This window comes from Abramis brama, assembly GCF_963993115.1.
Source record: "Abramis brama genome assembly, chromosome: 9".
Taxonomy (NCBI): Eukaryota; Metazoa; Chordata; class Actinopteri; order Cypriniformes; family Leuciscidae; genus Abramis; species Abramis brama.
This window is the reverse complement of record NC_139971.1, coordinates 31752761-31889374: the sequence shown is the minus strand read 5'-3', so window position 1 is coordinate 31889374 and position 136614 is coordinate 31752761. Positions and strand designations below refer to the sequence as shown.

The window sequence follows — 136614 nt, the reverse complement described above, 5'->3', positions numbered from 1 at the left end:
TTTACATAAGGGGTGTGGTCATGGCTACTACATTGGCATGACTCGGGCCTTTACACCAAAACACATTCTATATGGTAGCTTATAGATTAAACACAAAGTTAATTAAGGGTAAATGAGACATAAGGTAAAATGGTCTTTTGGAGTTTATTTTCTCGCCTAATGAGTGATTTTTTTTTATTTTTTGCTGATGCCATCGTTGATGTGACGTCATGTAGGTGGGCGGTGCAGGCACTAAACAGGAAGTTGACCCTGAATGGCATAAAGTGAAGAAAATGACATGGTTAGATATCATAATAAGGTCATACAATCGTCATAGCTACTTTATTGCACAACCCTTTGATGGAAATATGAATATGATGTAGGCTTACTACTGCAGCAAAATCAGTAAAAAAAAAAAGTGCTAATATTACAATTATATTTTTTTAGAATCAGGTTGTTTTTATTTTGTCCCATCCACCCAAACACACGCTCCCACAAGTTAATATGTCGTGGCCACAACAAAATTAATTTAACTGAACATGTCCCCTCCTGGTCACCGTAAAAAGCAAAAGTTAAAGTTAGTTAACTGCCCTAGATTCAGTTGCGTGAGATGAACATCAAGAACATTTGTAAAGATTAACGTGTGAATGTGTTATATAGGCATGTAACTCTTTGGTATTATGATTTTACAGCATATAGGCCTATGACTACATAATAAGTTAGCAGTAGTCTATATGGGCCTATAGTAACAGTGTATGCTATATCAGTGTGCTTGTGGCCTATTTAACGATATATACAATGACTGACTGAAACATGCATTTTAGATATTAGAATATTAGTGTATTCCAGTATGTTTATATTTATAATTCTTTGATTAGGGTTATAGAGCATAGGTTATGTGGTATTGAAGCCTATACATTATAAGTGACCAGTTTATATAATTCAGTAACTCATGGTATTGAACATTGTCATCAGTGTATTCATTTCTATTCTGATTGTATTAGAGTTTAGAGCAATTTTTTGCTGCACTGGACATAGGCTACAATCTCATTAAATGGTTTTGCAATTTAGCCATTGATTATTTTTCTAATTATTTTGTCAATATTGTGATCTTGCTGGCCATTAGGTGTGGCTTTTTTTTTTCTCTACTGCAGTTGATATTTTTGGAGACACATAACACAAGCTATTTAAAAATAAGTGGTGTACTGATGAGAAATAATTCTTTTGTTCTTTTAAAAACAAAGCCATTGACATAAGCTTGCTGACGGATGCTGATGCTTTCAATACCTCAGAGACCAATGATGAATTACTGCAGACACACAGCGCTGAGCATGCAAATATGTCCAGCTACACTCTGATATTGCAGCAGGGGAGGACAATGTGCTTACATCTTTAAAAAAAAAGACTCCCTGTTTGACTATCTCACTCTGCATTAATTTTGTTCATGATGATTAATAATTTGTCACATTAATGTTTCATTTACCATGAGCTTCATGTATATAGTGCCTCATATATATGTTTTTAAGGCTTATATATAGTGTAGAAATTAATTCTATTACATTGCACTTTGTAACAGTGATTATACTAATTCTAGTTTGTAGGCTAGTTTATAAACTGAAATTTCCTGTATGATCTTCTTTTCCTGTTTATTCTTAACCCATTTGCTTTTGTGTCTTCATCATTGAATATAGTCTTTAGACAGTCTAAAGAACATTTCATTTCAGAGACAGATTGTCTAATGAAGAGCACTTCCTCTGTTTTCTTTTTCATTGCTGTTGCTCTAGGGCCATATGCAAAGCAAAACAGATCCACTTTTGTCTCTAAAATGATTAATTCCATTTCAAAAGCGTTTAGCAACAATTCTTTGCAACAAAAAACTTTTTGTTGTTAATCCTTTACCCTTGCAACACTGTTAGAAGAAAATGTTTTATAGAACCTTAAAGGGTTCTGTCAGGCCAGGCGCGGCACTTCATATAACCTTTTAGGGGTTCCCATCATGGGATAATTTTATGGATTTTGTTTTAATTCATGTTTAATTACATTTTATGAATTAAACTTTAAATATGAAAGTATTATGTAATCATTTAAGACATTTCTCCATATAGAACCTTTCTGACATGAAGTGTTCTTTAAAATCAAGTCAAGAACCCTAGGGTTCTATATAAAAACCCAATGAACCTTAGAAGTAAGAGTTAAAAAGTGGGATGAAAATGTATCTATGCAATATATAAAAAATGTGTGTCTGTGTGATTTCATGGCAGTATCAGTTATACAGCAACACACAGTATCATTGTTATAAAATATTTAGTTTTGCAATAGTTGTGAAATAAATCATCAGTATTCAGCGGTTTGGTATTGGGTTTGTATAAAGGATTTGTTAGAGCAAGTCAGATGACAATGAAAGAGAGATCAGAGTTTAGCTTATGCAACACCTCAAGGGAAGAAAATGTTCTTTAGCCTCGCGGTCCGTGTTTGTATGTGTCTATGTGGCTTCCAGATGGCAGGGAAGAAAACAGACTGTAGCTGCGGTGGATGGAATCCCTGATGATCTGGAGAGCTCTTTGCCGACAGCGACGGTTGTTGAGGTCTTCAGTGGCAAGTAGCCGAGTCCAGTGACGCGCTGGGCAGTTCTGACTACCCGCTGAAGGGCTTTCCGGTCTGAGGATGTGCAGCTGTCATACCAGACTGTGATGCAGCAGGTCAGAATGCTCTCAGGAAGTTCTCAATAACTGGATGAGTAGATTGAGTTTGAGATGGGTATTAATTTGAGGATACAGTATGTGGGGAAAGGAATGCCACATGAATCTGTCCAGTCTTTTATTATTATGTTCTATTGACCAGTACAATAGAATCCACCCAAAAACAGTTGTAATCAAAATTATTTAACCCCCATTTCAAATCAGGTTTATTGGCAAAATGTGCAGACTTTCAGCTGTTTGCAATGAAACAAATCAAACAAAACTAAATGAAATAGCTCAACACAACAAATGTTTCAATTGGTTTCCCCAAATTCAACTGAAAATGCTACTTTTAATGACTTCCGCAGTCTTAAAATTATTCAACCCCTTCATGGCAAGCTTATTTAGTACTTAGTGGAACACCCTTTTGCTGTTATGACCTACTGCAAACAAGATGTATAACCAGACACCAGCTTCTGGCAGCTTTTCTGAGGAATCTTAGTCCATTCCTCCTGAGCAATGGCCTCCAGTTCAGTAATATTCTTGGGTTTGCAAGCTGCAACTGCCTTCTTCAAATCCCACCAGAGATTTTCTATCAGGTTCAAGTCAGGTGACTGTGATGGCCACTGTAGAATCTTCCAGGACTTCTTCTGCAACCAAGCCTTGGTGGAATTTGAGGTAGGCTATGCTTGGGATCATTGTCCTGTTGGAAGGTCCAATGACGCCCAAGCTTCAGCTTCCTCACTGACGGCATGACGTTTTCTCCTAGTATTTCCTGATACTTCAATGAATCCATCTTGCCTTCCACACGCTGCAGGTTTCCAGTGCCAGAGGATGCAAAGCAGCCCCAGAGCATCACCGAGCCTCCACCATGCTTAACTGTAGGCAGAGGGTTCTTTTCAGCATGCTTCATTCTTCTTTCTCCAGACATAACACTGATCCATAGGGCCGGAATGTTCCAGTTTTGTTTCATCACTCCACAGAACAGAATCCCAAAACTTCTGTGGCTTATTTATATCATTTTGAGCAAATTGGAGCTGACTTTTCTTGTGCTTTTGGGTCAGTAGTGGTGTACGTCTTGGAGTTCTGGCATGCGTTTAGTACGCGCCTTACTGTGCAGCTGAATCCTCAGTGCCTGTTGCCACCAAGTCTTGCTGCAGGTCTTTTGCAGTCACTCGAGGGTTTTGCCCTGTCCAGGTAGTACCGCTATTCCTTTAACTTTGAACTTGCGAACTATGCTTCCAACGGTGTCTAGGAGCATTTAATGCCTTAGCTATCTTTTTCTGTCCTGTTCCTTGTTTGCGAAGGGCGATGATATCTTCTCTCAACTTTTTGGACCATTCTGTTGAATTAAGGCGGGCATACACTGTGCGATGTCTGTGCGATTTCAGCAAGGAACCTACTCACACTGAACGAGTAGATCGCATGCGATGTAAAGCCAAAGCTCAGGATTTATGTGCTCACACTGTACGGTCCGAACGTCGAGCTGCGACTTGACTGCTCACACTACGTGTGAAATATGCGCGAATCAGCGCGATAAATCCTCGTGCTGGGTTGCGCCTATGGAAGATATCATGTAGCCTATCCAGAGATATTGTCAAAACAAGCATCAGCTATCAATATCAAGAAGATTTAGCATTTCCAATTTATATATTAAACTATTAGTAGGCTAGTATTATTGTATTATTATTATTATTATTAGGGAAGGCCTATAGGCTATTAAAGTGATAGGCTACTATAATTAAATTGCCACGCAACAATTTCATAGCGCATCACCGCATAACCAACGCGCTGTGAGGATAATAAAATATTACATAGAAGCTTACTTCTCCGCATTAAAAATTGTCTAAAACATTTAGGTCGATTACAATGAATTATACATATAATTAATTATTAACAGTCTATAATATGTCCGAACACTGCAATAATTCATCAATGAAAATTAAAAACAGCTTTATTTCAAAAACATTTTTTAACAATAAAAGAGGCAAAGTGTAGCCTACATCGCAGGTGGCTTGGAAGAAGTGGGTAATGGTTAATCCATTTTGCAACACGAACTGGAGGTAAGCAACAGTAATTTGTAGCTTTGAACTACAGAACTTAAAGATCTCCCTTTTTTCGTTTTTTTTTTTTTTTTTTTTTTTTTTTTGCTGCAGATGAAACTGTTTGCTCAGGCGCAGTGAGGGAAAAAACACTGAGTTTAGGGCAGTCGGTTCGTAGCTCTGCTTCAACTGTGCGATATAGTCACGAGGAGCGACCAAAATTTCTAACATGCCAGAAATTCATCCGACCATCCGATTGCCGGTCGTGAGAGGTTAATCGCCTCTCTTTTCCCCCTGTACACTGCACGAACACTGCACGACAAACGACGCACGACAAAGCTGAAAATCGGCCCGACCCGGAAAAGAGTCGCACGAGTCAGAATTCGGCTCAAAATCGGACGAAAATCGCACAGTGTATGCCCGCCTTTAGCCATTTTTCTAACATGCAGTCAAACGTGGCACTCAACAAACCTAGCCAGTTCAGATATTTCATGTGTTCTAGCAAAAGCACACCTGGTGCAACTAATGAAGCCCTTGATTAGTTGCATCAGGTGTGCTTGAGGCAAGACCTGTTTTGCAGATTTGTGCTGTTGTGAGGGATTCTATTCAGGGGGTTGAATAATTTTGAGACTGCAGAAGTCATTAAGTTGCATTTTCAGTTGAATTTGGGAAAACCACTTGAAACATTTGTTGTGTTGAGGTATTTAAATTACTTTTGCTTGATTTGTTCATTGCAAACAGCTGAAAGTCTGTACATTTTGCCAAATTAATAAACCTGATTTGAAATGGTGGTTGAATAATTTTGATTACAACTGAATAAGTATGCCAAGTTATATACTAATTATTCTTGTATACACTCTTAGAAGATAAGGTTCTATAGAACCTTAAAGGGTTCTATCAGGCTCTTATAGAACTGTTTAGGTGTTCCCATCATAGGATCATTTTATGGATTTAGCTTAAATAAAATAATGTTTAATTCATTTTTTGTTTTGATAGAATTTTATGAACTATATCATTAGAAAAAAACTGAAATAAACCATTAAACATGGAAGTATTATGCAATCATTTAAGACATTTCTCCTTATATAGAACAAGTCAAGAACCCTAGGGTTCTATATAGAACCCCTTTAACCTTTGTTCTAAGAGTGTACATGACATATGATAAAATCCATGCATGTCCTTGGATGTGCTTTTTAGGGTTTACTAAACTGTGTGAACAAATTATGTTTGTGATTCATTTGTTTGTTATTGGAGTATTGATACACATTTTGTGCTCCTCCCGACAGCCACAAATCAAGTTAAATTACTCCATCAGGAGGGACAGTTAATTGCAAAAATGCATTTAAGTCACAGATGATGGATTTTTGGTGAAAATATCCTCCAGATCATAATAAATACATCTTTCACCTCAATCAAAACATTCAACCTTGAGCCATCTCTCAATCTTCAGACTAGTTTGAAAGACATATAATACCTGTACATTTATAAGAATAATGCCATATATAACCTCTTTTATAGGCTTCTTACAGGAAGAATGAGACACACATACACTTTCTCTCATTTTCTCTCCCTGCCTGAACTATCAGAGAAAACGCAGGACAGGCCTACCTGAAGATGGAGTCGATGTGTCTCGGACGTCATGTCTCCTGTCAGACGTGTAAGCTGAGAGACAGGAATGGCATGGCCGGTGAAGCCCCAGTGAGCAGGAGGGGTCATCCTTCAGCTCAAAGACAGGCTGAGAGACAGCCACATGGCACACATCTCCAAATGACAGCCTGTCAGTGGCAGGAGATCCACCATACGGCCCTGTCACCTCTCACCTGACTGAACTCGGCCCACTGTATTCTCGCACTGAGGGGAAACTGCGTCACTGTCAAACTAATGGTGGTTAAAGGTGAAAAATTTCCATTTTTGTCATAAGCCCCATCTGTACATTTATATTTTAAGATCAAGACTTAATTATCTATTCAGAGCGGCCTATGACCGTGCCTATGCTGTCATCCAAGAGAGGAAGTTGGATTAGTGGAATTGTGAACGTGGTGATATCTCAGTGATAACTGCCTTAATTAAATGTCTTGCAAGACCAGGGTATATTGTAACACTATATTGCAATATTTAGTGAATATTTCTCAGGCTAGGTTTATTTTATATCTATGGGCACCTTAAAAGTATTGGCTTCCAAAAGTCTAATAAACATTTTCACCATCATTGCTTAGGGGCAAAAAAAGACCTTTTCACCATCATGTCGAGCGATTCTCGTTGTGAAATCTTATCGTATTGTTCCGTTCCGATCAATTGGCAAGGTTAAGGCTTTTGTTAGTGGAAATACAACTATTCTTTACCGTGTTCAAAATAATTCACCCCTATGGGGAAAAGCACTTTATAGTTCAGACGTGTTGACGCTTTGTGATAATGGAGCATGTTGCTACACTATGGGGTAAGTTGTCACAATGAGATTATGATATGATAACATAATTTTTGAGATTTCAGCAAAATATGAAATGATTATGAAAGACCAAAACAACATGTAAAGATTTGAACACGTGACAACTTGCTCCAATATAAATGTGCAATATAAACACTGTCCTGAGAACACAGTTCAACCATAAATTACATTACATTACATTTACATTACATTAGATTACAACCATTAGAGCTAAAATGTGCTTATAGCGTGATTTCATTGTGCTTATTTGTTTATCCATCAGCTTTAACAAGAATATGATGTTTTAGCATTGAATTACCCAAATATTATTCTAATATAACATATGAATACATTCATAATTGGACTTTTCTACACAATTGTTCCTAAAAAAAGATTCATACTGTTGTAATGGAGGCAATACTGTTTTCATTTAACAACCTACTGCAGTTACACTGAATTATTGCAGGGTTTAGAATAACATCCTGATTGTGTCATTGATCAACACTTCCTAGGCTTGTAATCTCTCTGCCTGATCAATACGGAGTCAGAATGAATTGCTAAAAGCAGTATTTGCAGATACTTTCTCTAGTTTGCTTTAATCAACATCATCACTTTCGCTCTGTTTTTAACATTTATAATACACCCAGGTGCTGCCATCTCCAACGCATTCACCTCACCATCTCTTCAAAACAGATTTGTGAGTCTATCCGAGACAAATAACCGGAGTTGGAGAAGGTGAGCCATGCTGTTTTGACACACTGTTAGAACATGATGTTACAGAGCCAGACATCTGACTTGGGAAAAAGGTCATCTGTTCATCATAGATCAAAGTAGAGGACAGCACCTCTCAAAACAGTGGCGGAGAGCGGGCAGGAGGAGATTAAATGAAATCTTCACAACAGGACTGATGGACATGTGGCTCAAATACACCCTCCTGTGAGCTGTAGGGAGGGTGGGTGTCCTGCTGGCAGATGTCCCTTTTCGTTTCAGATCCTGCTTGACAAGATTGCTCTGAGGTGGGGAAGACCAAAGAGGTCTGGGTAATGAGACAGTTGCCTCCTTAATGTTTGCCCTGACATCATTGCACAAGCACAAAAACAAGAAGACATATCTGACTAGTTACATGCCTTTTAAGTATTTTAATGTTCTGAACAGAATGAACTGAGCAAAGTAACAGATTTATTTGCAGAAATCAAACAATGAGCAATAAAATAAGATTTGATAAAACTTACATTTCCTGAAACCATTACATTACATTTCATTAAAATCAAAATTAACCAGTTCTACTTGATTAAAGTTAGTTTAACCCTTAAACGCATACCTCAGGTTTTTAGTGACCCGGGAAGTCATTCACTACCCTCCTCCTCATTCATTTGTTTAATACAATACACCAAGAAAAAACGAAATTAAAATTATAAAAGATGTCTGTTTCCCCGTTCATTAAAAAAATAAAATAAAAAAACGACCCGAGGTGTGTAACAGTGTAAGTATCTTAAATCTTTGATGACTGAATAAGTGCAATTGACCTTTATTCCACAAGGTGGCCATGTCTGATACACAATGATGAAGTGACGTTTTGTTTCACTCATAGTTACCGCAGGCAGAAAACAAAAGAATAGGAAGTATCTTCAGCAAAACTTGAAATGGCTCAGCGATTTACTGCAGAGCAAGTACTAAACGCAATCAGATATTAGTGTCACTGTCGCTTGATGGTGGATCTGTTGAGGAAGCTGTCAGCGATCAAAATATTGATTTTGAAGATGTTGAATATGATAGTTTTGAGAATTTATTTGAGATGGCAAATATGAGCCAGATGCTGAATGTTCTGGGAAATGAGCTCTGATGAGGACAGTGATGATGGTATAAAACATCTGCTCAAACTGAACCATTCCAAGCTCCAAAAGGTAACAAAATATGCTTTCTTTTATTCTTCTGTAATTGTTACTCTAATATCAGGAGAGTTTTATATTATTATGACTGGTAGAGATCCATCCGTGTTAGATAGATCCGGGTCGCTATACAGACCTGAATATGTAATTATGATTGGCGAAACATTCATGCATTTAAGGGTTAAATGAACAATTCTGTGTTTGGACAGATATGTGTGTATTTCGTTCATTTGCAACTGTGGTTTGTTTGGTTTAGTTCTCCTGACCTCAGTCAACAAACCCTCTGCATCCCATTCATTGAGGACCAATACAGGATGTCACTGGCAGACCTTGCCTTGCATTTGATTTATGTTGCTCTAAAAGTAAAAATCAAAGATCCTCTCTAATGCAGCTCGGTGGCAGTGGGATGATATATGATGCAGCAGAGCAGTTAAATGAGAGCACTATATCTCTGCCTGTGTTTTAATGGCACGGTCAGAACTCTGACCCCACATCTGAATGACTTTACAGTACTTAAAAAGACATCCTCAGACAGTGCTGATTTGTAAAAGAAAGTCCTCAGGGCAAGCTTGTTTTGGCCATGCAGTTTTGATTACACAAGAGACTGTTTTCAGGAAATACAACAGAGACATGTCACAACAAACATCTTTTATTGTTTTTCAGTAGAATTTGACCTTAATAAGAGGCTTAAAATAAAAACATCGAGACAGAAATTGAGTACATTTTTAATTGTAGCAAATGTTATTTTGTTGCTCATTGTTTGATGCAGTAACGATTCAGATTTATCATCTCGCTTTAAAAACCCCCAAAATGTGATAAAAACAGTATTATGTATTAGGATAATCATTAGGATAATCATGTATTATGGAAGTATGTTGTATTACTTTATGCACAAAAACAGGTCAATCACAATTTATAACTTCCAAGTCCTAAATGCTTTACAGGTCAGTTCATATAGGCCTACATTAAATATGAATATCTATGATAATATAATCAAAAAAAAAAAAAAAAAAAGTTTCATGACATTTATAAATATATAGGCTATATACATCAGAGATGCAATAATGGTTATTGTTATTATTGAAAGTTGTGATAAAGAATTTTGAGCATGATATTTAAGGGATTGACAACCTGAGAAAAATAGTTAACCTTTACAGATAAAAGGTTAACTAACCCTTTAATAGACCCAAGCACTTATGAAATCCAGTTGAAGAATACGGTATTGCGTAAACTCTGTATGTTAAGCACAAATATACTATATCAGTGTAACACTTTACAATAAAGTCTCATTTGTTAATGTATTAACTAAAATGAACTATTTGTTTCTGTATTTGTTTATCTTTGTTAACGTTAGTTAATAAAAATACAGCTGTTCATTGTTAATGTTACTTCACAGTGCATTAATGTAAACAAATACAACTTTTGATTTGAATAATGTATTAGTAAATGTTGAAATTAACTAAAAAAGATTATTAAATGCTCTAGAAGTGCAGTTCTACTAATGCAACCTTATTGTAATATCGTTACAATTATTTCATAACCTTTACTTTGGTGAATTAATCCTTGGCTTTTGGCTGCTCTACATCGATAACTGTTAAAAAGCTTTAAAACATAGGCTATATTTCCTTAGTAAATTGCCTGTTTTAACTGTAAATGGTCTTTTCCATCTATGATCTGGTTACAGGCTTCCTAAATAAAACATATACCTTTTTACGCATGTGCTTAAAGGCAAGCACTTCTGCTTGCATCTATATATTTTTTTCATATTTTTTTCAATATTTTTTAAAGCATGTCTTATTTACACAAATATATATTTTTATGACAGTGATTTCAAACAGCGCCTTTTAATTAAATATAAACTGACATCAATGTAGAATTGTGAAATATGCACTAACAATTAATGGACATCAACCGTTTATGCTTAAAAACTGTAAAATTTGTAAAATTTGTAAAAACACTGAACAATTGTTTGTTATTATTGTTACAAAAACTCCCTTTCCCCCTTCTGGGTGTACCCATTAAAGGGTTAAGTTACATCCTTCTTGTCAGTGTAAGCGGTCTTGTTAATGCACTCTTAAGTGACATATTGGCAGTGTCTCAAAGTCCTACGAGCTGCCTACCTAGACTGCATTTTTGGGCATGGGATTGTGCGTGGGAGTGACCGGTAGGAGCACAGGAAGCGTTGTTTGTCTGCTATTGTATAATTGTTGGTCAACGCACTACGCACGCATGATGTCTTTGGTCTTCGTCGCGTCTCTCTGATGTTTCACTGTCTCGCGCCATCAGCGTTGTCGAGTTAAACGTTGTGTAACTTTTATTAACTTTTAATCGCGACACGAAACCCCAGTGTTCTGTGCCATTTCGTTGCATTATATCTAGCTGTTTTGGACACAACCAGACGTGTAAACGCCCCCATACTTTCTGCTAGTGTATCGGTTGCCGCGGACTTTTGAGTGACGTGACAAACTCGTAGCGATCGGCTAGGCGTTAACTGTCCTGCCGTGCAGTTTTCCTCATCACTCCAGCGGACGGGCTTTAAACAAAGACTACCGCTGAACACGGAGCACCTGGGCTTTCTCCTATGCCCAATGCGAAGTGGCGTAGCTGTTGTGACTGCGCTGTACTTTTGTTTAATGGTGACACGTCTGACTGGGAGCATACATAGTAGAAAATCGTTTCAGTTTGCGTATATAGACACACAGTCTGCGCGCAAGTATGCCGCGAAGAAAACAGCAGGCGCCGAAACGAGCGGCAGGTAAGTTTATCTGAATTTCATTAAGATGCTCTTGTTCATCTGTCCTCCATTATGTACATATCGTTTTAGTACATTTCATAAGGCACAAAATCAGTGTGTAATCGCTTTTATTTGCCTGGATTATCTAAACATATTTTCCTAATCCTAATTTGAGTCATACTTTTTTTTCTTTTGTCATGTTATTGATTCTTTTTTTTGCTTTTTTTTTTTTTTTGCTTTTTTTTTGTCATAAGTTAATTAAAGGTACAGTACAACTGATTCAAAATTACTTGAATACAGCTTTTGAATAATGACCAGTTTGTAATTTGAATTTTTCATTTTTTTGGGCTTAAAAACAAAATTGTCTTTGATAACTGTCTGGAAATTGTAAAAAAAAAAAAAAAAACTATTTTAAAGGCTGCAATTCTTTAAAGATAGAGAGAGAGAGAGAGAGAAAGAAATATGCATACAGTAGCCTAAATAATTTTGGCATTATCCTTTATTAGCTTTTATTTATTTTTTAAATGGAGCTAAGTAATTTTGTTTTAAAATATTACCAACATTCTGGAAGCCATTTTGTTGTCATGTGACAAGAAAAAAACCCCCAGAAACCAGAAAAAACGTTTAGACCCTCAATCTGTAGGCTATATCAAGGTCATTAAGTTGTTGCATAATAAGTTGTTGAAATGAAATATATATATATATATATATATATATATATATATATATATATATATATATATATATACATATATATATATATATATATATATATACATACACACTTAACAATGGTATTTTAAATTTTAATCCTTTTTATCAGCTTATTATTTACACATATCCATTTCAGACTCTTTAAACTTCTTTAAAGAGGTGAAAACCACTGAAACTGCCTTCATGTTAACCAAAACATTATCTGTCTGGTTAATAGAATAGATCCTATCCTATTATTTGAAAGAGGAGGAGTTCTGGGGAATTTTTATATTTATAGCAGAGCTCTTTGAAACAGATACAAAGCCATTATTATATAGCCTTCACTGTTTGTGTGTGTGTTTGAGGCAGAGATGATGTGGAGTTTAATGGAGGGGTATGGCTTGCTCTGTTAGACTGGCCTGTCAGAACAGCTTTGTCTCATGTTGGATTTAATTGTTATCCTTGTGACAGCCTCATCCATCAAAGGCTTTAATGGTCAATCAGAGCAAGGCCATGTGAGTGCTCTCCTTCTTTTTCCCATAAGCTTGCCTAGGCTTTTATTTCATCAGTATGCTCCACCAAACTTCACTCATGGACCCTGTGCAGAGTGGTGACCATAGTGGTTTACAAGTGTGAGTTTATGGTTTACAGGTATGAACACATTTAGTGAAGTGCTATTTACTTTTAACCTGATGATGACCGAATTCTTGATTCTGATGCCTTGTTTTTTCTCTGTAAAGGATGTACAGCTCGATAGCCAATCTGGTAGGTGAAGTCTTAATGAAAGATTTAAAACAATGTACTCTTTCCCTATCTCTCTCTTGCCCTAAAGGTTTGCAGTGCTCTGTAAAAAGAAACATTTTGCTTTGCTTTATCTGAGCACACCTAATTAGCTGTTAACTTGATGGATTCCTGACATGTGATTGGAGATGACAAGGTATGCGTCTGTCACCAAGTCATATTAGGTTTGTGCTCCCTTGATGTAATCAAGTTGATATTAGCCACTGTTACTGGTCTTTCCTATTGCCATAACCCAATTTAGCACCTTTACGTGACAAATGAGCTTTTTGGTGCCTGTCTTGAATCTAGACGATTCTGAACTGTTATGAGGAGACAAATATGTGGAACCACCTACAGTCCTTCTGAAATGGATGTTTTCATCTGTCTGTTAGGCTTTGAGCCATATTTGGAACGACAGATTAGACATCAAATCTATTTTGAGAGTTGTACTTTGTTTCAACTTTGTTAGTTAGATCTCTCTCTGTCTGTGTGTGGGTTGATAATGTGAGTTAATCGGACACTCCTCCGCAAATCCCACGGGCCACCCTGGCCAAAAATCTTCTCGGTTCTCAGGCTCTGTTGGGCGCGACTCCAGGCCCTGCCTTCTCCCTCTTTCTAAGGGTAAATTCAGTCGCTGTCAGATCTAAGGTGCGAGGCAGGTCATCCGGACAAGCGGCCATCAGTCATGCGTGGATGTGACGCAGGAGCTGGGCTTGATGGTGGTGGTGATGAAAGGGCAGGAAACCATAGAGGCCCACTATTCCCTAATCCAAACCAGTGTCAACATACCTCTCCAGCCAGGCATGCATGTAATCACTGCCAACAGCTTCAAAACGGCTAGAACCCCATTGATTTACACATGGCTGAGACAAAAGATTAAAGTAATCATACACATTCTTGCATACACATTTCACACATGCACACAGATGGTGTGTTCACAAGTTTAATGTGTTCATAACTGTTATTGATGTGATGGGCAAATTTAGTTTTACTTTGTGAATGTTCTGTTTAATATTTAAAATTGCTTATTTTAAAAAAAAAATTTAAGCCAAATTTTGTAAGTCATAGCTGACTAAATAAGTATATGCCTTTTACTATGCCTTGGTCCATGATAATTAAAAGGAAAAATCTAGTTTAAAACACGTGCCAGGTTCATCGAAATAATTATACTAAACTGTATATTCTTTTTAAAATTGTATGGTTATAATAGTGTTTTATTGCTCTTTGTTTACAAATACTAAGAATTATTCATTTATAAATAGTTTTGGGGAGTCACAGCACATGAACTAACCTTGCTTTGTCATTAAAAAAAATCTAATTGTGTGATTTGCAGAGACTTATTGACACATAGGATCCTCTCTATGACATAATTTCCTGTTTGATGTTATTATTTTAAAACTGCAAAGATTTTGCAGATAAGTGGGGTTTTTTTTTCAAGTGAAGCAAATTATTTTTATTTTCTTAGAAATAATAGTAAAATATGCCCCAAAAAAACAATCTTAAGATATCTGAGTTGTATTACTCAAATATTTTTCACCTTATGCCCCCTGCAAAAACATCACAATTCCTTTTTTTACAGGAATTAAAATCATGCTCATTGTAGAAGAGGTGTACAATATTTAAGTCATAGTATGTAGGCCTATTGATTGCATTTTTTAAATAAATTTAAATAGGACAAAAGATGAGTGTCACATCATTGAACGGCTATCTATCCAAACTCTCATTTGAACTAGCACTCTATTGTGGTTGTAAACTTATATGAATGTTGCTTTGCTGTGTTGACAATGAAGATATCAATCTTCTGTTAAGAAGACAAGAATCCATCTCTTTTTTTCTCATGGGAGCTGGCTTTTAGCTTGTGGTCCATTTTAGAAAAATGAGTCAGTCTGGTCCTCAGGGGTCCAGAAACCAAACCCTGGTGGAGAAGATCAGCACAATGCCAAACCGTCAATTACCCTTTCAACAGAGCCGTTAATCACGCTGCCACCCTTTACTTCTGGCATCCTGACACATGTCATCTATCACCCAGGCTTTCCGAGACACTGAGGCAGGGAAGAAAGGAGAAATATTGTTGAGAATTGGACAGAAAGGGCTGGGGAGAAAGTTAGGAAGTGAAAGATACAGGCCAAATGTTTAAAAGCGAAACAGAGATGGTGCTGTATAGGGTTTGTAGTTAGACTAAAAGAAATTGACACAGGCAAGAAAATTCAATAAATTGTCACATTGCTGAGTTAAGCTGTTAAGTCATTAAGTCATTGAAAGCCTTCTTTGAGTAGAGAACTCAGCCGATGACAGACTAAGATATAACACATGTTGAGCAAGTGAAACGACAAATGAGTTCTAATTTAGCTAAATGCATGATAATTTCTACTTAAGCAAAAGGTGGGAATGTCTTTCATTGCACATTTCAAAATGTTCACCTACCAAACCACGTTTTGAATCAATCAATCAGTCCTTCAATCACCGACTTTGCTTCTCAAGAATACACGTTTGCATGTGCGCTCATCTTCGTCTGTGGGTATTCACGTACGTGGACATTTGTACGTGTTGACGACTGCGCATTCCCGTCCAAGCTAAAAATGACACGCATCACTCAAGCACAGCTGGCCTGTAAATGAACTCTAGCGTTCTCTTCTACAGCTCTAGCCCTGCTCAATGATGGATGCTCCTTTAAAGAAAGAGATTAATGAGAGGTAGGCGGCTTAGAGGACCATTTATCACAGTGAATATTATTTGGACGGCTGTGTAAGCCTGTAACCTGAGCGTTAGAGAGGCATAGACAGAGCACAGGGTCTTAGATGTCCTCTCTATGATGGATAGCTTTGCTTTCTTTCCGTGTTTGTTACGAGACACCAGCTGTCCACCGGGTGGTCATTGCCGGATAAGATTGGGAGTTTGGTATTGCATTCCCAACGAACCCTTCCAGTATTCTCAGTGAACTCAATTCCTAGTTATCGGAAGCTCATTAAAGAGGGTAACAAAGCCTCGCTTGAAAGGTTGGGGGGTGAGTGGGTGACAGTCAGGTTTTTTTTTTTTTTTCTGTTGGTTTTTGCCCCCAACCTCCCCCACCTTGTCCCTGCAGAGTAGAATTATGAGTGCCATCCATCTCACTGAGTTCTTTGATGCTGGGCCATCATCTCAGCAGCTGCTGGCTTAGATACACATAGAATTGTTGCCAATCACTCTTGGCAGCTGAGACACATCAGACACACTGTTGTCAAGGGGGAAAAGGAATCAAAGGCACACAGAGTGATAATTAGAGAGATATCTCCCCTGAAAGGACGTTTATGGTCAGTAGAATTCCAGTCAGCAGAGACTGTTTGCCTTCCCGCATTTACAGTAAATGGTGAGTTTTAAGTTTCTTCAGCAGAGAAAGAGAAACACTACAGAAAGGTTAAGACCCAGGGCACCGATATACGCCAACAGTGTTTTTGTTGTAGTTTAAAAATGAACTCTGTTCTTTGCTTCGATTCCAGCAAAGAACACTATTTTTGGCATGGGGGCATCTCAACATGTTGCCTGAACGCTGCTTTATTTTGATCAAAGTGTCATGTGTTGCACATTAGCATGGCCTGAAGCAAGAACAATTCTCACAGTTAGCCTCAATCTGTATCACACTGTGAGGTTGCAAGAGAGTCATGTGAGCTCTGAGGATAAAAAACTGAAGTATTTACTGACAGAAAGCTTTATGTATGTCGAGCAACCATTCAAATGCATATCATAATTATCTTATTGGGTATTATTGCAAAGTCACCTAATAAGACCTATGTAACAAGACTAATCTATGGCATTAAATGATTTCCTCTGATTTTTACTTCATGTAAAAATGTTATCATCTAGAGAATCACATAAAGTGCAAAGCAGCTGTGAGTAGATGCCTCACAAAAATGCCTACTTTTAATTGTAATCATGTGTCTGACCTCTGTACTGTCTTAGAGTAATCAATAATGCATGCACATTAAATAAATAATGTTATGTATAGTACTTGATGTTCCAATTTAAATGTCTTATGTGCTGTTTCTGTCTGTAGGGTGGAGGGGGTTAATGACTGGTCATATGGAGACAAATGTAATAGTTACATAAATCAAACAGGGCGAGTGCCACTAAAGTCTCCTGGATTTTTGTCCTGTTAGAGCTCATTGCACACATCACATTTTATTAGCTTAATAAATCACCCAGCCTGTCAATCAAGCCTTTTGGAATAATTGGTTATGGTAGGTGCCTCCTGAGATGGATTATAAATCATTTGAGGTTAAAGATTGTGTTCAAATTTAGTGGGCTTTGGTTTTGATACACACACACACACACACACACATTAGTGAAAGTTTATGTTTTTTCTTAGGATGAATGTGTTCTTAACTTCTCCACCCCCTAAGACTTTTATGAAGTCCCCCCCCCCCCCCCCCCCCCCCAAAAAAAAGTTACAGTCTTGTAGTCTTCGCCATTTGTACAAGAAAAAAGCAATTTGCCATTGTGAACCCTCAGTGTGTCACCGTAATTGTCTCAGGGATATGAGAGGGCAGGAAAATGATCATGTCATTGTAGTTACACCTGGTTCACCCTCTTTTCGAACTGCTTTGGAGTTCATGCCAAATCAGGCCTTTCAAATGACATCTTTTGATCAAGGCTGTCGGGCACGATCAGAGGAGATTGGCAAGTAATGGATACCTAGTGACAATCCAAATCTACAGAGGGGATAAGACTGGCCTGCACCTGCCAGTTATCCTTTAGAGCCCCCATCCTGCGGGCCGCCTGGCTGACAGCCAGTGAGAGGCTAAATGAGAGAAGCGTGGGCTTGTGAGATTGTGTATTATCATTTGAAATGAGAGCTATTTGTGCTTTAACACTCTTGTCAAGACTGTGGTGGATCTTGTAAGAGAGAGAAAGGAAGAGAGACCGTTAGCGTGGCACAATGCACTTGAATCACACATGCAGCAGCACACCATGTTAGCTTGTAATTCAAGGCCTGCTGTATTTCCAAACATCTGACATGTCAAGCGTTTTCCTTTTGACATGAGCAACATAATCACAAATGCGCACACAAACAAGAGTGAATAGAGTGGAACAGAGACGGGGGGGTTGGTATGGCTTTCAAGAGGGCATTTGTTCCACTTACGGAGTCAGAGTGACAGTGTCAAACTAGCAGGGGACAGGCTGTCAGGAGACGGGATCATCAGTCCCGAAGGACGGTGGTGGATGGGCTCTTTTGAGGGTGTGAGGGCAGCTGGCAGGGAGAAGGGCGACCGTGTCCCCTTGGATCTGTCATCTTGAGGTGCTCGAGCAGACACCTTTCTCGCAACATGTCACCTGTCCAAGGTGAACAGTCGTCAGGTGGGATTCAAAGTGACAGGTGGCTTATGTGCCGCCATCTTATGTCATTCCCCTTAACCTCTCAATCTATCTGTCCACCTTTTCCCTCTATCTATTTGTCTCTTTATATGTGCACAGGTGTGTGGACATGTGGGGAGGTGGGCCAAATGGTAGCAGGTGCAACTTCTTGTAAATAGCCTGATTAGAAGCTCAACAGCAAACATTTAGATTAAAAAAAGCTTTGATGTACACTTGACTAGACCAGACCAGCCTATTTCAAAATCTTAGTTCTAGAAGAGCGTTATTTCTTAGTCCTCCATTATTTGTTTGTGGATGCACTAGTGCTTATGTGCCATTCAGAATTGAATTCAATTCCTGAATTTGATTTGCATTTGAATTGAGGCAGACAACAGTATACAGAATTGCAACCTGAATGTAAGACTTTGATATTTGTGGGCCAGAGTGGAACAACACCTGTGTTGAACTTCTTTAAATTGTAATTTCAGAAAGAGGAATTTGCTGAATTGCAATTTAAATTCAACTTCATGAGGGGTGTGGCCCATTCACTTCATTCATAGAAGAATGTCATTAGGCTAAATTTTGTTTTGTTTGTTTACATTTCAGTGGTACTTATGTGGCATTTACTTAATACTTTTTTTTTCTCACCCCCCCCCCCCCCCCCCCCCCCTCTAGCTTATGATTCAGAGAATGTTAAGGAGACCCCCATAGAGACTGAAGATACTGGAAGTGATTTCTCAGTGGCCAAGGAGACACTACAGGATGAAAATGATTTGGGAGAAGACTTAAAAACCCCAATGGATGAACAAGATTCCCCTGCTGCTGAGCTATCAGGTCAGGACGTTGACAGTGAATCTCACATAAGTGAATCTAGTGACCCCACATCAGATACAGAGAGCACCCCAAACAAAAAAGAGGAGGAGGCCACAAGAGACTTTCTAAAAGACAGTTCTGAACACTCTGTATGTATTACAGACAGCCTAGAACAGATGAAGGCTATTTACAAAAGCTTCCTCAATAATCCCTACTGGTCCTTTTTGAACTTGAATTCCTCTCAACCGTATGCAGATGAACAGACAGCCAGTAGCAGCGGTAGCAGTAGCAGCAACAGCAGTCCTGGACGCAACTGCTACGATTGGCATCAATCTGCTATCGCAAAGACATTCCAACAGGTCTCTCAAAAACAACCTATTGCACTTGAACCAAGTATTTTTTCCACTGTTCAGCTCTACCGCCAAAGCACTAAACTCTACGGATCCATCTTTACCGGTGCTAGCAAGTTCCACTGCAAAAGCTGCAGTGCAGCATATGACACTCTGCTTGATCTCACAGTTCACATGAATGAAACAGACCACTACCGTGATGACAACCTCGAAAGTGCTAGCAAGGGTGCCAAGTCATGGTCCAAGCCACGTAAGCGCTCTCTTTTGGAGATGGAAGGAAAGGAAGATGCCCAGAAAGTCCTACGCTGTATGTACTGTGGACACTCTTTTGAATCTTTGCAAGACCTCAGCGTGCACATGATAAAGACTAAGCATTACCAAAAGGTTCCTCTGAGAGAGCCAAGAACAGCAATTGCTGCTAAAGTTGTGTCTTCATTCAGAAAGAGGGTTCCAATGGAGTTGGATGTTGCAAAATCTTTGCAAACAACGGAGCAGACAAAAAGTCCTAATGATGGGCAGGCCAACGATATTTTTCAGATGTACTCTGAACAAACCGACAATAAAAACGTTAAAGATCAGAAGACGACAAGCCGTGGTATACAGTTCAAGTCTCAGAATCTTAAATGTATGGAGTGTGGTATTTTGCATGACTCTCTTCAGCACTTGAGAGCTCATATGGTGTTGACCGGCCACTTTGCAAAAGTTACCCAATCGTTGCAAAAAACAGACAAGCCTCCTCATCCTAAAAGTAAGTCTGAGAAGTCTCAGTCAGGTACAACATGTTCTTCCCCTCTCTCAGCCACAGGAATCTTGGAGTCATCATCCATCACATCTGTAGCAACTGGGGACAACAAGAACAAGACACAAGAAATTACTTCTCAGAAAGACAGTGAATGCAAGGAGTCTGCTAATGTAAATGATGCTAAGCAGAAATTCAGCACATTAACAAAGTCTGATTACCTTACTGAAGATGATCTGAAAGAGAGTCCTAAAATGGATTTTGATATTCTAAAATCACTGGAGAATACAGTTACATCTGCCATTAACAAAGCACAGAGGGGTGCCCCAAGCTGGGGCGGTTACCAGAGCATTCATGCAGCTTATCAGTTACAAAACCATCTGAAACCTGCTCTGCACAACTCAGGCTATATTTCCTCTTTAAAACAATCATCCAGTAGTCAGGAAGTCCAGTCTTTAGACAAAAGTCATTTGATTCCTCCAAGCACTCCACCAAGAACTTCCTCCACCACAGTTAATCTCCATGAGGTGGACAAACTGGAAAACAAAGTAACCGTAACAGTTGCTGAAGTAGACAGGCAATTTAATGACTTGAATGGGCAGGGATCACCACATCGGCAGCTGCTGAATCTTAAAGGGAAATCACTGGTGTCAAAATCTCCAAGCCTGGATAACATGATTACATCTATGAGCAATATCACTGAGAGTAACACAAACGAAAGGGAAATTCAGAAGCACACTCAAGACTTCAGAACTCGCACCACCTCCACCTCAGATCTGTATGATGACGCTGGTCTATTATCTGCACACCCTGAGCCAAAACAACCCTCTGTCAGTCCTCTAAGTGCCCTTCAGTCTGTTATGAACCTTCATCTGGGTAAAGCTGCCAAACCGCTAAGGCCTGTCCAGGACCCTATGAGTATGCTTCTCAGGATGAGCAACAGCATGGCAGAAAGGGCCGCTCTCGCCGCTCCATCTGGACACTTGACGAAACCTAGCCAGTCACATACGGACTGCCATGAAATTTGCAGAGACCAACCGATAGACTTGTCCAAAGGCAAAAGTGAACAATGTCTCAGAGCTGCTACTCTCCCAGGCAAAGCTGTGAGTTCCTCTGTGCCTGGTGCATCTGTGACTGAATCAACTAGTTCAAAAATCTTCACACCAGCGAGTCCTTTGCGTGAAAATGCCCTCTCTGACATATCAGACATGCTGCGAAATCTCTCAGACTCTCAAGTTTTGAAACCCCCAACACTTTTATGTAGGCCAGGGCAGTCAGAAATCGAAGGTTCTCATACATCAGATGAGGCAGAGGATACGTCAGTGGTGCACAAACGTAAAGGTAGGCAGTCACACTGGAAACCCCAGCACTTGCTGATTTTGCAGGCTCAGTTCACGTCCTGCCTGAGGCAGACAGCTGATGGAAAGTATGTGATATCAGACTTGAGCTCCCAGGAAAGGATGGTCATATCACAAATAACAGGTCTATCTATGACAACCATCAGCCACTGGCTGGCCAATGTGAAATACCAGCTCAGACGAACAGGCAGAACAAAGTTCATAAAGAACATTGACTCAGGACACCCAGTTTTCTACTGTAGCGAATGTGCAACACAGTTCCAAGCTCGTTCTACTTACATCTGTCACCTTGAGTCACACCTTGGGTTTAAAATGAAAGACTTGGCTAAACTTTCTTCTAAGAATTTCAACCGGAGGATTACGAAGCATTCTAAAAGCACTTCCTTAAAACCTGTGCTTCCAGCTGTATCGCCAGCTAGAGGATGTCAGGAGCAACTGCTACCAGTGCCAGCGCTGTAACATACACACAAACTATAATCGTACAGTTAACAGTGTATGCCAGGATATTTATTGTACTCCCAAGTTGAGAACAGACAGTAGGATCATAGTGTAACGATTCATTCACAGTTACTTACATATTGTTGCATTAACATACATAATTGGCCTTGTAGGCTAAGCTTTGTGATCTTTGGTGTTGTCAAGGGAATTTAGCATTAAAAGTTCTAAGGTGGCTAATGCCAGCTTTACCAAATAGATACTCTGTATAAGAAATCTATTATATGTAAACATGTGTCTTAAAATTATGAACATTCTAAAATAATCATGAACATTTTGGGGGGAGATGTTTCTGTTCTGATGAGAAAAGAATGTAAATTTGTACATAGACAAACTACGTTATGCATATTTTCCAAAATATGGCTTGCTTTCATTATTGCCTGTGCTACTACTTGGTTTGTTTGTGCATAATGAATCTGATTTATTGAGATGTATAATTAAAGAACTGTATATAAAGTGTTAAAAAATACTTGGTCTTAAACCTTTTTGTTGTTGATATAAATTGCCATGACTTGCTTTTTTACAGATGCGTTTTCACTTCTGTATCACTTCTTCATTTTTATTCTAGCCAGATTTGTTAATCAGTCTATTTAACCAGACATTTTTGACTGTTTTTATTTACACAATTTTTGTTGAATGTTAATACATTGAATGAGGCATGCCATCCATATATGTAAAATGTAAAAAACTGCAATCTTTTTATAGAAAAAAACAATTAGAAGAACAAAAACCTGTTTGTCTTTGTCTTAAATACTTGACTTTCTGTCATACATGCAATTCACATTTTTATTCTGTTTAATTGATGTTTTTCTGGCACCAGTTTAACCTGATTTCAGCATTCAGTAGGCTATATTTAAATCCCATTGTTTAATTAGTCATCCGAGAGTCCAAAACACTCAGTTTTCACACTCAATGATCTTATGTGTGACCAGTCATTGGATCGAGGCTTTTTCATAATTTGAAATCTCATGATTGTGCTGCAGTTACTTCCTCTTTAGTGCAGATCTTTACCATGCCAAGTTTAAACATCTACTCAGATATCTGTACTCTTTGTAATGTTAGCTTGTTTCCCATTCAGTATTGACAGATAGAATTGAATTGACATTGTTGTGTCTTTTTGTTTTGTTCCTTTGGCACAGTGAATTTAGTGGGGGTAGTCACGCCTCAGTGGTAATAAAATAAGAGAGAGAAAGAGAGAGAAGTGCTCCCTGTCAGAGTCACATCAGCCTATGTCATCGCTCTAATGAATATCATCTAAATTGCTTTGTATATCTGAACAGTTTGGATGTCAATCTAATTTGAGCGCATGCACTGATGGGAAGGGGCCCAGACTAATGAGAAGAGAGCTACGTTTGACAGTGCAATAAGCTTCAACCTGATCAGACAAGTTTGAACAGGAATTCTGACACATGTGCCAATCGAGAAAAAAAAGTTGATGTGAAAACAGTAGCTTGAATTTGATGTGAAATGCTGTACAGATTGTACTAGTGTCATGCTTATTTATTGTCTGACATCTTGTCTGAAGTTAGCTGTTATAAAACTATAGCATGTGGGCCAGCACCTGAAAAAAAGTGATAAATTACTTCAAACAGATTTTCAAAACAAGTTACTTCTATAGTGTGGATCTCTGTTCTGGTGTAATTAGCAAAACATTTCATGGATAACCTGAAATAAATTGATCACTGAGCTAGAACAATCTTCATCTTATCATGGCCTCTTGGAAATCCTGTTCACCCGCTTCTTGAGTGTCAGTTCATATTGTGACCAGACCTGAGTTGATGTGACAGTTTATGACAGCTCCAGAGCACTCATGGGACAGAATCGAGGCAGCTGCCCACAGAGTCCACACTGACTGAATTATTCTCAGCACAAGGGTACGGGTTAAGGTCATTTTCCTTTTCTTAAAGAATGGGAAAATTGTCCTACTACTGAAGTACAGTCAGTTTAAATTAAGTTAGACATGATTTATGCTGAAGTGCTTTAAGTATGATTTAAATGTGTTATTGGTTCAGTCATGGAAGATCATGAGTTAAAAACTAAGCAGTATGAAGAATTATGGTGCATTACACCCTTTTCTATCTGCCCAATAAACAAACTCAAGAAAGTTGTTGTATGTCCAAAATATTTAACAGCTGGACAGGGAATATTTTGAGCAGCTGAATTGCTATTCACTACCATTTCCCCAGACAGCTGTCAAGAGCATTTTGGCATGATATCTGACAGATTTGCAAAAGACACTCGTTTCAGGGCATTACACCATACATTGTTAATTTAATGCATGATGACACGACCAATTATAGTGAGCTACATGCTCAAATAGCATGTCAAAAGCTGTGTATCAATCCTTTTGATCCTGTTTTCCAACACCTTAAGTGATACCTTAAGCAACATTTCTGACTGCGAGTGAAGTGCTGACCAAGTAAAACGCTTGAGAGGAACACACTGGCTGATATAGCTATATTTGCAAGAAAAGGAAGGTCTAAAACAAGATGTGTTGGTGTATAAATAAAAGCATATATTTCATTTTATACACTAGAGTGTACCAAACAACCCCCAAGAGAACTGTGATATCTCTCTGAGAACTATAGTTTTGGTTTTGCTCAATTTATTATTGTATTCCCTGCCTCTCTTGACAGAATTAAGAAACAAAAAACTTTTTTGAACATGTTGGCTGTACCGCCCTAGTCATCACAGAAAGAAATCAAATAAATACATTTCAAATATTTATAAACAAAAGACTCTTGGAACACCAGTGCAAACACCTTATGTAGATTCGCTGCATATCTATAAGATGTGTTCTGCACCCAGTATTTCTGGTTAGATTTACTTTGTCCATTTAGCGCTGTATTATAATGGGGACAAAAAGTCTGAGAGCTGATCATTTGGGATTTAAAAAATATATATTGAACATTTAATAAAGAAAATAATGACATAAAAAAATTCTAATTTCTTTGCATGATTTTTAATTTTACAAGTTAATTTGCCCATTTAACCTTTTTGGCTTGCTGTCTGCAATGGAGGGGCTCGAGGAAGCAGCTTCAACTCGAGCTGAGATATACCCCCTCCTGCTTGGAAGATGAGTATGGTTGCAAGATGCATAAATTATGTTGGTGGAGTTGGGGAGGTGGACGGATGCCGAAACGGCTGATGCCAGAGCATGGTAAGTAGCTGTTTATGTGCTCCGCAGTTAATTGAAAGATTAGATGGGTTCACTCCTCCTGAAATTACGTTTAGGTACTTCACTTAAAACATTTTTACTAGAATAATTTTTTACCTTTATTTGAACTATCATTTAGCAGATCAGATCTTGTTTGTCTATCTGGTTAGATTTAATTGTTTGTTTGATTGTGCATTTATATATGGATGTAAAATTGTGCCAAATGTTTAAGACCACAAAAAAATCTAACCTTAAACCTGGAAATAACTAAATATATATATATTGTTTTAAATGAAAAAATAATGCAAACTATAGTAAACACTAGTCATAGACAAATGTTTTTGTCTATTTTGTTTCATTTGAAATGACCTCATTTTGAGCAGAAAAATGTCAGACATGTCAAGATTTCAAAAAGGACGCTGAACATTGTAGCATGCTAGCTCTCTACCATCGCCAGAGTTGTCTGACATGGTGGCAAGACTTCTGACATTGTGTATTCAGAATGATCTGACAAGGCATCCACTCATGTTCTGTCAAGGCTCATTCGAAATGTGGTACTGGTCTCATCCCTGTCCATCGTCCCTCTCCGCACGCCTCAGCCGTATGCATAGGTGGCGTTTAGATGCAACGTCCCAGAAATGCATGAGCTGAGCGCTTCACGCGACCTCCTGGGCCGAGCTAGCCGTCCGGAGATGGCAGGGGATGCGATTAGGTGTGACACTCCTGGTTGGAGCTGCCAAACTGCCACTTCCTGTCCCCTTTATTCACACATTGAGGGAGTTGAAATACAGTGTTTTGAAAATCACTGATAAGACATGTGTCTGCTTGTCTGGGCTTTCTGTTTGACTGTCATGATCATGTTTGGCCACCTCTCATTCAAAGTCAATGCCAGCTCTAATCTGCATTACAGAGGAGCAGATAGTGCTGCTACGGTATTTAATGGTCAGTTCAGTTATGTCTAACCTAATTAAGAAAGTTTTACAGATAAAAAGTTTAACAGAACAAATAAATAAAATCTTAATAGACTGTAAAAATGAAAAGATCATGGAGGAACCTTTTGAAGTTGCTAATTCATGCTAGCAACGTGCGAAAACGTGCTAATTCATGCTAGCATTGTGCTAATCCATGTTAGCAATGTGTTTAAACATGCTAACAATGTGCTAATTCATGCGTACCATGTGTTAAAACTTGGTAGCAATGTGCTAACCCATGATAGCAATGTGCAAAAACATGTGAATTCATGCTATAATTGTGCTTATTCATGCTATAGCAACATGCTAATTAATGTGAGCAACATGCTAATTAATGCTAACAATGTTAAAACATGCTAGCAATGTGTTAATTCATGCTAAAATCTATCTATCTATCTATCTATCTATCTATCTATCTATCTATCTATCTATCTATCTATCTATCTATCTGTTTTCTGATAGACTGTATTGCCTACTTCAAACTTTCTGGTCAGGCTTTCTCAAGCCAACTTCAAAGTTTGTCTCGACAAACATTTTTGTCTAGTTTATTTATATTTCTTGTTGGTACTATGGTTGCCATTACGTAATTGAAGAAGTCTATTATAATAAACAAACTGAAAAACTGAGCCAAATACATAATAAGAAATGTTTATTGCATATTATATATATTTTTTTTTTATACATACACTTGCATGTACATGGAAAAAAGCAAGTAATAGACTAAATAACAATACATAGAAAAAAAATATTATGATACATAAGCAAAATTCATACACAATATGGAAGGCTTTTCAATACATAAAAGAAATGCATGTAAATACAAATATATTCCATGTAATAAATGTAATTATTTTAGTGTTGTTACATATTGACAACACTAATTAAAAGTGCATCAACTATTTTTGCATACTTAACTTTAAAACATTTATGTGTCTCAATCCGCTTGTTCAGACATCGATGTTTCCAGGTCCAAAAGTCTATCAGATGCCAAAAGTAAACAACATATGGTGCTAATATACACTCACAGTTTGTTGTAATACTACCCAAAAATCATGATCCAAACTTTTTTCTCTATACCAAAATCTCAGATGGTCACATTTATTCAGCTTTTATGAATCGTTAAAATACTGAAGTCCAGGGTAGGACGCTGTGAGCCTAGAGAATGTCAACAGTGAATCAACAGTGATCATAAACGGCTGTTGAGTATTCTCACTAAAAACGAGTAGGCTAGAGGCTTGGACCCGGAAACAGTATTCCTTACATCATGACTTTGCACCTTAAATCTGTTATGAGATTAAATGTTGTCACATTTACTGTTGTTCTGTGAATGTTCAGGTGAATTCCAGTCATTTCAATAGGAATCCACATAATCAGGAATTTCTTGTGAAGTCAAAAAAATTCAGTATGGGTCCAAGTTGGTCACTCGAATTCGCTGCATTGATTGACCAACTTAAAAAGTTGAGCTGGTTAAAAAAGATTTCTGTGTGTTGTTCATACATTACATCGCTACACCTTTGACATTGGACAATATACCTTTTTGCCAACAAAATTTCACAGAAATTTCACAAATGTAACTGCACCTTTACTCTGTTGCAACATAAAATGCAATAAAAAAAAATATTCACAAGGAACGTTTGAGGTTATTAACGAGTCAGAAAAGTGAAAATCTGCAGCAGCTTCATTTTTCCTCTTTTCTGGTGGATGGTCCTGGCACTTGATTTTCAGGTCTACAAGAGGTTTTTATTCCTGTTCAAACGTGTACAGAATACTATGCCAAGTATGCCAAATACTATATTAACGTGATAGATGTGAAAATAAAAATCCTTTCCCTACCCTTGTGACATTTCAAACCTGTTTGACTTTCTGTTTGTAGAACCCAAAAGCATGTCTCAGACATAATGCAACCCCAGGCACCGTTCACTTTCATATCATGAAAAAACCTGTATATCATTCATGAATCCATTCTTACGTGAACTCATCTCATTCAATGCAATGCAACAATTTATGTAAAAATGGATAAGTATTCTATTGAGCTACAAAAATGTTAAAGAAAATATAAAAAAGTATCATGTGAGTCCACAATTCATGTTATGAGTTGTAAGTCTAATGAAGACTCACCACATTACAGCACCTTGTCTAACATTATCAGTGAATATCTCCCAAACTATCATTGAAATTATATTTACAGATAGGTAAAGAGGATACATTAATAAATAACACATTAAAAACACAAGCACAGTCAAATAATAGCTACAATTTCACACAGAAAAGGTAACAGAAATAAAGTACTTACATGTGCTGCTGGTATACTGAAATTCAATGTAGCCTGACATTTTAAAATTATTTCAGAAATGTACTGGTTGTTCTGGGGAAACAAAAGAACAAAGCTGATTATATCCATGCACAACATAAAAATATACTTATTGGCAAGCAAAGGGCTTAAAAAAATGTATTTGAGGGAATGGGGGCACCTGTAAGTAAATAAACAAATTATATTAACCACTTGTAGGCTATAACGTCCTGTAGGCCTTTAGGCCTAAAGAAATGGCAATGATGGCACTTAACTGCTAAAATGTCGCCTAAATGAAAGCAGTTAAGTACAATACGCTGAATGACTAAAAAACATCAAAAGACTAATAAATGGCATTAAGTTGATTTTGTAGCACATTGTTCATTAGATTCGTTAGCAACGGGGCTAAATCATTCATACCCGATAGCCTACCCTGCATGCAATAGCCTAGCCTATTAACGAGTGGTAAACACTAAAACATTTTATGTATAATAATAAATTAAGCATATGTATGTGTGAACATATATTGAGTAGACTGTGTATTTATTTATTTGGCGAGTGCACAAACCTTATAATGGAAAAAAAACGCAGAAGTGGCAGCAGGCTTTGATGAGAGGAGCCGTTACTTTTCCAAAGATGAGCTGAGCTTTTTATTGCGCGCAAGCAACGCGAGGATCCATAGAGGAATAGCAGCAGTTTCGAGACAACAATTTTCTTCTACTCCTTCTTTTTCTTCTTCTTCTTAATGTTGTTTAGGGTTTAAATTGCAATATAAAATATACTGAATACTAAATGGATACAGAATCAAACGTAAGTATAATAATACAATTATTATGAGCATTATTATTAATAGTAAATGTAGGCTACTTGCTCGAAGTTGGCTGGTATTATCGGAGAAAGAGTTTTGAGGCACTTAAAATACATTTTGAAGTCCCTTGAGTGTAGGCTATGGAGAGGCTATTTGAAGCACCTTTACCGTGTGTCAGTTACTGACACTGTTGATTTTATTGAATATAACCTAATGCCTATGCTTGTATTTGTGTTTATGTGTTAAATGTTGTGTGTTGTGTTATGATTTACAGTAGGCCTGTGATGCAATGGCTGCTTTTTCTTGAGCCCAAGACAAATATTCACTTTGGGATAATGAAGGCTACACCTTAACCTAAATGTTGTTGCTGAAAATTTAATGCGACATCAATGTCTTATATAGTAAAATTATTATTAAACATGATTTTATAGTTTCACTCTGCTTACACTGTTTAAATCTGTCCAAACAGGAAACACTGAATAACAATAACAATAGCAAGGACAGCCACTTCTTCCAATCAGTCATATAAGTCGTTTCGGTTTTTCTGTAATTTAGTTGTAGCCTTTTAATATTGTTCAGAATCAGACAGCACAAACATGACCACAAACACACCCACAGTCTCTCATGCTTCTTTCCCCATACCTTCAACATGTCAGTTCAGCACAGAAGAATGACAGAGATGTGATAACGTGTTGGAGAACACACGCACGTACATCTTTGCATACAGACATCAAAGAGGTGCAGAATCTTGTCAAAGCTGTGAACATCAGCCTGTGTGCTTGGCAGGGTGAGTCCTTCCCTCATGAAAAAATGCCCCAATAATAACATGAGCTGTGAGACAGAGGTGTCAACTCTGTCCATCAGCTTGGTGTGAGGATATTACATTTTACCTAAGAAAGAATTCACAAAGGAAACATCTGTAGTTTTTTTTTAGAGAACAACTCATTGTGCTAGACTTAACAACATTTACTTTCAGATTAATAAAACAATATGCTATTGCTAAACGGAATAAAACAGTTTATCAGATAAAACGTGTGCACATATAACTTAAATGTGGAAAATGCATGAAATTCTTACCTTTCATAAAAATGTATATTAAAACTATTTGAAAAGATCATAAGAAATCATCAAAAATAAATAATCCTATTGGTCATTGTTCATTTTCCACATATTTCCTATAGCCATCACGTAATAATTTAATGCATTCGCTTGCCTTAAGAATACAAACACAAAAACAAGATGATATATGTAATCATGTAATGTTCTAAAAGTAACATTTCTATATTTATTAATGTAACTATTTCTATAATTAATAATCATCATGCCATATAAGTATCTATTTGTGACAAAAAGCACAAAAATTAAAACAATGCGTTGTATAAAAAGGAAAACAACTGCAGAAAATACTGTAGTCGCATTTAGAGTAAAATACCTTGCAATGCATATATTGAATGATTTCTCTCATCTCATCACATTTTCTGTTTATTATAAAGTATAGTTAATTAATCTGAAAATACATTTTATTTCATTTTCTGTTGCTTTACGAGCCAGCTAGTTACTAAACAAATGTATCCTGTAATAAACACAAACACAGGCACCGAGCGCAACATGCTTGACTCTGCCAATGTGATCTGACTTGACCCTGTGACAGGTGTACTTGTCAAGGACGAGCCTGTCCCTTCCGATTCCACTTCATGTAAATGCACAAGAGACAAGAGTTTTCATGTTTTTTGCGTGGCAGGAATCAAACCTTTTTTTGTTTCAGTGAAACACTGTAAATACAAACTCTTTGAATGATTAGACAACAATTCGACAGCAAATATCATAGATCATGATTAATAATCCACTGCAGAGGAAACATGAAATGCAGACATCATTAGCATTGACTGTAACTGTTGCAAAACCCATTCTGACACTCTTCTGATTAATGTGAGTTGGCAGACATCAGCGTCAGCTTTAATCTGAAGGCGATGATAGGCTTTGAAATATGGCCAGGATATTGTAAACGCTTTAAAAACGTGAATGCCTCATCCAGACAGATTTAATAGAACCTTCCTCCCCTGCACTGACCCAATCATGGGATTTCAAATGTGATATATAACAAAATGCAAGACACTCATTAAATTGCATATGCCAATTTTCTGAGCATACTTTAATAGGCTATTTGATTTAATCCTCATGTTCTGTTGAGATTAACTTTATTGTTGTCATGTTTGGAATACAAGTGTGAAAACAATAATAGCAAAATCGAAATTAACGTCTTGTTCTTCTGTCAGTATTTTTATATAAGTTCCTCGAAGCCCAGTAAGCATATATGTCTCTTTTAAACAAATGTACTTTTAAAAAATGTGATTGGCAAGATGACTCAAAATGATTTAAAATAAGGCAAACCAAGCATTAAAATAAGTAGAAACAACTAAAAATAAAGATTGTTTTTACATTTTAATTCATCACCTCAACAAGAGGATACAGAGATACAAATAACCACTTTAAGAAGGAGCTTCAATAACTTCTGCATGATCAGAACATAGTGAAAAAAACAACAAAAAAAAACAGCATTTCCCTGGGTAGTTCTAAATGAAGAAAAGTCCTATAAAAAGTACATTGTAAACAGACAGCTATGAAGTTATGAAGCCCGGAGAACATAAACCATGCTTCGTCTGGAGGTGGGGGTGACTGATTATGCAAAGTTAGCCCCCGACCCACCACTGTCTCTCACATCATCATTCACAAGAAGTGTTTCTATGACAGCGGGATATTGACAGGTGTGACAGAACTTTGATTGCAGCGTCAGCCTCCGAGCTGGGGCTTGTCATCTGTCAGGTGTGAGCAAAGCTCTGCTGGGCTGATGACACTTACAAATATGGACGGCAGAAAGAGGGAATGTTTTAAAACACTTAGATAATGATTTAACTGATGGTCCTGTTCCTGTATGGACATCATACATTTACATCTCGGCAAACTGCACCAATGACACTACTGACATTTCAGAAAACACTCATGAACTCGACATGGAATTCATAAGCCAGTCTATAAAACTTAAAGGTCCCGTTCTTCGTGATCCCATGTTTCAAACTTTAGTTAGTGTGTAATGTTGTTGTTAGAGTATAAATAATATCTGTAAAATTATAAAGCTCAAAGTTCAATGCCAAGCGAGATATTTTATTTAACAGAAGTCGCCTACATCGAACGGCCCGTTTGGACTACATTCCTCTACTTCCTTCTTTAATGACGTCACTAGAACAGTTTTTTGACTAACCTCCGCCCACAGGAATGCTCCCTCAACTCTACCGAAAATCGTTTATGTACTTGCGCACTTCTTATAACTTACTGTGTGTACTCAGCTCTTACGGTGATTTTCTGAAGTAAAACTGACGCTTCATCTTTTGTGTGATGTACAATAAACTTTATTAAACTCATCAGTATATGTTTGATCATCATTCGGACCTGGTCGGAAACAGCAGACTTGTAGGCTATTAATAAATAATGGATACATACAAGCAGATGACAAATACGTTATAATAACCTTAATTAAACTACTAAACTATACCTGTTCCATCTCTATACAGCACTCTGACTCTGTAGGCATTATTGTCTGACTCGAAATGAACACCGTTACTGAGAGTTTCTGATATTATCATCATTCCGTGAGATGAAATTATCCTGAGAGACTGAGCGCGAGCTCATGAAGCTCCGCCCCCTGGGTCGTCCAGCAGCAGCTTATTTGCATTTAAAGGGCACACACTAAAACAGCGTTTTTCTGAGCACCAAAAAATGACAATTTAAACATGCTGTAAAAAATTATCTGTTAGGCATTTTGAGCTGAAACTTCACATACACACTCTGGGGACATCAGAGACTTATTTTACATCTTGTGAAAAGGGGCATAATACGGGACCTTTAATTCACCCTATTGTGAGAAATCAACAAATTGAAGATACACAAGCACAGGAAACATTTATTAAAAATAATCAATGACTCATTTCATTTTAAATGCTATTGTGATCTTCATTCCAATTACTTACGTTATTGAATGCGTGATTGCGTAACTCGATGCCTGCTCAAAGGCCTCAGCAGGACCAGTTTCAATGGCCACCAGGTACAAATAAAACATTTGATTGGCTGAAGAATCTGTCATTTGGACAGATTAGGGTCCACCCCCTTTTTCATTTTTTCCTTTGGGATTTTTAAAAAGTCTTTGTTAAAGCGGTATAAGCCATGAATTAACCAAGCCAATCAACGAGGTGAATCACAACACTACAAACTTTGATTTGAAGCAAAACCTATTTGAAAATCGGACAAAAATACAAAGGTTCAAGACTGTGTACAAGGATACAAAGGTTCAAGACTGCTGATCGCAATGCTTAATGGGATTGAAGTTCTTTCCCTAACTAAAGCCATTAAGGCCTTAGTTAGGGAAAGATCTTCAATCCCATTAAAGGTGAACTATGCAGGGTTTTTTTTTTTACCTTAACTGAACAGCTTCGGAGTCATTGGAATGGTTATATGACTTTTTTCAGGTTGAATGGTGGTCTTCTCGCACCCCCCTAGTGCCTTTGAGTGGAAAAACCACCCTTGAAACTCTGGGCCGCCGGCCTCAGCGTCAGGAAGTATCGCGTGATATCAGGTCTTGCGATGTAACGAATTGTTTTACGGCACTGCACACATACACTATCTAGCCTTCTGTGTATCATACATACCTCAGTGGACATGGCTCTGTGCGTTCGCCGGCTTCTTTGAAAACAAATACACATGACAGAAGGGAGAAGATGGGAGGGGGGAGAGTCGCCAACGAGTTTTGACAACAGTGTTGTCAAATATCTATTCCGAAGCTGTAGGGGGAGCTCTATAGAGAAACCCGCGAGCAAAAAGTGAGAAAACAGCGAAGAAATTGCCAAAACTGCATAGCGCTGCTTTAAGTATTGCGAACAGCATAATCAGATTAAAAACTTCTCATTTAAAAATGTTTATTATATGTAACAACAATATATTTTACGTTTATTGCAAAATATGCATACATATACAAAGTTTAAGTATTTTGAGAGCGTTGAGAGATTGACTCGAATTTCATCACTCGCAGTGCTTCATGGGAGTGGGCGGAGCTAATGAGATCTTTTGGCACATGTTGCTATTTTCGACTCTGATTGATGTCATTTTTGGTACAGCATCATGGGTAATGTAGTTTTTCAACTCGAATTCTGCTGTTAAAAACGATTATTTCAAAACTAAGTTGAAATAATGCATGCTAACGGCTTCAACAGAAGCAAATACGATCAATTAACAATTATCAATTCAAACAACAGAAACAGATTAAATATTTTTTTACACATTACACATTAAATAACATTTCTCACTTTGCTAACAAAACAACAACATCAACAACAACAACAACAAAAAAAAAACGGTGTGCATGGCATACAAATGTGAATGTATATGTAAATCTAAAAGGACAGCTCAAATCTGAGTTTAAGAAGGCAAGAGAAGACAATGTGAATGGGGGAAAAAGATGTTTCCCTGCCACCACAAGTGTTTGGAAGCTTTGACAGGCACATCTCACACAGGCTGACAGCTCTGTCAATAGCCCCAGGATGGCAGGTCTGATTGACAGCTAGCAGGTGGTGGCTGAATGGAGTTGTCAGGGCAACTGTCAATCAGCAGCATTGCCATGGAAACAAGGGAGGTAACACAGCTGCCCATGGTGATCTATTGTTTTACCAGTCAAGCACATGCATAGTAGAACACTTTCACTGCAAATCTCCAAAATGAATGTAATTGCTTCACATGGGCTATATAAAATCAGACCAAAATATGCATTACATGCATAGTAAAATCAGGAGCAAGAATCCATCTCAAGCATGCAATAAAAAAAACAGCTCTCTATCTTTTCAGCTTCATTCATACTGCTAATTGCACTCAAGCTAAATCCAGGGCAGGTTTGTCATTCGAGCATAAATTGATACTCCCCATCTGGCTCCATTAGATGTGTTAACTACACAACTAATTGGTGTGTAATTGCCGTTAATAACTGTTGCTTTGAGATGAGAATCAGATGTTTCAATTATGGGGTGAAATGGCCACTCTGAGGCACTATGGTTTGGTATAGCTGATATGTTGCGTCTAATGATGACATATCCAGACTGAGCTCAGTCACCTCGGAGAGACTCTGACCCCTAAAATGGTGGATCAGCATGAGAGACCAGCTGGACGTTATAGAGCTCATTGGCCCAGAAGCGATTATTAGTGCGATCCTTATCAGTGACAGTTTCAGTAACACAGATGCCCCCAAGCCCTTGAGACAGTGGCATAAAATAGAAGGCACCATAGTGGCTCTATTCATTATTTACTCACACACCAAAAAATCTGAAAACACTGACCTGAGTGAGAATTAAAGTGATAGTTCTCCCCAAAAATGAACATTTTGTCAGCATTTACTCTCATGTTGATTTAAACTTTTTCGTATTTATTCTGTGGAACACAAGAGAAGTTTAGCAGAAAGTTCATGCTGCTATTTTCAGTAAAATGGAAGTGAATGGTCAAAAATGACTAATGATAATCAGTATGTGTTCAATATAAGAAAAAAAAAACACAGGCTTGGAACGTAATTGTAATGCTAATATCCACATAAGACGATGATGATGATGATGATGATGATAATAATCCAAGGTTTATTAAATAATAACTAATAAGAGACCAACATGTGAGAACACAAACAATTCTGGACAATGACCTGAACGAAGGGAGGAACTTAAATACACAGTGATGATTAACTAAAATACAAACAGCTGTGATGATTAGTGTCCATGTTGAGTGACTGATGAATGGCAAGAACTAGAACAAAGGAACACATGTGATGTATGAAAACAAACTGAAAGTCCATGAAAACAAACTAACTAACTAAACATAACTGTGACAGTCATGAGGGTGAGTAAATGGTGACAGAATTTTTTTTCAACTAATATTAATAGTTTTTCCTTGAAACCAAGCTTTGCACAGAAGTCCAGCTAAATTACATAAAAAGACATTGATCTCAAGCCATTTTAAGCATGGCTTGAGATCATGCTTGAAAAATTTTGATTTGAGTTGATCATTCAGTCTTTCTAGACAGAAATTAATTGAATGGACTATGCTTCATTCAGCCCAGCTGCTGACTCAGAATCTGTCCACATCCAAATGTCAATGTGCTGATGGATAAGTCTGCAGTCAAACACAAATGACTGATACCGGTACAAACAAAGGCATTAATGGAGGCAGTCCTACTCAGAAGTACTCAGTCCTTGCCTTTAAATGCCAAAAGTAATAATGGAGCACTCTCTGGACTATTCTGACTGTTTCCAAGAAGGTGAATGCTATGCGAACCTTATAAATGACTCTTAAGATGTGCCTCTGATTTATTATCATTCAACACAAATACATAACATGACTAACAGGCCTACAAGCTTGAATTGCCTCAATAAAGTTAGTGACAAAAAGACATCCTGCAACACACCATTGGCTGATTTTATATTTGCGTTACTACAGTAAATATATATCTATATCTATATATATAGTATATCATCACTGGCCAATGGGGCGTTCGCCGGTCACATTACACATTTCGTTTACATTGACTTCCATTCATACGAATGCGAATGCGTCAGACTGTTATGGAAGGCCAACGGAGCCAAAACGTGTGAAACTAAAGTGTAAACGTATAATTATGCATTAACACTTTAGTTTGACACGTTTTGGACCGCAATAGGACCAATAGACCGCAAACGCATACGAATGTGAAAAGTTTCACATTTCGTTGCGTGAACAAATTCGCATCACATGAAAATGTTTTTAGAAGATTGATATGTCACATATGACCTCTTGGCTTAATTAAGAGAGCGATATTTTTGCAGTAAAGTTGAGTAGGTTGTATATTTTTTACTATTTGTTATTCATGTTTATAAAAAAGACACTTCAGAGCGTGACGTCATATCATGACCATTGCAGTGTCCGAATACATTTTGCACGCACAAAGCCTTGTGTGACCGCGGCTTAATTGAGGGCAAGCTCACACTGGTCACACTAAACAACAAGAGGCTTGTTCGACTTCATGCAGCTCTGCGCAGACTGATCGGTGGCTGACTTGAAGCAGTGCATGCCGGTTAGAAATTTTGTCCGACTTGATACAGCGCCGACGCCACGTGACTGTGACTATGCCATCAAAGCACCGCGAGAGCGATTCGAGAGCAGCCGGCTGATTCATTCTGCGCAGTTTCTCCAGAGGAGCTGCATGAGCTTTGATGACGACACAACTGTTCCACGATTGGCCGAATCCACCTCATGAAAACGATCACGTGTGTTTTGTGTTTATTAGAACTCCTTCAGTTCCACTAATGCTCACAAATCTGTTTTTCAGAACAGTACATTTTACGCAGCGTTTACATGAACACCGTTTGTTTGATTTAATCCTGAATAATTCCAATTGATGAGTAATCAGTAATCTAAGAGCAGCATCTTTGAAATATGCTTTATATTTGAAGCACTTGAATTGTCACATGTTGTGCATGCAAAATTAAGAAATCACGTTGATCATCCTTGCGTAGACTTCAATGTAATGCAAGAATGTAATGCTCTTCTATGCATTCTGAGCTGGTGCGCGAGTCTCATCAGCAATAAACGCAAGCTCTTATCAGCCCCATAAGGTGTCCCTGTGGCCTCAAAGCGTTGCACTTGCCACTCTGAGCTCGATTGCTATATCTGAGGTAAAACACGTCACCTTTGGAGTCAATTTCAGTTGCTAAATGTCTATAGTTTTCCCCCCATATGCAGCAGCTTGTTTTGGCTTTGAGTTAGAAGGATAAAAAGTGCAACGCTTTGGCGCCCTCCAATGGCTCTGACTGAGCAACACCACGATGACATCATTAGAATTAAGACATTTCATGTCCAGAAACTAATGCAAAAACGTATGCTCCGTGTAGAAACAAGAATAAATCATGTTCTGACCAGTCAAAAAGAGTGTATATTGAAAATCATTTATTTTGTTATTTTTCAGTTACATTTTTCTGCCAGTCACAAAAAAGCTGATGTACATTATGTCAGAAACAAAAGCCAAAACCCTGTAAACAATACACAAGAAGACAAAGGAGTCAAAGACAGAGTTCAGAAGGGATACAAAACATTTTTAAGCCGACAGAAATCGACAGCTGATTCATTGCCAATATAGGTCAAAGTTGCACGTATATTTTATGAATTAACAGAATTTTTTAATTAACAGTTTATTCCTTTGATAAAGCATTTTCCAAAGAATCCACATCATAGACCACGTCTCAATGACGGCAGTCAACATTTTAATATTTTTACTTCTTCGATTCTATTTTAACTATTATTTAACTAATAAAAGTAAAAAGATACCCAAATGAGCAGCTTGTGCATATTTAAACTATTTGGCCTTAAAAAAAGCAAACTGTTAGGAAAAATCATGTAACTTCTCTATTTCTCTTATAGAGCAAATAAAATGTCCAACTTGCATGTCACAAAACAAAACATGAGACAGATGACAGTATAGAAGCAGTGTGGAGGACAGAGGCAGAGGACAACTAGTGAGACATCAGTCTTGTAGCTATATAACCGAATTCAAACGCTGGGCACTAATGAGATGAACTCTTATTTCTGATGCAACCGTGTAGCTTTGAATTTTGACATCCTTTTGGGTGGCTCCTGAGGTGCTTCTTGGCCCACCTCCTCCAGCTTTCTCTCCGGGATTGTGGGTAAGGCAGGAGGGGCGATGGTCAGGTGTGGGATTGAGCAAGGCAGGGGGTCCTTTTCAATCACTGTGCCTGTAAAAGCCTAAAACACAAAAAGATATTTCAACATTTACTAAGATTATTTTTGCCTGAGCAAGACATAAAACAACAACTTTACATTTAATATAAATTCTGGACAGAGAAGAAAATCAAACTACTTCCATGATGCTAGGGCAGTTGTGACTTGAGTTGTGCAAAATACGTCCTTTAGGATCATTATACAGTGCTTGCCATTGTAAAGACTGTAAGTCTATCTGTCACAGCCTCATTTTCATCTGCAAAAAATTCAATATGGTGTCTAACCAGACTCAAGTGTATGTTCTGGGTGGTTGCTTACTAGCCCAAATAAAGAGACTTTCTGGCACAAGTTACACGCATTACTTTAATAGACATTTAAAGGCTTACACAAACCTTAAAGGTGCAGTAGGTGATTTTTGAAAGATGCTGTTGAAAGTGCATTGGACCGAGCATCACAACAAACTTATAGGGGTATATACTCATGATGTGAGAGAGAGAGAGTGAGCAAGAGGGAGATTTGAAGAAAAGAGAGATGGCTGAGAGAGACATTACAAAAAAGAAAGTCTCATAGGAATATTACTGGAAAAAGAAGGGTTAAGCTTTTTTTTTACCCCGCGTTAATTTAAGAAAAGCTTTGCAGTGCGAAAGAGACCCAAGCGGGAAGGACTGAAAATGGATGCATAGGTTGCATTGTTTCTGCTCCATACACGAGTAACATGGTTTGGATTTTGTGTACTGTGTTCATTTTTTTGTTCTTCCTTATCGTTCGTTCGTCATCTTCGCTTTATTTTCCACAAAGCATTATTTTGCTTTGCTTCTGTTATGATAAAAGAGACACTCTTGCATTAAGTGTTTTGGGGGTGGAGCAATGAAGGTAGGGGTGTGTTTGTTTGAGTTGATTTCAAATATCAACAGTGTTTAACAACAATTTTGTAAAATCGCATACTGCACCTTTAAAGTTGTAATGAAACTGCAATGAAACTAAAGTAGTGACAAATTGTTTTTTTCCCCCCAGTATTGTGACATACATCAGAATAAAATGGATTACTGAAGAAGAAAATAAAAAGTAGGGCAGAGAAGGGACTTGGTTCAATCAATCAGTTGTTGACTGGATGGAGGCAGATCTGTTTGCAAGCCTGCAGTGGGGGTTTAAGAAAGGGGTGGGGTTTAAGCTGACTAAATGATTGGAGAAGTCTAGCATATATCATCAGAGAGAATTCTGTCTATTTACCATAAGATCAAGTTATGACATTTTGATTGAAAATGACGAGCTTTAACGAATTGTTCACATTGAGATTAATAGCATGCAATTACAATGCAATACAAATTTTATTTCTATAGCACATTTAAAACTGAAGCTGACCAAAGTGCTTTCCAGCTAAAACAAATACACTATAGACAGTTACATACATCCACACAAACAAACCCTGTTTAGTCTAATCAGATCTAAAAACCATACTAAAAAGATTTGTCTTCAAACTAGACTTAAAAGCATCCACAGATGGGGAATATCTAATGTACACTGGAAGAGAGAGCAGCTACAGAAAAAGACCTACCACCCTTTGATTTTAATCTAATCTTAGGAACATAGAGAACCATCTGGTTAGATCTCATATGCCGAGTGTTTAATAGAAGAAAAAAAAAAGAAAAAAAAAAAAGAGGTCAGCAATACTGTATATTTTGGTGCAATACCATACTGGTTCTAGGCTGCCAGCCTCTATCTCGATAAGACGGGTGTCCAATCCTGCTCCTGGAGGGCCACTGTCCTGCAAAGCTTAGCTCCAATCCCAATTAAACACACCTGAATCAGCTAATCAAGGTCTTAATAGGCATACTAGAAACTTCCAGGCAGGTGTGTTGAGGCAAGCTGGAGTGAAATTCTTCAGGACAGAGTTTGGACACCACGACTGCGATAAGTGTTTCAGTTCAGGTTAAGATTTTTTACAGGATTGGGAGATAGATGGGGTGAATTTTCATTTCATACCAAATTTAACCAACAGCAACAAACATTCTGTACCTCAAAGCGTCCGTTAGTGCGGGGACTCGTCCCAGTAGGGCTCTCCTCCTCTGTAATGCCATCACTGGTATCACTGTGCATGGCATCATCATGGCTCCATGAACGTCCAAAAGCTGCACGGCGTTCTTCAAAGTCAGCTGTGCTGCTCTCGCTGGTGTCACTGCACACGCTGTTCTCGCGACTGCGAGACTTCAAAATGGACTTCCGTGGTATTGGCTCTCCATTCACCAAGTCCACAAACACCCTAAAAACATAGACTGTGTTTAAACTGAAGAGCTAAAAACACACAAGCAGTGGAGACGTGAATTAAAATAGATAGGCTGTTACTTATAAATGTCTGCTGGGCTTGTGATCTTGTAACTTTCGAGAGGAGAATGGCCGTTACTTTTGCCATTTTTCTTTTTTCGTTTGGCTTGCTCCTTTTGTTCTTTTCTTTCGCTGAACTTTAGAGTGGTGTTCTTTCCTGTATTTATCCTGACCTTCAAAGGAAAAAAGGGAAGACTGAATGAAAGAATTATGCACAATGTTTTATTTCCAAGACAGACAGGAGAAAGTAATTAAATGCAAAACATAAAATGTTAATATACACTACTGTTCAAAAGTTTGGATTTGGTAAGATTTTTTAAACATTTTAGCAAGAAGTCTCATGTACTCAAGTCTGCATTTATTTGATCAAAAATACATTAAAAAAGTAATATTGTGCTAAATTTTCAGCAGCCTTTACTCCAGGCTTCAGTGTCACATGATCACATTACCTTTTCTTTCTAAAATTCTAGAGAAAGTTATCTTAACTTTTGACTATCAATTCTGTTCATGAAAAATTACAATCCGGTTTTAAATCCTGTCACAGTACGGAGTAAGCTCTCTTAAAGGAGAAGTTCACTTTCAAAAAAACTTTTGCTGATAATTTACTCACCCCCATGTCATCCAAGATGTCCATGTCTTTCTTTCTTCAGTCGCAAAGAAATTAAGGTTTTTGATGAAAACATTCCAGGATTTCCCCCCATGTAATGGATTCTATTGGGACCCAAACGGTAGAAGGTCCAAATGACAGTTTAAGTGCAGCTTCAAAGGGCTTTAAACGATACCAGACGATGAATAAGGGTCTTATCTAGCGAAACGATCGGTCATTTCCAAAATAAATAAAAAAGTTTAAGTTTTATAAGCACAAACGCTCGCCTTGCTCTGTTCTGTGATGCGCGTTCGTGACGTCACGTAATACGCAATTACGTTGAAAAGGTCACGCTTGAAAAATTTCTGTCCTGAAGAAAATGTTCTTTTTGGCTTTTTAATATTAAAACACCCAGGATACGCACACGAAATGGGCATTTTAAACGATAAACTGACACAAATACATTTGAAAATGTGTATATGGTCCTCCTTCCGCACATTTGTAAACGCGTCAAGCGTGACCTTTTCAACGTAATTGCGTATTACGTGACGTCACGAACGCGCATCACAGAACAGAGCAAGGCGAGCGTTTGTGCTTATAAAACTTAAACTTTTTTATTTATTTTGGAAATGACCGATCGTTTCGCTAGATAAGACCCTTATTCATCGTCTGGTATCGTTTAAAGCCCTTTGAAGCTGCATTTAAACTGTCATTTGGACCTTCTACCGTTTGGGTCCCAATAGAATCCATTACATGGGGGGAAATCCTGGAATGTTTTCATCAAAAACCTTAATTTCTTTGCGACTGAAGAAAGAAAGACATGGACATCTTGGATGACATGGGGGTGAGTAAATTATCAGCAAAAGTTTTTTTGAAAGTGAACTTCTCCTTTAAGAGTTTTGAATGATATCATGTTATCCACTGACTCTGGGCAGTCTATGGCTTTGGTTCTGTTAGACCTCAGTTGAGAGTAATGAGAGTAAAACTGAATTTATTGTGTTTGGTTCAAACGAACACTGTGTACATGATTTTGAATTTGTCACCTTATAGTACTGCATGTCAGAAACTTGGCTGTTTGGTTTGATAATCATCTTAAACTCGATAAGCAGATAAGAGTAAGTTGTGTTTTTATCATCTTTGTCTTCTGTCAAAGGTGAAGCCACTTCTGTCCCTAAAGAATTTCGAAACGGTCATGCATGCTTTCGTAATATCTCGACTGGACTACTGCAATTCATTTTATGTCGGTGCCCCCCAGTCTTGTATTCCACATCTACAGTTAGTTCAGAATGCAGCGGCTCGGCTTCTTAGAATTGATAGAATTGATTTTGATTTTAAAATGTAAAAAGTTCAAAAGAACAGCATTTATTTGAAATAGAAATATTTTGTAACATTATCTAAGAGTTTTGTGTAGCTATCGACTAACCTTTTTGAATTCCACAGTGTGAGAAAAGTAGATAGTTGGAAGCCCATTGTCTGTTTCCTCCTCACAATCTTCCTCCTCCTCATCCTCAGGGTGCGAGCCATTAGTGCCGTTCATCTGACTTGTGAGAGATGATGGTAGCCAGCCATTTTCCTTCTGATGGCCATTAACCTGGACACCGCTGCCACTATCTGCTTCCTTCTCTTCCTCTGAGGAGGAAGTGGTGTCTTCTCCATTAGTGTCTGTGCTGTCCAATCTGGTATAATGGGGAAGAAAATAGACCAAATCTATGAGTATCCTCTTAAATGGTTGGTGTAACAGCTACTTTTTCTGTACTGTATGTGCATTGCATTTTCATACTACTTAAATGTATGAATACATGGTATGAAAAGCAAGGTTTCTACACTTTTTGACCATTAAATTTCCATGACCTTCCTGTGAAGTTTGTGATAACTGAATAAGGATTTATTTTCAAAAACCATTTAACTCCATTTGTATGCTAGGAACCAATACTTGATTGATTTAAAGAGAAAGACCATTTTGTGTCCCACAGGAAACAATTATTAGCTAGTACAATTTGACCCCATATAAACTACCATACCATTTTTTTAATACATGTTTTTAAAAGAAGTCTCTTATGCTCACCAAAGCTGTATTTATTTGATCTGAAATACAGTAAAAACAGTAATATTGTGAAATATTATTTCAAATTAAAATAACTATTTTATATTATAATTTATTTTAAAACGTAATTTATTCCTGTGATTGCAAAGCTGAATTTTCAGCATCATTACTCCAGTCTTTAGTATCACATGATCTTTCAGAAATCATGCTGGTTTGGTGCTCAAGAAACATTTCCTGTTATTATCAATGTTAAAAACAGTTGTGCTGCAAAATATTGAACACGGTGTTAGGTTGCGAGTGTTTTTTTACCGGTATCTCGCATCCTGCAGTTCCTCTTGACGCTCTAGATCATCAAGTCGAGCCCACAGCTCTTCCTCTGACAGCACCCCTGTCTTTCGCTCTTCATCAACTTCTTCCTTCTCTTTGTCCTCTTTCAGGTCCAACAAATACTCCTGCTTAGGTTTAGAGTTGGGTTTGTGGGCCAAACGATGTTTTCCTGGGGAAGCACAATAGAGTGTGAACGTAATGAACAATAGAAGTAGAAACAGCCTGATAGCATTACAGATACCCTGAAGACTAGATTTACCTTTGGTAATTTCATCCTCATTTATTACCTCTTCTCTAATGTCTACAAAATCTCCAGTACCCTGTTGAGAAAGAGTGGACGTGATTTTAGGCGTGTGCTGAAGTTTCTTCCAGTAATGAAAACATCAGTATAAGGTTTCCAAATAATGTCACACAGTATTGAGGTCATAGTTAGGACACTTACACCAGTCAATTTTTCAAGATCATTTGTAAAATCAGCCCTGTTCTGAAAGTTCTTCATCACTTTTTGTAAGTCATCTAATGCATTTTTGACATCTGGAAAAATATCACATAAATCAGGTCAAGCTGTACGCATTATTCAAAACTGGTCAATGGGAAATATTAGTAGAAATAACTCACGTTTCTTTCTGTGTTCCACAAGAGTGTCGGCTTCTTTGGCAGAACACTTTGCAAACCAGTTATCCCCGAGGAGCACCGTTAACTCATTAGTGTGAACTAGCTTTCCCGGCATAAAAGCCAAGGGACCAAATGGTACCTATTCATGTTAAAAAACAACAACCAAATAATGAGCAAAATCAGGGCTTCCAGTAAAAGTGCCACTTTCAAATCTGACAAAAGGTCCATTCACACCAAGGTCAATATTTATAAAGATAACTATATTGGTGTCCACACCAACACCGTTAATGTTATGTTACTATGTCATTTTCTGCTTTAAATGCTCAGGCTCTGATAGGCTGGCAATGGTTTTATCCTTCATCAGCTGAAACAAATTGTTCCTCTACGGCACTACAGACCTTTTTAAAACTTATTAAATATTAATACTTTATTGTTATCGTCCTTGGTAAATGTTTCTTAAAACCAGCTAAAAGGAGTGAATAATCCTCCGATTATAATAATGCTCAGGCATACAAAATATTTTGTGTATGAAGATTAAGTTGGATGCATTGGTAATTGGAAAGTGATGCCATACCATAATATCATAAGACAACTTGTCAGGCAAGGTCCTGAGACGGTCCTGAAGAGATTCATAGTCTTTTTCCACTTTTTCCCTGTCAATCACAGAGAAAAATGAATCACTTAGAAGTTTATTACTGGTTTGTTGACATACAAATTCTATTTTTGTCCTACCTACAGAATGTCTATTTAAAATACTGAAAAGGAATATAACAAAAGCCTGTCTTTCTGTCAAAACCATCAAACATCTACAGTGATTCACAGTATAAACAGCATTTCCATTCCAAATATAAACATGCAAAAAAAAAAACTAAAAAACTAAAAACTAAGCTAATGTGCAGCTAGAATGAAGAGTTATTGACATTGATAAGAATGTTATGCTTGTCTGAGAGAGTTGTTAAACTGCATGAGGACACTCACCAATGCTCAATTTGACTTCTGCAATCTTTCACCACCTGTTGTGGAAGACAATTGTTCATTTCACAACCACTGAAATTCCCAAAATGCCACCGTGACAATCACTGCTAAACTATCTGTAATATTCTGGTAATGTGAATTGACCATTATAGAGAGAGCGAATGATAGTCCTGAAAGTTTCTTGTTGTGAGAAGTTGAGACAAGGTACCATGTAAGGATGTTTTGGCAATGTCACTGTTAAAAACAATAGCTATGTAAAACAAAAGCCCATTAGAATTGTTTGCACTGTGACATTAATTTCATAATCCCTTTATTTCACATACTGTAATGCTCACTTGCAGTTTTTCTATTACTGCATAATTCCATTTCACCTCACACTCTTACTATTGTAATTGAGTAATGAAAATGCCTCCTGACCAGACATCATTTTTTTATTTATTAAAAAGTAGTGTATTATCATGATTTAAAAAAAAATTATATTATGTTTTTCTATTACAGTAATGAGAAAGAGATTTTAGCATAATGCCACTGAAAATTTCAAGATCAATGTGCTTATTTGTCATGGAAATGATGTCACGGTGCAAATCATCTTAATTTACTGTGAAAATTATATTTTGCAGAAGGAAAAGTTGATTATTTTTTATGTTGGAGAGAAACATGACCCAGGTATGTTCTTTACAGGCTTTAGGAGATTCACCCACCAACAGAACAACAAAGCATGTCTAACAGCATGCACATAAGCATTACAGTGAGGAAAATAAGTATTTGAACACCCTGCTATTTTGCAAGTTCTCCCACTTGGAAATCATGGAGGGGTCTGAAATTGTCATCGTAGGTGCATGTCCACTGTGAGAGACATAATCTAAAAAAAAAAATCCAGAAATCACAATATATGATTTTTTAACTATTTATTTGCATGATACAGCTGTAAATAAGTATTTGAACACCTGTCTATCAGCTAGAATTCTGACCCTCAAAGACCTGTTAGTCTGCCTTTAAAATGTCCACCTCCACTCCATTTATTATCCTAAATTAGATGCACCTGTTTGAGATCGTTAGCTGCATAAAGACACCTGTCCACCCCATACAATCAGTAAGAATCCAACTACTAACATGGCCAAGACCAAAGAGCTGTCCAAAGACACTAGAGACAAAATTGTACACCTCCACAAGGCTGGAAAGGGCTACGGGGAAATTGCCAAACAGCTTGGTGAAAAAAGGTCCACTGTTGGAGCAATCATTAGAAAATGGAAGAAGCTAAACATGACTGTCAATCTCCCTCGGACTGGGGCTCCATGCAAGATCTCACCTCGTGGGGTCTCAATGATCCTAAGAAAGGTGAGAAATCAGCCCAGAACTACACGGGAGGAGCTGGTCAATGACCTGAAAAGAGCTGGGACCACCATTTCCAAGGTTACTGTTGGTAATACACTAAGACGTCATGGTCTGAAATCATGCATGGCACGGAAGGTTCCCCTGCTTAAACCAGCACATGTCAAGGCCCGTCTTAAGTTTGCCAATGACCATTTGGATGATCCAGAGGAGTCATGGGAGAAAGTCATGTGGTCAGATGAGACCAAAATAGAACTTTTTGGTCATAATTCTACTAAACGTGTTTGGAGGAAGAAGAATGATGAGTACCATCCCAAGAACACCATCCCTACTGTGAAGCATGGGGGTGGTAGCATCATGCTTTGGGGGTGTTTTTCTGCACATGGGACAGGGCGACTGCACTGTATTAAGGAGAGGATGACCGGGGCCATGTATTGCGAGATTTTGGGGAACAACCTCCTTCCCTCAGTTAGAGCATTGAAGATGGGTCGACGCTGGGTCTTCCAACATGACAATGACCCGAAGCACACAGCCAGGATAACCAAGGAGTGGCTCTGTAAGAAGCATATCAAAGTTCTGGCGTGGCCTAGCCAGTCTCCAGACCTAAACCCAATAGAGAATCTTTGGAGGGAGCTCAAACTCCGTGTTTCTCAGCGACAGCCCAGAAACCTGACTGATCTAGAGAAGATCTGTGTGGAGGAGTGGGCCAAAATCCCTCCTGCAGTGTGTGCAAACCTGGTGAAAAACTACAGGAAACGTTTGACCTCTGTAATTGCAAACAAAGGCTACTGTACCAAATATTAACATTGATTTTCTCAGGTGTTCAAATACTTATTTGCAGCTGTATCATACAAATAAATAGTTAAAAAATCATACATTGTGATTTCTGGATTTTTTTATTTTTTTTTTAGATTATGTCTCTCACAGTGGACATGCACCTACGATGACAATTTCAGACCCCTCCATGATTTCTAAGTGGGAGAACTTGCAAAATAGCAGGGTGTTCAAATACTTATTTTCCACACTGTATATGTTTTTTATTTTCCCTTATAGAAGAAGTGTTGCTGAGGCTAATGCAACAGAAGTTTCCAGATTGTTTAAAGAAAAATACTCCAGTCTTGCTAGCAGCACAAATATTGCTTTCATATCCAGCCAGCTGAGTTTTATCCTCCTATGTCAACACATGGGTGAAAAACACTTTTTGCCTTTCACCTACTCATGTTACTCAAAATACCATGCAAATATAAATAGGTCAGTTAAACCTAAACTTCACACGGAGTCATTTCACAGCATGTGTACTATCTACTGTAACAGTACTGTACGCCTTTGCTTTTGCTTTCTGTACGTTATGCATTTTGGCAACGTGGACAACTTTGTATTCGATTAAACTATAGTTTACATTGTTTGCTAGCTACCATACATGCACGACAATTTACTGTTAACATTATATAGTTAAATTGCATGTACATATGTACATGAATTTTATTGCGAAGTAGAAAAAAACACACATGTAACAAAGCAATCAGCTAACCAACACGTGATTACACAAAGGAACTTTCTAGAAAACGATACGCGTCTATGCGACTATACCACAAAAACAACATAAATAGATAACATATAAATTGGTGCTGATGATAAATCGCGTGCATGAACATTGAGTTTTAATATCTGCAGGAATGCATTGGTGGTATATGAAATAAACATTACTCCTGACCTTTCTATGCTCCTCTTTCAACCTCTCAACACCTTGAGGCAAATCAATAACGTTAACGTTACTCCGTTTGACTTTTCCAGTTGCAGCCATTTGGTCGTGAAGGATGTCATCCACAATAAAACAAGGTTTGTTTTCAATATCCAAAACAATGAATGCTCAGGGGTTTGAAGTCCTATAGAAATGTTTATGAATGCAATTCGATGCGTTGCACTCAATCTGTCGCCTCGTAGTCATCAATGAAGCAGAACAAACGGTCCAGTATATCGAGATTGAGACCATTTCACACGTGCATGGTACGATGTCGATCTTATCCCAAAATTTCCTCTTGTTTACAGTCCACGAACGGCCTGTTTCCCCTGCGCCATGTTCATCTAATCACGGATGTAGTACGTCCTCTAGATATCGCTCTCCATACTACTACGGTGCAAACACGTGATCGCCTACTTCACTTAATTAATATAACTTTAATTTTTTAAAAAACAAATAAAAAGGTTACGATAAAGTACATTTCTTACGATGAAATAACTATACATGGACTGAAAATAATTATCTGCATGAAGCTACATAAAATTCTACTATTATTCTCCTCAAACTGGCCATAATGCAGCATGACATGAATAACTACTTAGAATTAAAGACGTGTATATTATTTAATAATGATTAAATGTGGTACTGTTAATGGTAAGATTTGTTTGATTGAAAATGTTCATTCCTTGATATGAAAGGGAGGAGTGTCCTTTACCGTACGTGTAAACAATCCTCACACTGACTATATCACGTGACGTTTTGAAACAGGACGTGAGCTTTTTTAAAAAGATTTTACCAAAATAAAAGCCTTCAACTCGAAGCATTTTTTTCCTCTGTGGTGTTTAAGTTAAGACTGTTTTATTTAAATGAAATGAAATCAAATTAAATTTAATTTAACTTTATTTAATTACATTTTTTTACCCAGACTTTTATTTTAAAGAAACAACACGGTGTCATAGGTCTCAGTAATTCCGCTTTCCGGAATGGTGTCTCTGGCTGTCCTCCTCACATTGAAATGCTTCTAAGTGGTTAAAACATTTTCATCCCATGTGAAATTCTTATTATTACAGGAATTATTACAGCACTGGTGAGTACTAACACTTGCTCATAAAAGTGACTGTATCCTATGTTTATTTCACCCCTTCTATATAATTAATGTAGCTACTTTTAAGTTATTACTGCTTATGTAAATGTGCATTTAAATGTGCATTCAGCTTTGATGAGCTAAAATAAAACAGACTTGACCACATTCAAATTTATTGCATTAATAATTATTAATGATAATAATGTCTTTGTTGACATGTCCTTTTTTTCATTTCTCCAGTTGTCAACAGAGAAGCTTTCCACTGCAGCCAGTCATGATCAGGCACTGGAGGACATTTTCACATTGTGTCTTAAGAAGTCAGACAAATTATGTACTTCCAAAACCAGTTAGAATACGTTTACCCTTGTCACCGCTCACATGTACTGCATCCCCACGTACTCATTCTACCAACATCAAGATGCGCTCCTACTTACAGTACATGAAAAGGAAAGTCAAAGGTGCACCGGCTCCTCCATACAATCACGTGTGCCAGGTTGGAGATCCTGTGTTACGTTCACAGGCTGCGGCTGTGGAACCTGGAGCCATTCAGGGACCTGAAGTGCAGAAGGTCATAAAGACTCTGGTCAAGGTGATGAGAACGCTTGAGTGTGTCGGCCTGAGCGCACCCCAGATTGGTGTTCCTCTACGGATATTAGCCTTGGAGTATCCCGAAAAAATGCTGGAGGAAAGCTCAATCACTTCCATTGAAGCTCGGGGTCTGGTGGCAGTGCCCCTGATGATTTTTATAAACCCACAGTTGCGTGTACTAGATGGACACACCGTCATCTTCCAAGAGGCATGTGAGAGCATCTGTGGGTATTCAGCATCCGTTCCACGCTATGTGTCTGTAGAAGTCTCAGGTAAGATTATCATGCTGTAAAATGTCAACAAAAAAAAAAGAAAGAAAAAGACTCAACCTGTATTAAGTGACCCATAGCTATGAGGCTAGACTTAAAATCATTGTGGCACAACCTAAATATTTACTTTATGATGTTATTTAAGGTATCAAATAAAAACTGTTGTCTTCTTTCCAAAGGTCTTAATGAGAAAGCAGAGCCCGTCAGCTGGAAAGCGAGTGGTTGGCCGGCCAGAATACTGCAGCATGAAATGGATCACCTCAATGGAGTTTTATATATCGATCGCATGGACAGTAAAACCTTCATTAATGTAAAATGGGAAGAGTACAATGAATAAAGCTTTGGGAACCTTACCTTTGGATTTCAGATAAAATGGACATTCAATTAAATACTTTGTTATCTGAAACAAGCCTTTTTATAACAGTTTATCACATTTCACTCCCAGATATGACCTCAAGCTGAGCATTTACAATCAAGTTTCCACTTTTCCTTTGCGGATACTAATATATGACTATGTTGAGATTACAACACCATCTTCAATAGTAGGACATTTTTTTTATAATAATAATGTTAGGAATTTAATCTTTTAAATAAGAGTACAAGCAGAATTCTCTTACATTCCCTTTATTTTTATATCAATTCCATGAAACCATCACAATAATAAACATGTGCATTATATTTAATAATTATATGGCAGCATAGCACACCACTCTAAACAACATAATAACTGGTTGGAAATGTTGCTAAGACCCAAAACATAATTTTCCCAATATTGGACTGGCCATCTCAACCAATAATATACAGTTATGAGCTGTGTTATTGTAGGACATAAATTGGTAAGTGATAATTAACTCTACTGTGAACTTTGTAACTTTTTTGTAATATATGGCTCCTATCAAGATGCTGCTGATATCAAAAATCAAAAGTGTAACAGATTGTCATGTATTTAACCCCAAGTATTTCAGATCAACTGTGCAATTAGCAAAATAATAACAGGCTTAATGTGCAGATTAAAAACAGTCTTCAACCACACATGGTCAACACTGACGCATAGATGTTATACAGGGGAAGAGGAGACGAAAGACATTCCACACTTAATACATACCATGGCATTTTTAAAGCAACATCGTTTGCAATACAGGGCACCACAATACCTGCAGCAGGTGTAAAGTTCAGAACCGAAGCAAGTGATGCATTTGGTTCCGATATCTTGTATTTTGTGTTTTTGAGAGCAACGCCATCCATCAGGACACTCAGATAAATGAAAGGCTTGACAAGTGAGGCATACAATTTCAGGCAAAAGCTGTTTATCTGTCAAGCAATGACTGATAAATGGTATTGGTGCAGGAGGTGTTTCTGAGGCACTTGTTTCCCAGGGGAACTGCACATTATGTTCATCCTTAACACATTTTTGCCAATCTTCAGATAATAAATCATGGGAGTCTTTACAGGTGTGACTGATTATACATACTGGAGCTTCAGAAGAAAGACATGTGTGCCTCTTTTGAGCATTCACTCTTTCTCCTTGAGGGGGCTGTAATTTTCCTGTGGGCAGTACGTTGTGATTTAATTTGCACTTTTGAATAATATTACAGTTGCGGTCATGGATTACCTGGCAGTTGTAGCAAACCAAAAATGTATCAGAAGTAGAACTGACCATGCAGATATGTGTCTTCAGGGAATCTTTTTCCTGGGCCAATCTAAGCTGGTCTTGTGCTAAATAAAGGTCTTCAGCATTGTATGGGCACAGTGCTAAAGTATGCTCTTTTAAAAGGCACTCTTCATAACGGCTACACGATCTACTGTGAACATCTTTGCACTTCTCACACTGGTATATAAATAATAAACCTGGTGTGATACAGCTGCACACCACATTTACTGCTGGTTGTCTCTGGGCATCACCTTTCGATTGATCTTCACCAAAGCTTTCCATTGGACCTGGATTGTTGATCGATCTTCCCAGCCTTGCAACGTCCTTATTCCTCATGTCTGTGGTTGACTGTAAGGGCTCTTTCTCTAAAGGCTTGCTTTGAACGATCTCTTTTGGTTGCTTAGAAGAAGAGTGTGGTGGTGAAAGAGGAGTGGGTGTCACGTCTGTCTCCTCTGTGTACAGATCAAGCTCAGTGTCCATTCCGCTTGTAAGGATGGTGTCCGAAGCACTAGCAACGTCTGACTTTCTCTTGGTGTTCTCTAAAGCTACCTGAAGACTATGGCCCGCCTGCCTCTCATTAACTAGCTGAAGAACCCACTCCACACCTCTGTGCGCTGAGCCCAAGGAGGAAAGTAGCAGCTGGCACTCCATCCGGGCAGTGAAGAAACCACATGCTAGGCCGAGTAAGAAATCAGTAGGAGCTGGTTTGGAGTTCAGCGCCAACTCCTCGTCTTCATTAGGGATTGAAGGCTGGTACCCAAGCAATCCAAAAAGCTCTTTAGCCTGCTGAAGGGTCAGTGCAGGTTTGATCAAATGGGTGAACATACCTGAAAACATCTGGTGAGATGGAAGAGAATATTTTAAGGAGGTGAAAAACAAAATGTCATTCAGACAATTGAAAGATCTAGCTCTGTAGGTGTAACACCAGTATTTCCACATACCTTAACCAGTCTGTACTCTCTTCTCCAGGGGAAGACATAGAGGTTTAACGCAGCGAGCTCCAACACTTCAAAGGCCTTGGAAAGTTTTTCAAGCCCCATTTGGCCAGTTTTAGAAGGAAATGCATGGAGAGATTTTTCCATCACTGTCAGTGAATCTAATCCATGTAGATTATGTATCTTCTGGGCATTGTTATTGCAAAGGAGCAGCTCTACTTCCTTACACAGTCCCTCATCCCTGCATACTAGACTTTGATCCCCCTTCTCAATTCGTCTGTCCAAGTTTGTCTGGTACATTTTTATAAGACCATTCTCTGTCTTTTTCTTAGCAAAAGAATTCATCCTGTAATGAAGACACAATAAAAGAAGTTTGTTATTGACAATCAAGTTATATCAATAAATATCACAATAATCACTTACATATCAAAATTTAGTATAATACTTGAAAAGATATATAGCAACAATAAGAAGTTTCTTTTCAGTTAATCTGATGACGGCATGAATACAGTGGATGACGTTTTTATATATACACTGCCGTTCAAAAGTTTGGGATCTTTTATGTTTTTAAAAGATTTTTCTTATGCTCACCAAGGCTGCATTTATTTGATTAAAAATGCAAAAAAAACAAACAAACAAAAAAAACCCCAGTAATATTGTGAAATATCATTACAATTTAAAATACTAGTTTTCTATTTGAATATATTTTAAAATATAATTTATTCCTGTGATGCAAAGCTGAATTTTCAGCATCATTACTCCAGTCTTCAGTGTCACATGATCCTTCAGGAACCATTCAAATATGCTGATTAACTGCTCAAGAAACGTTTATTATTATTATCAATGTATAATATAAAAACATAAACGACTGCTGAATATATGTGAACATTTAAACTATTAAAAACGTATTATACCACTCCTAAATCAACAGACTAAAGTGAAAGTGAAGATGGAAAACACAGTTACGTCATTTATCTAAAATCAGCGTTCTACTTAGTACTGTAGTCATTAAATTCCTATTTTTTAAAAGTATATTTAATGTATAGCGCATTGTGTTATTAGCATAAACTACGCTAAACGTTTAAAGATTGTGTAATTGCTACCTTTCCATACCAAAACCGCTGCCACTGACCTTTTTTTCAACTAACTTAACTTCTTAAAATCAAATTATCAAAGCTCGTGGCACATTAACGCCGTTCACATTAGACTGTTCCGAATGAAAAAACTAGATTTGTTACCTGATCAACATTCAACACCCAAAACAAACCGCTTTGAAAAGCCTCAGTGCTTCTCGGCGCAGTCGGCGGAGAAACTTTTTTTTTTCTTCTTTTTTTTACATCACTTCCGTATTCGGCTCACGTTAAAGTTGCAGTCTTCGGATTAAATAAAAGTAAATAAAAGTGTATAAACATTAAAACTGTAATTAAATAACAATTACAGTAATTAAAATGAATTGAAATAAAAAAACAATGCATATTTGCATTTTTTTATATATGAAAGTATTCCATATAAATCTTGAGATCCCTATTCCAAATGTAATAAACAGAGGCTCTTCTAATAAAAAAATAAATAAAAAAATTAAAAAAATTAAAATACCAAAAATAATTTATACAACTTCAGACTAGTTTTTATTTATTTATATGTACCAGTGATTGTTCACAAGATGGCGCTATAATCTAAGATGGAAACTGTTGGTAATATTAGTTCTGACCTTCTCACACTTTTAAAAGTTGATTATTGTAACCTTGTTGTCTACTGATATGATGTTACTATTATTCACTATAGTGTTTTTTTTTCTTCAGTCATAACATTTATAATTTTCCTAAAAAAACACAACAACTTTACTTTGAAACTAATAAGATAAAGATAAAATGCATAATTTGGTGGGAGTGTCATTCTGAAAGGGGCGTGCCATTCCTGCTGCGGATAGATTTAAAGATCTTGAGCAGCAGGAGACATGAACCCCATAAACCATAATCAATCTCAGACGTCTGCACTGCTGCAGCAGTTGTGTGCGCGATGTCAAACGAGGACAGAGTGGTTTTAGCGCTCGGTGGAGCAGGAACCGTCGGCTCCGGCATAGTGAAAGCTCTCCTGGACAGAGGTAAGAGCACATTCATTATTTCAACTTAACGTAAAAAGCATTATCTTTATAAGAAAAATAAATAAATAAATAAATATTATTTATAATTATTTATAACAACAACAACTATTATTAGGCCTATATTATATTAATTATATTATATTATATTATATTATATTATATTATATTATATTATATTAGGCTTTATTATACTATATTATATTATTCTATATTATATTAATTATATTATATTTTATTATATTACATTTATACATGACTGCCTGTAATATATATTGGAAGTGAATACGAATGATTTGTAGACCAGTTATTAATTTTAAAAGGCTTCTATATAAAGGATCAGCTTTACTACAACATGACTTAATAAACATACACAACCAAACGAGACAATGTGTAAGTCATTTGACCACACTGCTTTCATCTTTCTTAATTTATTCTCTTTTTTTTTTTCTTTTTTTTACAATTTTATTCAGTGCAGTTATGATTAGGAAAATACTCATAAATCAAATACTCACAAACCATATGCAATTATTAGAGGTTAAAACAAGGAATTATTTTCAATTCTGATTCTGTAATTTAAGTCTAAGCCAATTAAAAAAATATATATTTTACTTTAAATTGTAAAAATACATTTCGTTGCATGAATAGAATTCTTTTGACATTGAATGTGTGGTTTAGGTTTCAAAGTTGCTGTGATCTCCAGAGACAACAGCAAGTTGGAGAAACTCAAAGGGTTTGTTTCACCTAACACAAAAACTAACCTGACCACTTTAGTGGGGAATGTTGGTAAGTATCTTCTCCCTTTGTAGTTTTTTTTTTTTTTTTTAATGTTATCTTTGCAACTCTAGTCGTTTTGAAGTCTCATTGATTTTGGATTGTTTGTGACTCTCCTAATCTATAAGGCTCAGTGGAAGGAGCGGAGGAGGTGAAACAGGCCTTGCTTAAGTCTGTGGGAAAGATCACAGACGTGGTGTCCTCTCTGGGCTTCAGCTGGTGGCAGGGAGGTCCACCACACACTCAACCCCTCAAAGAACTGCAATGGGTGAGATTCAAATAAAGAGAGCAGCATTTACTTCCAGTGATATCCTTCCACTCTTTATACCTGCTCATATGACATACAACATTTCACCATTACACATTTTGCTTTCTAACCTAACTTTCATCTTTGGGTCTGCTTCTCCCATCATTCAATCCACTATCATTTCATTGCTCAAAACTCATCTTCTCTGATCACCAGGTTATTGAGACTCTGCTTTTCAGCACCTTTGTGTCTTGGAAAGCGTTCTTTCCCCTGGTGAGAGATGATCCTAACTGCACCTACACATTTATCACAGGTAGGTTATCATTTGCCCTCCAAAACATATATTTAGTGAAAGCTATTTAGTTGGATGTGGAAAATACAATGAAATTAAATAAAATATTAAATCTATTTGAAGTGCACATAAAGGAGTATGAATAAGATCTACTTAAGTCCAAATTTATATTTTAGAAAATTCAAAAACCTTGTCAATAAAACAGCGTCACTGTTCATAGCCGCTGCAACAATGCACACAAGTTTCACGCACATATATATATAGTGCACAACAGGTTATTAAAATGTTCCTCACTCTAAGAAAAAATGGTTCATTTAAAGAGATAGTTCACCCAAAAATATGAAAGTATGAATGAAAAATGTATGAATTTCTTTATTCTGCTGAACACAAAAGAAGATATTTTAAAGAATGTTGGTAACCAGACAGTTGACGGCACCCATTGACTTCCATAGTAGAAAAAATAAATAAATAAATACTATGGAAGTCAGTGGATGCCGTCAACTGTCTGGTTACCAACATTCTTTAAAATATCTTCTTTTGTGTTCAACAGAAAAAAGAAACTCATATATGTTTGAAACAACATGAAGGTGAGTAAATGACAAAAATTTAATTTTTGGGTGAACTATCCCTTTAAGAGCTGTTAACTGAACAGATGTTCAAAAACCCTTTTGGAATCTTTTTTTAGGAACCGCATTTTGTAAAAAAAACACACACACAAAAAAAAACAGGCATATAAATTCAAATTAAATTATGCATGCGCTGCTAATCTAGATGCAATCTCTGTCGTACAGGAGGTGCTGGAGAGAAAGTGTTGATGCCTGGCACAGGGTTCCTGACCGTAGGGGCAGCAAGCGCTCTGGCGTTCTGTCAGGTTCTGCGTGAGGAGTACCCAGAGGTGCCATGCAAACTCAACCAGGTGTGTTTGCTATGTGCTGTCAAAGTCTCATCAAACTCTCCTAAACACGAAAAGTTCATGGGGTTATATTCCGGTCATGACATGTAGACTCACTGTAGACGCGTTTAATTAAACATCATGAAAGTATTTCCTCATATTTGTTCCTCTATGATGCCTGTCTTTATAATCTTCCAACAGGTGAAAATCAATACGGGCGTGGCGGCCCCAGACCGAATGGCCCCCGGGTACCTGAATCACTTGGATTTAGGGGAGGCTGTGGCTGCGCTGGTGGAGCGCCGCAACACGTCCCACACAGTCTTCTCTGTGAGCTGTCCTGCCGATCTAAAAACTGTTATCTTGGGGGGCAATCTGTAAGCCTCAGACTCGTCTTCAGATTTCCCTCTGTATTCCCTTTATCCTGTTAGTATGCGTGCATTGTTTTAATTGCATGTAAACGAAACATTCCTGTATTGCAAATAGCCAGCTTTGTCATAGTACAGTCATAGCCTTGAAATACTCATTGTGCGCAAAACAAATCAATATAATATGCAATGGAATGGCACAGATGCTTTGGAGTGCAGCAGAGCATAAACTCGGCCACAGATATGTAAGCTTGACGTTGAAGAAAAGAGAGACGTGTGAGAACGGATGTTGAAAACAAACTCGGTCTTTTCCTCGGTTAGAGTAAGAGAAAAAAACATGGCAGGTTGTTGGCACACTTGCGTCCCCATAGCGTGACTCCCTGCCCTCGTTCACTCAAAACTTATCTTGCTGTTGCTTCCATGGCTCCAATTATTCCCAGCCGCATGGCCCATAATAAACGCGTGAGGGGGCGAGGGATTCAGAAATGGCTGGCCTCCAAAGTGGAGGACATTGTCTTTGTTTACGGTTATCATATTTGTATAAATGCTTTAGCGACATGAATGTAAATTTGCCATTAAACAAATCTGGATTAAGTGAAGTGTCTATTTAAAGATGGGGAAGAAGGTTAGAAGACGTTGTCAGTTTATCGTCTGTGGTTTTGCTTTGCATCAGCTTATTAAAGTGATAGTTCACAAAAAAGTTGAAATTCTCTCATTTTCTCATCCTCATGTTGTTCCAAACAATAATATTGGATGATGTGACTAGCATAAAGGAAAATCTTATATGGGTGTAAAATGACATGGGGGTGAATAAATTCATTTTTGGGTGAACTATGCCTTTAAATCTGAATCATGTTCCGCATAAAGGAAAATCTTAAATGACATGAGGGTGAGTACATTTATTTTTGGGCGAACTATGACTTTAAATCTGAATTACAGACCAAAAAGTGTGCCATTCTCTTCACATCACCTAAACATCTAGTCTCTGTTACTCAGTTTAGTGTTTGTCTGAATGAAAACAATTCATGACTTGGCGCATTTATCTTGTGTGTCTGAGGAAATTAAAATAATAATAAAAGAAAATCTCCCAGACTCCTATTTTCTTTGAAGCAGTAACCCTTCGTGACATGAGCCACAAAAGCTGAGGGTGTGATTCGATCAATGCTGGATTTCATTAAAATCTGGCTTGGAGTCCTCATTTCAGAAATTGTTTGGGATTTGAAATATTTAAAAATGGAAAACAAAGAATCCAGTTTGGCAAACAAAGATGTCCCTTTTCGTGAGACGGTATAGTGCAAGTGGCCAAAAAAAAAAAAAAAAAAAAAAAAAAAAGTTTCTCATCAATATTTTCTAATTTATAAGATATTTTGAATGACATGAGGTTGAGTAATTGACAATTTTCATTTTTTTTAGGGCAAACTCTCTTTAAATTGCATGAACAGTTAGGTTAGGAAATATCAGGGATGCAAAATGTCAGACCAACAGTGACAACTAGAAACCACAAAAAGGTTATGATGAGCAACCTACTGGCTTTTTAATGCAATTTTACACAACTCAGTCACAAATACAGCCATTTATTTGTCAGTGACAAGAAGAATCGATCTAGTCACATCCATTTCTATAGATCAAATTAAACTGAGATCAGTTTGCAAACTTTCCCTAACAACTCTTGCTGTGTTTTGGTGTTTAACCCCAAGGCTTGTCTAAAGCTATTTTGGGTTCCACAGACAGGAACTGGGGCATTTATGTAGACGAGGGACAAGACAAGTGGACTGGAAGGGATTTAAAATGCTGCCCATAGACAAAGTCACACAGTGAAGCCGTTAGTAATCGTCATCCACATAGAGGGTATTCTAGGACAGAGGTTAAGCCTCCTGATGCAGAGTGGCATGTTTTCTCCTTCGGCCCGGAAACTTTCAGAACAATCCAGCCATCAACAATTCAACAATCAGGCGGCTTGGCCTCCCTCTGCGCAATCGCTTCTCACAGCGTTTTCCTTCCCCTTCAGATTATAACTAATCAATTAGAAGAATGGGGGGGTGAAAAACACTACGAGGAACACTAAAAAAAAGTTTGGAACATATGTCTTTATTGTTAGAAAATTCACATGCTATGCATTTTCAAACCGTGCCCATGTGCATTATCCAATCTCAAAAGATCGAACAGACTCTGGCAAGGCTTGGTAAAAAATACATGGTTGCTGTCTCTCAGACAAGAGATTCAAGCTACATTCATTACAGATCTTCAGCAACAAACACAAAACTCTGCTCAAACAAAACATATAAATATATTTATTTATGCCTTTGTGCACGCACACACACTATACCCATTTCTTATTAAATCTCCTCAACATCAGTAACGTCAGACTGAAGACAGTTATTCCAGCAGCATTAGTGTTTCAAGCTTTTTTTCCACATCAATTGCATTTCTTTGACTATTAGTGAAAAGCATTTAAATAACAAATTAAGATATATATTTTTTTTAAAATACATAAAACCTGTACAGCGTAACATCTGCTTAGTGGTTTATTTACTTGCAAGAGAAATGCACAGCTCAGCGTATAAAAATCTGTAAGACCAAACTTGACAATTTTGCTCTATTTTCTCCTACTCAGGCTAAAATTCTGAGCTCAAATACAACAAAAACTCTGTATTAGTGTCGCTCATATTGTTTAATAAATAGGGTGTAACAGAATGATAAATGCTAGTAGTGCTTTAGTCTCATTTATATTTCATAAAATTTAGTGGGGAATACCATTTTAACAAAAAAATAAAATAAAAAGTCAATGGGATTAGAATATATAAAAAAAAAAAACGAACTTTTTCACAAATCCCTTCTTAACATCTGGCTCATTTCATCCTATGTAGTCTCAAACGATTTTTTTTTTTTGCTCTGGCTACAACACTGATCTCATTTCTAACCACATTCGGATGAACCTGCCCTGTAGCGCCCAAACACAGTATAACCTTCTCCAGTCCCTTCAAAGCGGCAGGTGGGGAAGATTCAAACAGAACTAAACCCTGGCATGATTTGGGGCTAAACAGGCTGAGCAGAGGAGATACAGCAAATCCCGAGGACCGTCAAAACCGCTGGCTACGGCACCTAGAATCAAAACACAAAGGGTTCTAATTAAATTGGATAAACAAGAACAATGTGAGCCACCCAGCTACTTTAAGAGCAGAGTCTGTAACAGAAGTGAAAGTGAATGAAAGTGTTCTCCATCACTCTGGCAGGGGTTGAAAGTTTGTTTGACGTTTTGGCATGTTTAACAGTCTCCATTGGATAATCTAATTAGAACTTAGGCCACCGTAGACCATCATTATTTCAGTAACGCAACCTTAAATAGAAACTTCAGCCTGTAGCCAAAAACAAACTGCACCATTTCACTTGAAATCAAGTTGAAAGTTCAGCAAGGTCAATGTAATCCATCCATCAAGGTAAAAGAGCAGCATTACCCTGTGTTCAGGGGAACCGCCCATCCCTCCCTTTCCAATTGTTTCATTTAAGCTGTGGTGGATGATGACGACAAGAGGAGCGCGTTTCAATGTGGGACGCCATAGTGCAAGTGACAGCTGTACAGACACTGCGCTCTGCGAAGTTAAACGTTCGGATAAAATGGGATAAGGCGGACTGACATTGTCGAGTAGGATTAGTTAGTTAGTTTATCTTTCCCCCGACCCACCATATGACTTAAAGTTCTAACTCAACTGGAAGATAATATCTGAAAGGCATAAACAACCGGTCAAAAGTTTGGGGTCCATATTTAAAAAATAGTTTTATTTATTTTTTATTCTCTTACACTCACCTACTGCTCTGGCTACTTTGACGCATGTATGGTGTGGCAGTGACATAGGTTAGCTGTTACAACGAACGAGAAAGGTTAACATGGAGCAAGCTAAATCTCGAACCTCCAGGGAATCAAAAAAAAAAAAAAAGCAGCCAAACAGAGGACAGTCTGCTGGCAAAAAGAACGCAACAGAGCTTGTAATTGATCAACATTGGCTTGGCTTTGGGGAGATGGTGAAATGTTGTGAAAGTGAAATGGAGATGGTGTTTTTATTACTCAGGTGAGCACGGTAATTTATTGAACGGATAATTTGCAATATGTAACTCTAACAGAGAGCATTATTTTATCGTATTCATCCTCAGTTACGCAGAGCCGAAGCACAACCAAATTAATAATCTTCTGTAAAATGTATGCAATTTTGGGTTTTGTAACTGCCAGAGGGTCAAAAGTTACATAGTGTACCTTTAAAATAACTTTTTTCTGTTCTAATATATTTTCAAATGTAATTACATCCTGTGACAGAAAAGGTTCATTTTCAGCAGTTATTACTTCAGTCACATGATCTTTCAGAAATATATATTTTTGTAGCAACTTGCATACATATCTAAGATAGCAAGATTTTTATTTGTCCTCGAGAGAAAATTTGTTTCCACTGTAGATGCATACATAACACAAACACCCATTACATGTTAAATTATCGACATATCATAACATCACAAAAAACAACAACAACAAAGATTTCCAATTTCTTATGCATTTAGAGCTTGTATAGACACAGGAACAAAACTTACTATACCTGGCCTTTCTACACATCGGCAACCTATACCTACGGCCAGAAGGCAGGGGGGATAAAATATTTATAGAGTGTGGTCGTTTAAGATTTTTTCTGCCTTTTCGCAACATGAATGTAGAGACACTATCTGATAAACTAGGGGTAGGGATACCAATCATTTTACTTGCTAAATAAGGTATCTTTAAGAATTTGTTCTTGTTGGTAACTGTTAGCATATGAAAAAAACTAAATGGCACCATAAATAATGGCTCAATAATACTATATATCAATAATGCTGCGATACAAAAGGCGACGACGAGGCTGAACAGACAAGTGTCTAAGTTTACGAATAGCTGTCAGTTTGTTGACCGCACTTGTAAACCCCTAGAGTGTGCTGGATGAAGTTGAGATTTTGATCCAAAGTAATGCCGAGATATTTGAAATACTCCACCCTTTCTAATATCTCTCCATTAATGGTAATGCTAGAAGCATGAATCTGTGTTTTTGGGGAGCTAAAGACCAGTTCCTTAGTCTTTATCCTCACACCACGTACTAAAATGGGCTCTAGAACGTTGATAGTCCAAAAAATAAAAAGAGTCATTGTCCTTCTTAAGCAGAGCAAGAATGGCTGTATCATCTCCTTATTTAAAGTAATGAGTAGTGGTAAATGGACTCTGACAGTCATTTTTGTATAGAATATAAAGAAATGGGCTAAGTACACACCCCTGCCAGTATTATTAAAAATATATTAGAGATGATGGAACTGGCAGACAAAATAAGTCTGGCATAATTCCCAGGGATGTACAGGTGTTGAAGAGACAAACCACTGCAGCATCTGTACCTCTCTTCTGCTTATATGCAAAGTGTAGACAATCTAGAGATGTTGTAACATATGGAAGCATACCGTTTCATTACAATGTAATGTCTTTACTGTTACATTTGATCAACTTAATGTGTTCTTGCTGAATAAAAGTATTCATTTGTTAAAATCTTAAACGCATCTACCTATATAGGCAGCTCACTAGGTTTTGGAACAGATGCGGGAGTTTGTCAGATAGGATGAACCTGAAATTATATAATTGGCTTTACCTACGTCAGGTGGGTTTGGCAGTTGGGGTTGGAGCCCCACCCAAGAACAATGACTCGACATAGGTCAGCGCGCTCTGCAGTGACGTCAGGCAGTACCCCTCCTCTCCAATCAGATACCTGTAGACATAAATAAACACTTCATTAGCACTTCTCCTCACAAGGGAAAACAAGATCTCTTCCACTGGGGGTCAACTTCAAGTGAACCCGTCCGCTAATGAGACTAAGACACGAGATCAAGCCGAAGCCAAGAATCAGCATGTTGGAGAATGCGAAGAGAGGATAGAAAGTGATGGAGAAAATGAGAAAGCCAGAGAGTATGAGACAGATCATTCTGCTCTCTCAGTAAACAAAGTAAAAAACAAACAAGAATATTCCCACTCTTTTTGATCAATTCAGTATAAAAAGTTTTGGAACTACATATAATAGGCCTTTTTTTGGTGAACTATCCCTTTAAATCAGTCTTAGACATGTATATAGACCTATTAAATTGAAGCCTGTTAACTGTGCCTGAGAATGAGAACACTTCCCATCACAACTTCCCTCACACGCTTGCAGAGTTCCACCCTCAGTTCCAAGCCACCGAGCAGAATAAACTTCTGAAGATATTTTATTTGTATTTTTATAGGGAGAGAAAAAACCAAACCAGAATATACCCAACATTCCTTGTTAAGTGCCAATCTAACCAGCCTGTAAAAATGTCCAGATTTATACTGATAAACAGAGCTCAGGGCTGTGGTCGGAGTAGACACGCGAGAGTACAGTACAGGAGGGGTGCAATGAATCCCCACAACACCACTCAGGAAACAGGTCAAACGGCCACCTATACAAACTGAGATCTCACGGTTGTGATTTCTATCGCTCAATCTAAAAAATGTTATATAAAGTTGTCAAAGTTGGATTCGTATTACCAAAAAGAACTGTAAAGTTTTATGGGTTTATTTCAACATGTTTAGACTGGAGGGTATTTTTCTAGCTGAAATATTTATGCAAACATCTGAGAATGTACTATAGATGACACTTCGATTATTGGTAGCAAGTGAGGTCATGTTCTGTTGACACTTGATACATGCCTAAAGGACAGAGAGACTGGCACTTAAAAGGATGTGACGAGCCAAATTTCCAAACAGTGCCATCTAACCCACCATCATCAACAAGTGATGCCAAAAATTTGACAGATTGTCAATTTGTTTTGGAGACTGTCTGAGACATGCCATTTTCTATTGCATAATATTTAGTCAGGCTGTAAATGTAGATTTAAAGTGCACCTATTATGCTATTTTAAAGGTTCCTAATTTTGTTTTGGAGGTCTACTACAATCAATTTTTGACCTTTGATGCATGTAAACCTAATATTCTCATAATATACATTACACATAACCTCAAGAGTCTGAAGATGACTTCATCGAAGATTCATTCACTATAAGCCCTGCCTTTGAGAGCTACTCTGCTCTGATTGGTCAGATGGCCCAGTCTGTAACAATTGGTCAACCGTTTGGTTGAAACGTCCATTACTTTTATTTATAAAAACAAAAACTTTTTTTTATATTTGTTTTATATATGTTTTATTATATTTTTGATCAAATAAATGCAGCCTTGGTGAGCATAAGAGATTTTTCAAAAACTTTTGAACAGTAGTGTATAGTTAAAGTGTTTCCTTGTTGACACTTCTGTGGTTACTTGCCATTGATCTCATATGCTACTGGTCGCTTCATTCTAAGAATATATATATTATATATATATATATATATATATATATATATATATATATATATATATATATATATATATATATATATATATATATATATACACATTTACACACACACACACACACACACACACACACACACCTTATCTGCTTATCTTATCTGATAAAGGTCATTAGGCCAGCGACACACTGGCTGTGTGGCGTGAGCATGGTGTGAGCGTGGCGTTTCTGTTGCGTGTCAGCTGCGTGGCGTTTTCTATGCCTTTGCACACCAGAAACGTGTCTGACACGGCGCGTCATATGCTAGGTGACATATGATAAGCCTCATTGGTGATATATTCGACATATGGGGAGAGAGTTGTGGAAGGCCTATACTTCATGTTAAAGGTGCCCTAGAATTTGAAATTGAATTTATCTTGGCATAGTTAAATAACAAGAGTTCAGTACATGCACTCTCAGTACATGAACACAAAGGTATTTTTTTAGGTCCTTCATCCAAGCCTCTGAAGAACCAGTGGGTTATGTGAATGTCTGATGTGTAATTGTTCAAGTTCAGACAGATAATCTTTCTCTCAAAGTCGTTCAATACTGTTTATGCATCAGTAAATCAAGCCAGTGACTAAACGATCAACTTCACGTCGTTTCTCTTAGTAGGATGAAAATGATCTTACTTAAACTGTGATTAATATACAGATAGCGATCAAAGAACAACCCCTTTCCAGTCGCCCAAGCTGTCAATCACACAGCGCGAGTTTATCTGGACACTTGCCAAAACTCATTATGAAATCAACGAAGCTCTTACTGTACGTACATCATGTTTGCATTGGTGAAATCATTAGTGAGAGTGCAGAAACTGCATTGCAATGATAAGATCTTCATTCACGTGATCAACAGGCTTACACTGAAGTCTCACAGCAGCCAATCACAGCAGTGGGCGTTTACACTGAAGTCTCATACAGACACGCCCCTTCAAATCAGAGGCTAAAATCAGGCTAGGAAAAATGCCTTTTATTTGTAAATTTTAACAAATTTTTATCTAAAAAACATACTAACATTATAAGGGCACCCCAGGAAACATTCTAAAATAATAAAATAATCCATGCAATGGGACCTTTAAACAAATATATAGCAGCAAAGACAACGTCGGCAGTGTTGACGGCAAAATAGGCTACAAAATATTTCGTTCTGTATTGACAAGTGCTATATTTGAAAATCGATAATTACTATTATTTTTTTTAAATTACATTTATATCTGCATTTGTCAAAACCTAGAGACTTTCAAACATCAAAATGTTAATATGTATTCGTGTCAAAATTACATATAAACATCTTTTCCTATTCTATTTTGCCTGGAAATGCTTCCAACACACTTGCGTGTCGTGTGAAAAATAGGCGTCGGTTCTATTTCTAGCATGCACGCGTTTTCCGCAGGCAGTGTGCAAGCTCTAACCTGTTAACATGGGAGCCGAAATAAAAACCGACACGCCACGCAGCTGACTTTACTTGAGTATTATCTTTTCTGGAAACTTTTTACTTTAACTTCACTACATTTGAAAGACAAATATCATACTTTTTACTCCACTACATTTCTGTCAAGGTCCTTGAGTAGAAAGTAGTAACGGCAGTCAGGGGATGATTTTGGTTTGGAAATGAAAGTCGGGTTGACGTCAAAACCCGACGTCAGATTTACGTCAGAACCCGACGTCGGAAAGACGTTGGATTTTGGTTGGAAATGAAAGTCGGGTTGACGTCAAAGCCAAAAAACTAAGCCAAGGGCACTATTTGAGGGAACAGCCATTTGGATGTTATTGAGTGCACTTATTCAATCTCATATTCAATCCCACTACTGGAACTGTGTTCTAGAAATAAATGTGATATTGATATGAGGGCAGGCATAGATTCAGAGGCATAAAATACTGTAAGTAATACATTCAACAATGCAACAATAATAAAACAATGCATTGAAATTTACTTTTTACTTTGGATACTTAAGTACTTTTAAAAACGAGTACTTCTGTACTTTTACTTAAGTAAAAATAGGTCTTTACAACTTTTACTTGTAACGGAGTAATATTTGACCAGTAGTATCTGTACTTTCACTCGAGTAAGGAAGTTGTGTACTTTGTCCACCTCTGCGGGTTTCACATGCTCCCTCTGCACGCGTCAACGCGGACAACGACGCAGAAGTATAAATGAAAACCAATGCGTTGCCTACAGCGTAGAGGCTCCGGCGTAGGTCCGACGCAGAAGTATAAATCAGCCTGAGACGCCGGCGCGACCACAACATTGCCCAACATCAAATGGCAAACGTAATGCAAGCGGAACGAAACTGCTCGTTATTGTGCGGTTGACGGTCGGACCGTTTATCAGTTTGGACCAGTGCAGCGCGAGCCGATCGTGATCATGCAACACTGTTACTACACAGCGCTAATAAGAGATCCAGTAAAGAAAGCATTTGAATTCGCCACAGAAGTAATAACATCGCTGCGAGATCTAGTGAGAAACATTCATATTTCTCCGTTATTAACGGATCAAACAGCGCGTGGAAGAATTGTGCCATGAATGAACTATCCAGTGTCCACAGATCAGCAACATTCACCATGGATTTACTGTAGTAACACTAACTGCAACCATGAAGTTTGGCAGGAATAGTAGGCTATAATGCCTTCAAGTAACATTACATTGGTTTTATTTTGACATTATGAATACAATTGCTGCCCTCAAATGTTAATCTGCACTAAAATAAACCTGTTTATAACTACTACAATATTACATTTCATTTTTTCCAAGGAGCTGTTTTGTTTTATATGCTCCTAAGAAGAGTCAATTATAGCTCTAGAATTTCTCAAAGTAAAAAAAATACATAATACTTTATGATGTTAGTTTTAATATAAAAAAAAATCAATCAAGGAAATTTTTTCTTTTTGCTGTATCAAAAACGTACCGAACCGTATCGAACCGAACTGTGACAAGTGTATCGTATCGAACCGAACCGTGAATTTTGTGAACCGTTACACCCCTAACAGAATACGGCAGAGTGCGCAAACATTTCCTCTCTGTTCTACACAATTTCTTGTGGCACAGCAATCGGTTCATTTTTAATTCATGAATACTGTTACTTTGTGGAGAACAGTTAAATTATATGGCATTTGATATTGAGGACGCACCCCTCGTGGATGAACTCTTCCAACGCAGCACATTCAGACACCAGCTGAGGAGTTTCACTGCGTAATACCACGAACGCCAGGATGGGCAATAGGTCATCGGCACCTCTGAGAGAGACAAAATGGAAGAAATTAACAAGACATGAAGAAGTAAACAAACAAATCCAATGACATTTCTTTGCAGGATAAACTATTCTCAGAAAGAACATTAACAGAACACAGAAACCCCATGATTCATGTGATGAAGGGACGCTTGCGTGAGAAAGAAGCTGGGTGTCCCCTTTCCTGCCGGACTGCAGGACACCTGATACGTTTTATACAGGTGAAAATAGGTCTACATACCATCCGTTTCAACATTGGTTCTGCTGCAATCAAAAAAACGCTCATGCACCAAAAAGGTGTGCTGGGATGATGCAGCCATTTTCTTGTTCAAGCCTGTTTGTTAAATTATGGCACGATCTGAGCACATGTTGAACAGCTGAAGAGTTTGGTGATGCAGACTTCAGAATAAATGCAAAACCAAAATATAGGGGCTATTGTAATGAAACAGTTAGCCAATGCATGAACTGCATGAAATATATAATGAATACTAATATGCCCCCTCTTGTCCTTAAAAGACAAAGCAAGACAAAGGATAGACAGAGGAAATGACTGATGTGCAGAAGGAAACAGCAATATAAATTCAAGTGTGAGTGAATTTAATCCAGAAAGGAGGAAAAGAAAGAATGAGGGAGCAAGGAGAGACAATGGAACAAAACAACTGAAAAAAATAGTGAGAATGGCTAAATTGTTCATGTTCATGCATGCATGCATGAGGACATTCATTCTCCCTCACAACCAAACAAACTTAAAAGCAAAACAAAGGCAGAATGCGCCTTGGCTGTGCTACCGGGGCAAAATCAGGGCAAGTCTCACAATGACACACTTCCAAACGAATCGCTGATGCCTTTACAGCATAATCATTATTAAACCAATGTACAATCACAGAATGGAAAACACCCGAATAATGCTTAAGAACCAAAGCCTTTGGGTTCAGAAAGCAACGGTCCATTGTTCTGGTAAGAACAAACAAACATACGAATATCAGGGGTGGGCGGTGTGACCAAAAGCACAATTATAAACAATAGTCGTTCAAAAAAAGAAACAAAGCCTTTAAATAATCCAGTCAATTAAAGATGTGTAATATTTTTAAAATTTGAAATATCAACAACAGAAAATAGTAAATGAAGTAAAACAAAAATACAAAACAACAATATAAAATAAATATTCAAATACCTATAAAACATAAAATAACAGTTACATAAAAATAATATAACTATAAATTTAACAATTCTTAATTTAACATTTAAATTATTATTATAAAAATGTTATAAATAAATAAAATATTCAAATACCTATAAAACAGAAAATAATTATATAAAAAAAATTATATAACTATACATTTATCAATTATTAATTTAACATTTAAATTTGTATTATAGAACAGATTATATATAGATTATATACATTTATGATCGATTCAAAGCCTACATTCCGTCTGTACGAGACACACAGTGTCTGCATGCAACACTTTCTGCGTTGTGCATGATTTAAGTTTTTTAGCCACCATGGATATATTGCACCGTATAAATAGTATAACAGAATCTGCACCAGCTGCTACATTTTCTACAAATTACACATGAGCTAAATGTTCATCCTTAATAGAAATACAAAACTGGATGTCATTGTATAAGAGATGCAGACAGTGTTCTAAAAACAAGCATCTACATCAGTCGTTGTCATGGGGTGCCAAACCGCTGAGCATGTGCGTCACCAGCGAGTCTCTGCTCGGCAAGCTGTGATGCAAAGAGACACATGTAGATATGACGCAAGTGTTCATTCTACCCACATTTCCAAGTAGAAAGCAAGCAAGAGACAGATGAACAGGCATCATTTACCTCCAGTCTTTGTGCTAAGCTAGGCTAGCGGTGGGTGCGTCAGACAGAGTTACAGCACGCACGGAGATGAAAAAGGTATGTATGGACTTATCTAACTCTGGGGGATAAGGTGAATAAACTAAAGTCCCAAAAAGTCGAAGTGTTCCTTTAATGGGTGTGGTGGGGCCGAGAGGTTACAAACATCATAACGGCCCACATAACTTCCCAGTAGAGTTTTCTCCTATGCAGGATGCTGCCGTGAGCTCACACTTTAACTGTCGAGATCACAGCGGAGACAGAAAGAAATTTAAGATGTTTTTCAAGAGAGTGGAGCAGACACTGAGGTCTGTGGGAGATTTTCCACAGAGAATCTGAGCCAAGTACACCCACTCTGATAAACCTGAATAAATACACACATTCAAGAAAATGTGTGTCATCAGGATGATACACTGGTTGAACACACCCGTTTCATGCTGTGAAACCAGAATTCAAGACTAAAAAGAGGCGACAGTTTAATCTCGGCGGCGTCAATTCATTTGCCAGGAGCTGTGTGAACATCTAATAAACTAGCATCACATTAGAACCAGAGGCGGACAGAGTACACAGCTTCATTACTTGAATAAAAGTACAGATACCCCTTGCTAAATTTTACTCAAGTACAAGTAAAAGTACTACAGTCAGATGTCTACTTAAGTAAAAGTACTAAAGTACTTGTTTTTAAAAGTACTTGAGTATCAAGAGTACAAGAGTACATTTTCTAAATATTGCATTACTACTGCCACAGTGGTTACATTGGTAAACACAGCAAACACTTAAGGCGAAAACTATCATTAACTTGTTCAGAAAATTGAAATAGTCTGGCGAGGTGGGGCCACTGGTTGGCACATTCCCGGGATGGACCTGCTGCGTCTTCATCCATTGTTTCGTCCATGGTTTCGTCTCTTTATCTAAATCTGACATAGAGTTGACTTTGGCGGAAAGCTGAAGGTGATTGCTGATAGGCTGTCCCAATCAGTGGCGCCTGCACAATCCAATCACATTTGAGAGGGAACCAACAAATTGAGGGTTTCCGAGATTTTTCTTTTTTCCTTTTTTTTTTTTTTTTTTTTTAGAAGAAATAACGGGTACTCACAGTTATGGATAGAAATGTAGTGGAGTAAAGAGTACAATATTTGCCTCTCAAATGTACTTGAGTAAAGTCATGAGTACTCCCCAAAAATGATACTCGAGTAAAGTACAGATCCCTCAAAATTGTACTTAAGTACTGTACTCAAGTAAATGTACTCCGTTACTGTCCGGCTCTGATTAGAACATACACAGAGCCCACAAGCATCTATCTGCAAAAAAACAAAAAGCTGCCTTTTTGTTAGAATAACGATCAATTTACTTGACCTAAGCAGTTCTACATTCAGACTCTCAAAGTGCATCAAGGCCAAAGTCTGCTCCAGACAGGGCGACCCACTTAGAGAGGAAGTCAGCTCCGAGCGCCCCGCGGGGGCCAGAGGGTCAAGACGGGACCCCTGCTGAGCTTTGGCCTCCATGAGGTCTGATGAAGTCTGACACAAGGTCAGCTGACAAGCAGGAGATTGTGCTTAAACAACTCTGAACTCCAACATAATAAAGTTGCTTCTTGATTATTTGTACTTTTTTTAAAAAAGGACAGCGAAAGGGACAAAGCGTCACAGCAACACAACATGTTATAACCTTGTGTATACTCACATTGCTGCTGATTTGGGTTGAGGGTCGTTTTCTTGCAGGAGGCGGTACTCTTCAGCACAGCCACAGATCATTCGTAAAGTTCTCACTGCAATGAAAAACAACTGCAGTCAGAAAAATACTGGTATTGTACCTAAATGGTGCATATTAATACCATAAGGGTACATGTTAGCATTAATATACTTTTATATTACATAAATGATGTGTAAAACATGTACAATTTAAGAACAAAAGTATGAAAGCCCATTTCTGGCACATAAAAAAAACAGCTTTGGTAAATAAATTTTGAGTGTCATGTCAAAATTACAAAAAGAGTCATAATTATGAGTGTATGACCATTTTTATTTGTTATGATTGACTTAAAAAAAAAAAAAAAAAAAAAAAAAAAAAAAGGGAGTCAAATTAAGATTTTGACTGTCAACTATAACTCAATTTCGACTGAAATCATTTTTATTTTTTATTTCGTTTATGACATTGTCATTTATGATGAAGTCAAAATTATGACATACCAAATCATATAAACTGAATAGTCAAATATAAGATGTAGAAATTATGACATTGACTATTCATCTCATTAATGTCTATGTAAATTTTGACTTTTCATTTGTCAAAATGATGACGTCAATTATAAGATGAAGTCAAAATTTTAACATACCAAGTAATTTATGAGATGAATAGTCAAAATTATGAGATAAAAAGTCAAATATAAGATACAGAAATTATGACATTTAGGTTTTTCTCAATGTCTATGTAAATTTTGACTTTACATTTTAGTCAAAATTATGACGTCAATTATAAGATGAAGTCAAAATTATTACATACCAAGACATATTTATGAAAGAGTGAAAATTATGAGATAAAGTCAAATATAAGATGAAGTAGAAATTATGACATTATTTTGTTAAAATTATTTCTCCTATCCCAGCTTAACATACAGAGATAGCTGGAAGCCAGCAATTTGTAATAGTCTAATTATTTCTTCTTCTTCTAAAAAAAAGGTGGGACTATCTGTCTGTCAGAGCAGATGGGGAGAGTTTGTTAAACACATTTGAATTTTTTTGAAATTTTTTTGAAATTCTGTTTAGGCATTGAAATGACATACAGTAGAACACACAGAAAGGGTTTGTGGTTTCATTTTAAGCATCTCAGAGATCTTACCAATACACTCAAGTTTCTTTTGAGGACAATAGTCTCTACACAAAAGCTTCAACTCCTGTACTGCAGACTCGTATGGGTAGGAACCGTGCAGCACAGCTGTGTCTCTAGGGAACAATTTGGATGCTACACCAAGATCACCAGGTGAAACATTACGATGAAGACGCATGCTGTTCTCAACAGCCAGCTCCCGTTCTTGATTCACCTCCCTAAAGAGTCGAAAGAAACACACAAGATAATAATATGCAACGAACTAAACCATAAAACAGCTATTAAAGTGTTTTGATAACTAAATGTTTTTTTGGGAGCAGTTGTAAGGGAAAATGGTTATTTTCAGCCATGCTGTAACTAAAGAAAAAATGTATAAGATACAAATTGACAAGCAGTGCCATCTACTGCTCAAGATCTAGATAAATCATGGAATGACTGCAATCTCTGCCACCCAAAGGAAAGGCTGCCCACTGCAGAGCCAGTGAGTGGAGCTTGACGTCCAATTCCCCCTCTCTGAACCCAATCGCTGGAGCTAGGCTCCAAGTTTAACTCCACTTTTAGATATACACTTGCAAACTTCCCTAAGCACTTCCTCTCGGGGAATCCACGCAGCCATTTTGAAGTGTTGGTAGGAAAGTTTATTTGGACAGAGCCTCGACCCCTCGATTTTGACAGAGGGAGCGAATCTACTAAATATAATAATCAAAATAACTAGGAACACTTCAGGCAAATCCATAGACCATTATGCAACTATTGTTATAGTTTATTGTAAGGTTATCATTTCATTTGTGTAATTTTTAATACTTTCTCCAACAGCCCAAGTTTACATACAGGCCTATAGAAGGATGCAAAACAAATTCATAATAAAAAAAAAAAATTAAAAAAAAATATTGTAAATAACAAATCAGCTCCATTGCGGATTCCAGTGATCAAGGGCTTTTTAGGGTGTTCCATTTAAACACATAAGGGTTACGCCAGCAGTGGGCACTCATGCAATGTAAGCAATGATGTACATCTGAGTGACAGAGACAAGTTTGCGAGGGAAGGGCATAAAAAAGGACTTAAATGCAGCCTTAGAAAGTCCAACCGCACCCTAACTTTAACCTAGAGATGCACCGATTGCAATTTTCTTGGCCGATTACGTTTTTTTTTTGCAAGTGTGACCAATAGTTATTTCTTTCAAATAACTATAATTGACAGCATATACAAACCAAAAAAAAATAAAAATCTACTTTTCTTCAATGCAAAATTTTATTTTCATATCTCTCTTTATTCTATTTCATTTATGAACTTACATTTACCCATTTTCTTCTCCTTCTCTCCTCCTGTTTCGTGTTCAGGAGACAGACGTAATGCTGCCGTAAATGACGCGAATTGTCACGTGAACAAGTAAATCCAAAAAAATATAATAATAAAAAAAATTATGTACGCTAATTAGATTGTTTTAATTTGGTAAAGCATTCAGATATGTCCAAGTCAAAGAGTCATCTGAAATTTAAGACCTCTCATTAGTAAAAATAAGACTTTTTATGGCCTTAAATTTTAAAAATCTAATTTAAGACTTTAAGGATCCACGGGAACCCTGTTAACTGATGGGCATTTTGACATAACTTTGGGGTGAGTGCTCACACGACCCCAAACTTTTGAAAGGTGGTATACATTTGTGAAAAACACTTAATTTGTGACCTACCTAAAGAGTGCCAACAGAGGGCGCCAAATAGGGGTGAAGAAGACTTCCTCTATGCTGGCCACACATTGGTCCTTAGAGATGGCAGTGTTGAGGCATTCAAAAGACAGAAGACACAGAGACAGCAGGCGATCTGTTTCACACAAAGACAAATCCATTTACCATAGAGAATCAGCCAACTAGTACATTTCATAAAAGGACCTTTGACAAACACATTTATGGTGGATTATGGCCCTCTGGCGTTGTTTACACCCTGACGCAGTATAAATGCATGATACAACCCTACAGATCCCACTAGCTATAACAGGGGATTTCCATGAATCCTGAACTCACATGTTGCACATATCTAGAGTCACAACTAAGGCCTCAATCACACAACAAACAAACATTTATTTACCGATAGCATTGTGAATATCTTTGACGATGGCCTTCAAATGTCCCTTCAGAGCACGCTCCTCAAGATCATGAATGTGAGACTCTAGGTCCATGTGTGTTGTGTCAAAGGTCACATCAGAGTTTGTATCATCTCCACTGTGAGAAGGAACCCAGTCCAGCTGAGTAAGAAACTTCTCCAGATCCTCAAAAGAGTTCTCCCTATCTGTGGAGATCAGAGTGGATGACTCGTGAGGTTCGGTTTCGGACTTAGTGTCGCTTGAGTTGAGGTCGTGGGATGGTGAAAGGGAGATGGAGGCATCAGATAAGCTGTGTGTCAGACCAGACTTGAGTGGGCTCTGCTGCTGCTGCTGCAGAGAGATATGACTGTCGAACAGGAGCAGGCTCTGGGCGCTGCGGGAGGGCTTTAAGGGTAGCGAGCAACCAGGCACTGTGTCCAGAGGAACACACTGGCTCACTATAGGATACAGTCTGTTATACACACGATACTGAAGCTTCTTTAGCAACTTCATGACTGGGTGATCTGGGTAGCTGGGATCAAGAAAGACAAAAACAGGTGACATTAGATACAGAAACACTCATTTATTTTTACAGATGATCTGACACCACAAACCTACCTGAGAAGACAGGAGATAAGACCTATAACCAGTGTCGGATCATTTGGACTCATTTTCAGATTAGCTTTCCAAATTTTTGGCCATTCCTAGGATTAAACCAGTTAAAAAAAAACAGAAAACAATTTTAAATTCTAAAAATATTTTACATTTAATGTTTTTACTGTAAACGCAGCCTTGCTGAGCATAAGAGACTTCTTACAAAAATGAACATTAGTGTAGGTTTACTAACAGATGCACAAATATACACAAAAAGTCTAAAATCAATGCTACAATATAAATATCCTTACATGATCATGCTCATATTCGAGCACACTTGCATAAAGAACTCGCTGCTCTTGTTCCTCAGGTGTAATGGTCCCACAGGTTGCAAACCTCCTGCAAAAATGCAATTTCATGCACACAAATTAACAGTCAAATTCTAGAAAACCATTGAGCATTAAATGGCTTAAAGGTGCTCAGATTCTTAACATAACTTCTTTGTCATTCTAAGGTATTATGTGATGCACAACACTGCTAGAAACATATGCAAAACTCATAACACTCCATGTGCAACATAACGTCATGAATGTCCATCTGGTCCATGGGTCACAAACTGCTCACCTGTTGGCTTCTTCCTGCAGCCGGAGTCTCCTCTCCTCCATTTTCCTTTGAAGCTGCAAGCGCTCAGGAAAACTCCCAACAGTTTGAAAAATTGCTACATTCAGAAAAAAAACTTTGCTCACAGCACATTGATTAAAGGGATATGTCACCCAAAAATGAAAATTCTGTCATTAATTACATGCAGCATGTTTGCGCTTCCAGTTCAGTTGAGCTTCGGTTTATGTTTGCTGACACACGAGAATGAACCTCATTGGTTCTCACACTTGAGCTTCCGTTTACCACAACTGATGTGTGAGATGATCAATGTTTTTATGTGAATAAAAGGCTATATTCAATCTATTCATCATATAAAACGATTGTGTGTCTCTTCAGAAAATTTGGACTAAACCACTCGATTCATATAGATTAGTTTTACGATCTCTTTAATAACTTATAACCCAGGAAACCATAAAGGATACTGCATCTTGTCTTGCTTTGGCTATTATTAGATTCTCCATCATTTGCCTCTGAAGTGAGAGAGTCTGTATTAAGAAAAGAAATAAAGGCCAGCATTATACAAGTAATTATTTCAGTTTCAAATTTGATTATTGATATTTACATCATTAGTAGAAGAAAAGTTGAAGAAAGTTACATGACTATAGTGCATGCATATAGTGCAGCATCCCTGCAGATTTAACAGATGGAGTTAAAACACTCACAGCAAACACTGATCATTCAGTTTGAAGGGACATCCACCATCCAACTAAACTATTTCTGTCCTGTAACTGGTCAACAGTTCGTACCCATTTGTAAAATCACACTTTTAGTTTTACCTAATAGATTTTTTGCCAAATTGACATTCAAAAATACAAAAAGCATTGCCAATTAATAAAGTAAACTAACGAAGTGAATAATGAACTTTTAAAAGCAGAATTAGCAAAATGTGGTCAGTTAAAATTGTTTTAGATGGACCATGTCACAGCATGACATGTCAACTTTCAGTAACACTTTACAGTAAGGTATAATTTGCATTAGTTAATGTTTTAACTACCATGAACTAACCATGAGAAATACATTTGTTACTGTATTTGTTCATCTTTGTTAACGTTAGTAAATTTTTTTTTTTTTTTACAGCTGTTCATTGTTTGTTCTTGTTACTTCACAGTGCATTAATGTTAACATACAACTTTTGATTTTAATAATGTATTAGTAAATGTTGAAATGAACATTAACAAAGATTGACTACTGTAAGTTAAGTTAGTTAACAAACGAAACCTTATTTTAAAGTGATACCCAACTTTCAAACTTACAAATATTTTAAAATGTCATTTTACGCACTGGATTTTCATATGGCAAAGATTCAGGATTTTAGCATTCTTACATACCAAATACGCATTTAAATATACGATTTTCCCCTCCAAACCATTAAAATTTTTAATATGCAAGCCGCTTGTTTTGAACAGTAACGTTAACGTTACCAGTTACCTTTTTTTCTCGCCACGTAAGTTAAATGAATAAATAAATAACGTCAAAACGAACCTTCCAGAATGTCTTGAGTTTTTTCCAGTATAAACGAAGATCCATTGGTGTTTCTCTGTGTCTCCGGATCATTCTTGAAAACTGGACAGCACACAATGTTTGCGTTCCGCCGAACAACATAAAAGTTTGTTTGACCCGCCACCAAAACTTATACGAAATAACTTACCGTGCAACTAACTGCGCTATTGCTAATTAAAACTACGATAGCGACCGCAAATGAAATATGAATTGTCTTTGTCTGTGTGCGGCCAATCTATCCGCCCTGAACACCTGACTGGATCCCACATTCAGTGCAGGCGTCACAGGGAGCAACAGCACATGGACAAGTGAGCTCAGTGAATCGCGCAAAGCCATTTAAAACAAGAGGTGTGGCGTCAGATGTGTTATACGCATGCGCACAATAAAGTCATGGTCCGTAAACATCCGAAATAAGGTCAAATAATAAGTTTATTGGGTAACACTTTACAATAAGGTTCATTAGTTAACATTAGTTAATGTATTAACTAACATCAACTAACAATGAGCAATACATTTGTTACAGTATTTATTAATCTTGGTAAATGTTATTTGAGAAAAATCCAGCTGCTCATTGTTTGTTCATAGTGCATTAACTAATGATAACAAATACAACCTTTGATTTAAATAATGTATTAGTAAACGTTGAAATTAATATTAAGTAAGATTAATAAATGCTGTAGAAGTATTGTTCATTCTTAGTTCATGTTAACAGAGGTAGTTAACTAATGAACCTTATTGTAAAGTGTTACCGTTTATTGTTTACAGTTTTTCCCCACATAAGCAATTTTATATATTATGAATGCGTTGAACCACAAGGTTGGAAAAATCTCAAGGTGGAACATTTTTTCCTTGCCTTCCTGGGTCTATTTCATTCATAATGTTTTTCATCATTTTATTTTTCTTCTCTATTATTTTTCTTTTTTAAAAGTGTTTTTTTTTTTTTGCCAATTCCTTTTTTCTTCATAATTTGTTTAGATATGTATAATGGTGGTGAAAAATACAAACAAAAAATATGGATATAAATATTTACCCAAAAAAAAAATAGCTTAAAAAAAAAGAGCAGCAGAATAAAAGAAACGGACTCAAAAAGGCACTATTAGGCACTTTATTTTAGTGCTTCTGTATATATGTATGTAGAGCATACACAAGCATAGTATTTTTTTATAATCATTTTCCTAAGATTTATTTTATTTTTTTAATACAATCTCACATTTAATTTTTCTAGACTTACCAATGAGGTTTTTTGTGTGGCCTGACCAGGGGTAAGTCTTGCCAGTCGTGCTTCATAATTAGCCTTAAGTTTCTGGTTCAGACGCGACGCTTCTTCAATAGGCGTTAATTCCCTGTCATACACATACAAAAACTTCTTATTGTGAACATTTTGTGCATTAGGGGCAGCTCTTAGTGAGACTAAAAGAACGTGATGTACTATTAACTTCCTTTATATGGATGCAGAATAGATTTGTTTTCTATCACAGATCTGATAACCTTGAAAGATCAATTGGGGCTTGGGGCCAGAGGAAGTGTACATAACTAATGTGAACCATGTGAACCATGATTTAAAAAAATAACAGTGATGAACAACCTAATATTAAATGTTGTGGATAGCAGATACAAATAATGATACTCTTTTGTAATATATTACTTATAATAATAATTTAGATATTAACTCTTCAAGTTTATGTCTTGGGCTGTTTCTCTTACAGAGGCATCACCCAGAATAAAAACAATTATTGGTTTCTTAAAGGGTTAGTTCACCCAAAAATTAAAATTAGCCCATGATTTACTCACCCTAAAGTCATCCTAGGTATATATGACATTCTTCTTTCAGATATATACAATCTGAGTTATATTAAAAAATGTCCTGGCTCTTCCAAGCTTTATAATGGCAGTGAATGGCCGTATATTTTTTGCCATAAAAGTCCATCAAGGCGCATCCATCCATGATAAAAGTGCTCCACACAGCTCTGGGGGGTTAATAAAGGCCTTCTGAAGTGAAGTTTGTGTAAGAAAAACATCCATATTTAAAACTTTATCAACTAAAATAACTAGCTTCAGGCAGACTGCCTGCGCAAGTCGACTTACGCCAAAAGAGGAACACTTGACTTGACGTGATGAATGGCGTAGGATGTAGGAGTAGCGTAAGCTTTGACGCCTCTCGCGGTTCAAACAAACAGGGCTGGGCAACAAACTCAAGCTCCCCCGTCATTTCTCTTTAAAAATTCTAGTTTTAGACTAATTTGTGACCGGTGTTTTGTTTTGCTCTATCCTCTGCGCTTCCGCAATCGTCAATGCATCATGCGTCATGTCAAAGGTTACTCTTTCACCGTAAATCGATGCGTACGGCCGTCTGCCGCAAGCTAGTTATTTTAGTCGGTAAAGTTTTAAATATGGATATTTTTCTTACACGAACGCATCGCTTCACTTCAGAAGGCCTTTATTAACCCGTGTGGAGCACTTTTATCATGAATGGATGCACTTTGATGGACTTCAAAACAGAAACAGCCATTCACTGCCATTATAAAGCCTGGAAGAGCCAAGATATTTTCATATATATCTCCGATTGTATTCGTCTGAAAGAAGAATGTCATATATACCTAGGGCAGGGTTCACCAATCTCGGTCCTGTAGGGCCGCTGTCCTGCAGAGTTTAGCTCCAACCCCAATTAAACACACCTGAACCAGCTAATCAAGGTCTCAATAGGCATACTAGAAACTTTCAAACAGGTGTGTTGGAGCTGGTTGGAGCTAAACTCTGCAGGACAGCGGCCCTCCAGGACCGAGATTGGTGAACCCTGACCTAGGATGACTTTAGGGTGAGTAAATCATGGGCTAATTTTAATTTTTGGGTGAACTATCTCTTTAAATAACTTTGTTTAAATGCCTTTCAAGTATTTTACAGAGGCTATTCTGCCTCTTGTTAAACCAAGCATAATGTTCTTGGAGAATCAAATTTATTAAAACAGGTCCATTCATTATGGAGACATTTTAAAGTGAATAGTAACACTATTATTAAATGTAGAACTATGATGTGGTGAGACAATTTATTATATTAACATTATTTATAATGTTATATAATACTAATGCATATGTTTCAGTGTTACGTATATCTTGTTTTTGTTTGTTATCTTGAATGTATTAGATACTATATCTTTGGGAACAAAATGTGAACTCAACGATCAATGGATATTGAGACTCTGTACCCATCGTTACTTAAGTTCCTCCACATTCTGCTGATATGTATACAGTGCTTATGAAAATGTCAATGGATTACTGACTCACTTTCGGTTGTCTTGTGACTCAACTGTCTGAAACTTTTGGAAGACTTCAGGTGGCAGAAAGGGGGAGCCTGCCACCCCTCCCTCAGAGAGGACTCTGCGATGTCTGGTGGGCTGTTCCTTACTTTGTGTCACAGAAACCAATGCCTGCTCATTAGGCATTTCTACAAAGAGAGGAGTTTGGAATATTAGGTATATATAAATATACAGTATATATATATATAAATATATAAATATATATGTATATATAAATATATATATAAACACAGTGCCGGTCAAAAGTTTGGAAACATTACTATTTTTTATGTTTTTAAAAGAAGTCTCTTATGCTCATCAAGCCTGCATTTATTTGATCAATTTTGTAAATAATTATTACAATTAAAATAATGGTTTTCTATTTTAATATACTTAAAAATATGATTTATTTCTGTGATGCAAAACTGAATTTTTATCAGCCATTACTCCAGTCTTCAGTGTCCAATGATCCTTCAGAAATCATTCTAATATACTGATTTGATACTCATTTATCATCAATGTTGGAAACATTTGTGCTGCTTAATGTTTTTTTTGGAACCTGTAATACTTTTTTTCCGGATTTATTGTTAAAAAGAACAGCATTTATTCAAAATAGAAATCACTTTTTATCAATTTAACACATACTTGCTGAATAAAAGTATTCATTTCTTTCAAAAAAAAGAAAGAAAAAAAGTACTTACCCCAACGGAAGGGAACAGAAGTTATTAGAAAAGATTTCTATTTTAAATAAATGCTGTTCTTTTTACACTTTTTATTCATCAAAGAATCCTAAAAAAAAGTATCACAGGTTATAGACAAATATTACCAGCACAACTGTTTCCAACATTGATAATAAATCAGTGTATTAGAATGATTTCTAAAGGATCATGTGACACTGAAGACTGGAATAATGGCTGATGAAAATTCAGCTTTGCATCACACAAATGAAATTATGTTTTAAAGTACATTCAAATAGAAAACCATTATTTTAAATTGTAATAATATTTCACAATATTGCAGTTTTTTCTGTATTTTTGATCAAATAAATGCTTTTTCAAATAAATGGCTTGATGAGCATAAGAGACTTCTTTCAAAAACATTAAAAATAGTAATGTTTCCAAACTTTTGACCGGTACTGTATATGTGTGTGTGTGACATTTATAATGTAACAATAACATTATATATATATATTTTTAAAAAGCCGTTCTTTTGAGTTTTTTATTTATCAAAGAATCCTAAAAAAAATTATCACAGTTTCTACAAAAATATTAAGCATTAAAAACTTGTATGCTTAGGATAATAAGAATGCTTGAAATAATATTAGAGCATATTAGAGTGATTTCTGAAGGATCATGTGACACTGAAGACTAATGACTACTGAAAAGTCAGCTTTGCTATCACATGAGGTTGTAATAATATTTCACAATATTACAATTTTACTGTATTTTCTATCAAATAAATGCAGCCTTGGTAAGCATAAGAGACTTCATTATTCTAAACTTTTCAAAATAATATTTTTTAAATAAGTGTCTATATGTTAAATAAATTAGAAGTTGCAACTCCAGGGACCTCCAGATTGAAAACCAGGAAAAATAGGCTCACCTGATATTTTGAGATCACTTAATGCGTTAATAGCTGGAATGGTGGTCTGTTTGGGATTGGACAGAGAAGTAGAGGAGGTGGCAGGTGTAGAAGACTCTCGCTTCCTTATTATACATGATTTGACCCTCTCCAAACATTGCTCAACCAGTTTCACCATCTTCTCTAATTCCACCGACTCCATCTCTCCTTCCACTGCAAGAGGAGTCATATGTCTTTTTATATTTCATTTTGCTCATCCAGAACATAAAAACAGCACTTTAAAGGTACAATTTGAGCTGGATCGCACTGCACCAACAGACACAGACCAATACAGACACTTGGCGAAAACAACAGACTCCTGTTGGTGCGGTGTGAACTGGCCTTAAACAACCAGGTTAACTCTGCATGAGCCTGAAAAGCTAATCATGAACAAAGGTGAGAAGATCTAGCCTTATCTTAATAGAGCTTTAGGAATCATTTAATGCAATCTTTTCCACACGAGTTAAGATACAGTACATTTTAACCCACAAAAAGGACTGTGTGTCTTATCAATCAAATTCACTGATGTCATGATGAAGCACATAACATTGTGTGACACATCATTTCTTCCTTTTAAGTCCTCTCTTGAAGTAGGAAGCCAGGTCACAGCACATGACAATGACTGTCAAAGAGGAAATAAAATGTATTGTGAAATTGAAGCCTTAACGCTCATCACTTTCCAATAGAAGAGTTGTAGGATGTGTAATTGGAGAACTCATTTATGAACTCTCATAAGGCAGGTTTGAAGTGTGAAAAACTTACGTTTAGATGCGGCATCTTCAAGCAGAGCATGGGAGATGTAGTTGATACTTCTTAAGTATTCACAGTATGCCTCCTATAAAGGGAAATAAATAACCACAGTGGGTGTGGCAGGAAGATTTTATTGGATCTATTCTGCAACACAGTGCCATTATACAGTTTAAGATTTGTTGCTAGACGTCCTTTTGAACTTCTGGGGTATCTCGAGTAGTCACCCCCCAAAGAGAGAATTTCAACATCATGTATTGTATTATCTAAAAAAATCTAAATCTGCAATGTGTCTGTGAGCTCAAACCAGCTCTGATTAATCGTTAAACACTCTGAGATCAGGTGATTCGGAAAAAGTAAACTATGCAAATCACCATTGATATGATTTTATCCTAAGAAAGTATCAGTACTTTTAAATATTGTATCAGTACTTTATTGAATAAAGTTCACATTTTGGACACTATCGACTGGACTCGCTAATGATTTTTTGGGGGAAACATTGGGGTTCTAATGATCATCAGCTTCTATCAATGTTTACGCTGATAAATGACGTCACTCTCGCATGCACTTATTGGCTAAATATGACCATATCTGGACCAAACAAGGCAGGTTTAAAGATTTAAACATATCTACCTTGTGTCTGTTGCTGGTGTCCAGCTGAATGGCCACTTTTACAAGCTTCATGGCATTCTGCAGTGGTCTCTGATTGCTGTCACTGAGAGGGGCGGCCATCCTGCCAAAACAATCGCGCGAGGCTGACAGCACCACCGCAACAACCTCCAGTAAGTTGTAATTACTGTTTCAAAATAAAAGGCCGACTTTAGTTACTGTGATAATACCGGTACTAGCTTTAAATAAACAAAGAAAATACTACGTATATTATAACAATATATTGTAATATTTGTTTGACATTTCGGTTCTTGCATTGAACTGACACCATTGAGGTATGTGTGAATAACACTAAAACAAAACGAAAACGTCTGTTCAAGTAATGTTATTCACAACAATCATTATTTACTTAAACCAAAATTGCTATTCTAAAAACACGTTATTTAAAAATAAAAATCTATGACTAAAACTTATATAAAAAACAACAAAAAAGCAAATATTCAAAGACTGAGATTAAATGATAATAAAGTGCCTATATTTGGCATAGATATTAAATTGCAACATAAAAAATAAAAGGTTATATATAATCACGTTATACTTATTTCCATACATTATAAGCCCAAACGCCATTGTATTCTTTGAAATACCTAGAAGTAACCTATTTAAATACAATGATTAAGGTAATGCGGTATTACCTTTTTGAAAGTGGTAAAATGAATGAAGTGCACAAGATATATAAAAATATACTTTATTTAATAACGCAATTTAGTACTTATATACTATTATAGTACTTATTTTGAATGAGCTTTTATTTTTACATTTCATCCGGTGATTGCCATTTTTAATAGGTTCTTTGTTTTTATTTCAAGTCATTTTAGTACTTCAAGCACTGATTTATTATATAAATTTAAATCTCTTTCAACACTTCTAATTTTCATCTACTACTTTTATTTTAGCTTTGTTTCAATTACAGTAGTAGTATTTGAGTTTATTGCCATATCAGCATCACCGGCTATTACATGATAAATGACAATATGTAATGCAGATACATATTAAACATTTAACAACATAATATCAAAAGTACAACATAATGAAAACAAACTTACAAAAAGTACACGTACAAAATTAGTACAATTCTATAATAGATTCTTTAAATGTACTTGTACAAAAAAAAAAAAAACTTGGACCCATAAATAAGTCCTTAAAAGTTTGTCCTGATAAAAAGTGCATTCTCGTAACATTAAAGATTGGGCAGTCCAAAAGAATATGTTTTACAGACAAGTTGGTACTACAGTATTGGCATTTTGGTGTTTCTTCCCCCTTCAATAAATGCCCATGAGTCAGTCTAGTATTTGTTTCAATTACAGAAAACTATTTTAATAGTTTTAGTTACTAATAACAACACTGATGTCAGAACATACCCAAAGATGTCAAACCTAAAATTTCTAGACAAAAGACCAACACAGAGGGTATGGTAAATTTCTTTTTTAATACGGTCTCAGCAGTTTTTACAATGGGGGAAGAGGGGAAAATGTGCAGTCTCTGAATAAAACACTTCCACACTGAGGCCACACACGCACAAACAGGGGAGGTTTACTATTAAGTGGCAAATTTCTTTTGTTTGATGGGTGCAGGCAACTGAGTGAATATGTCCACTAGAGGGCGCTCAACCACCACCAGAGACTGATCTGACATCAGCTCAACGTGCAACATCTCCTAAAAGACAGAAAGAGAATAAAAAGTAATTAATTTTCCATCCAAAATTTCAGGAAAAGGAAAAAAAAAACATGTACATGTTGCTCCTACACACCCTGAAGGTCTTGCAGACTTTGAAAGCATGGTTGTGAGATTTCCTCTTTTCCTTTGGGAGGCTCTTCAGCGTCAGCTGATTGAGGAATTGTGTCTTGGCATCAGGCAGTGGCTAGAACAGACACATGCATTTTTGAAAATTCATAAAAAAATTCAATTAATAATAGATGACCATAAACGACCAGCATTAGAAACATTCAGTTCACAACCATATAAAGATACATGATTCCAACAAATGGAAGATTCTAAAAATACAAAAAAGAAAAAGGAATTGAAGAATGAAAATGTTTAGTGAGAGGTTTCAAAATAATACCACTTGGTTTGATAATTGCAAACATTAATTCTAAGCGTGGCAAATGCTTTCTTAAGTCACTAAATGTAATGACAGAGCATGACTAAGTCGGTCTCACCAGGCTTTTATCAATGATGCAGAACACGTAGGTATCATGCAGGATGACATGGGAAGGATTTTGGGGATTAAACATCACGTTGAGGCACGGTGTGTCTTTTTCCAGCCAGATATAATGAAGGCCATTCCTCTGCACCGATCTGCTCCAGTCCGTGTATTGTTTCCGCTCTATGGAAAACTCAAACATCTGTGGTGAACAAAAATGCATAAGAACAAGAAAAACAATCTAAGCCACTTCAAATCACAGTTATGCAATTCAATGGAGGTTGCCATAAAAGCTCACTAATTACCTGTTGATCTGCATGTATCATGAATAGACAGTTTGTTTCTGGGTGGATGGCCATGGCACTGACAGCAGAACTGTACATAGGGACTGTGCAGTGAAGCTGAAACATAGGGGTCATCGTTAGGTGTTTGGTGTTTTAAGCCCCCAACGGTTGAGGGTAGGGTTAGCTGCCTCTAAGGAGCCATTGGGGGCTTAAAACACCATCGAGCGTCATCGTTAACCATAAAAAAAGAAAATAATTTATATATATATATATATATATATAGTTCATCTTCAGAACACAAATTAAGATATTTTTGATTAAATCTGAGAGCTGGATCACTCCTCCATAGGCTTCTATGGGATCGAAACTTGCCGGCACAGAAAGTTAGAAAAGGCTTTTAGAAAAGGAGTGATCCAGCTCTCAGATTTAATCAAAAATATCTTAATTTGTGTTCCGAAGATGAACAAAGGTCTTACGGGGTTGGAACAACATGAGGGTGAGTAATTACTGACAGAATTTTCATTTTTGGGTGAACTAACCCTTTAAGCCTGAGGCTTGTTATATCACTTTTGATGTGAAAGCGTCTTTACATTTGCCAAAAACAGAACTTCATCCTGGTCTGCCGAAGTCCAGACCAGGAGAGAAAATAGTGATGTAGTGAATTACTCTCCAAAACTTTTAAATGAGTAACACAATATTGTAAAGCATTTCTTTTAAAAGTAACTTTCCCCAACACTGGACATAAAACACACCTCCTTTGTATGCAGGTTGTAGACGTGAACCTCGTGGTCACTGTTAGCAGAAGCCAACCATTTGCCATCCTCGCTGGCTGCCAATAAGTGAATGGCCTGATGGGAACCTGTTAGAGGAGGATAATCTTGTTACATACACACTTCTGTTCGAAGGTTTGGAGTCTTTAAAAAAAGTTTTTAAAAGAGGTCTCTTTTGCTCACCAAGGCTGCATTTATTTGATCAAAAATACAGTTAAACAATAATATTATTTTTTAATTATTTTAATTTAATGTATATATATTTTTTATCTTAATATACTTTAAAATGCCATTTTTTCCTGTGATGGCAAAGCTAAATTTTCAGCATCATTACTCCAGTCTTCATTGTCACATGATCCTTCAGAAATCATTTTAATTTGCTGATTAGATGCTCAAGAAATATTTCTTATTATCAACAATGTTGAAAACAGTTGTACTGCTTAATATTTGAGGAAACCATAATACATTTTTTTCAGGATCCTTTGATAAATATAAAGTTACGAAGAACAGCATTTCTTTGAAATATATTTTGTAACATTATAAATGTCTTTACCGTTACTTTTGATCAAAATGCATTAATTTTCTGAATCCGTGAAATGAATTTTCACAGCGGCTTAAAGATAAATCCGTATAGTCCTCACCTGACTTAGGTTTAAGGGTGCCCACAAGCTTGCAACCTGACTGGCTGAGCGAGACCACATGCACTGATGAATGTGTGGAGGCGGAAAACAAATGGGAGGAGTCTGAGGAGAAGCAAAGCTTGGCTGAGCTGAGTACCTTTGGAATTTTGGATATCTGAATGAAGAAAAACAACAACTTTTTAATCAGTTTTCATGGGACCTTTATCTAAGGCCATCAGACACTTCAAAATTCAAGGAGAGTCTATGCATTCTTTACCATGCTTCAAAGTTATGTAATGTGTTTTCATGCAGTTCTGTGGAAATCTACAGTACCTTGGTGATGCTGATGTTGTTATTGTCGCAGTGTAGCCTGTAGAGCCCTAAACTGCTGGTTGTGGAATATGCAATCCATTCTCCACAGGGAGATACGGCACTGCAGCGGATGTGATCCTCTCCCTGCAGATAAACATCACAGTTCAATCACTTCATACATTTCAGCAGCACTATGGATGTCACAACTCTCACCACATACTGCAGAAAGTTATACAGATGACTATTCAATATGGAGATTATAATTTAAACCAAGTGTAATGTTTTAAAAATATTCACGTCATGCTTTAAAGACAAAAATGGCATTGATTTTCAAAGCAAGAATGGTACCTTCACTTTCAAATGAAGCAATTTCTCTGGATTTTTTTTTACAAGTAAACTGCTTCCTGGTATGCCTGAAAACACAGGACAAATACATAATAAAACCAAGGAAAAATTGAGATTTCATGCCAAAGTCAATTAGAAAATATTTCATACACTATTAGTCAAAAGTCTGGAGACACTTGACTAAACTAAAGGCTTAAGCTTACCTGCTTAATATTAGTTTTATAAAATGTGCCGACATTCAGTATACATGGGAACTCCTTCAATACTGTATAAAAGTATCTCTGAATGCACCTCATGAAAGAATTAGATGGATGGCTACTTTGAAGCAGCTCAAATGTATGATTTTTTATGCTTAACATTACAGTCACACACACACTACCTTTCAAAGGTTTGGGGTTGGCATAATGTTGTTTAATGTTTTTGAATGAAGTCTCTTATGCTCATCAAGGCTGCGTTTATTTGATCAAATTACATTAAAACAGTAATAATGTGAAACAGTATTACAATTTAAAAATAACTTTTCTATTTTAATATATTTTAAAATGTCATTTATTCCTGTGATGGCAAAGCTGAATTTTTAGCATCATTACTCCAGTTTTCAGTGTCACATGATCCTTCAGAAATCATACTAATATGCTGATTTGGTGCACAAATATTGAAAACAGCTGTGCTATTAATCTTTGTGGAATAATTTTTTTTCTTCAGGATTCTGTGATAAATAGAAGGTTCAAAAGAATTTTCAGCATTTATTAGAAAGGGAAAACGTTTGTAACATTATAAATGTTTTACTGTCACTTTTGATCATTGCATCCTTGCTAAATAAAGAAATTATTTTTTTCCTATTTTTTTTTAATGTTAGTGTAATTCCCACACTTCTATAAACGCCGCTTCATAGCTTTTGTTGACTTAACTATCATTCTAAAATGTGGGAAATAGTAATTGTAAAGAATGATTAGGTGTGTCCAAACATCTAACTGGTAGTTATGATATGAATATCACATTGAGTAACATCTTCACCTTGTCCTTCACTCTCTCCTAGTCTCCAGAGCTCCAGATGACCAGGGTACTGGAAAAGCATCAGGCCTGCCTTTCTTGCACAGGACACCAGACTCCTCTGCAATGAAAAAAGCAGAACAAGTCCCTCCAATTAAGAGTCAATTACAAACATGTTTTCTATGTGCATGTCACAATTTCACAATACTCACATGAGGAAAGATAATCTTCTGCAAGGCACAGGCCGATGACTTCACTTCGATCTTGTCTAATAAAGGTCTCACGACCAGCTGTGTGTCCATACCTGAGACGAGAACGCTCATTTAAACAAAAATACTTCAGTCATGTGATGAAGGCAGCTCTGTTCGAATCAACAACAAAAAAACACCTCACCTCCCGAAACCACAGCCGTTGTGATCTCCGCCACAGCTCTGACATCATGAGTGTGGTTCCTAAATGTTCTGGTTCTGACCCATTCTTTGTCATTCTTTTCCAGAACCGAAGAGATGAACTGGAACTGTACCACAAATCCTTCTGATGTCCCGGCCACTAAGCTGTCCTCATTCTGTCATTCAAGAGGGTACAATGAGAATTTTCCTATCTGTATTCTTGTAGTATGTCATGTACTCTATATGTACACTAACCATTTAAAAGATTGGGGTCAATAAGATTTTCGTTCTTTCTTTGAAACAAATTAATTTAGCAAGGATGCATTAAAATGATCAAAGTGACAGTAAATACATTAATAATGTTACAAAAAATGTATATTTTAATACTGTTCTTTTGAACTTTAAATGCATCATGGTTTCTACAAAAAAATATTAAAAAGCATAATTGTTTTCAACATTTATAATAATAAGGAATGTTTCTTGAGCACCAAATCAGAATATTAGAATGATTTCTGAAGGATACTATGGCACTGACGCTGCTGAAAATTCAGCTTTGCCATCACAGGAATTGTATTTTAAAATAAAATTTTACAATATTACTTTTTGCTGTATTTTTGATCAAATAAATGCAGCCTTGGTGAACATAAGAGACTTCTATAAAAATATTTTAAAAGCTAGTCTATAAAGTAATAAATGTGACTGCAAATTCGCAGCAATCTTCTCACCTGAGAGACTGATAAAGCCAGCACGTCACATTTTGAGACATTATGGCTTTTGATTAGTGTACCAGTGTGATCGTTCCACATTCTGACCATTCCCCCAGAGTCTCCACTGATGATGGTCCCATCTGAGAGGTAGACCACACACCACACCATGCACTCCTTACTGCGGGATGTCCCTCTGTCAGTCAGCATTCTGTGAATAGACTGACCTAAAAAAACAAATTACACACATGACTACATTAAAGTTCTCCAGCTCATGTACTCATTCTACATGACTGCAATAAGGTGTTTTGGAAGAAAGAAAAATTCTGTTTACCTGTCTCCACATTGAAAATCTGGATCATATCTATCATTCCAGCAGCTATTTTGGAGCCTGATGGGTGCCAGGACAGAGAGATGATGCGGCCTATGGAATTAGGTCGACAGATGTTCAGACGTTTTCTATTTTCTAATAAAGTAACCATTCAAGACATGCATCTGAAACTCACCTTTCTGCCTGTCCAGATTTCTCTCAAACTGGATTTTGTCTTCATTCACCGCAAACAATTTCACAGTTCCGTCTTCACAACCAACCTACAAACGTTAAACCACAAAATCTGAACAAACTTCTTTTAATGAAATGTCTTGTGTTATCTTTTCTTAAAGTCACTATGAAATCAAAATTGACAATTCTTATTTATGGAATATAATATTTATTATAAATTCATGTTTCATGTGCCCTCGTAGTTTTAATCAAAATAACTTCCCCGCCCTCTTGCACCAACATCTCTGATAAGTTTACCAGCATGAGGGCAGGACAATCAGTCACTCACATGAGATCACAGCACTAGCAAACCACAACCATCCAATCAATCAATTCATTGGGCAAAACATTTTTTCTTGTTTGAGAAGCCGTTTCACTTGGATATACTTCATAATAATGGAAGAAAAGATTATCGCAACTTCTACTTCATGCTGATTTTAATCGCGTGCTATCGGAATTATCGTAAATACGAGTTACCTAGTTAAAAACAGGACATAAACTTTATTAGTTTTTTCCCACAATAGCTACATCGCCTTGTCTTGTCGTTAAAGGGATACTCGACTTTTTTTGGAAATAGGCTCATTTTACAACTCCCCCAGAGTTTTACCGTTTTCAAATCCATTCAGCCGATCTCCGGATCTGGCGGTACCACTTTTAGCATAGCTTAGCATAGATCATTGAATCGGACAAGACCATTAGCATCTCTCTCAAAAAAATGACCAAAGAGTTTCGATATTTTTCCTATTTAAGACTTGACTCTTCTGTAGTTAAATCATATACCAAGACCGACGGAAAATGTAAAGATGCGATTTTCTAGGCTGATACTAGGAACTATACTCTCATTCCTGCGTAATAATCAAGAAACTTTGCTGCCGTACCATGAGTCCAGCAGGCGTAATGATATGACGCAGCGCCTGAAAATAGGTCTAATAGGTTAGACAAACTTAGTCCCGGTCACGTTGAAAGTTACCGAGCTGGAGACCTATTTTCAGGCGCTGCGTCATATCATTACGCCTGCTGGACTCATGGTACGGCAGCAAAGTTTCTTGATTATTACGCAGGAATGAGAGTATAGTTCCAGCCATATCAGCCTGGAAAATCGCAACTTTACAATTTCCATCGGTCTTGGTATATGATTTAACTACAGAAGAGTCAAGTCTTAAATAGGAAAAATATAGAAACTCTTCGGTCATTTTTTTGAGAGAGATGCTAATGGTCTTGTCCGATTCAATGATCTATGCTAAGCTATGCTAAAAGTGGTACCGCCAGATCCGGAGATCGGCTGAATGGATTCGAAAACGGTAAAACTCAACTGTTTAACTCTGGGGGAGTTGTAAAATGAGCCTATTTCCAAAAAAAGTGGAGTATCCCTTTAAAGCAGTGCATACTTAAATATAAGAATAATCATTTGAAGCATATTGTATGTTTTATACACAGCGAAAATAACCTGTATTTGACATCAATTACAGAATTGTCAGTAAGCTGATTATCTTGATAGTGAATGTTTATATGATTGTCAGTGAAGGGGACACTAAATATCATTTAATACGATTTTCCCAATAAATTGGCAAGAATAAACCTTGTGTCCTCCATGATTCCTGTTCTTTCCGACAACTAAGCACTTGAATGCAACAAGTGGGAAGTAGGAAAGTTCCTAGTACATAACGGCAGCATAAAATAAATGGCACTTGTTTTGATAATGAAATACAATGGCATTCATACATTAGGTGTGGGTGGTTTTTGGGTCACTGTATAAATGAAATGAAAATGAATAAAAATTATCCAAACATTTACTCTCCCACAATTTTACCCTCAATTACGGATATTTTCCTTACAAAAGCGCATCGCTTCATAAGGCATTTATTAACTCCCTGAAGTCGTATGGATTACTTTTATGATGGATGGATGTGCTTTTTTTTGGGCTCCTGGGCTTCAGGATAATTTTTATATAACTCCAATTGTGATTGGCTGAAAGAAGAAAGTCATATACACCTAGGAGGAGGATGGCTTGAGAGTGAGTAAATTATGGGATAATTTTCATTTTTAGGTGAACAAACCCTTTAAGGAAAGCAAACCTACCGCTAAGTGTGTTCCTTGCTGATTGCCTGTAATGGCCCAGATTGGCCCTCCATACGCATCTATGGTGTATTTCACTCTCTGGTTTGTCAGGTCATACTCAGTTATTTGACCGTTTAGTCCTGCACTGAACAGACGCTCACCAACCCATGTCAGGCCTTCAATCCCACACTGCTCTCTGCCAGGGATGATCTGTGGACATAGGAAACATTAAGCATCTTTAACGCACTGTTTGCTGGTCAAAAACCAATGTATCAACATAGCTCTGGTACCCAAACTTAAGATGAAGATGTCTATGATCACTGATTTGATAAATATGACAAAGCATTACTTAACGTGTAAGTTACCTTTCCTTGGAAAAATCTGTCTGAACAGAGGAAAATCTCCACAGCTCCGTCCATCCTCGCCACTGCCATCGTTTCGTTCTGCTGGTTGAAAGCCAGGGCTCTGATTGCTGAGGGCATGTAATCAAAGAACCGAACCCGGTGAACTTTAAACTCCCCCATCGCTGATCTGAAATATATGGACATCATAAGAACATTGCTTTTGTCAAAGAAGAGTTAATATTTTGCTCAAGTAACGTTCAGTGTGGACTGGTCACTCGTGATTAAAAACTATACAAGGAGCCTAATATAACTATAAGGGTACCTGTTTAAATATCAATATTTGCTAAAATATTTGCAAAAAGTGGCTAACCGTATCATGTTATGGCTTGTTTCTGAAATTGTCTTTCCAACTTTTCTACTTATAGGTGACACAGCCTTAATACCGTATGATCCGAGAAGAACGGAATACAATAACAAAATGACAATCTCTTTTCTTACCCTCTTTTCGTATGTATTTTATTCTCTTTCAGATGTTTTTCCACTTAGAAGTAGTGCACACGTTGTGCTGCAAGATCCACCACGTTGGTTACTCTTGACCCCGGAACGGAAACCCCTGTCTACAAAAAACTAATTTCAAAATAAAAGTCCCGAAACAACATGAAACAAATTATAATATTTACAATACAGGTTAATTCTATAATAAGAATATAATTACATGAATTATATTATTAATGTTACATGTTTATAATATTTATTATATAATTTGATCATTCAAGAGAGCTTACATCACTAGCATAATGTATTCTTCAAGAAACATTAACATCACACTCTTTCATTCACTTGCAAATATTAAACATTATACAAACAAGTATGTATAATATAATATAATATAATATAATATAATATAATATAATATAATATAATATAATATAATATAATATAATATTGCATTATATATATATATATATATATATATATATATATATATATATATATATATATATATATATATATATATAATGCAATATTATATTATATTATATTATATTATATTATATTATATTATATTATATTATATTATATTATATTATACATAGTTGTTTGTATAATGTTTAATATTTGCAAGTGAATGAAAGAGTGTGATGTTAATGTTTCTTGAAGAATACATTATGCTAGTGATGTAAGCTCTCTTGAATGATCAAATTATATAATAAATATTATAAACATGTAACATTAATAATATAATTCATGTAATGTAATAATATATATATATATAAGGTGCCAAGGGAGGACGGGAGATATAACAATATGGTTATGCAAACAATTATGGCTTCACAAACTTTTGTGATCTTTATAGCTTTCTTAGTCTCATACTGTCCATGTACAACAGGGTTAAGCTCGAGTTAAGCTAAACTTTGCAGGACAGTGGCCCTCAGTTGCCCATCTCTGATGTAGCGTACAACCCTACAGTCAACAAAACTAAACAGTCTTATAAACTTGCCTTTATGAATGTGAAATTTGGTCAAAATATAAATAAATTAATTAAAAGCACTTTTCATCTTCGTCATTATAATTAGTGAGGTAGCACTTTATTTTACAGTCCTGTTCCCCATGTACGTATATACTTATTATAGTTATTACAAAAACTGGGTAATAAAGGTACTAATCCTGAACCTACCCCTAAACCTAACTTTAACCCATGTAGACAGTTACCGTATATTAACCAATACTTTCACTGTAAATACACATACTGTAAGTGCACCTATACTGTAAAATAAAGTGCAACCATTAGTGAAGCTACAAAGTATATTTTCCCATAAAATTGAGAGAGGAAATGAATGCATTTTACACCACAATATAACTAAATAAATGCAAGATGGTTTCATTATAGTTATTACAGAACATACTATTCATATTTATAGCTTTTTAATTTTCTAAATAAAGATTTGCTGGATAAAATCTGTGAATAAAATTTGAAGAGGACATCTTTCTTCATTACATTCAAACCCCACTAGCACCATGTATAAAAACATAATACGACACAGATATATTTAGTCAACTGTTTTATTTGGAATTACAATGGAGTAATATGCAGCACCAATTTCAAATGTTTTGATTTATTAAAGTCTGTGGCTTGTCCCACTTGTCAGTCTCTATAGCTTATCAGAGAGAAGTGGAGAAAACACAGACCTGGACAATGAGTCACAGGCTCAGTAAACAACAATAACCGCAGTTATAGTTTGAAGCACCATATGAAAAACAAATATTGTATAGTGATGGAGCACAGCTAGAATTTAACTGTTGTTTTGGTTATGGTGAAATAGTCGAGACAATCACCTAAACACATGATAAAAAAAAAAAAAAAAAACAAGAGTTCAGACTCAGCAGCATAAAAACCACACAAAGTATTATTCTCAAAACTCTAAAACATAGTTAGTTCTGAGGGAATGTGCTTTTTACCCAAAGTATGCATACATACTATAAGACAGATATTATTGTATAAGCTCTTTGATAATTTCTGTGTTCTGTTTTTGGCTTTTGTAAGAGGTAGGAAATTTTAGCTTTCCGTTTCTGTCTCCATATTAAGCAGCCAAGAAAAATAGCACCAGATATGAATTGATCTCTGGTTTAAGCTGAAGAGAAAGGCTTGTCCAGTTATGCTGGATTTGATGGGTGGGGTTCAAGTATAAGAGTCAGTGGTTACTGGTTACTACCGTCCTCTAAAATGGAACCCACATTCAGTCACCTAAATGAGAAAAAAGATAATGCCTCTTGTAAAACAGAAATGACAAAAATTAGGATTCAAAAGTTGGGATTCATATGCATGCAACGGTGAAACTCAACTAAACCCATCTCACCTGTCTCAACCCAAGTGCTTGTGCGGATGTTTCTCATAGCTCACCGCATTGTTGGAGTTACTTCCTGATGAATAAAGATAAACTCATTGTCAGTCTATTATTAATGGCTGCTTTTATTCTCCCCCTCCCTACAGCTGAAACACAAAATAAATTGGTGGTCATACTAACCTAAATAATCCTTGTAATCTTTGAAGGACTTGTGTCTCAGGCTACGTCCATCTAGAGGGAGAACAGTTAAATGTGTTTATTGTATGAATATTTGATTTAAATATATTAATTCAATCTGCTGTTGTATTTTGAATGTAATCTTGCTTAGGTGTTTACTGAAACAATGTTTATAACCACCATACTATAATGTAAAACACATGTTTGAGTAGACAGAGGGATGGATGTATGAATCAACAACTGGATGGAGGAGCCCTTTCAGACCTGAGTTTCCACGCTGTTTGATGCACTGGCCTCGGTTTGGGATCCCAGCAGAGGGGTTTCCTGGGTTGATGATGTGGCACTCGTAACCAGTTGGGCAGAGCAAAGGCTCATCTCCATCCTCTGTGGTGCTGCAGGCCTCAGCTACACATAAACACAGTCAAGTAAGTCACTAGTTTGTGCATGTATTCAAACAAGTTACCATTGTATTTATGCTGCACAATAGGTAATTTGTATTATTATTGGAACATTGGTTTGAGCACCAGAATGTTATATCGCGGACAAAGTGTGCATGTAACCCTTGTTCTTTAATTCGTGATTTGGTAATACTGCCAGTAAAGCACCTGCAGGTGGCAGTGTCACTGCTAGGGATGTATATATTGAGGGGTCAAGGTTTGGCTGGTTAGCATGGGCCAGTTAGACCATTTATTCCTCCAAAAAAAAAAAAAAGAAAAAAAAAAGTTAGCCAAAACCCTTTGACCCCCTAAAATTTCCAATGTTGGTTAATGGTCACATGACATGCAGATAAGCAAATAAAAATGTTATATAACGTAACATAAAATATTAAATCGAAAAATCGAAAAAATGTATTTAAGAATAAATATAAAATCATTTTTTATCAAATAAATATGTCTATAATATAAAATAAAATATATTATAAATTATATATATATATATATATATATATATATATATATATATATATATATATATATATATACATATATGTTTTTATATGTATATATGTATTTGTTTATATGTTTTAAGTTATTTATTTTATTTTAATACTTTTATGATTTAATTATTTATTAGCCTTTCATCAACTCACGAACGCCCTGCAGCTCAATTTTCGAAATGTTCTTATTTTTGATAGATTTTTGGGTAGCACTTTATTTTACAGCCCTGTTACGCATGTTCCATACATGTACTTATTACAGTAATTATAATAACTGGGTAATAACAAGGTACTAACCCCCTGAACGTGCCCCTAAACCTAACCTTAACCCGTTACCTTATTGCCTACTTCTTAGGTAAGTACACTGTAAGTTGCCTACATGTAAGTGCACGTACTGTAAAATAAAGTGCAACCGATTTTTGGATATGAATAGACCTTGTGCAGGGTAGCGTTATATTTAATTGTTGACAAGAATAAAAACGAAGCTGTGAGGTAGAAGTGTTCAGCTGATGAAACATCTTTCCAAAAAACTTTCAGTACACAAAAACTCCATAAAACAGGTTTGAAAGTTGTGAGTTGTGAAAATTATGTGATCTAGGACCTTTATGCAACACATGTACCTTGTTTTCATTCACGTTAAATTCAATACTATTCAGTACTCTAATAAGATTTCTTAATATTGCTCCAAACAACAAATATTGGTAAGTCATTCAGTGTGCTGTCACTCTGTGCACTAATTCATAATCGATACTCACCCTGCAGAACCTCCTCTGGTCCATCTAAAAGCCAACCGTTCCCTCCTAACCACCGCGGCTTGGGCTGCACCAACCAGTCCAGCACTGACCAAAAAGCAATCAATACACATTATAAGCATGGCCAAAATTACTCATGATTTACCTTACACACCCTGCTCAGTAACTCACACCTCATGAGAGGATCAATTCATTGTAAAATCCATTTGCTCTATGCTAAAGCAAATGTGTGTGTCTGTGGGGTTGCTTGTAGTGATTATTGAGCATGCAGATCACAGTGTGTTTTCTCACCGGGTGGAGGTTGCACTGACTCCAGGCAGGCGTAGATGCAGCCGTTGTAACAGCACCGTTTGTGTCTCTCACACTCAGAATCTGACCGGCAACCCGGCACCTCACAGGCCCGCTCAGGCAGCATCTGGGGCGGCGGGGGACAGCGGTCGTTTTTCTGGTGCTGAGTGGTCTGGGGATGGTTGGGGTACTCGTAGTCCTTAGAGAGACAACATATGTAAGAGGTAATATGGAAAAATAAACCTTCACACAGGGTGATCAGGACCCGTAAGCGATTTCTGAGAAATGCTGTTGAAAGTGGATCGGACTGAGCACCACAACACACTTATAGCCAATCAGCAGTAGGGGGCGTGTCCACTCATGATGGGGGAGGAGAGAGAGCGAGCAAGAGGGAGATTTGAAGAAAGACTGTAGAAAGAGAGATGGCTGAGAGACATTACAATAGAAAAGGTCAGAGGAATATCACTGTAAAAAGAAGGGTTATGATCAGACGAGAGCTTTAAGACCCGCGTTATTATTAGAAAAACTTTCAAGCACTGGAGAGAGCTAAGCGAGAAGGCCTGAAAACGGACACAGAGTTCTGCTTCATACGTGAGTAACATTGGTTTTGCTATGTTTCACAGAATATGCTGTTGTTGTAATGTTAGATAGTAACAGGACAGTTTTGAGTGTCATTGTCTGTCTGGAGCTGGTGTGCTGCTGCCGAATAACAACAAACTCTTGCTTATATATACTCTTGTGTACTGTGTGTTCGTTTTTCTGTTCTTCCTTGTCGTACGTTAGGCATCTTTATTTTTTTGCAAAGCATTATTTTATTTCTCTTCAGCTAAGGAGACATCCACTCTCGCATTGCGTGTTCGTGCATTTCAGGGGCGGAGCAATGAAGGGAGGGCTGTGTTTGTTTGGGTTGATTTCAAATATTAGCTGTGTTTCTCAGAAATCGCTTACTGCACCTTTAATGTACAGTGAGCACATTAATCAGAAATGCTGTTTTGGGAAATTAAAAATAAGTTTAGGTTTTTGTGTATTTTATTTTAGTTCATTTTTTTTATTTATGGTTTCAGTTTGAGATAATATCTAATAAGAAAAAGAAAACACTTTGCAATCGGCTTAAGCGGTGTGCTAAGAGAGACACAAAATTAGCATTGGTTTTAGTTCCCTGGAAGAGCTGTCAGAAATACAGTGTTTCCAAGGACAAAGTTTTATGTCTCTTATAGCCCATGTTCAGGAACATAATACCTCTCATACAGATGCTGGGTAAGAAAAAAGGCTTTTCATTCAAGTCTGGGCCTTTCTACTCCATAGTTTTCTTCCTCCCATGGGTTCTTCAATGGGCTCATAGATCTGCCTGAGCCAGGTTTCAGTTTGCACTAGAGGTACTCTTTAGGGGTGAACTCTATTCTGAGTCCTCCTCCATTCTCTCGCTCTTGCTTTTCTTTGTACACCCTTTCTTACCCTGGCCAAGTATATACTAAAATGCTGCTGAAAATCCAGCCCAGAGCTGTTTAGAAGGCAGACCAGCTTCATTCTTCTCCACAGCGTCTTTTATTACAGCCCAAGTCGAAATGTGGCTGTGATTTTGTTTGCTAATTAAATTATGGGTTTGTGAACTGCATGCATCTTAAAAACTCAGCATGTTCATTGGCAAGTTTGGAGCTTTGCTTTCGAACAGACTTTTAAAATAAAAGCAAATGTCTGGCATGAGCCCATTGCGGTTGTTTTTGCAATTAGGTTAGATTGTCTTTTTACAGAGTATAAGAGCAATTACTGTACACGGGGTCAGTAAGACTTAATGTTTTTGAAAGAAGTCTCTTACGCTCACCAAGGCTGCATTTATTTGATCAACAATGTGTGACATATTAAGACAATTTAAAATAACTATTTTCTGTTTTAATATGGTTTAAGATTTATTTCATTCCTGTGATGGTGGAGCTGAATTTTCAGCATCCTTATTCCACTCTTCAGTGTCACATGATCATTCATTCATTTTAATATGCCGATTTGGTGCTCAATTCGTATTATCAATGATACAAACAATTCTGCTTATATTTAGCAGACACGTTTATTTGAAATATACGTAAAAATAAAAGTCTTTACTCTCTCATTTAATTCATTTAATACATCCTGGTTAGAATCAGTCTGCCTTTGTTTATTTAACGTACAGATTATATTTCCTCAAGAGGAAGTGGAAGTGTGCTCTTCCTGTCTGGAATAGGTCCCCCGATGCTATACTGTATATGTCTTTCTGCTTATCTCTCCCAAATTCTCTGTTCCTGCTTATCAGATATCACAACAGTTTGTTCTGGTCCTCTGATTTGATCGGACAACGATGCTGATATTTCGATTAACAACAGAGATCTTTTTACCGTTTGATGCTTCTTTTGCTAGTGTCTTAACACAAATGCAAGCAAAATATTGTAAAAGAGGTGTGTCTGGTGAACAATGAGTGTACTATTAACTGCCGCATTTAACTGAGAGCAGCCTATTATTTTAATTTCACCAATGCTGGGTTAAGCACTGCAAAATTACACTCCCTCATCCCTCCAGAGGCCACAAAACATCCTTTACTTCCCATTTAAATTGTAACTCCACCCTGTTACTGCTCAACATCCTTCAGGTTCACTGAGTTGAGGCCCCTATTAGTATGGACAATACAGTTTGAACTAAATACATGTTGACATACTTAGCACTCTGTAGTGTGGCCTTCTAAGCAATCATTAAGATAATTACAAGAGGAAAACTAAATAGCCCCCTTTCCTCTCTCTCCATGTTCCTCCAATGTGCTGTGATTTAAGTCTAGACGTCTGCATGTTAATTTCCTGCTGAGTTCTGGGTATTTTACAGCTTCTTAGGTGCTTCGGAGGCTTGGCTCAGTCTTAGTTGAGCTGAGTGGAGTGAGTAGGATGGGGTCTGTATGATTGGCAGATCTGAAGATGGGAACCGAAAGCTTGATGAGAGAAAGGGTTAAGGTCACTTGTTTCAGTGTTTCAACTCTTTTCCTGATAAACTCTTTCCTGATTATGGTGCTAAGCTCTTTGAAAAAGTTTAGCAGTCCCTTTATGATGTAGACTATTTCGGACTATCGACATGCCATGAGGTTGGTTGAGGTAAATTGTACATTAGCAAGATTATTTTCCCTTCCCCTTAAACTTATTGTAGTATGTATCATTTAAATGAATGGTGATGTGCATCATGTAATGTCAATTGGTGTAGATTCTTTATCAAACATGGGTTTTGAACATATACCAGCTACACATACCTTGCTGTAAACATCCGCACCACACTGCCTAACAACCAATTAAATCACCAATGCCCTAGCAACCACCCAGAACACACAAGAAACTGCCTAGCAGCCACAATGTAAGTAACACCCTAGAAACAGCCACCCAGAACACTCCAGCAACCATATATCAATGCCTAAGTAACAACCCAGAAAACTGCCTAGAACACCCTAGCAACAATACCTTGTGCCGAGTTTTACTGAGTTTTGCTATTCACTCTCATTTTCTTCAGAAACTTGAAGTTGAATGACTATGGCCTGTTTTATTCAATAAGTTATGACAAAATATGTTTTTATATTGCTTTAACTCATCAAAATGTTTTCAATTTGTTTTATGTTATACAAGATTCAAATCATTTTTAGTTAGGCAGCAACTTTTTTTTTTTTTTTTTACAGTGTAATGGGTAGGTAAAATAAAGTTCTTAATGAAAAGTTCACGTAGGCTATTTTATCTAAACATTACATTAATATTTTATAGGCATGAGAATGTTTTTTTACAAAGCTTCTGCATCTATAGATTTTTTTTTTTTTTTTTTTTTTGTGACTATTAAACATGTTTATGTTTCATTTTCCAGTGAAACTGCTATTTCTATCTCAGCTGACTGGGATTACCGTTGAACGCCCTCTGCATCAGAACACATGACTGCTGTACAACTGCTTTAGCTTGAACTCATGTTGGGTATTAGCTGGAGTTGAAACACCACAACAGTCAAATTCTTCTTCAAGAACTTACTTATAAAGATAATGATTCCCTAAATGACTGTCATGCAGTTAGCTTCTTTAACACTGGACAATGAGAAGCTTCCAACAAGTTCCAGGGTGTTAATCAAATAATTTAAGCTCCAAATTAATGATTAATATCTTGCAAAAACTAAAAATGTATGATTACTCTTGCAAATGTTATTTATGGTACAAAACATTAACAGCTCCATCAAGTATGAAATAACCTGCCATGCAAGCAGATACTGCACTGTTGATTTAGAGTCTAGAGCAAATAGAACCTGAAAGAGGAAGACAGACACTTTGCATCGCCTCAGGACGTTGTTGACAGGTTGCTCTAAAACATCTGTCATCATCTGTCAGCTTTTTAACTGCTCGCCCTTGGCTTGTTAATCGTCACTGTGGACCTCAGATATTGATGGGGTTGTGAGGATTCAGCAGAGTTGAGATGACCACTCACATGCCTTTACATGTCCTACAGAGACACAGACTGAGCTGTTATATGCCGTAAAAAGCTTTGATTCCACATTAGTCTTTTGTGATGGCAATCTTTACAAAGATGAATGAGAAATGTTCAGCTTTATAATCATGCAATTTTACTTTAGCAATCCAAACCCTACGAAACAAGCTCATGGATTGATTACATTCTGAATCAGAGTAAAACAGCCACAAGCATTTTTTAGCACAAATGCTTTGAAAGGATAAATAACCCATGGTTGTTCGCAGTCACGAATGAGCTGGGAGCCAGCTGGACAAGGATGGCTTTTGGACTGCTTCAGGCCCACCCAGAAAATACAGAATGCTTGCTCAAACCCACTTTCTCACTACTCCAACAAAAAAAACAGTTCATCTACTTTTCTGACTCGTGTTATTGCTGTTTTTTATGTTAAGAGAGGTCACATCAGTGGAATGATCTCAATTTCCCTCATTGTGAACCTAATTATTATTCATTGAACGCTGTACTGTCTATACCCATACTTCATCAGTTCACACCAAGAAAGAGAAAGAGAGGACAGCTAGGGAAGATAGCAGATGTTACTTGTCATAATGCCTAATGGAAAGATACATTAACAAATAAAAATGAATGAGAGGACTTTTAAAGACAAAATCAGAAACAAGACAGCTTACATAACATGATACAAATAAGAGTTACTAGAAGATTACTTTGGGCACGCTCCATTTCATGTGGCATGTGAATGGATCCGTTTGTAAATCTTGTCAATCTTGAATTCCACAGAGGAGCCGTAATGAGAATAACTCTGGAATGCAGTCAGTTGAGAAGGGATATCCATCCAGTGCAAATCCATCTTGCCATCCCTTGTTAATTGTTATTAATCAAACCCACACTTATCGGGACTAATGAGCAGAGGGCCAGAAACCTGCTGCCTAAAGTCCTTATGTGCTTCTGTTGCACACACAGGCCTATACTGTCTGAGTATTCGACCGTAGGCACAGCAACTCCACTGTCACAGAGTCACAGAGACACAGTGTATTCATTTACTCCCCCAACACTGTATGGACCTAAAAGTCTCACAGATGCCAACCTCCGCCAACACTGCCTTCACTAACAACAAAGGGCCAAAGTGTACCATGGTATTACCATTTTCCCCTTCAAACGTACATCAGATATCATACAGTGCACATTTGCATACTACTACTTATTTGAAGTCGATGGTAATCTGAAAATAAAGTCTTAATAAAGTCTAAAATAGTCACTGTAAAAAGTGAACAGTTGGATCAACTTAAAAAAATTACTTCAATTGGTAACACCTAAAGAAATTAAGTTTTCTCAACTTAAATTATCACGTTTTTCACGATAAAATGTGATAATTTAAGTTGAGAAAACTTAATTTCTTTAGGTGTTACCAATTGAAGTAATTTTTTTAAGTTGATCCAACTGTTCACTTTTTACAGTGATAGTGACATGGCACCATGGTAATTCCATGGTAATTTATTAATTAAATATTTTAATTAATAATAAAAAATATATAGATAAATAAAAATATAAAATATAGTATAATTATAAATGGATCTTTTTCCTGCTCAGCACAAAAATGTTTTCCATTCCATTCAAAAAGTACCAACAAAGTGACACTATAATGTCTTTATAATGTAATTTTTGTAATAGTGATACCATGTTTTTTTTATGTTTACCATAGTGCCGTGCAAATATCATAATAAATATGGTGAGTGAATAATGCCATTCAGTACCATAGTATAGACTATACCATACTGTTTGTGGCCAGTAAGTTTTATGTTTATACTTTTTTAAGAAGCATTAAATGGATCAAAAGTAAAAGACATTTCTAATGTTACAAATGGTTTCTATTTCAAATAAATGCAGCTTTTTTGAACTTTCTATTCATCAAAGATTCCGAAGCAAAACGTATCACAATTTCAACAAAAATAAGCAGCACAACTGTTTTCAACATTGATATTTATAAGAAATGTTTTCTGAGCACCAAATCAGCATATTAGAATGATTTCTGAAGGATCATGTGACTGAAGACTGGAATAATGATGCTGAAAATTCAGCAGGAATAAATGACATTTTAAAGTAGAAAAAAGTTATTTTAATTTTAATTTTATTTCACAATATTATATTTTCTTTCTGTATTTTGATCAAATAAATGCAACCTTGTTCAGCATAACAGACTTCTTTCAAAAACATAAAAAAAATCGTAGTGTACATTAGTGTACTGTATATTTCTTTCACTCACAGGAATCGATTTTAATTTAAAAAAGCGACCACTTATCAAATAAATGCAGCCTTGATGAGCATAAGAGGCCTCTAGTGTCCAACCAAAGTGCGTGCACACACACACACACACACTGAATCCTCACCTTTTGGTTGAGTCCCCTCTTCCTGATCATGCGTGCATTCCCTGAATCAGATGCCAACAGCAGAAAGAAAAAGAACAGCACAACCGGCACAAACCCAGTCCGGATCTGACAGCCCGGCATGGTCCCGCTCTTTCAGCCTGACGCTCCTTCTTCTTCTCTCCCAGGAATCCTCAGACTTTTGAAGTTGCTCCCGCCGTTCAAAACTTTCTAGTTGGACGTGTTTATGTTGTGACTTCCTCCAGCGTTTATGTGCGTTTAAGGTCTCTGTCCTGTTGTGGTTACATAAATTCTTCTACAGGAGAGTTTCTAGTGCCATAAAGAGGAATAAAACCTGCAGAGAATGAACACAAAGAACACCACAGCAGGAGTGAGTGGAGGAGAAGTCAAAGACAAAAAAAAAAAGAGAAAAAGAGACAGCTGTCTGTGCATCGGTTATTCTGAGGAGAGGGTTAAATGTGTCTACTGACACGAAAAAGCACATGGTTACTCAGAGAGAGGGAGGGAACGAGAAAGAGAGGGAGGGCGAAAAGACAAAGTTGAGATCCTTTCAAAGTTGAGAAAGAGTTTTTTCTTATACTTTTCCTTTGGCCAGGCATCTTTATTAATGTCATTTTATGACAGTTTTCAGGCCTGATACACAAACTTGTGTCTGCATCTAGAAAATACATCTGCGAAATATTCAACAAAGCAAAAGTACAGTAGAAAATCTCATACTTCACATATTTGCTTTTGTCTTAAGGAAATGTTATTCCATTATACTGAGGTTTATCATGTGATCTGTGAGTGTGTGTGTGTGTGTGTTCATTTCCATGGGATAAAACAGACTGGGCAAACCAACAGAAAGAATGAAAGCATGTGGTGAATTCTGAGGAAGGGGCCACTAGTCTTTGAAATTTCACGTTCCCTCCTAAAGTAGGACATCCCGCCTCCTGCCCCACACTCTCTAGCGTGTGTACCCCTGCTACAGGGGCTGGGGGGAAAAAAACGAAGGAATGCTAAGTCCATTTTAACCTTTAACACCAATGCTTTTACTGGACGCAGACACTTGTGATTATTTTAGGGTTTAGAAGACATATGCTTACAGAATATTCCCAAAGTGGAAGAAAATTTGTCCAGAAATGTTATTATATCCCAGGTAATCTGTTAAAAAACAACAACAAACACATCACAACATGTCTGTTTATGGCATGTCTTAAATTTTAGGACTATGTTGCAAGGAATGCAACAGCGTTAGTACAAGCGGTTATAAGAAGTTATTACAAGTGTTATTAGTCTAGTCAGGTATTTATGAACTTTACACTACGCACATTGTGTCATGTGCAGTTTTTTCCAGTCCTTTTATGATATTTTTTTCCATACACAAATGAGTTATTAAGCTATAAAGCTACTTAATTACTTAATTTGAACTTTCATTCATGTAAATGCATTAATGTAAAAATCACTAGAACAATATTAGTTGTCTGCTGACTAAATTTTTATTGTTTGCTTATACAGGTGAAACTTGAAAAATTTGTGCAAACGTTCATGTATTTCAGTCATTCAACTTAAAAGGTGAAACTAATATATTATATAGACTCATACATGCAAAGTGAGATATTTCAAGCCTTTATTTGTTATAATTTTGATGAATATGGCTTACTGCTTATGAAAACTTTCAAAATTTCTGAGATTTTGAATGTAGGGTTTGCATAAGCTGTAAACCATCATCAAAATTATAACAAATAAAGGCTTGAAATATCTCACTTTGCATGTAATGAGTCTGTATAATATATTAGTTTCACCTTTTAAGTTGAATTACTGAAATAAATTAACTTTTGCACGATATTCAAATTTTTCGAGTTTCACCTGTATTTGCGTGTTATTAATTTTTGTCTGTATATGTCTGTGTATGTTACTATGATATTTTTTTAATAAATGTTTGTTTGGTAGGTGGTAAGGAACAATAGATGAAAATTAGTCTTGCTTCTGTTAAATGAATTAAAGAACGAATGAATTTTTTTTCTGTTTTCAAAAAATTATTAATAAGTTATCTGGTATGATTAACAGCATGTAAAAAAAAATCTGATATGTTTTTAAATGTTCCATTCACAATTATTTGCTATGGCCCAGTACTTTTTCACTCAAATTCATTTAAACTTGAAGGATTAATGAATAATAAATGTAAGAAAGAAAAAAAAATCTGCATAAAAACACCTGCATGGCAATGACTACAATAACTGAAGTGAATGCACATGTGGCATCTGATGCGCAGCTGTTCTGATTCTTTTGATCTATGATTTTTGTAAAGCTTTAATAGAATCAGTCTCCAACCTCTATACGATCAGCAAAGACCAGTTCAGGAACACAGCATGTTTATAATGATCATAGACTATAAATCTGAACTGCCCAACATCTTTCTCAGCATCTGTCGAGTAAACAAGAACCACGTGACAGTAAAATTCAAGCTGTTGTGTGAGAAAAACCTCAGCAGTTTTCTGTGCTTTAATGTTGCTCGTACTGCAGACCTCCAATGTTCGTGGGGTTGTTGCCCTTTTATTATCTGTACAACATGATTGGTGTATTGTGGAAATAAGCTTTCATGATTTATGTGTGGATGAAAGAATATAGGGGCCTGACCTCACTGTGCTCCGGAAAGAAAGAAGATAAATCTGGAAGAAGAAATGCTATGTTTCTTTTTCTCTCTTTTTACATCTCTCCCTTTGAAACAAATACCTTTGATTCTTGCATGTAGGTGCATGTAAGTGATGTGGGCTTGAGTGTGTGTTGTCAGGCACTTGTACACTTGAGTGTTACGCAACTGTCTAACAGAGTCATCCTAATTTAATATTTCCTCAAATATTTCAAAAACTGTATTTCCTTTCATATCTTCATTAGGGCCACATCAGTCTACTGGTTCTCATTGGAGTTCATACCAAACTTTCTACAGCTGTTCCTTTCACTCCTGTTTAGGACAGCCCCTCTCATTTGTCCCCATTATAGGCCCACCCAACCGAGAACAACAGAAAATGAGAGAAAGAGAGAGTAAGAGAGATCTCTTGTATCTGTTTTCTGTGTTCTACAGAATAAAATAAGTTATATAGATATTCAACGGCATGAGGGTGAGTAAATAATGACAGACTTTATTACATTTATCAAAACAATTTCTTTTAATGTTGGTCCAGCCTAAACATTTTTTATTACAGAGGTTTAACTAATTTTCTCACGTCAATTTTGTTCATCATTATACACAATAATATATATAATGAACAAAAAAGAAAAGACTGGTGTCATAACATTACTAGATCACTAAGACTTAGCACTCCTAAATGTCCAACATAACTGAACTTTACACACTAACATGTCCTTCATTTTACTGAAAAAACAAACAAACAAAATAACACTTAATCCTAAAATGTACTCTCATAATGCAGTCCCTTGAAAGGTATGCTGGGAACTACAGATCCGCAGCCCAGTAAGTTGTCAGCAAAAAAATGATTCATGTAGTTTTAACACATGAATGAAGTAAACTTCTACTTTAAATTTGAGGTGGATTGAACACAATGAAATTAAGTTCATGTCACCTTTAATTCATTTAACTGAACAAGCAGAACTAAATTCGCAATTGCAAGAAAAGTCGTAACTGTGAGTTTAGGCCCATGTCTCGTAATTGTGAGAGAAACTAAATCAAAATTCATAATTGCAAGGGGTTATGAGATAAGTTTTTAATATTTTATTCCGTGGTGGAAAAAAGCTTCCATAAATATTTGATGGTATACAAGTTCAATTATTTTTCTACCTCATAGTGTGTGCAGAAAGAGCAGCCTGTCCATTTTTAGTGCAGTATAATTTCGTAAAAGTATTGTAAGCCTAATAGATCTTAAAAACCACTGGCTTATGATGCTTTTGGGAAATGCAGCCCTGGTCTGTCTGTGTTTGAAAGGTTGTGTTTGCTCAGTCTGTACATAGTATTTACCTATTCTAGTTTCTTACTTTGCAAAGAGTTGGTCACATTAATCAGCTGTTCTGACACTTTGAATTTTCTGTTCAGAGACAGGCAGAATTCCAATTTGTTATAATTTCTGTCCAATTTCTCAGGTATTTTCCTTTTGTCTTTGATATTAGATTGTCTAATTCAGTTTTCATCCTGAGGCTTCACTGAACGTTTCCATCAAGCAAGGTCACACATGCATCATTCTAAAAGGCTGTTTCTGGGGTTCCTGTCTAACTTGGACTATATGAAGGTCAAAGTGAAGAGGCCAGGATTTACGGGAGGGAGATATGTCTGGAGAAGCGGATCTGGGATCTGTTATTCCACTTTACTCCATCAACTGTTTCCAATTACAGACTTCAAAGGACTCATCGCCTCAACTGTGTTTAAAAGAAAGGATTGCTCAGGTCACAGGAAAACAGCAAGAGGACTATTTTCTCTCATTACAGCATTATTTCTTCTTCTCGTTGGGATTTTCTGATGGGATCAAGTGTCAAAAACTATATACAGCATAACTTCAAGGCCTATTTCTACTCGAAGTAATAAATCCACAGTGAATTTACAGTGAAATGTCAATATTATAAAGAAAGATAAAATTATAAGATCAGTGTTTTTAATTGTTAATGAAAAATATCAAAAATCATTGTTTGGTATTTGAAATAAAGCCAAAATAAAATAAAATATAAATATTAGATGAAAAACATCTGAAACTGAAAATATAAAAATAAAAGCTCATTCTATTACTCAATTTGACGATCATGATAAAAATATGAACTTATTTTGTGAATATCAGAATACACAGCTTATACTTTCATTATTAAAACTAAAATTAAGTCCATTGAGTGGCCTCTTTCTTTGTGTGCATGTATGTAGTTTACTGTCGGTACTCATGTGTTAAATTAAAGGGAAATGAGGGAAAATAAAATATAACAAAATAATTTAATATAAGGGAAAGTGCAAACAGTGAGCCTGTGAATGTGAACAGACTAAAACGTCAAGAACGTTTTCATTTGTATGCCGTTGAAGGCTCATTTTGTCTAGAGCATAATGTTTGCTTTCTCATATTCATGGTAACAAGCATATTGAAATTTATTTCTGTTATTTAAAAAACAAAAAAACAAATCCGATTTGGAAAGCCACTTATCTGTGATACACACAGACCAGCATGCAGACAACACATCAAAGTGCAGATGTTAGGAATAGATTATTGAGAAGAAAAACAAATGCTTTGATATTTTGTAAAGATGGTTTAGCTTTGAACGGTTGCCGTTTCATCACACTGTATAAACGGAAAAGATCTAGACAGTGCTGTCTATCGTGTGGTTTTCTTCAGCAGGATGTGCCTCTGTTTTAGTCAATGCCTTCATGGTTATCCCATATAGATTCAAGATTAAGGTATTTTAAAGCTTTTGCAAAACAAAACACACTTTAATATACTGTTTCCCCCTATTTTATGCTCTATTAAACGGCTGTTTTAATTCCATGTGAGTCTAAGTATTTTTTTAAATGCATTATTTATTTATAATGGTTTAAAATATGTAATGAGGAAAACATGCATTTAAAACAGTTTCACTGTCCATCCTGCATTTCCCCTTTTCAATGTTAGAGGGCGATCAATGATAATGTTTTCTGAAACTGTGGCACGTCCTGATTTTGCCGAGTTAGACGGGTTCCTGGGTCAGCATATGTTGTTGATCCTGAAACAAAATTCCTGCCTGAAAATGTAATCCTAAGCTATCCCTATATACCCCTAAATCTAACCCTACCCACAAGTTATCCCTAAAATCAGTGGGAAATGATAGGTGAATAACACTGACATAGAAGCACCTAACCCTAAGCCTAAACTTAACATAAACTGTAAACTTGTCCCTCAAATCTGATTGGTTTATTGGAATGTTGTTCCAGGATCAACAAAGATGATGATCCACTTGGTGAAATCAGGTTCTGCGAAACTGTGGGACGTATTTGACATCCAGACCAGTGGATGGAACTTTAACCTACATAAAATCCAAGTTTCAAACACAAATTTGAATTTGTGCAGTTTTAAGCAGACAGACCAAAATCCATTTTTCATATTATTATACACAAGAAATTGCAGATATTGTTCTTGACTGTGATCATCTTTGGCTGAAGCTAAAACATGAGTCAGCTTCCATTAGTCCATTAAGGCAGTCCATTTTCCAGACTTACTGGAGCAATAGATCTGATGAAGTATTGCTTGCTATGGCATCATTATAGGACTACATGAGAAGACTTCCCAGAATGTTTCACTTAGGTGAGAAAGGTCTGTTCATTTTTCCTTCATAGAATGGACAGATCAGATCAGGTTACACCATCACCCATCACTTACAGATCTCTAATCATAATCTCTGCTTAACCGCGACATGTGTGGTGAAACATGAATGCATCATATTTGTCCACAGTAGTAACATGACACTGCAAAATAAATATGTGACCCTAAATGCACATTCCACTAGAGCAGGGTTCCTCAAACTCGGTCCTGGAGGGCCACTGTCCTGCACAGTTTAGCTCCAACCCTGATCAAACACACCTAGCTGTGAGTTTCTAGTGATCCTGAAGACATTGATTAGCTTGCTCAGGTGTGTTTGATCAGTGTTGGAGCTAAACTCTGCAGGACCGAGTTTGAGGAACCCTGCATTAGAGCCTTCTCTTACTAACTTCTTCCAAAGTTGGAACTCTTGTTTTCAAATCAGATCCTCGCATCCTTTCCCGTTGTCCAAGTTGACATCTTTTCCCTTTTCCATCCCTTTTTTGTTCATCTGATGTAATACAAGCAAAAACAAGGCAGAGACGAGAAGAGCCACGCCTGCCATCAGGAAACCAGCACCATAGTCACTCATTTTGTCTATGAAGATTCCTGTAGAAACAGTAGGAGAAATTATTTCATCATTGTCAATTACGAGTTTCACTTAGAGTAAATGAATGCACAAAATATAGCTTAAAAATAATAAAAAAAGAAAAAAGAAATATAAAAAGTAATTCGAATAAAAAACACTCATGCACTCATAAGATATATATTATATATACGTTGTTTTCCTGTAATACTGAAATACTGCTATTAGCTTGCAATTAAAACACATACTTGCCCATACAAAACTCACCTCAACCAATTCTATAGGCTGATGTAAGTGGTTGCAAGGGCATTTGTATGCAGTTTCTAGGGTATTCTGGGAGGTTGCTTAGGCACAATAGCGACGCTTGCCTAAGCACCACTAATTAGCCTACAGTTGTTCGTTCATCATCCCACCTCCCGTTTTTATGCCCAACCTGCTTTCTGAATGCACATTTCACTGTACATTATTTTAAATGAACAATCAATTAAAGCACCGAGGAACAGAGCCCCTATGAAGTCAGTGATGCAGTGATTATTTGAGTCATCTTTTATAATGCCACAGTAAAGGAGTTTTCCAACCCGATTAAAAGTCACTGAGAAAAACTGCAGCAGAGCTAATTTATGGTGTAATTACACTGCCGGTTATGGAGCCCAGCAGACTAAACTCCTAACCTGTAGTGCCAGAAAAAAAAGCAATTCTCTCCACCCAACCATTAGTCTGTGCTCTATTTAATGGACTAAAAAACCCAAGAGATTCATATAAGGTATATTAGTCTTCCAGTATACAGATATGGACATGGTTTTGGCAGTTGATACCTCTAAAAAGACAGATGCGGCTTTTCGGGATGATTTAGTGTTGAACTGCCTATAGCGAGGGAGAGGTTTTTGGCTGCACAGGGGGGAACTCTTCCAACTTGTGCCATGTTCAGGCAGATGTTCTTAAGTGAAAAACTGTTAAGTAAGGGCAAAATGTCATCATCTTCACATTACAATACCATCTATTTGAAGTTGCCCTATCAGAGCTTATCATCTGGTAATCAATTACAGCTATTAAATGTATGTTGTTCTTGGCTGGTAGTTTGTTTGTTGATTCTTTGGCCACTTTTGTAGCTCCGCTGATGTATTGTTGCACTACTGTTTTTTATGTGTTCTGAGCAGCGGGCACAGAAAAATTACAGCCAATGAAACCAAATGAATGGTTTAAGATTTGGTCAGGGCAGTCAAAGCGTAGCTCGCTATTGAATGGGGAAAAGCCATTTATGTAGTGACCAATAATCCATGAAATTAACACAATAGCCGAGTGCATTTCTTTGAAAGGCGATGCTTTATGAGAAGATAACACAGTATTACTGTAAACTGAATCCTGCCAGGCATTAATGAGAAACCTCAAATATGATGAGGGAAGGGAATACATTAGGATGACTGATAAAGTGCTTTCTATACAATAAAACAGGACATCTTGTGTTTGCACAATGTTAGACTGTAGAGTAACTTCAGCAAGCCATTTGTAGGTAGATGTCATAATAACCTACTCAACATATAAATAAAGAAACAAATTTATTTAAATAAAAATCACAAATTTATCACAAATATAATATAATAAATATAATATATATATATATATATATAAATATGTTTGTTGATTGTTTATAAATCACAAACATAATATAACAATAACTAATACAATTATTAATTATAATTATTAATAATAATTAATTACACATCATTTTAATTATATATTACATTATATTTGTGATTTATTTAAATGACACAATCAACTAATAAAAAAAAATCACAGATAAAATATAATAAAATAACATTATACAATATAAAAAATATTATTATATTTTTGTTCTGTGTCTTACAAATATATATCTAACAAATATATATATATATATATATATATATATATATATATATATATATATATATATATATATATATAGGCTATATATATATATATATATATACAGTATACGGTTTATAAATATTTAAATTATTTAAAAACAAACTCAAACTTTATTAAATTATATGTGTCTGCTCAGGATAGTCACTATTGATCATATTACTTATAAACATCTCACCTGCCAAAGGTGGTCCAAGAAGGCCACCACTGCTGCGGATGAGCATGAAGAAACCCAGAGCACTCCCTAGCCTCTCCACCCCCACCACTTCCGCCAGTACTGTGATGTGAATGGCCACGGTCGCGCCGAACACCAGTCCGTAACCCGCACTGAACAGCGCTAGCTGGGTGAAAGTGGTAGCTAGTGGGCAGAGCAACAGAACAATGCCCAACAGAATCACTGTGACAGTCAGCTGATGGACTGTCTTTACCAGCCGCAGATTAGCCACCCACCCGAAGAGCAGCCGTCCTAACAGGTCCAGCACCGCAGAGATGGACATGAGAGCGGCTGCCTGGTATTCCTCCACTCCTTGACTGCGGGCGTACGGTACCAGAAAGAGAGCTGGAGCGAAGAAGCCAAGAGCAGCAAAGACACCAAACATTGAGTAGACCATGAAGCGAGCGTTAACAATAAGAGTGTAGTCCATGTAACTTATGATTTTGACCTTCAGTGGATCAGATTTTTTCGAGTCTGAACTGTTTTTTGAACTAAAGTCTGTGTGAGTTTGCGATAAAAGCTCCAGCTCATGATCGTCCTTCTCTACCAGCTCTTTAGAAGGAACATGTCTGTTGAGTGGTCTTAGAAGAGCTCCGCACAAACTCAAGTTGAGCTGCAGAGCTCCCAGGATCAGCATCGCTCCCCTCCAGGAATACTGATCCACCATGAACTGGAAGGATGGGGTCAGGACGAAAGTAAGGATGCACTCTCCTGCACTGGCCAGAGCGTTGGCCACTGGCCGTCGCTTTTCAAAGTACCAGCCTAGCATGGTGACAGTAGGGGTCCAGGTCAGGGCATAGCCGAATCCTGCAGAGGACAAAACGAAAAGGACATTTAGAGTAAGCATTTATTTCTTTGACAAGTCATTGATTTTGTAGGGTAAAACGTTGTTCAAATGCTACTGGCTAAATGGACAGCAGTATTGCAAGGTTATGTGTATTATGAACATCTAGCAACACTTACTAACTGAATACACATTTATTTTAAAACATTGTGTTATAGCAGTCATGGAACATTTTGACCTGCAAGTTGTGCTACTGCTGTAACTTACACACTAGACCTTTAGCATGATATTGAGCCAGTGGCCGACTACAAGACTTTTAAATTATCATTCAAAAGTTTGGGGTCAGTAAGATTTTTTTTTAAATGTTGCAATGTTTGGAGCTCATAAAACATTTTGTTGAAAACAGTTGTGCAACTTAATATTTTTTGTAGAAATTATGACTTTTTTATATTAGGATACTTTGATGATACTTTAAAATATTTAATTATTTTGTAACAATGCAAAAGTCTGGTCAATTTAATGCATCTTTGCAGCAAAAAAGTATTAATTCCTTTAAAAAAAGAAAAAAAGAGAAAAAAAAAACTTTTGCTGACCTCAAACTTTTTAATGGTAATATATATTAACTTTTAGTTAACATTTAGGGCCAGGTTTAGCCTACTAACAGATTGCTCCAGCGCAAACCCTCTTTTGGCTTTAAAAAAATACTGTCAGGATTTACTAAAGACACGCAGTGAAAAATTAGCGCTGAAAAGGCGTGGACAGTTATTTTTGCGGCTGACCTCATTGCATACATTGTAGGAGTTTCACTTTCAGGCGCAAAATTTATGGGAGGAGAGTATTTAAATTAATCATGCAGGGTGATTTACTATGGTTTGCGCTCATCAATTTAATGGTGTTTACGCCATTATTTACCGCCCAAAAAAGCACGTCTTAAACCAGACGCTACCTGGTAGATTGCGTTGGTCATTATGGAAAAGATCTGATTGCGTTTGTTCTTTAATTTGCACGTCGTCAGTAGATGACGCGAAGAACTTTCCACTCCAACGCCATCTCATGTCCAATTCGTACGAATTCATAACCCCAGTGATGGATATAGGTTTAGGGGCGGGGTCAGGGGTAGGTCATTCCTAGTCTACGATACGAATTGGGCAACTTGTAAAATATGTACTATTTAGCAAAAATAGATAAATCGTTACGCTAATTTTCCCTGTTTAGTAAATCTGGTCCTTATAGTGTTTTATTAATCTGACAAAACCAGTAAATTTTTAGAGTTTGCAGCTTAGATTTTTTGCAAATTGTGCAAAATAATAAGTGCATAATTAGTGCGTAATATTTAAATAATAATTAAGATTGAATTTAACTGATTAATAAATAAGAATAAAGCAAACCAAAATCAAAATAATTGCACATTAATACTAAACTAAGAAAGTGGCAATAATGAATTTAACAAAATGAATAACTTACTTAAACAAGTAATAAAGAATGATAAATTAAAGATAAATAATTAGACAACATGTGCCAATAGTGATAATGAACAAAACAAATTTTCATCGTTTTTAACTCAACTAGCCTAGTGGGCAAAATGTTCTTTCTTTCTTTCTTTCTTTCTTTCTTTCTTTCTTTCTTTCTTTCTTTCTTTCTTTCTTTCTTTCTTTCTTTGCTCCTACAACTTTCCTGTCTCATCATATGCCTTTCTCTCTCCCATACAGCCGCTATAATTGGCTTATGACCTTTTCAAGTTGTGAATCAACGATGAAACAAGGGAAGCGTGAAAGTGTGTGTGCAGGAGCACAGCCATATGCTCTACTGCTGGCTGTGCTTTTACCTGTAAGGAACCCCACAGTTATGTACAGCTGTAGCAGATCCTGGGCATACGACCCGGCCACCATCCCAATGCTGCTCAGCAGACCCCCCGCCATGACCACTGGCCGATGGCCGAAGTACGCGCTCAATGCAGAGCCTACAGGGGCTGAATCACAGACAAGCACACAGTTATGACATACTGTACCGCCAGTAGCCAAGTGCTCCGTCAGCCCATGTAAAGCTATCATACTGGGAGACAGAGAACTGGAGGATAACACAAACTCATATTTCTAGTCTCCTGCTCTGTTAGATATATTTCAGCCTCACAATGTTTAAAGGTCTGATGGTGCCGGAGAACATGAATGTGGCTCTAACAAATATTAAAAAGATTACAGTGAGCTTGTGTGTTGGCATGCATCTTAATCACAAATTAGATCAACAGTGAAGATCAAGTGTGACAAAGAGTTTTTACCACATCTTCATTCTGACATTTACAAATAAATAAACAAAGTCCATGTCTGCAGTTAGGAATTCAAAGGCAAAGGTTACTGAGAGTGTAAGTGAAGGGAGCCCCCTGCTGGTTGAAACTGAACTTGGTACATACATACCCCCAAAATGTACCGTTGCCACAGAGATGGATGTGATCCATGAGCTTGCAGTCGCTGTGGTTGCAAAGTAGTACTGGATTTCTACGAAGAACACACCAAAGGACTTGATTACACCGAAAGTCAGCCCAAAGACAAGGAAGGTGGAAAGCACAATGAACCAGCCATAGCCTCCATCCGGGGGACCTGCAGGCTGAACTATTCTTCTCTTCCCTTGTAGTTCCATTGGAAGCTCAGAAGATAAGTTCATCATCTGCCATCTAAAAAAAGAAAAACATGTTTTTATAAAAATGGAAACGCATAAATCCACACTGCCCAGTCAGCACTGATGTTCTCTGAGCCCAGTAACACAAGACGAAAGTGATATAGTTCATCAATTATTATCTCTGTGTCAAAACAGCTGAAGAATGATTAACTACAACATGCCATAATCACATTGCACCAAACTGAACTAATGTTGTGTGCACATGTTTTTTTTGTATGAGGCAATGAATATGTAACCTCTGTGAATATACCTAAGAATAGTGAACACACTGTGAACATGTTTTACTTGGCTAACCTGCACCCACAAACAGTGAGATAACTAGTTTTTCAGTAAAAATTGTTTTTACTGCCAGAAGACATGGTTAACATTCAGCCTTTAGCATCTGAAATATTAGGGCGGCTGACATATTTGTCCTATTTAATAACCATTGCGTATATTGCAGGATGGTAGTTATCAGCAGTATTGTGTAAGTTACAAAAAGTAACTTACAATAATTAATTACTAGCCACAAATTACACCTTCAACAGTGTAATTAGATTACTGTACTAATTACTCAAAGTATTGCAATACATATTACTAATTACTTTCTAAATCAACCCTGACCAGTGGAACAATGCAAGGATAGACAGGAAACTGCTCTTTTCATTCTTTCAAATAAATAATAAATAATTGCATAAATTATTCTTGAACTGACCAACGTATTTAAAGGGAGAACGTTTTTGTGCCCAGGTCAGTGGTGTGCCCCCTCGGGACGGAGCATGTAAAAGACATCAATCAGCTCCTACCAGACACCCCACGAAACCACTGTAACATCCCTGCCACCTCTGGTGATTTGGGGGGGAGCGGTTTCCAGCGAAATGTTGGATGTTCTGTCGTTTCCTGTTATCGCCCAGTACACAGAACATTCAACACCCTGATCTCTGTCAGAACGCTCAAGTTCAAGATGTTAACTATCATGATGATCATGCCGCAAATTCAACATTGCGATTGGTTCATCACTTTCGATCTAAAAGACGCATATTTTCACATAGAAATATTGCCACAACAGGAACAGGAAGTTCCTGAGGTTTGCTTTCGGGGGCGAAGCTTACCAATATCGGGTTCTTCCATTCTACCTAGCCTTGTTACCCCGCATATACACAAAATGCATGGTTGCACCTCTGGCTTCGCTGCGACTCCAGGGTCAATCCACATTTTTAATTACATAGCTGATTAGCTGATACTGGCCCAGTCTCAAGAGCTTGCTCTTCGACATCGAGATGGATGCTCGCTCATCTTTTCTCTTGGGGGCTGAGACGCAATACCAAGAAAAGCATTCTCTCTCCCGCTCAGAGGGTAACGTGCTTGGGGGTTAAATGTGACATAACTGCGCTTAATGCTTTGTGCACTTTCTAAAATCTGTGTTTATGGTAAGGGTTATGCACTGCGGTTTTGTTCCCTGTCTCTGTGACTCAGACCCGTTTCCTCACCGTGGGTCCCACTCAAAGTGTGTGTTGATGTCACAAGATGCAAACAACAGACACTTCCCGTACAGTGGCCGTCCAGCCCAAGGGATATGGTGAGGTCATCATCTCGATTGGCACTCTAATTGCCTCAAATTGATACCTGTATTTCTGGCCCTGAAGTACTTCCTCCACCAGTTAAGAGGTTACCATGTCCTAGTGTGGATGGACAACACTACGGAAGCCTCCTAAATACATCGCCGGGGTGGTCTGCGTTCGCGCTGTCTGAACAGACTAGTGCAGTGTGTTCTGTTTTGGGCTCAGGACAAGTTCCTGTCTCTCAGGGCGATTTATATCCCCTGATATCTCAATGTGGGAGCAGATCTACTGTCCAGGCAGAGAAACTCCACCCCGAGGTAGTGAAACAAATCTGGGAAAGATTTTACGAAGCAGAGGTGGACCTCTTCGCCTCCCAACAGATAGCGCAATGTCCCATCTACTTCTCTCTGAGTTACCCAGCCCCCAATTTATGTGCATTTATGGCCCAGAATACGCCTGTATGCGTTTCCCCTGGTTTCTCTGCTCTCCGGAGTTCTGAAGCTCTGAGCTCTTACTGAAAGCGCTGTGTTGGCCGAACAGAATTTGGTACTCTGAGATAATATCTTTCCTCGACGGCTCGCCCTGGGCAACACCGGAAAGGAGAGGGACCTTCTGTCTCAAGCGCAGGGGACAATATTACATCCCCGGCCCGAGCTGTGGAACCTTAATGTTTTGCCCCTGAAGGGTACCAACTGGGGGACACTGGGCTTTCACCTGAAGTTACAGAGACCATTATCAGTGATAGGGCTCCCTACACTAGAAGTTATGGCAATAAATGGTGTGTCTTTGAAAGGTAGTGCACGGCACGTAATGCAGATCCAGTTAACTGCCAGATGTCTTCAATTTTGGAGTTCCTGCTGGAAAAATTAGCAGCAGGCACATGCCCTACTGCTCTCAGGGTTTATGTGGCCACTTTATCGGCTTGCCACGCCTTGATTGACTCTGGAAGAATCCTCTGCTCGCCAGCTACGTTCGTGGGGCCAGGTGACTGAGGCCCCCTTTAGAACCAAGATCCCTTCATGGGACTTAGCTATAGTTCTTGAGGGTCTGGTTGAATCTCCCTTTGAGAGTCAGCGCCTGACAAGCTTCTCACTCTAAAGATGTTTTTTTTCTTATGGCTATCACTTCTTTGAAAAGAACTGGGGATTTGCAGGCTCTGTCTGTCTCGCTATCCTGCTTAGACTTTGCCCCAGGAATTGTGAAAGCAATTTTGCATCCTCATCCTGACTACCTCCCTAAGGTTCCTCTCTCAGCCGTACATCCAGTCACTCTTGAGGTCTTCTGTCCTCCGCCGTTCACAATACCGGATCAGGAGAAACTTTACAGACTGTGTTCAGTCCGTGCTCTTCAGGCCTAAGTTCACCACACTAGCCAGTGGCGTAAGTTAGAGCAACTATTCATTTCTCATGGGGGCCGAAACAGGGGGATGGCCGCCACAAAACAGACAATTTCACATTGGGTGAGGGATGCTATTGCCCTTGCCCATGAGGCACGCGGTCAAGCTTCTCCAGTAGGCATCAGGGCTCATTCTACCAGGGGGAGTCGCTTCTTCCCGAGCCTTGGTGGGGGGTGCCCCCCTGCAGCATGTTTATGATGCGGCAGGCTGGTCCTCTCCACACACATTCATAAGGTTTTACAGTTTGGATGTTCATGCTACTCCGGGCTCACACGTCCTTAAATCAACATCACAAGCACATGTCTGAGACCTTTTGAGCTCACACTACACAACGTGAGGGGTCCAGACACCCCCAGTGCGGCGGCATGGGTATTCTCATTACCATAGTGCTGAATCAAGCGTAGCATTGAGTGTAGCTTTTGAAAGGGAACGTCTCAGGTTACTTGACAGGGTTACAGTCAAGTAACCCGAGACGATTTTTTTTACATAATATTTTTTTTATCATGTTTCAACCAATTAAAATATAATAAGGCACTATATTCTGCATCACAGCTGAAGGAGTTGCAGTGGTTCTAGTTATTATATTCACAATACAAATGTGATCTTACCTCTCATAATATCTGTTGGCTGAAAAGACTCCTCATTCCCATTTCCAAGTCCTGTCTGGCTCATCTTCAGTGACAATGCGTATTCATACTACTGTACACAGAAACGCAAAGGTCAACACAGGGAAGATGTAAGAAGTGGGAGGTAACCTGCTTGGTTGTAAAGCATTTTCATATGCAGTATTGTACAATGCTTCCAGCATGTGAGTAGATCTTTTCTCTTTCTGCTGAAGGAGATACACAACTGCTGTGGCCGAGCTTCACAGGTCCTCACTTGGATGATCTCTGGACCTGAATATAAACAAGCTGTTTTGTAAATGGATTACCCTGGACAGAAATGTGTGTAGCACATCATTCTCTAGAGTGAATAATAACAAGATGTGCAGAAATTAACAATTAATTATAGACTAAATCACCTTTATCCTACCCTACTTTTTTTAGATAGGATAGTAAAATACATTTCACTAAAGTTAGCAACCACTCCAAGCAGAGAACCACAGCTTCTTTAATTATATCATTTTAAACGTTCCTAATGATAAATATGATGAGCTTTCTGGTGCATTCAGCATTGTAAAACATGTTTTGTTAGATACACGTAAAATGTGCTTCATGTGATAGCATCTAAATTAACTGGTTTATACAAGTCAAACATATTATTTATTACTGAAAAATCCTGAATATATTAGCCAACAACAATAAAAAGTCATTTCTAAGGATCAGATAAAACTGCACAAGAACTGGACGAGAAAAGAAAAGTACAGACATCAGCTTTTAGTTATACTCCAATAGGATGTCCAACATGATTCCTTCTCATTTTAAGATCCCAGAGTTCCTTTAGTATATAATAATAGGATTTTGAAGATGAGATGGTCAAATAAAGAATTTTCTTCCAAGAATTTGTGCTGCTTGTAAGTTCAATACTCAGTAAACAAATCTATACATAATATTATGCTGCCTGACTGTGGTTTGAAATAGCATTGTCCAAGGTCCTCATATAGGATTTGAACTTTTTTTGGAAAGAAAATATTTAAACAGTCTTTTTTTTTTTGTATCAAGATGATTGATCAAACCTGTAATCTTGGGCTTGAACTACTGACACTCAACTAAAATTGAGGCATAAACAGTATTTTACCCTGAGAACCAAAAACAGTTAATTAGTCTGAATCTCATCTCTCAGCCACTGCTCTGAGTTCATTGATTAGCGGAGGTCATTTAAGCTTCCTCTGATGTTTGATCTTCACTGCTTGGAGTGTTTTGAAAAACAAATTAAAAGGAAGGAAAATTAAATAAGCTCAGGGGCCAGTAAAAAACTTGTTTCATTTGATGTCCTCTCTCCCTTTATGCATGTAAAGTAGGAAGAGTTTCCTAAAAGGAAGGTTAAACTGTCAAATGTGCATAAAAACGGGCAACTTCAAATTCATTCAGCTGTAATTTTTGGCTCCTGGACAGGCACTTAAACACTATTAATTATAAAATAGATGGCGAAAAGTATTACAGAAATACTATCAAATACATTGTGCATACTAAACAGGATGTGGATAATAAAAATTAGACCAAACATGCATGCTCATAAGCATATAGAAGAATCAAATTAACATTGTTTGCACTACAATACCTGTTAAACATGTTAATGTGACACATAATGTAGATGATAATTAGGGCTTGACATTAACTTTTTTGCTCACTAGCTACCGTGTCTAGTGGTTTTTCAAAGTTACTAGCCACTCAGCATTTTCACTGCAATTTTGACACCGATACCATGAGGAAAAACTGCCATATAGGTATTTTTAATATTATCTCATAATTTAGCAGCAGGTATATTAAGCTGCTGTCACTTTAAGACCCGACTTACAGATTCATTACACATATATGTTTTTTGTCTCAACGGTAACATAACTGTTTACGTGAATACTCGCCAAGACTACACAAGTATTTTGACATTATTTTGTGTGTATTTGTTAACTGTTTAAGTGCAATAAGCAGCGAAAAAGATCTCAATTTAGTACTGAGGGCGGCTTTATGTGCGCACACTTTGGGCACGAGCACAAAATCTGTGGGAATTAGTAAAATTATGCACAATGTGCGCAATCCCAAATTAGTTGACATGTAGTTGCAAAGTTACTTAGAGTTACTAGAATGTCTAAAGTGGACCATCAAAATAAAGTATTACCGATCCTGGTTAACTGCCAAGACTGGCAGTACATTGGGAAAAAAGATGAGAACTCAGTTATTATGACATTGACACTAACATTATTGATTTCTATTGAATTTATAATAGAATACTGAAAAGAATACATGCAGTGTAAAAGCATGAAAGCTTGATAATGTGATTTATGAGTGAAAGTAATATTTATCTTGCATAGATAAAATTACATATTGTTGGCGCCAATAGCCCCATGGTTAATGCGCCGACATATAGCGCAACTGCGCCTCTGGCGACCCGAGTTCGATTCCCAGCTCTAGGTCCTTTGCCGATCCCCTTCCCCTCTCTCCCCACCCCACGCTTTCCTATCAAAATCTCTACTGTCCTATCAAATAAAGGCACAAAAAGACCAAAAACATAACTTGCAAAAAAAAAAAAAAAGATAAAATTACATATTGGCTTGCATCCCTTTACTTTTCAATGCGTTTATCTACCAGAGCTAAACATGATTTCAGCATTGAAAGTCTCAAAACACATGCATACAAATTGAATCGTCATAATAAACTGCAATTAGACAGTATCCTAATAATCAATTTTACACACAATTTATTTTAGATACTGTAGAATTAGTAACGTCTGACATAATGTCATAAGTAGACACTTATGTCAATGACTCTTAAAATGAAAATCTGCAAAAGTCAATAGTTGGTAAGAATTTATTAGAGGTCTCTTATGCTCACCAAGGCTGCATTTATTTGATCAATATACAGCAAAAATGTATTACAATTTTAAAACGTAATTTTTTAATGTAATGGCAAAGCTGAAGTTTCAGTAGCCATTACTCCAGTCGTCAGTGTCACATGATCATTCAGAAATCATACTAATATGCTGATTTGGTGCTCAAGAAACATTTCTTATTATCAATGTTGAAAACAGTCGTACTGCTTAATATTTGTGTGCAAAGTCTGCAAACCATAATATATATATTTTTTTTAGGATTATATGAACAGAATGTATATGAAATATAAATCTTTTGTAACATCATAAATGTCTTTATACTCTCCCTTCTGATCAATTGAATGCGTTTTTCTGAAAATAGATTTTTATTTAATTTCTTTAAAAAAATATTACTGACCCCAAACTTTTGAATGGTAATGTATTTCTATAGGATAACCATAACTAGAGAAACTGATCATTTTGGTTGAACAGCACTGAAAAGTTAAGATAACATACATCAGCTTTGGGGTTAAATGTTGCATGTCCCGTTTAAAGCTTCATTGGTTACATGTTCTCCAGTCTTGGATGAAATCCAGTTAAAAAGGACCAACTGTCAGCTAGTTAGTTATCGAATATTGTGCAGTGCCTGATTAGCTGTGATCTTTTACTCTCTGGACACGCATCAGACTACCCATGGTCAACAGACCTTGGCATCTTGTTTAATGATTTCATATTCCAGACATGAATATGGACGTGTCTCATAATATAAAAAACTGCAAGTATCTTAATCAGAATGATTTTCAACTTACTGGATATCACAGCAGGGATGAAATAATGCAGATTAATCTCTGTTTGGGTGCTGTGACCTGCAAGGTGTTAAACAGAAGGTTAGCATTAGCTGAGCAGAGGATCGTTCATCATAATGAGGTCTATATGTTCAGGATCCCTCTGATAGGATGAAAATGTGAAGACACACTATGAAACCAATTAGATAATGTGGACGAACAAGATTAGATACGTATTAATCCTCTGAATAGTTCAGACCAGTTGAGTTCTATGTTTTTACATTGTCATTGATAGAAGGGCATCCTCTTCTGGCAGTCCTTCCACTCCAGTGGCTTTCACCCAAAAAGCACAGGTGTCTTTGCACTTACCCAGATGGCTTTGCTGTTGATTACAAAACCTGAGTATCATAAAAAGACGAGAAGCCTGCCACACAGGATATCTTTGGAACATGAAGATCATCTAAATCACAATTATACTGAAATGGCTTTGTTAGAATACTATCTCAGAAGCTTATGTTACAAGGCATATTCATTCCAGAATGAAGACAGAATGTACATCCTTTTTCTTTCTTGGATACAAAGTTGCTGGGCAATTTTGGATATGAATCAATGTAATGTAAATTAAATTGAGGTGTTATTCTTCCAAGCAATACTTCTTCCTTTATTTTTGGATTAGCTGTCCTACTAGAGAGGAGAAATCTTATCTTAAAATTAGTATGGAACACATGATAGCTTGGAAAAACCTGACCAGTCTATTCAATCTAAGAAAAACTGGTTTAGAATAGTGTAAAACTGGTTTAGATATACATGCATTCTCTTTTTTTTGCCAATTCAAATCATTCAAAATAATTTCTGTTTGTTGGAGTATGTTAGTTTTGATTTCAGAATTGAATTTAGAATTACTTTTAAATTGAATTCAATTCCTTAATTCAAATGGAATGTAAATAGCATTCCATAAAAAGTAACTAACACAATATTTTAAAAGTAACTTTCCCCAACACTGCTCATATACTGTTACTGCTTCAAATGGACTTTGTGTCATTCAAAATAAAGTCGTCTTCTAAAATAAATTATCAAATTAAAAATTGATCTGAAGACTGCTGAGCGTGTCCTAATAATTACTATATTGCAAATGTGTTTATGCTTCTAACCGATTCTGTTCTGTTGTTTTCATCTGTATAAGGTGTGACCCCTCTGTTATCCTAATGGTTATGTTTTGGTGTCCATGGTGACCATCTGTGCTCCTCAAGAGGATTTGGTGTCACAGCACCAAAAACATCCCTTCCCCCTTATCTTAACAAAGCTTAGCATTACACACTGATGGAAAAATAACAGACTTAAAGACTGAGCAACGTTCTGGGCTAACATGTCATGCAGTATAGGAAAAAAATATGTCTTACCTGTAGCCATCAGGTGTGTTGTAGCACTAAGCCTCTGGTCTGCTGTGATGATGTCAAAACTCCATAGGTTAAATAAGATGATGAGAAAAGGGTGGAGCTTATGTAAATGAGACAGAACACAAAAGTGGGTTATTATATGGCTGTATATTCAGAATACTGAATGATGTAAGTGTTTGTTTTGCATGTGAGTTACTTACGCCATTTGTAATTCACAGCTTGAATTTATTTAGGGTTTGAATTTAGGGTTTATATATTACGAAGGTATAATTTACTAGAAGAAAGTAAGTTTTGATGTATACATGCATAAAACATTATACTCTTCTCAGCAGCTAGTATCAAACTATATAGTTTATGTAGTAATATGTAATATGAATTACATTAAATGAATCACTGTTCTTTGAAAAACTTTCAATTGTGCAAAAAGTTAATGACTGATGTCACAAAATATGGTGTAAACAACACCATTTAAGTCTTATAAAACATAGCTTTTCCTTCGGTCTTATTTCAGACTTTGCAATCGCTGCACACTTGTGTGTTTTTCAATGTCTATAACAAAATGAACAAACCAAAAACAATCTTGGTGCCCTCCATCAGAACTGTGTTTGTCCAACCTTTCTTTCATATTCAAATATACAGTATTCTCAAAAGAATGCAATTGATAACATCTCAGCCCAGAAACAAGACAATTGTGTCCAATTCTATATTGTAGTCACAAAAATCTTTAAATTGAGCAATGATTTGACCCATGCTCTCAGTGCTTGCAGTTCACTGAATGTTCACAGCATCAAAGTCTATAACTGGAAACCAGTTTGACTTGTTGCTGTGCACAAAATGCCAAATGCCTTCTTGCAAGTACGATGTCAGGCACTGTAATTTGCTCTGGCCCCCTTCCTGTTCGAAGGAGTGATGAGATACTTAGTAGACTGTCCTCACTCAATGGCTGGGTGTTTAAGTGGTGTCTGCAAAATAATATAGGGTTCATAGACAATTGGAAAAGTTTTTGGGGCAGACCTGACCTGTTGAAAAGAGATGGTATTCATCCCTCCTGGGATGGTGGTGCTCTTCTCTCTAGTAATATGGCACATATAGGCTTAGAGATCAAACATGACAATCTGGAGCTCAGGTCAGGAAGCAGACAGACTAGCTAAACCGACCGTCTGCTAGCTGTCTCACGTCACAGAGGTCAGATAAATCCCATCACACAGAGACTCTTTCACCTAGACAATAGATGTTTAGAAAAACAACTGTTAAGAAAGAAAACTGAATGGAAAAAGAACTTCTTTACCTCCTATTTGTGCAAGAATCTTTAATGAGAACAATTACAATGGCCATTATGTACCAAATAAAATGGTCAGCCGGATTGCCATATCTTGACTATCCGTCCAAAGCCATGGAATGATTTAAATTTGATCTCATTGATCTGCAACCCAGTGACAAGGGGAGGTACAACTTTTAATTTTCCCTTGCAACAAAACAAGTGGCGCAAGTGTTATACTCCTCTGGGAGCGTCAGCTCACATGAGATCTGATCAGGGAAGTTATTTTACTGGACATGTGGAAATGATTCCTTGACTTATGGAGATCTGACCTGCCTGGAAAACCAAACATTCTGCTTGAAGGTGCCCGAGGACTTCTCAAAAGGTCAGTTAAACATCCTGGGGAGGACACAGACGTTTCCACAAAGTATAAAGACACTTTCCACTCACACTTTTTGCTCATGACCAAAACACAACAGACTTGGTGCAACAAGTCATTCTACAAACTCAATACCAACGCAACCAAGTGCAGGTGGAAGCAAGCCCGACCAAGAGGATCGCAGACATCATGTCCCGCTGATGCAGCATCCACTCAGCACAGTACGCCTACACCTAAAGAGACTGTGTGTCACAGAGGTGCATTTTGCAGTGCTTTCATCTTCCATGTTCAACCTGTCTTAATGCTGTTAGTTCAGGTGAGTACTTGACTCCTGCACCCATCGACTAGCGCTGCTAATTACAGGTGTCAGCCCTATGAACACTCTGAAAATAACACCCAAAATGCGGACACCGGAAATGTCCAAAAATGGCCCCAAGAGGCTAGGGGAGGCCTGTAAGACTTGATTTTCCTGCTAAGAAAAAAGCTGAGATCAAACTCCCTACAATAAAACGCACACCTGGAGAGAAGAACTCAAAGAAAGAGCACAGGACATCGCCTAGCCCAAACTTATCTCCTTGTTTATATATGCATCCCCCATCTCCCTACTCCCTTCCTTTCCCCCTGATTCAAGTCACTAAACGTTCACTGAGAATGTCTATATATCAGATATGATGTATCTTGTGAATCCATTGTTTTTTCCTTTTCATGTTTGGTATCATTTTAAATGTCTCAGTGGGATTGGTAAAATGGTCTCAATTTCATTGCAGTCATTATTATGAGAAAGATAGAAAATTTAGGAGAATTCTGATAATTATTTCCTCTCCCCCGAAAACAGGTGTAACCTGTTATTTCTGAATTGGCTTCTAATTGTTTACTTGTGTAATTCATGAAGTGGGAGAGAGGCCGCACTATGCTTAAATATATTTTTATTTTTATTTGCACAGGCGCGTTTCGGCGCGTGCCTTCTTCAGTGTGAAGTTGAACTAAACTAAAAAACGAATAAACGAGCTGGTTTTCATTTCTCGTTATTCCATTCCAAACAGGAAAAGAAATGATCAAAAAGTACACGGACCTTCCTTGGTTACGATTTGTATACAAGTTGTATATTTATGTAAATAAGTATCTTGGGGTATTCTTTTCATCTCGTTTCTCACTGTAATAAATGATCACTTTACCTAAATTAGACTGGTTTGTGTGAGATGTTTTCCAGTACACGTTCAGTGTTTTGATGTTGCACGCCTTATTCTCCCTAGACTTAGGCTAAAAGGTTTGTAACAGTCCCGAATGAACAGATATTTGAAAGTATGGGATACCCAGAATAATCAAATATCTAAATTATTCAATAACCAATGTATATGATTCGTTTCTAATAAGAAGCACAATATAAATTTGAAAATCATTTGAAATTGGAGTCAGATTAAGTGTGGAGCTAAAGTAAAATTAAAACTAAATTCTAATAAATTAAGTGAACTTCACTGGAGCACTGAAAAGACATAAACACATTATACCTCGTTGGATTCCACAGTTGGGCTAATGGGTGGCCCTTACAGTTTACTCATGCAAACACTTTAAATTTGTGTTTTTTATCTCAAGGTTACAATCGGTTGATATTAAATTTGAATTTTATATTCGTTTGAGCACCAAATTAGAGGTTATTTTAAGGGTGTTATTTTCACTACAGTCTGTGTGTTTCACTGATCTAAATTTGAAACCCTTGATTCATTACTCTGGAGTTCAACCTCACCATCTGCCTAGCGTCACAGATAGCACTCAAAGCCCCAAGCTCTCTAATTTACATGAGCAGAGAGATTTAGTCAACAAAAAACGTATACTATCTGTCCAATCAAAATGTCAGAGCGTGGACGTGCACACGGCGTGCATATATACGTGCACAGGGAGACTAACACAAGATGATGGTTTTCTGTGCATTTCCACCCATGCGAAATGAAGGGCCCATCAGGAGCTTATTCACAGTCTGTGCTGATAGTTGATGATTAAGACTCAATCCAGCCCTGTCACAGCTGAGAGGACACAAAGTCTTCTTCTACCGCTTTTCCCTATCTCAGGACTGATCAAGAATTACACTGTATATCTAATATAGGCATTTGGAAGGAGGGAGGAGGGGGGGCCATTTTTAATCCAACTGGACTACTTTCTTTTGTCCAACCATTGATATGTTTGAAGATAAATAGGGCAGTCACACTTTATTGGCAGGCTTGATTGATTCCGTGAGATCCCTGTGGACAAGTTTTCTTGTTTTTTTGTTTGTGTTTCTTGAATGTGGCGTTCGATTTCTTGATTTTAGGCAAGCTAACATCTGGCAGTGATCCAGAGAGAGACTGATGATAGTGATGATATCTCTGCTGGAGCTGCTCAGGAGAGATGAGAGAAAGGAAATGAAAGCCAGTTCTGCAAGTATGATATCAGACTAGTGACTAAAATTGAATGGAATGACAAGATAGCATGATGTATTATAGTTTGTTAAAGTATTGTACAAACAGTTCCCGGACGTTATGATCCACTAAAACATGTCTGACATAAGGCATAGAAACTCATTATATAGAAATAAATAATAATAACATTGTTGTTAAACAGTTAAGAATATTATTGAAAAATAAATAAATAAATAATTATTTTACAAATATTAAAAATAATTATAATATTTGAATTCATAATAAAGAAATACTGTTTTTAGTACAAAAAACAGTAATCAAATATTTTCTAGTTTGCCTCTATAACCATATTTTTTTAAACCAAAATGTCTCCTTATTGCAGCCATTTTGCACATTGCAGTTTCTCCCATTCTCTTTTCTATGTATTTTTAAAAGTCTGGAGACTTTTCTCCAGTTCTAATGCACCTGCTGAAAATAATAGGTAGGGAACTAGTGCGGAGTGTACAAACCCTTAGGCAAGGTGATTATAAATCATGAATGAAATCATCAGTCCATTTTTCTCTGGACATTTTATGGATTCACCACCATCCTTCATGAGGTCTCATGAAGCTCATTAATACATTACAGTCTCATAACTGATTCGGGGAGATTTCTACATTCCCTGACATCACATCATTCTGGTCACCATGACCACTAGAATAGCTCTGTGGGCTATTTAGAGTGGGCTTTGATCTATTGGTTCTAGGATGTTAGAAGTTGGGACTAATTACCCATGGTGATGAGATGATTAACGTGGTCCTTTAATCTGCCCTTAAAGGCAATAATCATCAGTGTCCCGTGTCTTCTTACAATCTCTAGATATATGCTTCATCTCGAACCTCCACCTGTCTCTCTGATCTTGTTCATCGTCGGCCTCTGTAGAACATCAGAACAAGTTTGTTATAGCAATTACAGAATGTCAGTGCACTTCCACATAAAGAAAAGCTATAGTTTATGAGTACTACTTTAGCTTAAATGTGCAGTTTACAACAGAGGGAATATGGAATATATGTATGGGATTCAATGTAATGCACTCAACCTAACCTTCCATTTCCAGGATGATGAATGTATTAATATCTGATAATATCTTATTTAGAGATGATTTTAACATCTTGATTGGATGTCAAGTTACATTTTTTTTTTTACTTACATTTGAATTAAAATAGCAAAACAACCACATTTATGTCAAGGGTCAAGAATTGTGAGGACTCAGGGAGCTTTGAAGGGCTTTATTTAATAAAAAAATAAACAAAATAACTTAAACCTCCCTAATGAGGAAAAACACAGTCCAGGGTAGCAGGCAGCGGGACTGGAGCAAGGCACGACAAACAGACAAGGCTTCCACATGAGACACATAGATGACGATCTGGCACAGGACAGCGAACAACAGGAGAATAAAAAGAGAAGAAAATCAGAAGAGTAACAAGAGAGAGCAGGTGAGGCAAATTAACCAATAATCAGGTAACAAGAGGGTGGGGCCAAGACTAGAGACTGACAAAAGAGCACATGGCACACAGAAGCAAAGTGTGCTCGCACAAACCCACAGGACAGAAGAGAACATGGCAGACAAACACACCACAGAAAACAAGACACAAGACAGACAGAAGTGCACGGAGCATGGATGTCAGGACCCCGACACCGAAGCCGAACCAAGACTAGACTGAAGTGTCAGGATCCAGACACCACGCCTCGAACATGCAAGACAGCCTAGAGAACGCTCACACAAACACATGAGTGTCAGGATTCGGTCACCAAACTAAGAACAAGATCAATTAAGGTGACAGGACCCTGACAATTAATTTATGAGAAGTCCACTACCCGAATTAAACATGCAACTTGGTGAGGTCATGTGACAACAATGTAGTATATTATTGTTTAAAATAATCATTTTATAATGCATAATGTTTTACATATTTTGTAGTGTTTTCGGTATATACTGTGCAGAAGGCCTATGCAGTAAGATATAATTTCAATCTGAACATAGCCTTTGACATTAAATCTGTTTATGGGATAATATACTGAAATTCAATATCATAAATCATCCAGTTTAGCTATTTCAAGCACCAGAGTTGAGATTCAAAGCTTGCTGTCGTGCAATGGTGCAATACAGTGAAATTGTGACTTTGCAGTAATTTTAAAGTCTCTATTCTATTCTGTTCATATCATTGACTTTATCATATTAGTATTTACTAGCATTATTCATTGACTCTCTTCAACCTATTTCTGTCTCAAATGTCAAAATACTTTTTTTCTTAAAGAGGAATGTAGAACAACAGATTTTGGTGTGCATCACCTTAAAGCAGTTCAGTATATTACAGTACAAGAGACAAAACCACACATTTTTCAACACAAATTACAAAAAAAGTCAAGTATATTAGTTTGTCTGTAAGATGGAAAGCATGTTACAGTTCGAAAGTGTGAAAGTTACCATGCAGGTTTATGTACATGTCAAGTAAAGTCAAATTTATTTGTATAGCGCTTTTCACAATACACATTGTTTCAAAGCAAATCACGATGTTAATGTTTATAATATCTTCATGCCTTATGGTTGCAATTATCAGATTAGAGCTGGGCGATATATATATTCACATTTTGAAAGGATACAAGCAATCAAGCATTTCAGATATGCTAAATATTATATCGCCCTACATGAGTGTACTGTATGTATTTGGATAAAGTTGGACACACTTATATATCCAACTTTATATAAAGTGCTAGGTGATAATATAGATACATTTTTCAGCTATACAGATTATATTGCTTTGCGTGAATGTACTGTATGTCCGCAGGCACAGATAAAGTTGCAAACTGTATGATATAGCCTACATCCATCTTTATAAATAGAGCTGTGCGATAATGACATCACATAATTAAATCCAGCGAGTTTATTAACCGATAGCACATCATAGAACTCTTTAAATGAACTTGACTTATTCTGCATATGAATGATCATAGCATATGAATGCAGTGCTCAAACTGCCCTTCCTGCTCTTTCACTCAGGTTTGTGTGGTATATAAATAATACATTGATACTCGCTGTGAAGTAAGCCTAGGAAAAAAATGCTGAAAATGCCTCCTCCTAGAGTCTTTGATTCATTTTTAAAACTTTGCCTTTATAGAAACGAATCAATCACAGCTGTCTGTCAAAGACACTGAGGTCTCTGATGTTCAGTGAAACCTCCACCTAGACTGCAACTACTGCAATGATGATGCTTTTGTGATACAGAAAAGAGGAATGCTTTAACTTTCCAAGCGAGACCCTTTCCAGAATTTCATCGCCACACTGCACTACATCTATGGTCAAGTTGTCAGCTAAGATTAATGGGAAGCTCACTGCCCCATTGAGGCTCCTACTATCATGACAGACAGAGGGGGAAAAAATTACACCGCATCGTAGCCAGGAGCGATGCAATACGTCTGTCTACAGTGAAAGCAAAAAGAGCCATTTGAGGTCAATGAGGCTAAGTTTAGTTACATAACCATCGACCCTTTCTTTAATCTATACTATATCGACTGTGTATTTGAAAAAGCAGTGTTTATGTTAAAACCAGTGTACTTCTTAATGAGATTAGACAGTGCCATCTGGGTAATTCAGTAGCTGCTGTATATCTAGTATATCTGTATATCTAGATATCTGTATATCATTATGTCAGCCAAAGTTCAAAAGATCAAACTTATTTACAAACAAACATGTTGGACAGACTGACTGACGCCCAGTTATAACCTCACTGACATATCAGATCAAAAAAGAACCGAATAGTGAGAACTCGAACATCTGTTCACTTCTAGCATCTCTGCCAACAGGCAGCTAAGTGCAGTGATAAAGCTAAATGTGATAAAGTGATAACAAGTCACTTTAAGCCTGAAATATAGTATGATGACAACATCACATATACTAATAATTCACTTTGCATATTATGACGTTAAAAACAAGTAACTGAATCTGAGTTAACTGATCATTTTAGTCTGACCTTCAACAGTTTATGTGTCATATTTCAGTGTGGATTCCAAGTGGCTGTTATTAAAAGATTTGCTGTGCATAAGCACAGAAAAGTGCTATTACTGACTGCTGAAATGCTCTGAAGTGTCAAAACACACACATACACATCAGTGACCTATTGCTAAAATTGCACAGTAAATGGGTTTACTTGATGAGAGAACTAAATCTTAAATCTACCACGATTTGGATTCTAAAAAGCAACTTATTTATCAAATAGGAATCAATCTTACCATCATGTATATCTGATGGATGGCCTCTTAAACCCTTCTTGATGCTTTCTACATCAATCACTGGTGCCAGCAGAAGACACTTGCCATCTAGATCTAGATCTGGCCTTCCTTGACAAATAATGGCATATGATACATCATTCAAGCCATCCTTCAACAAGATTTCTCAATAAGCACTGCGGCTAAAAGCATCTTTATAGCTGAGCTGATGGCATATCTCACGATGCTTCCCCCCATCTAATGCTGTTAAATGGTGCAGATGTTATTAAGTTCATATGAATTGTTATTGCAATAGCATATTCCATCAAAATAGTTACGAATATGGTTTTCTCTTCCAGGTGGTTACATAACAGTTTAAGATCAGTATAATGTGAACACAAATTTAAGCACTAAACATTGGGACGCTGAAGACTCAGTGACCTACAACACAATTTCAGTTGAAGCTCTTTACAAGTATAGTACCATTATGAAATATATTCTTATCCTCCTTTTCTGATGACTTGAGAGACAGAAGAACATATGATGACATTTCTAGGTAAGTAATATAGTGATTTTAACAGAAATTGTTGACTATATCTGGGTAATGTACTTACTACGTAACTTGAGAGTGGACTAAGGCCTGATCCTGGCTCTGCTTGTGTCTATCGTAAAAGAAAAACAAGTGATAAACAGGTTTAACCTTTACATTAAGAACAAGCTGATGTCCATTTAATGATTCAACCAGCTGGTAAATCCTGAGAAAAGCTACACATGTAATTTGATTGGTCCATCAAATTTGTTTCCTCTGTACCTTTTCCGATTCATGACTCAGCCATCTGGAGCTTTCGGCACAGAAGCAATGCCATTTATGGAACAAATTTGTGATTTGTTGACAAAGCAAAGTCCGTCACAGAGTCTGACTCCAGAAGGACATTTTTATCTCTGAGTATTTATTGCATGTTTAATCCACAGCCTCATCAAGATCCCCCATCAGCCCTGCAAGCACTGGGCAGTGGGACAATTCTGTGACCTTACAGAGAAGCTTTTCACCTAGAGGCATCAGACTTTCTTAGGGAGAAATCGGTAAGAAG

At 37.0% G+C, this 136614-nt stretch overlaps 9 protein-coding genes across 10 annotated transcripts; 3 read left to right on the top strand and 6 right to left on the bottom strand.

Moving 5' to 3' along the window:
- Positions 1 to 11036: 11036 nt before the first annotated feature.
- Positions 11037 to 25219, top strand: tshz3a (teashirt zinc finger homeobox 3a). The gene is made up of 2 exons (XM_084125024.1): positions 11037 to 11768; positions 19224 to 25219. The coding sequence occupies exons 1-2, from the start codon at positions 11729 to 11731 to the stop codon at positions 22265 to 22267; spliced, it is 3084 nt and encodes a 1027-aa protein (XP_083981150.1). The 5' UTR covers positions 11037 to 11728; the 3' UTR covers positions 22268 to 25219.
- A 13291-nt stretch (positions 25220 to 38510) lies between these two features.
- uri1 (URI1 prefoldin like chaperone) lies at positions 38511 to 49987 on the bottom strand. Its single transcript, XM_084125021.1, has 11 exons — positions 49237 to 49987; positions 46194 to 46228; positions 45790 to 45868; positions 45219 to 45354; positions 45043 to 45134; positions 44860 to 44920; positions 44583 to 44769; positions 43653 to 43905; positions 41665 to 41816; positions 41338 to 41581; positions 38511 to 39345 (listed from the first exon to the last, which is right to left on the bottom strand). The coding sequence occupies exons 1-11, from the start codon at positions 49324 to 49326 to the stop codon at positions 39163 to 39165; spliced, it is 1512 nt and encodes a 503-aa protein (XP_083981147.1). The 5' UTR covers positions 49327 to 49987; the 3' UTR covers positions 38511 to 39162.
- A 233-nt stretch (positions 49988 to 50220) lies between these two features.
- Positions 50221 to 51557, top strand: pdf (peptide deformylase, mitochondrial). The gene is made up of 3 exons (XM_084125022.1): positions 50221 to 50350; positions 50588 to 51207; positions 51384 to 51557. The coding sequence occupies exons 2-3, from the start codon at positions 50622 to 50624 to the stop codon at positions 51539 to 51541; spliced, it is 744 nt and encodes a 247-aa protein (XP_083981148.1). The 5' UTR covers positions 50221 to 50350; positions 50588 to 50621; the 3' UTR covers positions 51542 to 51557.
- A 255-nt stretch (positions 51558 to 51812) lies between these two features.
- spata2l (spermatogenesis associated 2-like) lies at positions 51813 to 55127 on the bottom strand. Its single transcript, XM_084125020.1, has 3 exons — positions 55029 to 55127; positions 53797 to 54136; positions 51813 to 53692 (listed from the first exon to the last, which is right to left on the bottom strand). The coding sequence occupies exons 1-3, from the start codon at positions 55037 to 55039 to the stop codon at positions 52262 to 52264; spliced, it is 1782 nt and encodes a 593-aa protein (XP_083981146.1). The 5' UTR covers positions 55040 to 55127; the 3' UTR covers positions 51813 to 52261.
- A 596-nt stretch (positions 55128 to 55723) lies between these two features.
- Positions 55724 to 59544, top strand: LOC311089856 (uncharacterized protein). The gene is made up of 6 exons (XM_084124867.1): positions 55724 to 55894; positions 56570 to 56677; positions 56794 to 56933; positions 57129 to 57225; positions 57996 to 58120; positions 58298 to 59544. Exons 1-6 carry the CDS (start codon positions 55810 to 55812, stop codon positions 58472 to 58474), a joined length of 732 nt encoding a protein of 243 aa, XP_083980993.1. The 5' UTR covers positions 55724 to 55809; the 3' UTR covers positions 58475 to 59544.
- A 985-nt stretch (positions 59545 to 60529) lies between these two features.
- On the bottom strand, positions 60530 to 85025 carry vps9d1 (VPS9 domain containing 1). 2 transcript variants are annotated; one of them, XM_084124866.1, is made up of 16 exons: positions 84884 to 85025; positions 84266 to 84338; positions 83486 to 83677; positions 81873 to 82032; positions 79823 to 79934; positions 77514 to 77576; positions 77056 to 77108; positions 76743 to 76830; positions 76456 to 76541; positions 75843 to 76369; positions 75449 to 75578; positions 73771 to 73976; positions 72616 to 72700; positions 68984 to 69088; positions 64114 to 64226; positions 60530 to 61563 (listed from the first exon to the last, which is right to left on the bottom strand). In XM_084124866.1, exons 1-15 carry the CDS (start codon positions 84980 to 84982, stop codon positions 64115 to 64117), a joined length of 2091 nt encoding a protein of 696 aa, XP_083980992.1. In that variant the 5' UTR covers positions 84983 to 85025; the 3' UTR covers positions 60530 to 61563; position 64114. The 2 variants fall into 2 exon arrangements, with proteins under 2 accessions (XP_083980992.1, XP_083980991.1); XM_084124865.1 differs by having other exon boundaries at positions 64110 to 64226; positions 84884 to 85010.
- A 1304-nt stretch (positions 85026 to 86329) lies between these two features.
- On the bottom strand, positions 86330 to 95038 carry utp4 (UTP4 small subunit processome component). Its single transcript, XM_084124073.1, has 17 exons — positions 94921 to 95038; positions 94444 to 94609; positions 94100 to 94288; positions 91986 to 92070; positions 91814 to 91903; positions 91501 to 91706; positions 90780 to 90951; positions 90599 to 90690; positions 90411 to 90507; positions 89397 to 89461; positions 89070 to 89192; positions 88758 to 88911; positions 88099 to 88205; positions 87368 to 87463; positions 87079 to 87264; positions 86670 to 86780; positions 86330 to 86575 (listed from the first exon to the last, which is right to left on the bottom strand). The coding sequence occupies exons 2-17, from the start codon at positions 94600 to 94602 to the stop codon at positions 86459 to 86461; spliced, it is 2049 nt and encodes a 682-aa protein (XP_083980199.1). The 5' UTR covers positions 94603 to 94609; positions 94921 to 95038; the 3' UTR covers positions 86330 to 86458.
- A 1436-nt stretch (positions 95039 to 96474) lies between these two features.
- On the bottom strand, positions 96475 to 106727 carry wfdc1 (WAP four-disulfide core domain 1). The gene is made up of 7 exons (XM_084124964.1): positions 106267 to 106727; positions 99426 to 99621; positions 99138 to 99221; positions 97710 to 97850; positions 97449 to 97499; positions 97281 to 97344; positions 96475 to 97168 (listed from the first exon to the last, which is right to left on the bottom strand). Exons 1-6 carry the CDS (start codon positions 106384 to 106386, stop codon positions 97286 to 97288), a joined length of 651 nt encoding a protein of 216 aa, XP_083981090.1. The 5' UTR covers positions 106387 to 106727; the 3' UTR covers positions 96475 to 97168; positions 97281 to 97285.
- A 4185-nt stretch (positions 106728 to 110912) lies between these two features.
- On the bottom strand, positions 110913 to 132102 carry LOC311090031 (monocarboxylate transporter 13). Its single transcript, XM_084125132.1, has 8 exons — positions 132049 to 132102; positions 127252 to 127348; positions 125876 to 125932; positions 122210 to 122300; positions 118403 to 118659; positions 117817 to 117960; positions 115172 to 116014; positions 110913 to 113111 (listed from the first exon to the last, which is right to left on the bottom strand). Exons 5-8 carry the CDS (start codon positions 118650 to 118652, stop codon positions 112939 to 112941), a joined length of 1410 nt encoding a protein of 469 aa, XP_083981258.1. The 5' UTR covers positions 118653 to 118659; positions 122210 to 122300; positions 125876 to 125932; positions 127252 to 127348; positions 132049 to 132102; the 3' UTR covers positions 110913 to 112938.
- Between the last annotated feature and the right edge of the window lie 4512 nt (positions 132103 to 136614).

What these genes read in the sequence shown, in the direction of transcription:
- tshz3a (XM_084125024.1), top strand. Translation starts at nt 11,729, where the DNA reads ATGCCGCGAAGAAAACAGCAGGCGCCGAAACGAGCGGCAG. An exon ending in GGCGCCGAAACGAGCGGCAG is followed by an intron (nt 11,769 to 19,223) that starts GTAAGTTTATCT and finishes CCCCCCCTCTAG; the next exon opens with CTTATGATTCAGAGAATGTT.
- uri1 (XM_084125021.1), bottom strand. Translation starts at nt 49,326, where the DNA reads ATGGCTGCAACTGGAAAAGTCAAACGGAGTAACGTTAACGTTATTGAT. An exon ending in ATCTTGAAAAATTGACTGGT is followed by an intron (nt 44,921 to 45,042) that starts GTAAGTGTCCTA and finishes CTTTCTCAACAG; the next exon opens with GGTACTGGAGATTTTGTAGA. An exon ending in TGAGGATGAAATTACCAAAG is followed by an intron (nt 44,770 to 44,859) that starts GTAAATCTAGTC and finishes GTGCTTCCCCAG; the next exon opens with GAAAACATCGTTTGGCCCAC.
- pdf (XM_084125022.1), top strand. Translation starts at nt 50,622, where the DNA reads ATGATCAGGCACTGGAGGACATTTTCACATTGTGTCTTAAGAAGTCAG. An exon ending in TGTGTCTGTAGAAGTCTCAG is followed by an intron (nt 51,208 to 51,383) that starts GTAAGATTATCA and finishes TTCTTTCCAAAG; the next exon opens with GTCTTAATGAGAAAGCAGAG.
- spata2l (XM_084125020.1), bottom strand. An exon ending in GAGAGTACAGACTGGTTAAG is followed by an intron (nt 53,693 to 53,796) that starts GTATGTGGAAAT and finishes CCATCTCACCAG; the next exon opens with ATGTTTTCAGGTATGTTCAC.
- LOC311089856 (XM_084124867.1), top strand. Translation starts at nt 55,810, where the DNA reads ATGTCAAACGAGGACAGAGTGGTTTTAGCGCTCGGTGGAGCAGGAACC. An exon ending in GAAAGCTCTCCTGGACAGAG is followed by an intron (nt 55,895 to 56,569) that starts GTAAGAGCACAT and finishes TGTGTGGTTTAG; the next exon opens with GTTTCAAAGTTGCTGTGATC. An exon ending in CACTTTAGTGGGGAATGTTG is followed by an intron (nt 56,678 to 56,793) that starts GTAAGTATCTTC and finishes CTAATCTATAAG; the next exon opens with GCTCAGTGGAAGGAGCGGAG.
- vps9d1 (XM_084124866.1), bottom strand. Translation starts at nt 84,982, where the DNA reads ATGGCCGCCCCTCTCAGTGACAGCAATCAGAGACCACTGCAGAATGCC. An exon ending in AAGTGATCTCAAAATATCAG is followed by an intron (nt 82,033 to 83,485) that starts GTGAGCCTATTT and finishes CTCTCTTTGTAG; the next exon opens with AAATGCCTAATGAGCAGGCA. An exon ending in TCGAATATGAGCATGATCAT is followed by an intron (nt 76,542 to 76,742) that starts GTAAGGATATTT and finishes GTTTAATCCTAG; the next exon opens with GAATGGCCAAAAATTTGGAA.
- utp4 (XM_084124073.1), bottom strand. Translation starts at nt 94,602, where the DNA reads ATGGGGGAGTTTAAAGTTCACCGGGTTCGGTTCTTTGATTACATGCCC. An exon ending in AGAAGATTATCTTTCCTCAT is followed by an intron (nt 90,508 to 90,598) that starts GTGAGTATTGTG and finishes TTTTCATTGCAG; the next exon opens with AGGAGTCTGGTGTCCTGTGC. An exon ending in TGATACATGCAGATCAACAG is followed by an intron (nt 87,265 to 87,367) that starts GTAATTAGTGAG and finishes TGTTCACCACAG; the next exon opens with ATGTTTGAGTTTTCCATAGA.
- wfdc1 (XM_084124964.1), bottom strand. Translation starts at nt 106,386, where the DNA reads ATGCCGGGCTGTCAGATCCGGACTGGGTTTGTGCCGGTTGTGCTGTTC. An exon ending in CAAACAGCGTGGAAACTCAG is followed by an intron (nt 97,500 to 97,709) that starts GTCTGAAAGGGC and finishes TTCTCCCTCTAG; the next exon opens with ATGGACGTAGCCTGAGACAC. An exon ending in AGATTACAAGGATTATTTAG is followed by an intron (nt 97,345 to 97,448) that starts GTTAGTATGACC and finishes TTTATTCATCAG; the next exon opens with GAAGTAACTCCAACAATGCG.
- LOC311090031 (XM_084125132.1), bottom strand. Translation starts at nt 118,652, where the DNA reads ATGATGAACTTATCTTCTGAGCTTCCAATGGAACTACAAGGGAAGAGA. An exon ending in GGCAACGGTACATTTTGGGG is followed by an intron (nt 117,961 to 118,402) that starts GTATGTATGTAC and finishes TCTGTGATTCAG; the next exon opens with CCCCTGTAGGCTCTGCATTG. An exon ending in TCTTGGACCACCTTTGGCAG is followed by an intron (nt 113,112 to 115,171) that starts GTGAGATGTTTA and finishes CTGTTTCTACAG; the next exon opens with GAATCTTCATAGACAAAATG.